Source organism: Cyclopterus lumpus, chromosome 2 (assembly GCF_009769545.1).
Source record: "Cyclopterus lumpus isolate fCycLum1 chromosome 2, fCycLum1.pri, whole genome shotgun sequence".
Taxonomy (NCBI): Eukaryota; Metazoa; Chordata; class Actinopteri; order Perciformes; family Cyclopteridae; genus Cyclopterus; species Cyclopterus lumpus.
Window position 1 is genome coordinate 4,664,409 of NC_046967.1, and position 140,703 is coordinate 4,805,111.

At 43.5% G+C, this 140,703-nt stretch overlaps 11 protein-coding genes and 1 long non-coding RNA gene across 16 annotated transcripts; 8 read left to right on the plus strand and 4 right to left on the minus strand.

Moving 5' to 3' along the window:
* The first annotated feature begins 11,439 nt into the window (after window positions 1-11,439).
* LOC117743858 lies at window positions 11,440-13,746 on the plus strand. The gene is made up of 3 exons (XR_004611132.1): window positions 11,440-11,498; window positions 13,353-13,466; window positions 13,612-13,746. It is a non-coding gene; the product is annotated as an uncharacterized LOC117743858 (long non-coding RNA).
* Window positions 13,747-28,657: 14,911 nt separating this feature from the next.
* Window positions 28,658-33,065, plus strand: LOC117745135 (high affinity choline transporter 1-like). Its single transcript, XM_034553229.1, has 8 exons — window positions 28,658-28,954; window positions 30,421-30,534; window positions 30,680-30,835; window positions 30,943-31,091; window positions 31,175-31,318; window positions 31,564-31,717; window positions 31,796-32,010; window positions 32,150-33,065. The coding sequence occupies exons 1-8, from the start codon at window positions 28,771-28,773 to the stop codon at window positions 32,678-32,680; spliced, it is 1,647 nt and encodes a 548-aa protein (XP_034409120.1). The 5' UTR covers window positions 28,658-28,770; the 3' UTR covers window positions 32,681-33,065.
* A 742-nt stretch (window positions 33,066-33,807) lies between these two features.
* On the plus strand, window positions 33,808-41,467 carry LOC117745128 (protein FAM171B). Its single transcript, XM_034553216.1, has 8 exons — window positions 33,808-34,197; window positions 35,700-35,933; window positions 37,016-37,108; window positions 37,389-37,547; window positions 37,647-37,817; window positions 37,909-38,025; window positions 38,109-38,232; window positions 38,547-41,467. Exons 1-8 carry the CDS (start codon window positions 33,978-33,980, stop codon window positions 39,766-39,768), a joined length of 2,340 nt encoding a protein of 779 aa, XP_034409107.1. The 5' UTR covers window positions 33,808-33,977; the 3' UTR covers window positions 39,769-41,467.
* Window positions 41,468-41,558: 91 nt separating this feature from the next.
* On the minus strand, window positions 41,559-44,624 carry zswim2 (zinc finger, SWIM-type containing 2). The gene is given in 14 exon segments (XM_034546596.1): window positions 41,559-41,639; window positions 41,641-42,198; window positions 42,354-42,500; window positions 42,502-42,523; window positions 42,611-42,708; window positions 42,835-42,866; window positions 42,869-42,906; window positions 42,997-43,248; window positions 43,526-43,592; window positions 43,595-43,613; window positions 43,616-43,761; window positions 44,034-44,074; window positions 44,308-44,384; window positions 44,475-44,624. Coding segments are annotated over 14 exon segments (1,728 nt in total).
* An 801-nt stretch (window positions 44,625-45,425) lies between these two features.
* On the plus strand, window positions 45,426-52,000 carry calcrlb (calcitonin receptor-like b). Of its 2 annotated transcripts, XM_034553243.1 has the most exons (13): window positions 45,426-45,556; window positions 46,681-46,757; window positions 47,425-47,575; window positions 47,656-47,763; window positions 48,062-48,174; window positions 48,253-48,344; window positions 48,428-48,554; window positions 48,651-48,804; window positions 48,893-48,953; window positions 49,030-49,096; window positions 49,206-49,424; window positions 49,654-49,695; window positions 50,092-52,000. In XM_034553243.1, the coding sequence occupies exons 2-13, from the start codon at window positions 46,707-46,709 to the stop codon at window positions 50,296-50,298; spliced, it is 1,392 nt and encodes a 463-aa protein (XP_034409134.1). In that variant the 5' UTR covers window positions 45,426-45,556; window positions 46,681-46,706; the 3' UTR covers window positions 50,299-52,000. The 2 variants fall into 2 exon arrangements, with proteins under 2 accessions (XP_034409134.1, XP_034409143.1); XM_034553252.1 differs by lacking the exons at window positions 45,426-45,556; window positions 46,681-46,757; window positions 47,425-47,575 and having other exon boundaries at window positions 47,663-47,763; window positions 48,043-48,174; window positions 50,092-51,887.
* A 6,055-nt stretch (window positions 52,001-58,055) lies between these two features.
* Window positions 58,056-76,407, minus strand: LOC117740296 (collagen alpha-2(V) chain-like). Its single transcript, XM_034546610.1, has 55 exons — window positions 76,314-76,407; window positions 69,577-69,795; window positions 69,274-69,498; window positions 68,862-68,878; window positions 68,588-68,620; window positions 68,192-68,245; window positions 67,985-68,077; window positions 67,825-67,899; window positions 67,669-67,713; window positions 67,533-67,586; window positions 67,325-67,378; window positions 67,185-67,238; window positions 67,013-67,066; window positions 66,852-66,905; window positions 66,553-66,597; window positions 66,413-66,466; window positions 66,294-66,338; window positions 66,158-66,211; window positions 65,850-65,948; window positions 65,692-65,736; window positions 65,502-65,600; window positions 65,328-65,381; window positions 65,135-65,242; window positions 64,973-65,026; window positions 64,781-64,879; window positions 64,381-64,434; window positions 64,193-64,291; window positions 64,051-64,104; window positions 63,887-63,940; window positions 63,744-63,797; window positions 63,581-63,634; window positions 63,429-63,473; window positions 63,192-63,290; window positions 62,988-63,095; window positions 62,839-62,892; window positions 62,690-62,743; window positions 62,422-62,475; window positions 62,253-62,306; window positions 62,062-62,169; window positions 61,888-61,941; window positions 61,240-61,293; window positions 60,903-61,064; window positions 60,696-60,803; window positions 60,502-60,609; window positions 60,302-60,355; window positions 60,117-60,224; window positions 59,993-60,046; window positions 59,783-59,890; window positions 59,624-59,677; window positions 59,432-59,539; window positions 59,150-59,269; window positions 58,915-59,098; window positions 58,642-58,832; window positions 58,290-58,532; window positions 58,056-58,202 (listed from the first exon to the last, which is right to left on the minus strand). The coding sequence occupies exons 1-55, from the start codon at window positions 76,405-76,407 to the stop codon at window positions 58,056-58,058; spliced, it is 4,683 nt and encodes a 1,560-aa protein (XP_034402501.1).
* Window positions 76,408-78,509: 2,102 nt separating this feature from the next.
* pjvk (pejvakin) lies at window positions 78,510-81,581 on the plus strand. The gene is given in 8 exon segments (XM_034554861.1): window positions 78,510-78,686; window positions 78,688-78,711; window positions 79,377-79,582; window positions 79,904-80,045; window positions 80,379-80,496; window positions 81,058-81,071; window positions 81,073-81,121; window positions 81,280-81,581. Coding segments are annotated over 8 exon segments (1,032 nt in total).
* A 965-nt stretch (window positions 81,582-82,546) lies between these two features.
* Window positions 82,547-88,212, plus strand: pwp2h (PWP2 small subunit processome component). Its single transcript, XM_034555132.1, is given in 22 exon segments — window positions 82,547-82,710; window positions 83,012-83,124; window positions 83,299-83,393; window positions 83,496-83,595; window positions 83,796-83,939; window positions 84,008-84,143; window positions 84,224-84,324; window positions 84,326-84,472; window positions 84,595-84,738; window positions 84,902-84,972; window positions 85,065-85,201; window positions 85,303-85,451; window positions 85,549-85,696; window positions 85,791-85,941; window positions 86,023-86,203; window positions 86,307-86,454; window positions 86,535-86,643; window positions 86,880-86,945; window positions 87,168-87,386; window positions 87,483-87,633; window positions 87,732-87,806; window positions 87,920-88,212. Coding segments are annotated over 22 exon segments (2,775 nt in total). The 5' UTR covers window positions 82,547-82,692; the 3' UTR covers window positions 88,092-88,212.
* A 655-nt stretch (window positions 88,213-88,867) lies between these two features.
* Window positions 88,868-94,748, plus strand: eed (embryonic ectoderm development). 3 transcript variants are annotated; one of them, XR_004611181.1, is made up of 13 exons: window positions 88,868-89,099; window positions 89,770-89,922; window positions 90,047-90,139; window positions 90,329-90,394; window positions 90,701-90,826; window positions 91,159-91,240; window positions 91,887-91,978; window positions 92,061-92,194; window positions 92,283-92,388; window positions 92,669-92,827; window positions 92,996-93,069; window positions 93,886-94,104; window positions 94,240-94,748. XR_004611181.1 is itself a non-coding variant. In XM_034552789.1 (13 exons), exons 2-13 carry the CDS (start codon window positions 89,458-89,460, stop codon window positions 94,010-94,012), a joined length of 1,215 nt encoding a protein of 404 aa, XP_034408680.1. In that variant the 5' UTR covers window positions 88,984-89,099; window positions 89,325-89,457; the 3' UTR covers window positions 94,013-94,748. The 3 variants fall into 3 exon arrangements, 2 of the variants coding, with proteins under 2 accessions (XP_034408668.1, XP_034408680.1); XM_034552789.1 differs by adding an exon at window positions 89,325-89,460 and having other exon boundaries at window positions 88,984-89,099; window positions 93,886-94,748; XM_034552777.1 differs by having other exon boundaries at window positions 93,886-94,748.
* Window positions 94,749-95,051: 303 nt separating this feature from the next.
* On the plus strand, window positions 95,052-107,894 carry atp7b (ATPase copper transporting beta). 2 transcript variants are annotated; one of them, XM_034552754.1, is made up of 21 exons: window positions 95,052-95,436; window positions 98,890-99,631; window positions 100,806-101,033; window positions 101,119-101,282; window positions 101,384-101,545; window positions 101,632-101,705; window positions 102,032-102,215; window positions 102,409-102,642; window positions 103,052-103,143; window positions 103,236-103,363; window positions 103,625-103,779; window positions 103,928-104,062; window positions 104,159-104,353; window positions 104,439-104,621; window positions 104,695-104,878; window positions 105,628-105,768; window positions 105,878-106,020; window positions 106,097-106,300; window positions 106,383-106,500; window positions 106,997-107,099; window positions 107,277-107,894. In XM_034552754.1, the coding sequence occupies exons 1-21, from the start codon at window positions 95,275-95,277 to the stop codon at window positions 107,533-107,535; spliced, it is 3,990 nt and encodes a 1,329-aa protein (XP_034408645.1). In that variant the 5' UTR covers window positions 95,052-95,274; the 3' UTR covers window positions 107,536-107,894. The 2 variants fall into 2 exon arrangements, with proteins under 2 accessions (XP_034408645.1, XP_034408654.1); XM_034552763.1 differs by lacking the exon at window positions 95,052-95,436 and adding an exon at window positions 97,347-97,374.
* A 6,288-nt stretch (window positions 107,895-114,182) lies between these two features.
* LOC117746025 (leucine-rich repeat-containing protein 3-like) lies at window positions 114,183-114,974 on the minus strand. Its single transcript, XM_034554779.1, has one exon. The coding sequence runs from the start codon at window positions 114,972-114,974 to the stop codon at window positions 114,183-114,185; it is 792 nt and encodes a 263-aa protein (XP_034410670.1).
* Window positions 114,975-123,749: 8,775 nt separating this feature from the next.
* On the minus strand, window positions 123,750-131,125 carry LOC117744331 (poly(rC)-binding protein 3-like). The gene is made up of 12 exons (XM_034552534.1): window positions 131,051-131,125; window positions 130,890-130,913; window positions 130,765-130,797; window positions 130,568-130,684; window positions 129,705-129,836; window positions 129,407-129,535; window positions 128,398-128,472; window positions 126,955-126,996; window positions 125,722-125,800; window positions 125,151-125,203; window positions 124,189-124,358; window positions 123,750-123,804 (listed from the first exon to the last, which is right to left on the minus strand). The coding sequence occupies exons 1-12, from the start codon at window positions 131,123-131,125 to the stop codon at window positions 123,750-123,752; spliced, it is 984 nt and encodes a 327-aa protein (XP_034408425.1).
* Window positions 131,126-140,703: the final 9,578 nt, after the last annotated feature.

The window sequence follows — 140,703 nt, forward strand, 5'->3', positions numbered from 1 at the left end:
GGACTTCATAGGACACAACTCTGCTAACTGCCACATACAAAAGTTCTCTGACGACTCTGCAATCATCTGCCTCATTTCCGCCGATGACGACAGGGAATACACAGAACTGAACCAGGACTTCATAGGATGGTGCCAGCGGAACCGCCTCCAGATCAACTCTGGTAAAACCAAAGAGCAGTTGATGGATTTCCGCCGGGGTAAACGCTCTCCTCCGGAACCAGTGAACATCCAGGGAATGGACATTGAGATTGTGAGATGTCTCACCTGTGTTTACTTTACCAATAAACTGGACTGGACCGATCACACTCGTGCACTTTACAAAAAGGGACAGAGCGGACTGTATCTGCTGAGGAGACATGGTCTCCAGGAGTGCTCCTTGCACTCCTAAAGACCTTCTTTGACTCAGCCATCTTCTAGGGAGTGGTCTGCTGGAGCAGCAGCATCTCAACAGCTGACAGGAAGAGACTGTGCTGGGGTGTCAACTGGATATGGTGGAGGTGGTAGGAGACAGGAGGATGATGGCTAAGCTATCATCCCTGAGGGACAACACCTCCCACCCCATGCAGGATACTCTGGCAGCTCTGCACAGCTCCTTCAGGAGAGGTACCACAATTTCTTCCTTCCTGCTGCTGTCAGACTGCACAACCAGCTGAGCTCCCAGTAGACCACAACACACTTCAATCACTTTAAACATTTCAACCTGTGGAATATAAATACACTGTAGACTTATATGTAGCCTATTTGTTCTGTATATATTCAGTTATTGTAGACATAGTTTTTATTACTGTTTTTAAATTGTTTATTATTTATAATACAACCATTTTTTGACATCCATACTGTGCCTTGTCGTTTTGGAACTAGCTGATGCAGGGTAAAATAATCGGAATGTGAGAGCGGACACGTGTTGTGTTGCAACCTCGTGGGGGAACGAACGGCACACACATTCCTTTTGATAGTTATTACATAATACATATTACATTACATGTATGTAATAACATTATGATATCCCTCAAAGTTGTCTCGCTCATATAAACCTACACAATAAAAAATAGTAGTTTAAACTGGCTGTGTAAAAGTGTTAAATACTAGTTGTAAAAGAAGCAACCACTAGGGGGCTTGTATGAAACGACCGGACCTTGTTCGCGCACTTTCTTTTCTTCCTCCACGGACCTCCGTCTTTGTGGTAAGTACCAGCATTACTACATTGTTCAAATATGGTGGGAGATAACACATTTAGAAGCTCAATTCGTCCACCTGACCCGTGTTTATTCAACTGTTGACCACACTTGTAGCAAGTTAGCAAACCTCGGCCTGAGAATATACTATGCATAGTACCCAATGAATGCTAGTTTTAATTATACTAAGGTTCAGGTCCTTTCGAGTTGAAACCAGCTAGTACGGTTTGTGCCGATGCTGGCCCAGGTTATATTTGATTGCGGCCCAGTGACGGCAGTGTCAACCGCCGGAATCGGGCCAGTGTACTCTTTTGTACATGATTCTGGGGCGTCATTCATGCTGAGTCTCAGCAGAGTCGCAAACCGGACCCGGCCTGACGTGTTTATTCTGGCGTGCCGGGTTCGGGCCGATAATGGCCCCGTTTATTTTCGATCATGGCCCAGTGACGGCAGTTTCGGACGCCGGAATTGGGCCAGTGTATTCGGCCCGATTCTGGGGCGTCATTCATGCCGAGTCTCAGCCGAGTCGCAAACCGGACCCGGGCCAACGCGTTTCTTCTGCCGCGCCGGGTTTGTACTGATGCTGGCCCAGGTTATATTTGATTGCGGCCCAGTGACAGCAGTGCCGGACGCCGGAATCGGGCCAGTGTACTCGGCATGATTCTGGGGCGTCATTCATGCAGAGTCTCAGCAGAGTCGCAAACCGGATCCGGCCCAACGCTTTTCTTCCGGCGCGCCGAGCTTAAGCCAGATCTGGGCCAGGTCATTTTGGTTACCTGGGCTACTTAGTGAAGTCGGGATTGTACTTGCGGGAACATTTAGACTTTTGGGGGTTTATCACCAATTTCGTCTTCATTTTTTCGTTTTAAATACTTTTAAATACTCCATAACTTTCGCTAGAGACTCGAGGCCGTTTCTCAATATGCGTTCTTGTTTGTATTTGTTTTCACGTGGACTTCTGAAATGTCATCAGTCGCGGCCCAAGTACATGTTCCAATTCAAAGTCCGCTTCTCGCCAAGCACGGTCCAAATGCCCATTTCACCAGGGATGCATCAGAGGTGACTTGTGCGCACTTTGGACAGCCAATATCCCACAATGCATTTCGCACCAGTGACGGGGAACAATGGCGGAAAATACGGACCTGAAAGTTGACTTTTTCTAAATACTAGTGTTGTTGAGTCCATCCATCCATCCATCCATTTTCAATACCGCTTATCCTCATTAGGGTCGCGGGGCGCTGGAGCCTATCCCAGCAGACATAGGGCGAAGGCAGGGGACACCCTGGACAGGCCGCCAGTCCATCGAGGGCACATGTAGTGTTGTTGAGTCACGGAATGTAATTTTAGAATAATTTCAGGCGCGAAGTTAGTAGTTTAAGCATCAAATCTGTTGTCGGTTTGTCGACTTAGCCGACTAAAAATATGCCGCGACGGTTTTGGAGATTTGAGGTCCTGCTCGTGGGACCAGTGAGCCTCGCAGCACCGGGCGGTCAGCGCTCAGTGTGGCCGTGGAGAACAGCTTGATCTCAGCAGGACTTTTAAATGATCCGCTGACTCTGATTTCTCCGTCGCAGTTAAACATGATATCATTTGGGTTTAGAGGATCTAACGAGCACTCTAGAGTTTATTATTTGTTCACAGGTTATGTTAAATTTGTTTGACTGAGGGTTAAGATTTATAAATTAATAATTAAATTAAACTTTGACGTTGAACTATAGCGGTGTCTTTTAACTTTTTTACGTTAGTTTTTTGCAATTGCATGTGTAATATAACTATATATATATAGTTATATTTATTTATATATACTTAATCCAACTGCAGCTGCATTATTCCAAAGAGATAATCATCCTGAAAGTGTTTTTTATTTGTATCTTCATTTTTGCTGTGTGCCATCTTCTTTTACTCTTAACCAGTAACATAAATACTGATATCTGGCCAAATCTCACAAGTGTTGCCTTATTATAACACCCATATTTTTTTACCAGTTCCATCTACTTGCACATAAATGTCCAAACCGAGGTTGTGACAAAGCGTTACATCACTTCAGATGCGTTGAGTTGTAGTCTTACACCCTTCTCTGTACTTCCATTCGACCACCCATAATTCTATAGAGACTGTGTCTGTCCCACGGCCACTTTAATTAATTAATTAAAATGTAACCAGAAGAGTTGTACAAAATAACCTCATAAAGGTTAACACCACTATTAAAGCAGTGCAACAAAATAGGGTAATTAAATGTGTACTGCTAAATATTAGATATGTCATCTAAAGCTGTATTAGTAAATGATTTAATATCAGACAATCACATTGATTTATTGTGTCTTACTAAAACCTGGCTGAGCCATGAAGAATATGTCAGCCTAAATGAATCGACTCCTCCAAGTCATATTAATACTCACATTCCTCGAGGCACCGGACGAGGAGGTGGAGTAGCAGCCATCTTTGACTCAAGCCTATTAACAAATCCTAAACCTAAATTGGACTACAACTCATTTGAAAGCCTTTCACATCCAACCTGTAAAACATTACAGCCAATCCTATTTATTATACTGTACCGGCCACCAGGTCCATATTCAGAATTTCTATCTGAATTCTCAGAGTTTCTATCAAGTTTAGTCCTTAAAACTGATAAGGTTATTATTGTAGGAGACTTTAATATTCATGTGGAAGTTAATAATGATTGCCTTAGTGCTGCATTCCTCTCATTGTTGGACTCGATTGTCTTCTGTCAGAGAGTACAGAAACCCACTCACTGCTTTGGCCACACTCTCGACCTTGTTCTTGCATGTGGCATTGACATTGAGCATTTGGAGGTCTTCCCACAGAACCCTCTTCTGTCAGATCATTACCTCATAACTTTTGAGTTTATACTCCCGGAGTGTACACCGTTAGTTAAAAGTTTCTACACCAGATATCTACACCAGTGTATCTGACTGTGCTGTATCTACATTTAAAGAAGTGATTATTTCTGCATTTGATTCAATGCCACGTCTTAATGTGACGGAGAACTCCTGTGCTAACGTTAGTCCGTCCCAGATTGATCATCTTGTCGATTGCCCTCAACCAGTGCCGCTCTGTCCGTGATTGGTTGAAATTGAGGGCGACATCTGATTGGCTACAGATAGGTCTATGTTGAAAATACGCATTTGTGAATCCAGCCACGGCAGGGGAGTCTCATAAATCCCCCACACACACGTGGAGCAATCCACAAACAAATACAGTGCGATTCACAAACAAATACATACAAATCCACAAACAAATACAGTGCGATTCACAATCAAATACATACAAATCCACAAACAAATACAGTGCGATCCACAAACAAATAGAAAAATCCACATAGAAATGCAGAAATATATGTGATTTTTCTTTTACATTTATATAAATCGTAATTTATTTATGTATACATTGGAATGTATTTGTGAATCGTTCTTCGTGCATTTGTGGGTCTAATTTATTTGTAAATCCTTCTGTGTGCATTTGTAAATCGAACATATTTGTGAATTGTTCTGTGCGCATTTGTGAATCTTTGTGTTTGCATTTGTGAGTCTCTCTGTGTGCATTTGCAAATATTGAGACTGATCTGACCCCATACTTAAGTCCCTTCAGTTGATCCAGAATGCTGCAGCTTGTGTACGCACAAAAACTAAGAAAATACATCACATTACTCCTGTAATAGTGATCTGCACTGGCTCACTGTAAAATCAAGAATCACATATCAAATTTTTCTCCTCACCTACAAAGCCTTGATTGGTGATGCACCATCATATCTTAAGGAACTTGTAGTACCATGTTACCCCACTAGAGAGCTGCGCTCACTAAATGCGGGGTTACCCGTGGTTCCCAGAGTCCTAAAAAGTAGGATGGGAGCCAGAGCCTTCAGTTATCAAGCTCCCCTTTTATAAACCAGCTTCCACTTTCAGTCCGGGGGCTCAGGTTTGCCCTGGTTCAGCCCTTAGATATGCTGCTATAGGCCAATAGGTTGCTGGGGGACGCTTTAGGATACACTGAGCTCCTCTCTCCTCTTCTCGCTCTCCTTATGGACAAACTCACATCTCTTCATTGCACATTACTAACTCTACTTCTTCGCCAGAGTCTTTGTGCTTTCTCGCCACACAGGGACCATTGGAACGGGCTGTGTCTGGACCCGGTCTTTGCTCCTGGGCCCTGTCCACTGACTCTCTGCCACTGTTTCCTGCATCCTGCCCCTGGCCTGGCCTCCTTCCTCATTGAATTCAATTCAATTCAGTTTATTTTGTATAGCCCAATATCACAAATTACAAATTTGCCTCAGAGGGCTTTACAATCTGTACACATACGACATCCCTGTCCCAGGACCTCACATCGGATCAGGAAAAACTCCCCAAAAATAACCCATGCCTCCTTCCTTTTCTTTGGCTTCTGCCAATCGGCTTGTAGCTCCTTCACTTCGAGCTAAACACTCAACAAGTCACGACTGTTTGCTGTGCTGGCTCCTCATTGGTGGAACGAGCTCCCTATTGACATCAGGACAGCAGAAAGTCTCTACATCTTCCGTCGCAAACTAAAAACACATCTTTTTCGACTATACCTTGAATAGGGAAGGTAGAGCCGTAGTAGCACTTTAGTAGCACTTAAATGTATCTTACTGATAGCACTTTGTAGTTTAATACTTTAGTAGCACTTAAATGGCACTTACTGATAGCACTTTGTAGTTTAACGTTATTGAAGAAATTGTACTCGCTTGATTCTTGTTAATGTAATGTAAAAGTGGATGCTACGGACCGGTTAGAGGGTGAGCCTGGATAGCCTGCTAATCCCTCCGCTACAAAACGTTTCAGAAAAAATACACAAGCCAAAATACTTCATTTGCTTTTACTGTCTTCTCGGTTTTAAATGCAACTGGACAAATCAAAAGGACAAACTCTGGAATAGACTCCATACAGTCTTTGGCCCACTGTCCATGAACAAAATAGAGTCCTGAGATGGCCTTAAATGTCTGTGATTAAGGTAACTAAATAAAATGTAGACTCCAAAGAACTACTAATTAATTGTGTGGGGGTCGGAGGGGTGTGTGAATGTGCAGGAGGTTATGAATGCGTTGGGAAGGGAGGGATTGTAGGTCTGTTCAATCCGACTCAGAGTTGAATTCCATGAGGGAGTGTCTTTGGATAGTTCAGGAATATCCAGTTCAGTGTCTGTGTGTGTGTTTTTTCCCCCCTTCCCCCAGCTCACAGGTGTGCTCATTTGACCCCTCCTTGGCTCCACGCTCTTTTGCCGTCAAAAGATTCTCCCTTTCTGCTACAAGTTATTTAACAACATGTTCAATTCAATTCAGTTTATTTTGTATAGCCCAATATCACAAATTTGCCTCAGAGGGCTTTACAATCTGTACACATACGACATCCCTGTCCCAGGACCTCACATCGGATCAGGAAAAACTCCCCAAAAATAACCTTTGACAGGGAAAAAAGGGAAGAAACCTTCAGGAGAGCAACAGAGGAGGATCCATCTCCCCGGATGGACAGATGCAATAGATGTCATGTGTACAGAATGAACAGCATTTACAAAGTTACATAAACACATTACATGAATATTACAATGTATGAATGGAACTCCAATCCATGAAACAGAAAGAGGTAGAGAGGAGGGGGGGCGGGGCATCAGCAGGGCCAACGCGGGAGGCCGGCTCACCAGGCTTCAGACACCTCCAGGTCCAATGGACCCTATGAGACGTGAAGTCACAACGACTCCGGGGAGGAAGCAGAGTTAATAAGGTGCAATGGAGAGATGTAAATTCATCCATAAGGAGAGAGAGAAGAGGAGATAGGTGCTCAGTGTATCCTAAAACATCCCCCAGCAGCCTATAAGCCTATAACAGCATATCAAGGGGCTCGACCAGGGCAAACCTGATTCAGCCCTAACTATAAGCACTATCAAACAGGAAAGTCTTAAGTCTATTCTTTTAAATGAGGTGACTGTGTCTGCCTCCCGGACTGAAAGTGGAAGCTGGTTCCATAAAAGAGGAGCTTGATAACTAAAGGCTCTTGCTCCCATACTACTGCATTTAGTGAGCGCAGCTCTCTAGTGGGGCAATATGGTACTACAAGCTCCTTAAGATATGATGGTGCATCACCAATCAAGGCTTTGTAGGTGAGGAGAAGAATTTTAAATGTGATTCTTGATTTTACAGGGAGCCAGTGCAGAGCAGCTAATACAGGAGTAATGTGATCTCTTTTCTTAGTGTTTGTGAGTACACGAGCTGCAGCATTCTGGATCAACTGGAGGGATTTAAGAGACTTATTAGAGCAGAGAGCTGGTTGGTCTCCTCTGGTTTGATCGATAGATATAATTGAGTATCGTCTGCATAGCAATGAAAGTGTATGCAGAGTTTCCTTATAATATTGCCCAAAGGAAGCATATATAAGGTAAATAAAATTGGTCCAAGCACAGAACCTTGTGGAACTCCGTGAATAACTGGTGGTCATTGAGACTTCATCATTTACAAATACAAATTGAGATCGATCTGATGAATAGGATTTAAACCAACTTAGTGCGGCACCTGAAATGCCAATCGACTGATCCAGTCTCTGTAATAGGATGTCATGATCAATGGTGTCGAACGCAGCACTAAGGTCTAATAATACCAGTACGGAGATGAGTCCTTTATCTGATGCAATTAGGAGGTCATTTTTAATTTTCACCAGTGCTGTCTCTTTGCTGTGGTGTTTTCTAAATCCTGACTGAAACTCCTCAAATGAACTATTCTGATGTAGAAAGTCACACAACTGATTTGGGCTACTTTCTCAAGGATCTTAGAGAGGAAGGGAAGGTTAGAGATCGGTCTGTAGTTAGCCAACACCTCTGGATTAAGAGTGGGCTTTTTCAGGAGAGGTTTAATTACAGCTACTTTGAAGGAATGTGGTACATGGCCTGTTAGCAAAGACACATTAACAATATCCAACAGAGAGGTGCCAATTAAAGGCAACAAATCTTTAAGCAGCCTCGTTGGGATGGGGTCTAAGAGACAGGTAGACGGTTTAGAAGTAGAAACCGTTGAGGACAATTGGTCTAGGTTAATGGGAGAAAAGCTATCCAAATATACACCAGGGCATACAGCCGTTTCCAAGGCAACTCCTCTTCATGACAGATCGGCAGTAGTTGAAGGCAAGAGATCATCAATCTTGCCTCTAATAGTTAAAATCTTTTCATTGAAGAAGTTCATGAAGTCATTACTACTGAGGTCTATAGGAATACACGGCTCCACAGAGCTGTGACTCTCTGTCAGCCTGGCTACAGTGCTAAAGAGAACCCTGGGGTTGTTCTTATTGTTCTCTATTACTGATGAGTAATAGGCTGCTCTGGCATTACGGAGAGCCTTTTTATATGTTTTAAGGCTGTCTCGCCAAACTAAGCGTGATTCTTCCAGATTGGTGGAACGCCATATGCTTTCGAGCTTTCGTGAAGTTTGCTTTAGGTCGCGGATCTGAGGAGCAAACCTCCTTTGCCTCACTGTCTTTTTCTTCATTGGGGCTATCGAGTCTAGTGTCATTCTCAGTGAGCATGTAGCACTATCGACAAGATGATCAATCTAGGACGGACTAAAGTTAGCACAGGAGTCCTCCGTCACATTGAGACGTGGTATTGAATCAAATGCAGAAGGAATCGCTTCTTTAAATTTAGCTACAGCACTGTCAGTTAGACATCTGGTGTAGAAACTTTTGACTAACGGTGTACACTCCGGGAGTATAAACTCAAAAGTTATGAGGTAATGGTCTGACAGAAGAGGGTTCTGTGGGAAGACCTCCAAATGCTCAATGTCAATGCCATATGCAAGAACAAGGTCGAGGGTGTGGCCAAAGCAGTGAGTGGGTTTCTGTACTCTCTGACAGAAGCCAATCGAGTCCAAAAATGAGATAAATGCAGCACTAAGGCAATCATTATCAATATCCACATTAATATTAAAATCTCCTACAATAATAACCTTATCAGTTTTAAGGACTAAACTTGATAAAAACTCTGAAAATTCAGATATAAATTCTGAATATGGACCTGGTGGCCTGTCCAGGGTGTCCCCTGCCTTCGCCCTATGTCAGCTGGGATAGGCTCCACCGCCCCCGCGACCCTAATGAGGATAAGCGGTATTGAAAATGGATGGATGGATGGATTCATTAATAGGCTTGAGTCAAAGATGGCTGCTACTCCACCTCCTCGGCCGGTGCCTCGAGGAATGTGAGTATTAATATGACTTGGAGGAGTTGATTCATTTAGGCTGACATATTCTTCATTGCTCAGCCAGGTTTCAGTAAGACACAATAAATCAATGTGGTTGTCAGATATTAAATCATTTGCTAATACAGCTTTAGATGACAGAGATCTAATATTTAGGAGTCGACATTCAATTATCCTGTTTTGTTGCACTGTTGCAGTAGTGATGTTAACCTGTATGAGGTTATGTAGTATGACTCCTCTTCTGGTTACTTTTGATTTAATTAATTTAAGTGGCCGTGGGACAGACACAGTCTCTATAGAGTTAAGGTTAAGGGTGGGTAACTGCTCGAATGGAAGTGCAGAGAAGGGTGGAAGACTACAACTCTGCTTCTGCTTCCTGATCTGAACTCTGGGTCATGGATTAAGTCCGTTAATCAACTTGGCCAACTTCGCAGAAATGAGACGCGCTCCATCCCAAGTGGGATGAATGCCGTCTCGACTCATCAGATCAGGCTTTCCCCAGAAAGTCTGCCAGTTATCTATGTAGCCCACATTGTTTGCTGGGCACCACCTGGACAACCAGCGGTTGAATGACGACATAATAATACATGTCATCATTGATCAGATTGGGGAGAGGGTGAGAGAAAACTACGGTGTCTGACATGGTCTTGGCATAAGCACACACCGATTCCACATTAATTTTAGTGACCTCCGACCGCCGCAGTCGGGAGTCATTGCCACCGGCGTGTATTATAATCTTACTGTAACTACGCTCATCTTTAGCCAGCTGTTTTAAACAAGATTCAATGTCGCCCGCTCTGGCCCCCGGGATGCATATGACTTTGGTCCCTGGCTTCCCAATCTTCACGTTTCTGACTATGGAGCTACCTATAACCAGAGTGGGTTTCTCAGCGGGTGCGTCGCTGAGTGGGGAAAACTGGTTCGAAACGTGAAGAGGTTGGTAGTGCTCAGTGAGCTTCTGTTTAGACTTAAAACCCCTTCGAAAAGTCACCCAGCCATCCGGCTGCTCGGGGGCTGCCGGGGGACAGCTAACAGAGGCTAACGCTAAAGGCTCCTCACCGGCTATGGGGGGAGGCGGGCTAACTAGCGTAACTGTCTGAGCTTCGATGGTGCAGAGCCGTGCATCTAACCCACTTAGAACTGCCTCCAACCTAGCAAATTAACTACACTTGTTGCATGTACCGTTATCATTAAGGGAGGCAGAGGAATAGCTATACATGAGACACTCTGAGCAAGAGGGAGCGGGACGGGGAGAGGAAGACATCGCGAGCTGCTAAGCTGGCAACCGGAAGTGATGCAATACGCTTACCGGAAGAGAGAGAGCCATGCGTTCAGGAACATCAGGACACCACCAGCGATCAGTGAATGCGTTGGGAAGGGAGGTATTGTATGTCTGTTGAATCCGACTCAGAGTTGAATTCCATCAGGGAGTGTCTTTGGATAGTTCAGGAAAGTCCAGTTCAGTGTCTATGTGTGTGTGTGTGTGTTTTTCCCCCCTTCCCCCAGCTCACAGGTGTTCTCATTTGACCCCTACTTGGCTCCACGCTCTTTTGCTGTCAAAAGAGTCTCCCTTTCTGCTACAAGTTAATTGACAACATTTTAGGGAGTAGTTACATGTATACAGTGTTACAACCGGCCCATTGAGGGAAACCATGATGCTGAAGAGGCCCACGGTGAAAATAGGCTATAAAGAATCGTGTCCCAGGAACAGCGGACACACTTTGGAGTTGTGCTGGATGCGAATAATATTAGTATTATTATTCAGACCGCTGTAGGCATAAACGATACCTTTCAAGGAGCTGTGGTTGTTTTAAGCCAGTTTGACTAATTAAATATAATTTAATGACTTTCATGCTCACAGGGAATCTGCAATTAAGCACCTTGCATGAGAAGTAGACCGACTGTCTTCGCTGTAGGTTTAATCCACAATGGCTCTCAATATACCAGGTCTGATAATGCTGATAGCATTCTACCTGCTTGTGTTGGGAATCAGCATCTGGGCCTCTTTAAAGTCTAAGAAGATGGAGAAAAACACACAAGGTGGATGGCTCGAGGTTTCTTTTTTGGCAAACCGGAGTGTCAGCTTGGTAGTGGGAGTCTTCACGATGACTGGTGAGTTTTGGTTTGATCATTTCAAATACACTTATTGATCATCTCATTAGTGGTTTTACTTATTTATTTGTTTTAATACATTTGTATGATCTCTAGTCTTTTTTTCTATTTTCAGGTTTCAGTAAATTGGTCAGATACAACATTTGAGATGTGGCATCACAAGGGGACAGGTAGTGGAGGGACGCTACAGAGTGGCCACCAGTGCAAAAACTACATCTCCCAGCCTGCCTCACCGCTCACCCAGCTGCAGCTGCTTAAGGCACCTGATTGAGGCAGGGCTGGGAGACTTAAGGGAGAGCACCTGGGAAGGAGAAAGGAGAGTGGAAGGTGAACCCACGAGCACCTGGAAGAGGACAAGGGAGAGGACCTCGTAGCCTGGATTCACCAGGATTGAGTTTTTGTTTGGTTAATTAACCACTTTCTCCTCCGGGATGTTTTGTGTTACCTAACTGGACCTTTTTTTTGATACTTTGTTGTTTTTGGATGTTACCTTGCTGGTGGGATGGGAAATAAACCTGGACTTTTTGTTAAATACCCTTGGACGTGCCTGTGTTCATCTCTCTCTTTGCACCGCCCCAGGCTAGCCTGTCCTAGCGACAGCCCGTGACACTACAGAGATTACGTATGTTCGAGTCAAATAACAATGTTTATTTCCTGAAATACTGGTTGGACATTTCTTTAATCAGAACCATTTAAATGAATATACTGTAAATTATTGATTATTGGGTTATTATGGGTTATCAATCTAAACATTACAATGCATCGTATCCATATTTACAATCTGCATTTGCATAATAGCGTGGTTGTTTTCAAACTAATAATGATATTACAATTCTGCATTTTTAGCAAACAATTACAACTACCAACCGTCATACTCTCAAGGACATTTGACATATTGTAAAATTACCAAAAAATAAGGGCTGAAAACCGCCAACTGCAGTGACACCTCTCATTGTCAACGGCCCTGGAACCTCTCCCAAACATTGTCAACGGCCCTTGCACCCCTCCCAAACATTGCCAACTTCCCTCGCATCTCTCCCAAACATGCACTCCGTGCTGCAACACCTCGACTCCCGTGGGACATACGCAAGAACAGCACTGTTGCTGGTCTGGAGACCTTCTGGTTTTCGGGATCCACAATCTCTCAGGACTTAAAGTGGGCCTCCAACATCTACACCATCTTGAAAATGGCACCAGCAGAGGATGTTCTGTCTGCGCCAGCTAAGGGAGTTCAACGTGCCTCATGAGCTGCTGATTCACTCCTCTAACATCCAGTCTGTTCTCTGCACATTCATCACTGCCTCGTTTGGATCGACCACCAAACAGTAAAAGGAACAGACTACAACGGACTGTCAGGTCTGCAGAGAAGATCATTGGTGCCAGCCTGCTCTCCATCCAGGCCTTGTACATCTCCAGAGTGAGGAAACGGGCAGGAATTACTACAGACACACCACACACTGGACAAAACCAGTTCCAACTCCTCACCTCTTGTCTGCGCTGCAGAGCGCTGTACGCCAAAACCACCAGACGCCCACAACAGCTTCTTTCCACTGGCTTTTATTCTGATGAACAATGAATGTCATACTGCACTATTACCTCCACGTTGCCCTATTACCTCTATTTCATTGTCATTGATGTTGTGTTTTATGTTCATATATATATATATATATATATATATATATATATATATTGTCCATAGTTAAATGTTATGCTTACCTCTGTTCTACCTTGTTGTCCTGTTTCCTGTTCTATTTCTGAAAAGACTTAGTCAAATTCCTTATATGCCTATGCATACATGGCCAATGAAGCTGATTCTGATTATACATCTGTGTGTGTGTATTTTTTCTACTGCAGCTACTTGGGTTGGAGGTGCCTTCATCATTGGTATTGCAGAGTCTGTCTATGACCCCACCAGAGGTCTAATATGGGCCCTTGTTCCTCTGCAAATTTCCATTTCCTTCATCATCGGTGAGTCCCTTTGACTTTACCTTAAAACAACCTTCTGTTAGCACTTTGAGACACACCCTGTATCTGTACCAACACTATGGAGACTGGGCGTGGCCACAGAGCCAAATAATAAAAAGTGTTCCCTTCTTTTTCATCCCTTTCAAAGGTGGACTGTTCTTTGCAAAGCCAATGAGGGAGAACCATTACATCAGTATGATGGATCCCTTTCAGAGGAAGTATGGAAACAAACTGACTGCGGTTCTTGCCATCATTCCTCTCATAACGGAAGTTGTCTGGATTCCTCCATGTTACTGATTTCCTTGGTTACACATGTACAAGTACATTCAAAGTAACGCTCACTCTCTGACCCCCACATCGTTTTTCCTCCATTGTGTGTGCTGTCTGTGTTTGTACAGGAGCCACCATGAGTGTAGTTATAGATCTGCCCTTCAGTGTTTGCGTCTGGATCTCTGCTGTGGTGGTGATCATCTACACTGTTCTTGGCGGTCTCTACTCAGTGGCTTGCACTGACGTCATCCAGATCTCACTGGTGTTTCTGAGCTTGGTACGTTTTATACTCCATGAACGTTCAAGATTATGTATTCTTCTTTTATTTAGACCCTCCGTGAGTAATTTCCTCTTTCCACAGTGGCTGTGTGTCCCTTTCATTCTGACCAGTAACGTTTATACTGACATCACTGAAACAGCATTCAACCACACACACAACTGGGCTCCTGGCTTGGCCAGCTTGAATCTGATGAAGTCTGGAGATGGATTGATCATTTTGGTAACATGAATAAAATTACAGTATAAAGATTTATAATGTGGCTTTTTAAGGTGTTTAGGCTAACTGTTTGTCATGCCCTCCTCCTCACCTGTCTACTAGGCTCTCTCTTTCTCCCTCTCTCTAGGTGTGTAGGTGGCGTGGCTAATTGCTGATGTGAACCTGGTGTGCTGGTTTGATTGACCAGCTGCCTTCAAAAGCTCCACTCCTGCTCTCAGTCTGCGCCAGACTATAGACTCAGTTCTAGCTGCCGCTTAGACGTAACTATTTAGGTTCTGAAAACATCCTGTTGATCTCCTGTCCTAACCGTGCCTGTCTTCTTGCTCAGGACCAGCAGCTGGATTATTGCCCAGACTCCAGCTCCAGAGTTCTGCCTGCCTGCCTGCTTACCTGCCTGCTTACGTTATTGGACATTTCCAATAAACCTCTGACTTTAACTCCTGTCTCAGCCTCTGCCTCTGTGTCCAAAACCTGGCCACCTTAACACTGTTATTGGAAATTTGATCTTCACGTGAGGCTTAAAGTATAGATATATAAACGTTTCATCAAATCTCAGTTATCTAAACCTAAACGTTACGATGAACGTCACTATTTTCCATAATTGAGTGCAATTTTGAAATTAAATGAAATTCTTTTTCATAATTTCTGCCAGTATCAGCAACATAAAGGAAGACTTAGTTTGGCTCCCTTTTTTCGTTCGATATGAGCTAGTCCTGCACAGAATCAATCACCAGCGATCGGGCACAATGCATGCCGGTCGGATTTGTGTCTGACTTGCTCTGACCTCATGCACATGTGGTCAACGGTAATCTCACAAGAGTGAGGCGGCCGCATATGCTCTCCACCGACTGCGTGGCCCAGTGCATGATGGGAAACGCCTGGCCGTCACGTCAGAAAGCTGATTGGCTCTTAGATTTGACAGCAAACACTACTTGTTGTAGAAAAAACTTATTTTTTGTGTAGCTGTAATAATTGAGTATTATCAACAAACTTTAAAACTCAGGTCATTAAGCTTGCTCATTAAAGAAATGCATTCAGTGTAATACCTCATTGTACCACCATGATTGTAAACTATGAAATGGATCGCACTGCTACTGAATGGTTGTAGACGAGTGGAAAACTACTGGGATATTTGTTTAAATCAAACTCACCTGAGAGGCGGAGACGGGGATCACATGCCAAGAAATCGTGGACATGCCTGTGCACCAACCGGAAACCAGTTCCATTTCCTCCTCTCTGGTAGGCGACTTGCCTATGTGCGAAATATGCACCAATGTATTCGCTGTATTCTTGACCAATGGGGTGAAGTCACTCCTTTTACCTGAAATTGTATGAACCGTCTGCAGGCTCGGCTCATAAGTGTAGACGGAGAACTGCTGGCAGACTGTGGACCACTGAAGCCTATCCGACTTCAGCTGAGAACCATACTCTGTATCACAAACTAGTCTTTACTTAAATAAACATGTTTTATTATAACTACCTTTCCCAGACGTCTTTATTATTTTCAACATGGCATACTCAAAGCTCGATTGTTGACTATTAGTCTCAGGTTTAATCTGAAGATAAATTTGTGTGATTGATAATAATAAAACTTATTCTATAACACATGTTTAAAAAAAGCAGCAAAGTTTCACAGGCAGACATGAAAAGAACAAAGGAAGCAGCTACACGCACATTTCTACATAAATATATATTTACAAACACATATGAATAAATCCGAAAGACTTCTGTAAACTACAAGTGGCCTACAGATGGGAACGAACAGGAAGTAACTGATTATTTGACTACCTGTGTATTCTTTGAAGCCAGCTGAAAACTGTCCAACTTGAATGCCATTCTTTGTCAATGCCCCCTGCTGCTGCTGCCTGTCTACTTCCAGGAGAGGCGCAGTTCATCTCGAACGAGCCTATCGTCAACTTAATGGAAAAATTCGACAATGTGCAAATATTGCATGCTGATTTGATGGCACAAAGCTTTATTTTGGTTCATGTAGTGTATGTTACTGCTGTATTTCGGTGTATTGAACACCATTAGTGATATACAAGTGAAATACATAGCGTGGTACATGAGAAATTCGAAATGGCAGACACAAATCCAAAACGCACTGTAAGAGCAAAATGTGATAATGAAAATGTAACTATATGTACACTGGGTGGCGCTGTATGGTCCTGTGCTTGCCTATATAGTCAATCATATCATGAAAGAGCAAACGGTTTTGACCTCTCTGGGATTACGAGTGTTAGCTGTTTACACCGATATCTTGGCATACCTCGGCAAAGAGAATAAACACAATATATTTATACATATCAAATGTGTCTGTGGGTGATGTCAGCGAAGCGAAAATGACGCGCAGTTGGAGGCTGAACAAGAGCGCATCAGTCAGATTAATCCTTGGGAAAAACACATAAGTCGCCGAAGTACTAGACTGGGCTCCTTTAACACGCACAATTTGGAGATGTTTACCAGACTGGTCTGCACTAAAACCTGTTTGTGTGGCATGGGCACTGCTCCCATCAACCGACAACTGGGCTCTTCTCCAACACCTGCCTGCAATCCTGTTCATCAGACCCATCCAGTGAAATACTCCGGCTTCCTTCTCACTCGTTGCCAAAGAGTACTTTTGTGATTTACTTCAGCTTGACTTTGTGACTAACCTCGGTTCCTTGTGCCCAGGATTCCCGTGTCTGCACTTGGGTCCTGCCTAAATCCAACCTTAACAGCAGCTGCATCATTCCAAAGAGATAATCATCCTGAAAGTGCTTTTTATTTGTATCTTCATTTTTGCTGTGTGCCATCTTCATTTACTCTTAACCAGTAACATAAATACTGATATCTACAAATCTGGCCAAATCTCTCAAGTGTTGCATTTATTATAACACCAAAAATATTCAAATAGTTCTTGTGGTTGCAGAGAAACTATTTTTTAGGTATGCAATTTATTGCTAAAAAACAGCTTGTGCAAAAGAAGTTGTCATAGAAGTTTAAGAGTCCTCTTTTGATTATATTTGTTTTATTTGAACAGCACATACAGGAGCTTTTATTTCCTTTTATAGTTCACTTTGATTGTATTCATGAAAATAAAAAAATATTTTGTCAATAAAAAAAATGTACCAGTTCCATCTGCTTCCCACAACCACAGAAATATTAATATAAGTCTATAATAATCATAAAATCCAAGATACAACTTTAAGTTCCCCATAAGAAATAGGACTAAGCAGTTCATTGCAGTTATTTCCTTATCAAAAGGTGCATATTACATGAAACCAGCAATGCCAAGTGTGATGGCCCCTCCCTTCCACTCAGGGTCTTTGGCCTGATTACTATTTCTTTTCAGGCTGGTCATCGTCAGCTGATGAGCCACACTTGAGCCTGGCTATAAAGAAGCTGAACATGGAGCCCCCGGCTGGTTGTTCTTCTTTAGTTGAAACTGCTGCTTACTTGTTTTAAGTTGGTAATTGTACATCCTTTAAATTAATTTCTATTTTAATACTTTTACACTCGTCTGGTCTCCCTTCATGTTGCAGCCTTCAAGCTGGGTTGTAACATAAGGTCAGCACATGCATATGAGGTCAAAAAATGTCAACGTATTGCAGACAATTTGCAAACATCTCGGTGCAAACTTCACAGCGGGTCCTATTTTGTTAGGAAGAGCCTTTTGTCTTGTTTGGGTTTTAACCCTTTGATACACAAGCTATGTAAACACCTTCTAAGGCACAGCATGGGTCAAAAATGACGCATTGACCTACAATGTTATTTCATGCACAACTGAGCCTTCAGTTATCAAGCTCCTCTCTTATGGAACCAGCTTCCACTTTCAGTCACCTCATTCAAGAATAGACTTCAGACTTTCCTGTTTGATAGTGCTTATAGTTAGGGCTGAATCAGGTTTGCCCTGGTCTAGCCCCTAGATATGCTGCTATAGGCTTATAGGCTGCTGGGGGATGTTTTAGGATACACTGAGCACCTATCTCCTCTTCTCTCTCTCCTTATGGATTAATTTACATCTCTCCATTGCACCTAATTAACTCTGCTTCCTCCCCAACGTCTTTGTGACTTCACGTCTCAGAGGGTCCATTGGACCTGGCTGTGCCTGGTGAGCCGGCCTCCCGTGTTAGCCCTGCTGATGCGCCCTACCCCCCCCCCTCTCTACCTCCTTCTGTTTCATGGATTGGAGTTCCATTCATACATTGTCATATTCATGTAATGTGTTTATGTAACTTTGTAATGCTGTTTATTCTGTACACATGACATCTATTGCATCTGTCCATCTGGGGAGAGGGATCGTCCTCTGTTGCTCTCCTGAAGGTTTCTTCCCTTTTTATCCTGTGAAAGGTTATTTTTGGGGAGTTTTTTCTGATCCGATGTGAGGTCCTGGGACAGGGATGTTGTATGTGTACAGATTGTAAAGCCCTCTGAGGCAAATTTGTAATTTGTGATATTGGGCTAAACAAAATAAACTGAATTGAAATTGAATTGAACTGAGTGTGGCTTTGCTATATTTTTGGAAATTGTTAGGTTGTAGTGGATTTTATATATATTTGCACATGTAGATAAGAGAAGTTTGTGTTTTAAATTAATACATAAAGAAAGATATGATAATTAATTTGGGATATTATGAGGAATATTCTGGAGGAATGTATTATGAAACATAAGAGAGGATCACTGTTTTATTATTCTGTTTTAATGACAAATGTAATTATTAACTGTATGATGCATGGGAATGAATGAATGTTTTATTGTTTAGACAATAGTTAAAATGGATGCCGATTGAAACCTAATGTGTTGCTTTTATTCTGAAGGGGGAACTTCCTGTCCTTGACCGGAAGAGTGAGCTTTGACCCCGCTAATTTATCAATTGGCTTAGCGAACAGAACTGCGGCATCCTTTGAACTGACCAATGGAACTAACCTTTAGGTGTGAATTCATTTGCATGACCATACTAATAGCCGAGCATTTGTTCTGGGGAGACATGGTTCTACTGGTCTGGAGACTCAAGACAGCCCCGGTCTGTGGCTCCTTGGGAGCTGCAGTCCGTCTGTGGAGAGATTCTCCTTTCTGGCCCCACGATCGTGAACGCTACATGAGTATTATCTTTGCCATTAAATATTGTTAAACTTTAACTCGAATCCTGAATTTCCTGCGGCCACGGGACCCGGAGCTTTGAACACGAATCTTACAAAATCAATTAATTTTATCATTTAATGTTCAAAGTATTTTTGATTACCACAAATCATTATTTTAATTTCAATTAATTTATGAATTAAAATAGTTTTTGTATTTGTACGTCAAGTTTACACACAAGTCAAAAAAGTGTGATAACTTGAATAAAACCTACTATAATAATGACTTTGTTAAAATATATTATTTTAGCAGTGATTTGGACCAAAGAATTACACATGTAATATTTGAAATGTTTATTTGTTACTTTGTCACACTCACACAACCATACACCATACAATATTAGCCCTCCTCTCTGATGTCCTCATGTGGCTGGGTGGTGTCAGCGTTTATTTTTTAACCGACATCTTCTCATTGCCTCTATAATATGTGTGTTTGGAGGTGGGCCGTGCCCTCCATGCGCCTCTTCATATGTGGCATGACAAGCTCTTTGGCCAGCTCCTTGATGAATAGGCGCTGTGCATTGGTCACACCACCCATGCACTCAGGGTGTTGTGCAGTGCAGTTGGTGTAGGCATTGAGGGTGGCAACATCCAGCACATTGTGCCAGAGCACCATGGGCCACCTCCGTGTTCTCTGCTTGCATGTGTAGGTGCGAACTGTGGTGGAAAATGTATCGTTTTTCCTTAATGTGACTGTTACTAAACTCTGGGAACAGAGTTCAGCTCATTATTGTATAGTCCTCTTGTATATTGTGTCTCTCTTTATCTATCAGCTCTCAGGAATGCGCTACAATACCATCTGGGAAAGCAGGCAGAACCTGTTCACATGGACGCCGTGAGAAGGAGAAAGGAGCAAGAGACGGGGAGGGATGAGGGGCAAACACTTGATCAATAACATGACTGTATAAGAATATGTCTGGGTCAGACCTCTTAACCATTTGTGGGACGGAGCTCTGGTCATTCAATTGAATTATTCCAAGTTTCTGTTTAATAAATACTTTAAGACTTTTAAGTGTTTGGACATTACACTTGTTTTCTCTAAGGGACAGTGGAAATGTTAATGTCTATCACAATTGGCGATGAGGATGGGATTGAACGTGTGATTGGGACTTCGTTGGACGACAGATGCGCAAAGGTGAGAGGAGCTGGAAGAGCGGACGAAGAGTGGACGCCTCTGTGGAGCAGGAAAACACCACAGTTACCACGAAGAGGACCTGGTAACGGGAACTTGAGAGATAGTGTTTTGTTTAGTTTTGGTTAATGGAACCCTTTTCTCCTCCGGGACGCTTTGAGTTGACGGACTGACCTTTTTTTGATTGTTTGGATTTATTGGAGCCCTCTGAGGTGATGGTGCTGGAAGAATAAACCCACCCTTTTTACTTGCCTCTCGTGCACTGCCCCACTCTAGCTTGCCCTAGGGACAACCCGTTTCGCTAGATTTGGTGGAGAATGTGGGCACTGGGCCGAAGTGCGTATGATTGAGAGTGAAGAGATTGACGACTTGACTCAACTTTTTTCAGGACTCCAAACACCAGGCCAACAAACCCAAATGGAGCCACTGGTGCAGCTGCTGTTGGAGAGCCAGAGTGCGCAGCAGGAAATCAGCGCCGCCTTGTTACAACAGCAAATAAGGGCGAATGAACTGAAGGAGCTGGAGCTCCGACAGCCGCCAAAGTTGAAACCCAGACATGCTCCAACCAGCCCATAAAGAGCCGGGGGCTTCTGTTCCCGCCCAGACAAGTGTGTGTCGCCAAAGAGGGCCGACCCTGGCCAACCCACGCTCTGACTCACCCAATATAGGGGTTAGTCACCCTTTGCAGCAACATGTTCGTCAGTGCTATCGCTGTGGCGAATTGGGCCACATCTCGTGGCAGTGTGAAAGCCGGGACGAGCCCATGCCGACAGCAGAGTCCGCCAGCAACCCTCAGGTCCACTTTGCTGCCCTCCCGGCGACCCACGTGCCCTGTAACAGTGAATCAGCGGGATGTAGAAGCCTTGCTCGATTCAGGAAGTACCAGGACCCTGGTTCAGGAGGGCGTCTTGGAAGCATCTTCCCCAGCTGAAGGCAATCCCGTCCCTGTGGTTTGTGTCTACGGAGACACCAGTGAGTACCCCACCACCGTAGTGAAACTAACCACAACTAAGGGCACCTTTCAGGTCGAGGTGGGAGTATTCCGGGACCTCCCGGTCCCAGTCCTGATCGGGCGTGACTTCCCAGCTTTCCGGATGCTGTGGAGGGAAGCCCTAAAGAACCTTAGTCGGGAGCCCCACAAACGTAAGTCGAACCATCCACAATTGAGTAAAACCTGGGTTAACGTTGCCAAACCATGCTTGTCCCCTCTAGTGTCAGTCCAAGCATTAGCAGAAGCTTCTAGTGGAGCTGAGTCTGATGACTCTGAGCCCCAACCTGGGCCAAGTGAGGAGGACACTGATGGCCCTCGAGAAACACTGCCCCTTAAAGGTCAGTATGGAACAGCACAGTTGCAGGACCTGACTCTGGGAAATGTCCAGGTCCTAGAAGGAACGTTGGTGGGAACCCGGACGACCCCTACCCCCATTTTTCAGTGAAAAATGGCCTCCTGTATCGGGTAACGAGAAGTAAGGACCAAGTCATTGATCAACTGCTTGTACCCCAACCTCACCGCCCCACAGTCCTGCAGTTGGCCCACACTCACTTGCTGGGAGCTCACTGGGGGGTAGAGAAAACCAAAGAGAGGGTGTTGCAGAGTTTTTTTTGGCCAGGGGTCCATAAGGAGGTAGAGAACTACTACTGTAGTTGTCCAGAGTGCCAGGTCACTGCGCCAAAACTGACGTATCGGAGTCCCCTTATTCCTTTGCCCATTATAGAGACTCCCTTTGAAAGGGTGGGCATGGATATTGTAGGCCCACTGGCCAAGAGTGCCCGCGGACACCAGTACATCTTGGTCCTAGTAGACTACGCCGCCCGTTATCCTGAGGCCGTCCCCTTAAAGGCAAATGCGAAATAGATAGCCAAAGAGTTGTTCCTCTTCAGCAGCCGTGTCGGGATCCCAAAGGAGATTCTTACTGACCAAGGGACCCCGTTTATATCCCGAGTCACCAAAGAGTTGTGTGCACTGTTGCATGTGAAACAGGTGAGAACCTCGGTGTACTACCCCCAGACGGATGGGTTAGTAGAGAGATTTAACAAGACTCTCAAAGCCATGCTGAAGAAGGCCATCGATAAAGATGGAAGAAACTGGGACCAGCTGCTACCCTACCTTCTGTTTGCGGTAAGAGAAGTTCCACAGGCTTCCACTGGTTTCTCACCCTTTGACCTGTTATATTCTCACAAACCCAGGGGCCTTCTAGACATAGCCAAAGAGACGTGGGAGGAGGAACCCTGTCCCCAACGCACCATGATCGAACACGTGGGGGCGATGCCTGACAGGATGGCGGTGGTGTTTCCCATTGTGAAGGAGCACATGGAGAAGGCTCAGAGTTGATCAGAGGACAGCGTATAATCGAGCAGCCCAACCCAGAGAATTACACCCAGGAGACAGAGTCCTAGTCCTAGTCCCCACCGTGGAATGTAAGTTCTTGGCTACTTGGCAAGGACCGTATGAAGTAGTTGAAAAGGTTGGGGAAGTCAATTATAAAGTACGGCAACCGGGGAAGAAGAAAGGTGAGCAAATCTACCACATTAACCTTCTCAAGAAATGGCATGATCGAGATGCATTGTTCAATTGTTCTCCCCCCAGAGAGCTGAAAGAAACTGCACGGGACGATGTGTTGTTTGGTCCAGACCTCTCCCGTTACCAGCTGCAGCAGGCAAAGGAGCTGGTGGATGGAAATCGGGATGTCTTTTCATCCCTCCCAGGCTGCACCCACCTGGTGGAACATGAGCTACGCACCCACCCAAGAAAAACGGTGAACCAAAGGCCGTATCAGGTGCTGGAGGCCCGCAAGAAGCTGATTAAGGAGGAGGTAAAGAAGATGTTGGATTTTAATGTGATTCAGGAGTCGAAGAGTGCCTGGTCAAGCCCCATCGTCCTGGCAGGCAAGCCGGACAAAACAATACGTTTCTGTAATGATTTGAGGAAAGTAAATGAAGTGTCTGAGTTTGATGCATATCCCATGCCTCGTGTCGACGAGCTAATTAAAAGCCTTGGCCATGCACGGTTCCTAACCACCCTGGATCTCACAAAGGGGTGTTGGCAAATTCCCCTGTCAGCAGGATCAAAGGAGAAGACTGCCTTTGCCACCCCTGGAGGCCTTTGACAGTACCGGGTGATGCCCTTTGGCCTGTTTGGAGCTCCCGCCACATTCCAGCGCTTGATGGACCAGGTACTTAAACCCCATCGAGAGTATGCAGCGGCCTATTTGGATGATGTGGTGATTCAGAGCCCAGACTGGGAAAGCCACGTACCGCGTGTGCAGAAGGTCTTGGACTCCCTCCGACAAGCAGGCTTGACAGCGAACCCCAAGAAATGCAAGCTGGCATTTGGGGAGACCAACTACTTGGGGTATACCATCGGGCGGGACCTTGTCCAACCCCAGGAGGCAAAACTCTGTGCCATCCAAGACTGGCCAAAACCGTTGACAAAGAAGCAGGTGAGATCCTTTTTGGGCCTTGCCAATTATTACCGACAGTTCATCCCTGAGTTCTCTATGTTAGCTGCCCCTCTCACAGAACTGACAACCAAGAAACACTCCCATCTGGTGACGTGGTCCCCGGCGGCAGAAGAAGCATTTGGCAACCTGAAGAGGGCCTTGTGTTCGAAATCGGTCCTTACTGCCCCCGATTTCAGCAAGGAGTTTGTGGTCCAGGCAGATGCCTCTGAGGTGGGTCTGGGCGCTGTGCTAGCCCAGATCAAGGAAGGTGAGGAACACCCCGTTCTGTATTTGAGTCGGAAGTTGCTGCCTAGAGAGAAAAACTATGCCACGGTGGAGAAGGAGTGCCTGGCCTTGAAATGGGCCATGGAAACCCTCAAATATTACCTGCTGGGAAGGAGATTCACGCTGGTGACCGATCATGCACTGTTACAGTGGATGGCAAGAAACAAAGACAAACAGTAGGGTGAATAGGTGATTTTTAAGCCTCCAGTCCTTTTAATTTGTGTCATTCACAGGCCAGGACGGCGTCATGGAAACGCAGATGCCCTGTCCCCTGTCCTGCCATGATGCCTTCTGGTCATCGTTCACCCTTTTTTTCATTGTTTGGATTTTATGGAGCCTCTGAGGTGCTGGAAGAATAAACCCACCCTTTTACTTTATAAACATCTGTGTGTATGTCTCTCTTTTCCAGCCTCTCGTGCACTGCCCCACCCTAGCTTGCCCTAGGTACAACCTGTGACGCTACAGCATCTACGATTTCTGGTGTTTCATCTCTGAACTCTAAGTGTTCTAAGGCTACTTCCATTCGCTCTAATGTATGCTCAGTTAAAAGACAAGAAGCTGCTGCCTAGTATGCAGCTACCAGAGCTGTATTGAAGATTATGGCTGAGCAAGAGTGCCACCAAGAGAAACTGCAAAGACTTGAAAGTTGAGGACAAGCTAATAGTTACAGACCAAGAAGCAGCTGCATTAACTCGCTGTTTTCAAGGCGAAAGAGAAGAGACTGAACGTAGGCTAGAAAAGGAGAGACAAGAAGCTTCTCTCTTGAAGAGAATGCTGCAAGGCAAAAGACTTGAAGAGAGCTTGGACGTTTAGAGGAGCTAAAAAGACTGGATGCAGCCAGAGCAAGGCTTCAAGTATATGATGAAAATGAGTTATATCCAGACCAAAGGCTTACACCACATAAGTCTGAGCTGCCTACATTTGAGCACGCAATTGATCAAGTGAACCCTGTGTATCAGGACCCACAACCACAAAGAAGAGATGCAGCTCCAAGAAGTGTGCTTCAAAACGACACTTAGAGAGCTTGTGAAAGTCCTGGCTCAGGCTATATCAGCAAATAGGCTTCCCATTCCAGAGCCGACAATCTTTAGTGGGGATCCACTCAAGTTTAATCATTGGAAGTCTTCCTTTCAGAACCTAATTGAGAGAAAAAATATTTCTCTGCACATATTTCTGAAGGAAGAAGATTTTCTTCCTTCAGAAATATGTGCGAGGAGCAGCTAAAGAAGCTTTAGAAGGTTATTTTCTGATTGATTCAGAAGATTCATATCACGCAGCATGGGACATGCTCAAGGAACGTTATGGCGAGCCTTTTGTGATTGCCAAGGCCTTCAGAGACAAATTACATGCATGGCCAAAATCAGCCCCTAAGGAGAGTGTCGACTTAAGAAGATGTGTGGACTTTCTACGTAGGTGTGAATTCGCTCTTGCTCACAATGAAAGTCTAAAGGTTCTTAATGATGTTACTGAGAATCAAAAACTAACTGCCAAACTACCCGATTAGTTAAGTACCAGATGGAACCGAAGGGCCACCAACTGGAACACAGAAGGTTCCCAGGCTTTAATTATATTGTGACATTCCTGTCAATGGAAGCTAGTATTGCGTGCAACCCTGTAACATCTTACAACGCATTATGACAAAGTGTACCCGATAAAGATAAGATCAAGATCAAGAACCAAACCCCGTTCGCTTTCAAGAACCAAACTGTAGGTGCCAAGATCTTCACAACCAACACCAGTGAAATGTTTATATTGTAAGATATTAGGACACAGCTTACACAAGTGCCGCAAATTCATTGAAAGGACAGTCGCTGAACGAGTCAAGTTCATTCAGAGTGAGAGACTGTGCTTCGGATGTTTAAATCCTGGACATCAATCCAAGAGCTGCAGTAGCCGGATGGTCTGTGACATCCCACATGCCTCCACAAAGATCGCTCAAAACAAGAACAAGAACCAAAGAGAGAACTATCTAAATACACAAGTTATGGCAAGGAAAGAAAGCTACAGTCAACACAACTACAATACATTATCAAGGAAACCACATCCAACAGAGTTGTGCAAGATGGCAATACAACACAGACATCAGCGATAGTACCTGTCAACACAAAATGATTCAAGTAAGGAAGTTCTTGTCTATGCTCTGCTAGATTCACAAAGTGATTCTTCCTTCATTCTTGAGGAAGTGGCAAACGTTCTAGATACGAACACAGAACAAGTGAAGCTGAAACTATCTACAATGTCGTCAAAAAGGACAATTGTACCCTGCAAAAGACTCAAAGAACTACAAATAAGAGGGATATTCTCCTCTAAGAAGATCACAGTACTGTTAGGTTGTAGTGGATTTTATATATATTTGCACATGTAGATAAGAGAAGTTTATGTTTTAAAGTAATACATAAAGAAAGATATGATAATTAATTTGGGATATCATGAGGAATATTCTGGAGGAATGTATTATGAAACATAAGAGAGGATCACTGTTTTATTATTCTGTTTTAATGACAAATGTAATGATTAACTGTATGATGCATGAGAATGAATGAATGTTTTATTGTTTAGACAATAGTTAAAATGGATGCCGATTGAAACCTAATGTGTTGCTTTTATTCGGAAGGCAGGATAATAGGCTTTTATTGTGAAGGGGAACTTCCTGTCCTTGACCGGAAGAGTGAGCTTTGACCTCGCCTGTTTACTAATTGGCGTAGCAAGTAGAACTGCGGCATCCTTTGAACTGACCAATGGAACTAACCTTTAGGTGTGAATTCATTTGCATGACCATACTAACGACCGAGCATTTGTTCTGGGGAGACATGGTTCTACTGGTCTGGAGACTCGAGACAGCCCCGGTCTGTGGCTCCCTGGGAGCTGCACTCCGTCTGTGGAGAGTTCCTTCTTTCTGGCCCCACGATCGTGAACACTACATGAGTATTATCTTTGCCATTAAATATTGTTAAACTTTAACTCGAATCCTGAATTTCCTGCGGCCACGGGACCCGGAGCTTTGAACACGAATCTTACAGTACCAACAATGTACACACGTGAATTTATCCCTGCTAATCGGACACACATTCCAACTTCAGAGACAGCTAAAGCATGGCCTCATTTGGAGCATCTTGCAGAACACATTGCGCCGCAAACGGAATGTGAAATTGGTCATCGTAAGGAAAGTGACACCTGAACCCAAACCAACAATCAAGCTCAAAGGTGAAGTTCACTATGTTTGCAAGACTCAAATCAAGGAAATGTTCAGTCCAGATGATGTCATTAAGATGCTAGAATCTGATTTCAGTGAAAGAGTTGAAGAAGATGCAAGTGTCTCTCAGGAAGATTTCCACTTCTTGACTAAACAGAGATGAAATCAAACACAAACACGATGGTCATTATGAAATGCCCTTACCTTTCAAACAAGACAGACCAAATCCACCCAACAATAAGTCATACGCTGTTTAGCGTCTAAAAGGCTTGGAACGAAAGCTCAAGAGAGACCAGAAATACTGCTCAGACTACATGAACTTTATGAAAGACATCATTGCTCGTGGTGATGCAGAGAAAGTTCACGAGGAAGAACTCAACAATCAACCAGCCTGGTATATTCCCTATTACGGAGTATACCACCCTCAAAAGCCTGGAAAGATACGCGTCGTCTTCGATTGCTCAGCAAGATTCCAAGACACGTCATTGAATGATCACCTTCTTACTGGGCCAGAGCTCACAAATACCTTGGTGGGAGTTCTCTATAGGTTTCGCAAGGGCCCGATTGCTATTATGTGTGACGTAGAGCGAATGTTCCACCAGTTCCATGTAAGGCCGGAAGACCAAGACTACCTGAGGTTCTGGTGGGAGAATGGTGACCTGGCGTTTCCACCATCAACATTCCAGATGAAAGTCCATCTGTTTGGGGCAGCCTCCTCACCCGGCAGTGCCAATTTCGGTCTTAAACATCTAGCCATTGAAGGTAAAGATCAATTCAACCAAAATGCTGTTAAATTCATTCTAAGGAATTTTTATGTTGACGATGGACTAGTAAGTGTAACGTCTGATGCTGAGGCAATTCAACTTGTCAAGGAAGCAAGAGGTCTTTGCAGCAAAGGCAAGATAAGACTACACAAATTGTACAAATAATAATATTAAAATAGCCTATTAAATAATGTGTAGACACACTTTGGACTTGTGCTAAATGGAAACAATTCAGCTGGCTAGCAGCATCAACTGTAGGCCCTGAAAATAAGTTTTCCAACAGCATGTTTTTTGTATGTGGAATGACGGAATCTGTGGACACTTGTTTGAAACCAACACCAACACGATGTCAACACGTAGTCGGAACACCATGTACCTTCTTTACAAGTCTGAACTCATCCATAACCGACTGACGTCACCGAAGGCAAGTAAGATTAAGTGAATCGGCAGAGGGCAAACCAAGATTAGGTGTCAAAGGGGTTGGCCATGAATCACTTATTTTCATTTATTTTGGGCATTGCACAATCATCATATTATAGTGGATCTGCAACTGAAGCACCTCGCCGGAGAAGTAGACCGACTGTCTCCGCTGTAGGTTTAATCCACGATGGCTCTCAATATACCAGGTCTGATAATGATGATAGCATTCTTCCTGCTTGTGTTGGGAATCGGCATCTGGGCCTCTGTAAAGTCTAAGAAGATGGAGAAAAACACACAAGGTGGACAGCTGGAGGTTTCTTTTTTGGCGAACCGGAGTGTCAGCTTGGTAGTGGGAGTCTTCACGATGACTGGTGAGTTTTGGTTTGATCATTTCAAATACACTTATTGACTATCTCATTAGTGGTTTTACTTATTTATTAGTTTTAATGCATTTGTATGATCTCTAGTTTTATTTTCAGGTTTCAGTAAATTGGTCGGATACAAAATTTGAGTTTACATATGTTCATGTCACATAATAATAATGTTTATTTCCTGAAATACTGGTTGGACGTTTCTCTAATCACAACCATTTAAATGAATATACTGTAAATTATTGAAAAAACCCTAATTATGAAAAAAATAAGATCAAGATGGCAGCCTCGATACAACGCTCCCTGGTACTTTTTCTGTATTGGGGTTATTATGGGTTATCATTCTAAACATTACAATCCATCCTATCCATATTTACAATCTGCGTTTGCATATTAGCTTCTTTTTTTTCAAACTATTAATGATATTACAATTCTGCATTTTTAACTCAACCAATTACAACAACCAACAGTCATACTCTCAAGGAAATGTGACATATTGTCAAATTACCAAAAAATAAGGGCTGAAAACCGCCAACTGCATGGCACCTCTCCCAAACATTGCAAACGGCCCTGGCACCTGTCCGAAATATTGTCAACGGCCCTGGCACCTCTCCCAAACATTGCCAACTTCCCTCGCATCTCTCCCAAACATGCACTCCGTGCTGCAACACCTCGACTCCCGTGGGACATACGCAAGAACAGCACTGTTGCTGCTCTGGAGACCTTCAGGTTTCCGGGATCCACAATCTCTCAGGACTTAAAGTGGGCCCCCAACATCTACACCATCTTGAAAATGGCACCAGCAGAGGATGTTCTGTCTGCGCCAGCTAAGGGAGTTCAACCTGCCTCATGAGCTGCTGATTCACTCCTCTAACATCCAGTCTGTTCTCTGCACATTCATCACTGCCTCGTTTGGATCGACCACCAAACAGTAAAAGGAACAGACTACAACGGACTGTCAGGTCTGCAGAGAAGATCATTGGTGCCAGCCTGCTCTCCATCCAGGCCTTGTACATCTCCAGAGTGAGGAAACGGGCAGGAATCACTACAGACACACCACACACTGGACAAAACCAGTTCCAACTCCTCACCTCTTGTCTGCGCTGCAGAGCGCTGTACGCCAAAACCACCAGACGCCCACAACAGCTTCTTTCCACTGGCTTTTATTCTGATGAACAATGAATGTCATACTGCACTATTACCTCCACGTTGCCCTATTACCTCTATTTCATTGTCATTGATGTTGTGTTTTAGGTTCATATATATATATATATATATATATATATATATATATATATATATTGTCCATAGTTAAATGTTATGCTTACCTCTGTTCTACCTTGTTGTCCTGTTTCCTGTTCTATTTCTGAAAAGACTTAGTCAAATTCCTTATATGCCTATGCATACATGGCCAATGAAGCTGATTCTGATTATACATCTGTGTGTGTGTATTTTTTCTACTGCAGCTACTTGGGTTGGAGGTGCCTTCATCATTGGTATTGCAGAGTCAGTCTATGACCCCACCAGAGGTCTAATCTGGGCCCTTGTTCCTCTGCAAATTTCCATTTCCTTTATCATCGGTGAGTCCCTTTGATTTTACCTTAAAACAACCTTCTGTTAGCACTTTGAGACACACCCTGTATCGGTACCAACACTATGAAGACTCGGCGTGGCCACAGAGCCAAATAATAAAAAGTGTTCCCTTCTTTTTCATCCCTTTCAAAGGTGGACTGTTCTTTGCAAAGCCAATGAGGGAGAACCATTACATCAGTATGATGGATCCCTTTCAGAGGAAGTATGGAAACAAACTGACTGCGGTTCTTGCCATCATTCCTCTCATAACGGAAGTTGTCTGGATTCCTCCATTACTGATTTCCTTGGGTACACATGTACAAGTACACTCAAAGTAACGCTCATTCTCTGACCCCCACATCGTTTTTCCTCATCATGCTTTTCCTCCATTGTGTGTGCTGTCTGTGTTTGTACAGGAGCCACCATGAGTGTTGTTATAGATCTGCCCTTCAGTGTTTGCGTCTGGATCTCTGCTGTGGTGGTGATCATCTACACTGTTCTTGGCGGTCTCTACTCAGTGGCTTACACTGACGTCATCCAGATCTCACTGGTGTTTCTGAGCCTGGTACGTTTTATACTCAATGAAGGTTCAAGATTATGTATTCTTCTTTTATTTAGACCCTCTTGAGTAATTTCCTCTTTCCACAGTGGCTGTGTGTCCCTTTCGTTCTGACCAGTAATGTTTATACTGACATCACTGAAACAGCATTCAACCACACACAACAGGGCTCCTGGCTTGGCCAGCTTGAGTCTGATGAAGTCTGGAGATGGATTGATCATTTTCTACTGATGGTAATATCAATAACATTACAGTATGATGGTTTAGTATTTAGGCTAACTGTTATTGGAAATTCCATCTTCACATGAGGCTTAAAGTAAGCTCAGTTATCTGAAGCTTCATTATGATGAACGTCACTATTTGCCATAGTTGAGTGCAATTTTGAAATGCAATGACATTGTTTTGCATAATTTCTGTCAGTATCAGCAACATAAAGGAGGACTTATATATATATATATAATTTTTTTTTTTTTTATAGACTTTTGGAAATGTGGCCATTCAGGATTTCCATCAGAGGACACTGTCCTCCAGCTCCACGTCTACAGCCAGGATCATCTGTTTCATAGCAGCAGGAGCAGTAATCATTGTAGGAATCCCATCTGTGCTAATTGGAGCTGTAGCAGCTTCAACAGGTAATCTCTACTCTTTACCTGTTGGTCAGGGAGGTGAATCAGCATTCATTGTTGTCTGTTCTGCCTCCTGTGTTTCAGACTGGAACTCCACCTCATATGGCTCTCCTTCTCCATACGAGCGAGGGGAGGCAGCCATGGTGTTGCCCATCACCCTTCAGAATTTAACCCCAACCTACATTTCTGCCTTTGGCATCGGAGCTATTGCTGCTGCAGCGATGTCATCAGCTGACTCTGTAATTTTGTCTGCAACCACCATCTTCACCACCACCATCTACCAGACCATCAGGAGTCAGGTGCAGTAGGGAACAGGAGCATGTTCTTTATATGTTTTCCTCACCTCTTCACTGGGTCTGTGTTTGTTGTTTTACTGCTTTGCATGTATTCACTTCCTCAAGAATAAATATTTAAGTTTTTCATGATTTTTGCTTTTAGGCATCCGATAAAGAGCTGCAGTGGGTGATCCGTGTCTCCATAGTGGCTGCAGGACTTGTGGGAACATCCCTCACCTATCTGGACTACAGTGTCATGATTTTCTGGATCCTGGGCTCAGACCTGACTTACACCATTATTTTCCCCCAGCTGGTCTGCGTCCTCTTCATCAGGGTTTCCAACGGTTATGGGGCTGCTGCAGGCTATGTTGTTGGAGTGGTGATGAGAGTTTTGTGTGGAGAGCCGTTGTTTGGCCTCCCTGTGATCCTACATTTCCCAGGATGCACTTTAGAGAACGGTGTTTATGTTCAGCGTTTTCCTTTCAAGTCCATCTGCATGCTGTCTGCTCTGGCCTCCATCTTGGTGGTTTCATATGTGGCCTCACTCCTGTTTAACAAGGGGATCCTTCCTGAGAGGTGGGACGTGTTCAAGGTGAAGTCACAGGAAGCACCACCACCAGCAGAGGCTGATAGTAAAAAGGCTGATGGAGATGATAAATGTGCTTCTGAACCGATGTTGGACACAAAATGCTGAAGTTATTTTTGTCTTAATTGAGTTGTGGGGACTTCTGGTGTTGGTTCTTCCGTTATAAGTCGTCCTGTTAGAAACACATTGCTTCTACTCACTAACGGTGGCAGATGCCGTGTGATAGTTAGAGTTTCCAAGCTCGGATTGTGAAAAGAAATCCTTTAAAATGATTGTATCCTATTTTGAAGAAGGTCATAGTATAGTATCTCTAAAATAAATATTAAAAATCATAGTATAGCTTGGCGAAAAATGTGTAATGTATTTATTACCTCAAAAGTCAGAGCATCTTTCATTTATTTGACTTCTTTGGATATTGAATGTGAAAACTGCATCTTTTTGTAAGTAGGTCAGAATTAACAAATATAACAATTAAGAAATATGATGAAAACCAGAGAGGTATTCAGCAATGCTCATTTATTTCTCCATGCAAACAACACTGTTTTTAGGTCACTCAACATCCTTACAGCTTAAACCTGCTGCAACCCTCTGTGTGTTTCAAAATGTGTAATCTACTCAAAATTGAAGTGATTATTACAGAGCATCAAAGTTCATGATCCAAAATAGTAGTTGCATATGTATTAGTATATTTAGAATATGTCAATAAACATATTGCATAGCATATCAAACATCTTTTGAGTGTATATACAGCATTACAACGTCGTAAAAGCAGGAGAGATACAAAAAAATAGGCAACCGGGGATCTCAGGTTACCGACAGAGGGCCACGCAGACCCCAATGATGTAACAGCATCGCCAGTCTTACCAAAGATAGCCATGAAAAGAGGTCTCACCCCGTCACTTTTTCTTGGTACAGCAATGTCATCACATCCTCTGTCAAACTATTTATTTATTGTAAAATGTTGAACAGAGGTATGCAGTTTGCACATTATTACACCATCACTAGTCATTCATATAGTCTGTCGCTACCGAGGACGTCGTTTCAACTAATTAAATAACTTGTTTCAGCACGGATGTAAATATGTGTACGCAAGGAACATAATTAGATCGTTTAAATTTCAGGACACAATCACGGCGATGACCCGGCACTGAATATTATCAACCACGTGACACATCCTTATGCGATAAACGATCTCCGGATACACACGCCCAACCTCAGCACCAGCACATCTTTTCTCCACGGGGCTTCCCCCCTCCTCACACCACCGTCAGCATCAACATTACAAGAAACCATGAGAGGGATGCGGCCTTCGTGATAAGAACAAACATTGCTGGACCTCCTTCTTCTGGTCTCGAGCTGGTCCCTCGCGGTTCGTTATGTCTTTGGGCCTGCTCCCCGTCTCGCCATGCCCGCTGCTGAACGCTCCCCCCCGCCGCCGCTGCTGCGCTTTCTGCCGTCGTTGCTTCTGATTTCGTGCCTGCATGTGGCGGTGAGAGCAGCGGAGGAGGGCGGCCTGCCCTCCTCCTCGCCCGGGGACAATGGCCCCGAAGTCCCGGTCGGAGACCCGTCTGCCGCCCCACCGAGCGCCCCGGGTCGACTCCTCCGCCCCTCCGCTCCGACGCAAGGTAAACAAAGACAACAACAACAAAAAGGGAGCTCTCCATCAGCCGGTCATTGTTAGAGAAAATGGAAATGAGCTGCAACAGAGGAAACAGTGTGACTCATTCGTAACTGAATCACAGCATGCAGTGCATCTCTTAAAAACGTTTAATTATGTATTTATTTTTGGAAGAGAACTGGTTTCATCATTTTGTGTTTTCTTTAGATCATACTGCAGCACTGCCTTGTTGTTTAATATGTACACATTAAAATGAGCTCCGCTGCAGTTTTCTGAGATTTGTGTGAGACAAAGTATGCCTGTAAACACATTTTAAATTGTGCATGAATGCAACATTTCCTTCAATCTCACACTTTCAGTGTATTTGAGTGGCAGAATAATGGATATACTTAAAGATAAAAGGAACAGTTGAGCAAATATTAACCGTTGCATGACATGTATTATATTGTTTACTAGCCATTTGCTCAACTGGACAAAAACACATGGCTTCCATTATACTGTATGTGATTAAAGTAAAGACTGTCTTCATTACCACCAACCTAAGTGACACCATTTGTCTAAAGAATGATCAGCTATTACTATTGATAAGATATTGGCTGTATGAGGAGTGGGGCCGGCAGGCTAATAGGATTAAACTGTATAATGTGGAGGTGAGGGGGATTAGGGGTTTTATCGTGTTGGACGGAGCAGTTGATGCATACCTTCAGAGCACGGTAATCCTGTCGGTACAGTACCTGAGCTCATTGACGGCTTCTGTTTACAGCTGGTCTGGGCATGGATGGAGGCTTTACACACTGTAAAAACAACAACAAAGTACACTTTAATGTCTTTTAAGCGGCCACATTAGTGGCAGATTTACAGCCCACTGCATCCTGTATCTGAGCAGTCATTAAGCTCAATACATCTGTCGACTAGATGCTGCTAAAGATGACTGTACATTACAACAAAAATAACTTGAAAATCAACCTTCTAGTCAAACTCCTCTCCGGGGTCAAATTACTGCTTTTATTTCCAGATTATAGAGAGAAAAATGCATTTTTATTAACATAAAAAAACAAATAAAAACGATCACGTTGATACTGAAAATGAGAAACTTGCTGAATATCAGCTGAGAACGCTAAATGCTCCTGAGCACATGTGTGTGTTGGAAGGGAAGACACGTCTAACATGGCACTTCATTATGATGCATTTTTCATTCTCTCCCAGACTCAGCTGTGCCTGCCTCATCACTTTTTCATGGCGAGAGAAAGGTTACTGAGTACTGCTGAGAGGAAGTGGTTGAGGCTGGTCTGCATGCACACATGCAGAGACACATGTACTAGCGTAAGCAAATACTTACTATAATACTAATACGGCTGCCATGCTGATAGCTTCCCAAAACCAGACTATAAATATATAGTTCGCTGGATTTCCTTGTGTGATTTTGAAATTATTTACAGAAAGTCGGTGCAGTAAAAGCCACAAAAAGGACATCATGAAAGTCTAAATCAAAACACATTTTCTCCCCAGAGCCCCAGTTTGCCCTGAAGGTCCTCGTGAGGGACCTGGTGACCCGCCAGCCGCTTCCGGGCGCTTCGGTGGACGTTTACGTGAACCACACCCTGAGGAGCTCAGCCCGGACGGGGGTGAGAGGCGAGGTTCTGCTCTGGGTCGCATACACTCCAGGCCTCAGTCTGACTCTGCTGGGCAACATGGAGGGCTACGTCCCCAGCCCCCTGCCCTGGAGCACCACCAAGAGACCGAGTAAGTAACACCCACAGCTTTATGTTTTTTTAAGCCTAAAATTGTGTCTTTATGGCCACACAATGATTGCTTGCACAAACTGTATGGCAGTGCTTAGAAAAACGTTTGAGTCATCCCCCCCGTCTTCCAGAGCTCAGTCACAGACTGGTAGAGCCCTTGTGGTGGTTACACGCTGCATCCTGACCAGCTCCAGGGTCACAGCTGACCCTGACCTCTCCTCGACCTCTCCTCGAAGGAACGCATTAAAGAGGATTATCCAACACGGATCGATGAAGCATGAAGAAGAAAGAAAAAGCCATTTAGCAGATAGTCTCACTGAATTTAAAACTCTAGTGTGCCCTATTTCTCTTCCACATTTTAACCATATTGTGAGAGTCTATTAAAATTGAGGGAAAGGTAAGCAGGCTTGTGCAACGATTTGTGAGTACAATATTCACACTTAATTATTCATGGTCTTTACAGATTAATGAAGCGTCTGCGACAACATACAACTTGTCACAGAGGTTTTGTTCCTGATGAAGCAATTCATGTTCCAAGAGTACAGAAAAGTGTAACCGGACACCGTCATTTTATTGACTCCAGCAGCACGAAGAGCCGAGGAGTCTGACTCAACACATCCCTGCCTCAGCAAATTGTCTTTGTCCTGCAACCAACCAAAGGAGAGAGAGGGGGGGCGTGGGGCGTAAAGGGAAAGGAGGCCTGGGGTCTGACTCCATTGTTTGCGCACACTTCCTCTCTCACTGGTCTGAGTCCAGCAGAACAGAAACAAAGATGGAGCAGGTGTCAGGAGGGATAAAAAAAACAGGCGGATGATGAAAGAGCGTCATCTGGAGGCCCTCTTTGCTCTGCCTGTCAGAAGCGCCTTCCTTTTGTGCTGCCGAGCCCACAACTGAACCCTAAAAAGAAGATTGAGGTGGTATCGCCCCCTGCTGGGGGTACACCAGGCCTACAAGTCCCCAACAATTGTTGTGTTTATGTCCAATAAAAACAAAGGATAGTGACATTAATACCTTAGAAAAGTGAAATACGTATGTTTAAAACTAAAAAGTAATTATTATTAAATTATTATATTCTTCCTGCAGTTTTCTCCGCCGTGACATTGCTGCTGCTGCCTCACAGTCAGGGGAACGTCTGGCTGTTCGACGACTCGGTGCTCATCACCGGGAAGTTACCTGGTGGGTTCACACACTTCTGAGAGGTCGCAAACAATTCACCTGCGTCCCAAAGAGCGGAGCAGATCTTTAATTTGAAGAAGAACACAGCCTTTCTTTTCAAGCTTAAAAGTGGAAAATAAAATTGGAAAATAAAGAAGGGATTAATCAAGGCGATACAACGAAAACAAAGTAACTGCACAAACATCTGCATTTGCAATATTTACGTGGAAATAGGACAACGCCACTCATGATATCAGTGTAACCACGAGTCATAAGCGTAAGTGACATCTTATTTTCGCAGACCGCTCGTCCCAACCCAAGGTTAAGTTCCCCAAGAACCTCCTCACAATGTCTGATAAGAGCAACGTCTCCTCCGTGACGGCGTACCTGACCATACCACAGCGCCACCTAGAGAAAGACTGTGCCAACTGCACTCCGGGCATCATCGGCCAACCATCACGTAAGCTTTTTAAATAAGCCCTAATTTACAAACAGTGCGTTAAAGACATAAGATCTCTGCTTCACTGATCCGCGCTACTTCTTTGCTTTATGTCCGCAGTATTCAGAAGCATCGAGCTGAAGGCGGTGGCGGCCGTCAGCGTGTTGCTTTACTCTGGTGCTGAGGAGCTCCAGGTGCGGGGGCCCATTCAAATCAGCCTGCCGCTGGGGCCCGGCCCGCACCTCAGGGCCTCGGACACGGTGCCGGCCTGGGCCTTCAACCTGAAGACAGGTACAGTACGATATGAGGCTGGTGTACACATGCAGAGTGAGGTCAATGCAGATAGCTCATGTATTCTCGGGTATCCTGATGTGTACAACAGGAGCCTGGGAGAATCAGGGTCTGGGAATAGTGACATCCGTTGGTGAGGAGCTGGTTTGGACCTACACCGCCTCCCATCTGGGCTACTGGATCGCTGCACCCCTCCCCTCATCAAATGGTACACACCTCATCCCCATTAAGTCACGTGTATACAAAATGTGTCGTGGTAAATGTTTCATGACCTTCCATATGACCATTCAGATTACCTGGGATATGGAGGCTCCATTGATTTCATGTCATACCACACCTACCTGCTGATGGGAATACTGGGAGCAACGCTGGCTGTCGTGATTGGATTTCTTTCCTTGCTGCTGTGTCACTGCAGGTAAAAAAGCTGCTCAGATACACATTTTACATTTCCATTCAATGAGATTGAATCAATCATTTGACTACTTTCTATGTACTGTCTATAAAAACCATAATTTACAGCTGGCTTGAATGAGACATCAATTGTGTTGAACTTAAAAGCTTGTTATAACAATCTTTAGGGTCTTCAACTATGATACTATACCAAATAAATGCCAACAGTGCATTTAACAACCACTCTGAAAAGAGAAACCTAATAGAAATAAGTGTCTTGTAGGTAAAAGTAGAAGCATCCTGAAAGAATCCTGTTACAACTCTGTTTCTTCCGTTCAGGAGAAGTTCTTATCGAGAGCCCAGGAGGAGGAGGAGAGCACGTTTTTCCAAACTCACAGTGGGGAAAAAAGACCAAACCACCTCCACCCACATGGAAGAGGGTCTGTTGTTCCGTTCTGGTGACAACAGCCTGGCTTCCTGCAGCGTCCAGTGTGACCCCTCTACCACGCCAAGGCACAAAGCCAACTACAACATCTACGTGGAGGATCCAGGGAGTCGCCCGGCGGCTCCTCTCTATGAGAACATCGCTCTGGATCGGATCAAAGGTTCCCAGCCTCCGTCTCACTACATCAACAGTGAAGAGGTCGCTCGGCTTCGGGAGAGGTCGGAGCAGAACCGCGCCAACATGAACTCTGACAGCTTCTTTCAAGATAAGATGGTTCATATGTACAACCAGCCGGTGGCTATTATTCAGGCGCCGGAGCTGTCGGGCTGCAAGTCTGCCACTTTCCCCCGTAATGGAGTCGAGTACGATCCTCACTCAGAGCCTGCAAATAAAGAGGGCTACATCCAGAAACTACCCAAAGGCAGCCTACAGCAGAGCAGCCAAGATGAGCCCCAGCCTCTGGAGACTCCTCCACAAGGCCCCAACGCCGTTGTGTGGGGGCGCTACAGTAACCTCATGGAGTCCTCCGTCTCCGTGCCCGGGACTCTCAACGAGGCGGCTGGCATGCAGGCCTTCAGCAGCGGGCATGGCGAGCTCACCCGGGGCAAGTGTCACCCCAGGGCCTGGTTCGTCACCTTAGATGGGAGGCCGGCCGCCCAGGTTCGCCACTCCGTTATTGAGCTCCAGAGCCGCCACAGGGCGCCAAGCAGCAACGACACCAGCCTGGACTCCGGGGTTGACATGAACGAGCCCCAGCAGAACATCCGCGAGACGCAGCGCGACAGGCGAGCGATCAGAGCCTCCTCGCTGCCGCACCACGGCCGAGCGGGGCGGTACGGCGAAGACCAGGACCTGAGCAGCAGTGAGAGCGGCACAACGGCCACCTGCACGCCGGAGGACACCTCCCTGAGGAACATTTTAGACGGGAGCAGCGGGGCCATTCCCAACATTCCCGAGGAGCGAGACGGGATGGACACGTCCAGCGCTCAGGAGGACAGCGAGTCCAGGGGAACGCCGCCTCCACGCCGCCTGAGGAAGGTGAGGGAGAAGGGGAAGACGGAAAAGAGGAGTGCCAAGCACATCCGTGAGGGGAGGCCTCTGACCAAGAGAAGTTAAAGCATGGAGAAGTTAAAGCATGGAGAAGACGAGCATTTCCCCCATCAGTGCTTCATTTAAACGACACATTCACTATTTAAACACACGTTGAGCTGTTTTTCATCAGCGCCGAGCCGTCCCAAAAATCCTCTTTTAACCACTTACTCTCACGCAGGCATCGTTGTCGTCGAGTCATGTGATTGTACAACTTTGCCAAAGAATTCATGTGTACGCTAGCACAAGAAATAACGCAGCAGTCATGTTGAAGCACAGTCTTCTCTCATTGTCACGAATCTGAAGATCACCAGCGAGATTCATCGAAGGCCCCCAGCACAGGCATTGTAGAGGTGCCTTCCTACTGCCTGTAGTCATTGAATATGACCACACGAGGCACTATTTAGTCAAATCTGGTGAGTTTGCAGGATGGACACAGGTACTATGTGTAGTGCACTTATCCTCACCACTGATGCCTGCTGTAAATTAAATAGGATATATAGGAGCTTTTCCCAGTTTGCAGGACTGACATCTTTGTTTTGATTGTTCTTCCTCGTGTTACTTAAAAAAAGACACTCTGGGGTTCATGAAAATTGAAATACGTCATCATCGGAATCATCAATTGGATTTGTCGACTTCCCGCTTTCGCCGTCTACGATGGATTTCGGATTAAAACACTGTCGTACATTGAAAAGCTAAGCTGCCATTTCAACAGTTATCACACCTGATATTCAAGGTTAAGCCTATAATTGTTTTTGAATGCATGAAAATGAATGTTTCGTCGCGAGTATGAAAATATATTAGCATTTTTTTCTTTTTTTACTGTAGAGCTCAAATTTGACGTCTTCATAGCCGTTCCGATTATTTGGGGACTGAATGGTTTATTTCATCGTCTATAGTCTTGGAAGTAGACCGTGTTGTGCTGCCAACTGTAGCTAATGTAAAGAACAATAACTTCACCATGATTATCATCACAATGGACGACCTTCTAAAAATCCCAATAAAGGCTCAGGTGTTTTTTGTGACCAATTCTCAACAGTTATGTTCAAAGTATTTAACTTTGGTAAACAACAGAGCTTTTGTCAAATAAAGACTGGCACGCAGCATCTATTACACACTTATTACATGTTCAGAGTGTAATTGACCAGACTTCATGAACTTTGGCCAAAGTTTCACCACGAATACCACAAAGCGGTTTTTAAGAGCAATATTTACCATAAATTAAAAGGGAACTTTTGCAATTTTAGTCTCGTCCCCCCCCCACACACACTTTGTACGATCCCGTGGCCACATTCATGCGTTCTTTTGTATGTATATAGTAAAGCAACATTTTATGTATTTACGTGACTGTGATCAAACTTATCTTGTGCCGTTTTTCTTTCATCTAAAAATGTGCAGCGGATGGTTGAATGAGTCCATTTCTCTAAAGGTCCGAGCTTTGTAGTTTCACACTCAATCATTCAGCTTATAAGTGACCGTACTTTCTCCCGCTTGAACACACAAATCAAAACCTACTGCCACTCCTGTTCTATAGATCTCTCTGAATGTATGAGTATTGATTTTAATGTGTTCTCCAGTGTGATCCTCTCATGTCTCGATATTGAAACTCACAGACTTTTTCTTTTCTTCCTAAGTGGGTACCTCTTGTGTTGACCTCTGTGATGATGGTAGTGTTATTAGTCTTGCCTTTTTTTGTGCACTAAATTAATAAACTTACTTGATACCAAATTATTGTTTTTATCATTGTTTTTGTTGACACATTTTAATCAAGTATAAGTTACATCTCAGCTAAGTCACACAATACCAGATTTACATCTTTATTTCTTCCCCTTCACGACCACCTCAGTGTCGGTCTTCCTCTGTTGCTGTGTGTTTATCAAGACCCCCCCCGTCATCCTGAAGCTCTGGAACCAGTCCGTTGTTCGCGCCTTTAATGGCTGATGTGCCGTGGGACCTTTTGGGCTTCGGTCTCACTCCCCTGGCCGGTGGGGCCCCAGTGGGGTCTGACTCGGATCGACACAAACCCACAAAAAGGCTCATCTGTGGCTGCTCCCTGAGGCTTTTTGCATGCGTCTTTCTGGAGGAGCGTAAACGTAAAGTTGGGCAGCTTGCAGGATTAAGAGGAGTTATTGTTCCCTCTTCTGTAGCCAAGCACAAGCCCTGAAACCTGTGAGAGGTGTTTGAAGTTACCGGAGAGCCCGGCAGCACTTCTAAATGAAGAGAACCGCTTGAGAGGAGGCCTTTGGTGTTCCTGTCCCACAGAGCCACTCCTGGAATAAACAGGTCTTTGAGGTTATTATCTGGCCCTGTGGCACAGTCCCTGGACAGGGAGGGCAACAACTTAGAGAAGGGCTTTCTTTCACTGGTCCTCCAAGTTGAGGGGCTGTAAATGATGTACCCGTCCAAGGGGCAGGAGTTCGACTCCCGCAGGATCCCATCCACACAGGCGGCATGGAACTGAAGCGTGTGGATATTTGAGGAGGGGAGAGAGGCAGATTATACGGGATGATCACCCGTAAACTAAGAATTGTTGTGTTTTCGTGAGCTGAGAATGAATATGTTGTTTGAATACTGACAGCACGGTAATGCGAGCACACGCTCAGGGGTTTTACCTTGTGATGGCAGGGCAGAGTTCGGACACGTTGACCCAGGCTAAAATCCAGCAGACAGAGCGACACTGCTGTCCCTACGTCCATTAGCCGAGACCCCGGTCTCACTTGGACCGTGTGCAGACAGTGCAACACATTTCCTGGGAGAGGGGTCTGCAGCTGCAGGGATGCTGCTGAGCAGCATGATGCAAAATAGTGAGATAAAATGTTCAGGAAATAGCAGCAGAACTTGAATTAATATAAACTGTTTAATAACTTACCTGTCATTAGTGGACTGAGAGGTCGCCCCCTTAGGTTCATCTTTCAGGTCTTCGTTCACAAGACGCCACTTTTCTCTTCTTTTCTGTTTGAGACATTTCTTATGTTTTCACAGTAAATTGACATTAAGACCACTGAAACCTCCGAGTTTAGAGGTATCTGAATCATTGGCTTTTCCAGGAGGACATTCAGAGCCGAATCAAATTCGCTTACTGTCCGTGAAGGCAAATGGATGCTGTGGGTGGTATCCCTTCTTGAGCAGTCCTCACATAAATAGAAGTGCCTGCAGACCGTGCATCTGAAAGCACGACAGCAGATTTATGTGAGAGCACCGCAACAACGTCACTTTACAATAAAAACAACACGTTGGACGGCTATACTCGCTCACTTGAAACATTTGCCGGTGACAGGCCCGAGCCGGCAGCCGTGGCAGAGAACTCCCAGGTGCCGGTTGGGCTTCTCCCTCTCGGAGGCGGTGAAGAGCTTCGCTGCGTTTCTCACCTGCTCTTGGAGTAACTTCCAAGAGCTGAAGCCCTCTCTGCACAGAGGGCACTTCACCGATTCCTCCCTGTCTGACGGCCTCTGGTGCTCCGCCCACACCTTCATGCAGGAGACGTGGACATTGTTGCCGCAACCGAACCTTGAAAAGAGAATGACGGTGAGATTACAGAAAGAAATCTGGTTATTTAAACCCGATTTTACAACATCCAAACATCTGCGCCGACGGTTTCCTCTGATCATCGTGCGTGTCAACAGCTGGGTGTGCTGTATTGGGAGTGATAAAACCAATTCATGGGGTTGTGTTTTGGCCAGTAGTGCAACACAAGTTGAGTAGAACATCTTACATCATCCTGAAACATGAGTGTACTGAAACAATAATGGCGTGACCCCGTGACCCCAGACATCTGCCCACGTACCTGCAGTGAGACACAGGCTGTTTTTTCTCCAGCAGCACTTCTTGACAGATAGGACACACATCCTGGCTTGGATCACTTTCCGGCAAGACCGCTTCCAGCCTCCTGGCAAGCGACCGGCGGGCTCGCGGTCCCAGAAGCAGCCATGGGATTGTTCCCCGTCCGGTGCTCTTTGGTTTGGTGTAAACCGTGGAGCACCTCCGAGATCTGTCTCTCCACAAGGCCATGCTGAAATGAATCTGAATTATTGTTAACATTGTATGTCAACAAGAGCAGATGTGAGGGGGGAAATTGCACATGAATAGGACTTGTTTAAATGTTGTGAGCAATAGGGCTTTTGTGATGACCTTTCATCATTCAATAATTTTCAATGTACATTACATTATATTACATGTCATTTAGCTGATGCTTTTATCCAAAGCGACTTACAATATAATATATTTTTTTTAAATGTACTTAATTAAAAGGCATTCAGTATAACAAAAAATTACAATTCATCAAAACCACTTACATTCATGTTCTCTGGGTAGTCTGAATTTCCGCAGTAAAACCCTGTATATAAATATCACATGTTCATTATAGTTAGTAGTGAATATGACTGATACATTTAATTATAGTGGGTCTAAGTAGCATGAGAATTATACAGCATATTTGTGATTAAAAGTCAAATTGATCGATATTTAAAGTTGTAGAATGTTGCCAGAATGTTGCCTCCATAAAATACAATTTAAAAAAAGAAAACTAAAATCAATGTAAAGGTGTTAATCTGTGTTTGTTATTGATACCAGCAGATGTGTTTGCATGGCTCCTGCTCCTTGGTGAACACGGGGCATGTGCACGTATGTGGGTCCCCCAAGCACACCTGAACAACACCAACAAAAGCGGAGTAATGAACCAAACCCTCTGGCTCGTGGCGTCTTAACAACATGCATCCTGAGTCCCAGAGGTTCACCTTGACGTCCCGGACCTCGCCCTCCTCTCGCAGGAGAAAGCCTGTTGGGCCGAAGGACTTGAGCAGAAACAGGGTTGTGTTGAGGGCTTGGTCTTGGTGCAGACTCACTGCAGCGCTGGCTGTGTTCCTGCAGCAGGTTTTCCTGAACATCCTGCCACTGCAGAATAAAGGTATCCATCATTTTAGAGATAAACATTCTGTTAAAATAGCTAAATACTGAACAGCTTATGGCTGTAAAGTCACTTGGAAGTGCGCCTTTTCTATCTGCTTATTAACTTCCCTGTTCATGCAGCGCATTGAGGACAGTAACTCTTTCATTTTAATAAACTTACCTCTTCAAAAGAGACCTTTCTTCGTCGTTAAAAGCCTGAAGTCCAGTTGCAGCTTACCGACCTGCAGTTAACGCTGTGGCCATGGTAACCTGCAGGCTGCAATGTAGCTTTCGACCTGCAGATGACGCTGTTGATCACCTCTTGCTGATTGTTTTTTTGCTTCCAGATTGTAGCGGAAATTATAAATACATTATCATAATATATGCATATTTCTAGTACATTTATGAGCCAGTCTGCAATGTGTCCTCTCATGTAAATTACCTTTTGTCAATGCATATATTCCCCATTTATAGTAATAATACTCATGACCATAACAGCCACAGATTCTAAAAAGAAATCAGAAAAAGAAACTACCTTAATTTACTTAACTTTACTTTACTTAAAGGTAGTTTAATTAAATGATGTGCACTTAAAAGAAACTACCTTAATTTACTTAATTAATGAACCTACTCAATGTTAATTAAAGTGTACTCCACAGTATGATGAATCATACATAATATAAATGAGATGCATCAGTGGTGTTTAAGCCCCATGACACTGTAGGGATGTCCCTCGGTCTGCCTCCACAGAAAGCTGGCGTGTGATGTCATGCACAGCTCCGCTCAGCTCTTCTCAGCTCAGTGTCGCCTCTGACTCTTCTCAGAAACACACGCTGAAGGATTACTCCAGAAGGAATCTCTAAAGCAGCTGTTTTTATCTGCTCAGACTAAAGGAATATTGTTATTATTATATTCTTCTGCTCCTGTAAAGGTAGGTTTCTTGAATAGTTTTCAGCATTAAGATTGAAAGTTTGTCAGAAAACAGGTCAAATGTGTATTTTCCAATGTCACATTGGCCTGTGAATTGTTGCACTAGCTCTTACAGTCAAATCTGTTTATTTACTAAACATGAGTATAACAGAGAAATGTCATTTACATCACACAACACGTGTTTGTAGAAGACTATTTAGTGTGTAACAGATGAGTCAACCCCGTTTGAATGTTCCACATGTTTAATCCTAAACCTAATAAACGGTATGTCACACAGGAAAGTGTGGCCTTGTTGGTACAGATGGCCGATACGAAGAGGGAGTAACTTCCCTTTGAGTTATTAAACGTATCTGTATGCTATTAGAGATATATACCGTGCGTCTTAGGGGGTTTCAAGAAGATATTAATCCTACAAACTGACAAAGATTTGGGGAAGTTGGAAATCAATAAAGCGTGTTGGTATTTGTTTATGAACTGTTATTTATTCCAAATGAGTGTAATTCAAATTTTAATTTAAACTTAACTGTATTTTACTGATGTTAAGTTGTATAGAGGTCTATAGGGAAACTAGATTTGGGCTTTAAATGCTGTGGTTATAAGTATAATATAATATATATATATAAAAAATACATTAAATAAATAATCTTTTAGTAACAAACCCCCTTTCATAACATATACAACATCTAGCCTCTATATGCTATTTACTCGCTTTAAATGATAGATCACAAATCTTTCTCACAATAAAACTACTGATAATTATTTTATTCTATGCAGCAACTACACGAGATAAAGAGCGACTAAGGTGTTTTGTATGTTACTGCGTTTCCACTGTCACGCATCTTGTAGACAGACATTGCTCAACATTTAGTGCACAGCGACTCTGCAGCTCTCGCTCTTCCACATTTATGTCTTTCGGCCAAACCTTGGTGAAACTTGCTCAATGTGCATAAAAAGCATGCAGGAAGGAAGGAAGCAGGAGGAAGCAAAAGGACACATCTTTAACCCCCAACGTCCCAACGAGACCAGCCTTTAAAAAAATTTAAAACACGGCTTTGCAGACAAACCTGTGCTGCCAGTTTTGTTTATGACTTTGGATCAAGTCGACGTTCTTAATATGCTTTTCAGGTACAAACGTTCCCCAGAATACCCAGATGGATCTACACTGCTTCACGTACCTGCTGGTCCTGTGCACCCTCAATAAGGTAGCTGTGCACTGGTTTGCCTGTTCTGCTGTTTTTAGACAAATATGTCATCTTCACAAGTGCCGGTCTTGTGTGCTTTTGCAGCGTCAACATTTCTTTTTAGTTCATCCAGTCAGTTATTCTGTATATTACATATATTTATTTCATATACTTTGGCAATGCATTTCTGACATTGTAACAATATGATCCCAGTATGAAATCTCCTGTTTTTACAATATTTATCACCGTAACTAAAGTTGTTTGCTTCTAAAGATTGTTATTTCTCTTTATTTGATTGACTGAACACTCAAATCTTCCTGATGCCGTCTTTAAAGGGACCCTCTAGTGATTTAATATTGCACCTCCATAGAGTTGAGGCACGAGCGAGAGACAGATTAAAAGAATAATGGACAAAATCGCAGCAGCAGAGGCTGAGATATACGACTCTTTAAGTACACTTATGGTCAAACTCAAATCTACACTTCCCACAATGCAACTTGAGAGCAATTGTTGCTCCTATAGAGCCCCTGAAGACATTATACTGCTTTAAAATGATCTATCTCATGTGTTTCAACAACTTAAATTCTCATTTGTCAGCGCTTGCTTGACAGTTGCACTCTTTCTTTTTTGCATATTTGTGTATATCTGTGTGTGTTTTGCGTGCTGAGTTTCAAACCTCCCTCTGAAGCTGCTGCTGGCGGCGAGCAACGAAGATGAGTACCAGGACCATCTGAACCATCGGGGCGAATATAAGTCTACACGGAACGAAATCGCCACGGCCCAGTACGAATGTTTCCAGAGGATTTTGAAAGAGCCGCAGCGCAAAACGAAAACAATCGGTGAGAGGGCTGCCTCAACAAACCTCCTCTGACGTCACGATACTTCACGTGAAGTGTAACGTTTAACCGCGTGTTTGCAGGGCCGGTGTGCAACGCCACGTGGGATGGGTGGCTGTGCTGGGAGGAGACGGACGCCGGACACACGGAGCAGAGCTGTCCGGACTACTTCAAAGATTTTGATCCTCATGGTACATTTAATTGTTAACCTTTACTAATTTTACAAACCTTTAATGTTGAGTTGAAACTTTCAAGTTGGGCATTTAATGACAGTGAATACATATTTTGAGAGCAGTTCCCCTGTTTTTAAAAGCTTATTTCTCGTCTTGATGTGACGTACCAATACCACGTTAGCTTAGCATAAAGACCAGCATAAAAACTGGAGATCGGTACACAGTCAAGGTTTTCATCTCCTATAATCAGCTCCCTATAACTCGCATGCCACAGCTCCCTTTACTTTGTTTCTTGAGTTTGTAAACTTGTTTGCAGCGATGGCGTCCAAAGTGTGCTCCGAGACCGGCGAGTGGGGACGCCACCCTCAGAGCAACAGGACGTGGACCAACTTCACAAACTGCCGCGCCAACACAATACATCACGGGAAAGTAAGGAGGGGTAAAAACACTCCCAAGTACGTAAAGCACCTTAGACTGTGGAATTGTCCTCATTTTGTTTCCTTGCAGGCGGCGATGACTCACTTCTACCTGGTCATGATTGGTCACGGCCTGTCGCTGGTGTCCCTGCTCATATCTTTAGGGATATTCTTCCATTTTAAGTAAGTGTGGCAGCTTCCTTTCATGTGAAGTGATGCACGTGAAAAAAAAGTTTCTTATCTGAAGTGTCTCGTCTTGCCCTCAGGAGCCTGAGCTGTCAGAGGATAACGCTCCACAAAAACCTCTTCCTCTCATTCGTGCTGAACTCCATCATCACCGTCGTCTGGCTTACGACAGTGGTGAAGAAAGAGGGGCATACGTACAACGACTCCGTGAGCGATTGCACTCGACGCCTTGAACCGAACGGCGCTCGAAATCTCGTAGCCGTCAGTAAAGTCACCGGCGGCTCTTTTTTCTCTCTCTTCCAGGCCACCTGCAAGCTGCTCATGTTCATCCACCTGTACCTGTTGAGCTGCAACTACTTCTGGATGCTGTGTGAGGGCATCTACCTGCACACTCTGATCGTGGTGGCGGTGTTTGCAGAAAAACAGCATCTTGTGTGGTATTATCTGCTGGGCTGGGGTAAGTAAGCCGTGGCAATATTTCACCAATGCGCGTTTCACTCTCGCATTGAAAAAGTCACGAAAGTTCTCACTGTGGTTTTTTGCAGGTTTCCCACTCGTGCCGGCGGTGATACATTCAATCGCCCGCCACTGCTACTACAACGACAAGTGAGTCTCCTTGAGCTAAAGATGTCATTGCACCTCCACATTGAATAATACGACGCTCTGATTCATGCGTTCACAGATGTTGGGTCAGCTCCGATACTTCCTTGCTGTACATCATCCACGGACCCATCTGCGCCGCATTGGTGGTAAGCGCCGATCCCCTTCATGGGGGAATCCAGATTTACTGACACTTCCCTGTAAGATATAAATGTCACTGTGTTAAAATGAACGCAACAATGCCTTCTTGGATTCCAGGTGAATCTTTTCTTCCTGCTGAACATCGTTCGCATCCTTATCACCAAGCTGCGGGTGACGCACCAGGCCGAGTCCAGCCTCTACATGAGGGCCGTGAGAGCCACCCTCATCCTCATCCCCTTGCTCGGCATCCAGTTTGTCCTGCTCCCCTACAAGCCCCAGGACCACTGGGTCTTTGAGATCTACCTGTACGTCATGGAAATCCTCATGCACTACCAGGTCAGCGCACACAGTGCCCTTAAACACTGGCGATAAAGTGAAAAAGCATGTGCCTTAACCAATGGAAAGTCCCCAGACCAGTATGGCAATATCCTTAATCGTTTTGTGGTTTAAAATGAGACATATTTTCAGAATAAGAGAATGAACATGTGACACAGACGCAGCTGTTGGAGCTTCAGGATTTTTCTATCTTGTGTGTTTTCTCAATAAACTTTTTTTCCTCATGCAGGGTCTCTTGGTTTCTACAATATATTGCTTCTTCAACGGCGAGGTGAGTAATGAGCGCTTAGATTTGGATTTCTTGAGTTTTTTTAAGCATCAGGGCACCAATTCTTGAGTTCTCACGAAAAGAACGGAAAGGGAGTGTCTTTCTAAGGTGACAGTTTTGAGAGTTCATGCTCAGCAATAAAATGCATATGGACCACAGAAGGACACAGGGCCAGGGTTTTAGAAAGACCCAGCCAAACCAATAAAAAAAACAAGAATAAGATGGATTGTATTTTATTCAGTTAAGTGTTCGTGCTAAATGCTGTTTAAAGCCCCTGTGACCGCGACAGTGAATGCATTAAAGATGTCATTTGGTACGTGTTTTTCCAAAGAGAAGACGAAACGTCAGAAGCCACTTCGCCATCGTCCACATGTCCTCCCTGTGTCTCGTCCCTTGCAGGTCCAGAGCGTTATGCGGAGACACTGGAACCAGCAGCGGATGCAGTTTGCCGGCACATTCGCCAACGCCGACTTCTTCCGCTCGGCCTCGTACGTGGCGTCGTCGCTCACGGAAGTCCACCGCTGCTACAGCATCGAGAGCCACAGCGAGCACATGAATGGCAAGAGCTACTCGGACATCTTCAGATCGGACAGCCCGTTCGTGTGAAGGCGGCGCTTCGGGCTCACGGCCTTCTCTGACTTTCCGCCCCCGAGAAGTTACATGGAGTGACATCTTCTGGGAGTTTTACTGCTGTATACGGCGACCGAGTGCAAACGTTTCACTTTCACACAAACTCACATATCTTTGGACTTTTTCTCACGAGTATTATTACCACGACAGAAAGAGCTTGAGACAAAGGACATGTTTCTTCATTATTAGTTACACCCCCACGCATGGAAAGGACACGAAGAAGACCCTGTGATTGTTCCGCCGACCTCAACTTGTTAACACAAGGAATAAAAGATTTTTGCATCTGGTGGAATAAACTTGAAGAGCCCTTGAGAACAAGAAGCGGGAGAGAGGGTTTTCTTTCTGGGCATTTTGAGGATATTGATGCAATTTAGTAATGGGTAGTTATTAATTGAGTGTTGTGGAAAGGATGTGCACAAAAACTTTGTTGAATTACTTCTCAAATCTGAAAAGAAAACCATTTCAGGTTAATAAACGTGTTTAAGCATCAATGGGCAGAGCCGAAACTGCAGTCGCAGGAAGTTGCAAGATGAATAGCAAAGAAAGAGTTGGTCTTGGTGACTAGAGAGCAACTGTTATGCCTTCATGAAAAGGACCATGATTTAAAAAAGTGCAAACACTCACAAAAATGAAGAACTAAACAGATAGCTTGCTTCGCGAAAACCTCATTCCTGCTTTGACCTTTGAACTAAAGGTGTGCAACCATAGGCTGAGGAGAGTTTTTATATTGATGTAGTATTTCATTTCGCTAAGTTCAAAACAAACAATGAGGTTCACAATAAAATGTGGTCAGAAACAGTCTCATCCCATCGTACCTATAGTCAATGCTCCGTTTTTCTTTCTTCATAAGTGATTTTTCAAAAACGCTGTGGAGAGGATTGTGAGATAATCACAGTGGAATTACGACTGAAAAGTGCATGTTGCTGTACATATATTCGGGTATGAATAGGATATATTTCAAGGCACGAAAGGCCTTTAGTGTACTTTGTATATTTTTCCAGTCAGCCTCTTTGTATATTACTTTTGTAATTGTTGTAATACTTCTGGTTAGTTAATGGTATAAAGTTGTTAAAGGTTAACATTTTAGGTAAACTGTCTGAATATTTTAGTGTCCAGGAAATAAGTTCAGCAGGAACTGACTTGTGTTGATTCACTGATGAGATGAAGTTAAAAGTGAAGAGCTGCTGGTTTCAGCCTTCACAAACAGGAAATAGATGTATTAATTATGAGTTAGATGAGAAGAATAAAACCTCTCTTGCGTCTGTTACCATGTGAATCTACAGCCAAGAGACGGTTAGCTTAGCTTAGCATAAAAACTGGAAACGGGGGGAAACTGCTAGCGTTATCTTCCAAAATGTCGAACTCTCCCTTTAATTGCGCAGCACTGAACTATTGAAAACTTGCTAAAATAATTATAACTATTTCTTTCTCTGTTGGAATCACATAATATTTCTGATGTTCATAATACTGTATGTGTACTATAATAATTTACATAAACACATGATTTCTACAGCAATTTCAGAGCAGATCTTTTGTGTTAGAAGAAAAGAATATAGATTTTTTTTATTCACAGTCTGAATCTCTTTCTTCTCTTTTTTTCCCATAGTTTTGTCAATAAAATGCTTGTTTACACTGAAATAGAAATTTTGTAAATAAAGGCATGCTGTTTTAAACTGAGATTCAGGGTAAAAGAGAGTTACTGTATATGTGCCTCTTTCCTTAATGTCTCTTCTATTGTTCTCTTCAAAGACGGAAAGAAAATAGAGAAAGAAAATATGTTTTTTTCCCCCACATATTCAATTAAGGGTGGAATTTCCTTGTCTGGCTGTAGAAAATGCTTCCCTCTGAAATTAATATTGTTTCCAGACAAAGCAGGGCGTGCTATCTGTTTCTCATCCAAAAAAAATGTATATAATGGACGAGGTGTAATTAGGAAGTCCCAAAGGAAAAAGGCCATATCTATATTCAGTGCGTCGTTCATAAAATGAACTTCTCCTTCATCCGTCTGCAGACACGCGAGGAGCAGAAGCATGTGTTTATCATTGCGGGTGATATACGAGCCGCGAGGACCTCGATCCGCAAAGGATTCTGCGGGTTTGCACGACAACCGCGGTAACACCGAACATCTGACACAAATTTTAACTTGCATCCTGTTGCATCAACATGACAGAGAGAGAGTATCCTGTGCGGGTTCTGATGGCACAGGCTTCCTTTGAAATGGAAATTTAAAAAAAAAAAAAAAAACTTGTGAGAGATCTCAGTGAAGGCGTTTTTGAGTGTTTACCGATTATAACATCGATCCCACCGCCATTTATTTACCTCGATGTCAAATCAGACCAGTGGATGTATCGCAGGCTTCCTGTTTTCTAAGAATACACGGCCATTTGAACTCTTGATCCGTCGGGTCTTGTGGGCCGCTAGCCAAACACTTTCCTCGGCCTCGTGACGAACACTTGTTTACTGCCTTGACTTCCGCGCGCTTCGACTGAAGCTCGAAGCATTTAGCCAATGTTTTGAATTTTCCACTGTGAGGCATTCTGGGTATTTTGTCAGGGACATTTCCCCAGGACATGACTGAATGGAGACAATATATGCCAGGTTTCCTCGTGGTGACGCTCCTGCACACAGAGCTGCATGGAAATCTGCTCCATGTTTAGCTTTAATCTGGCTGTCGCACTATTCAGGAGTAATTTACCCCTGAATGAGAAACAGACCAGAGAAATACTCTGCAGAAGGACAGGTAAAGAAATAGAGCTGCCTCTTCCCTCAAAGGGGAGGAGGGACCTGCATGTAACATTAACATGGAGGTTTACAGGAAAAGTGAGACATTCAAATGGATTTTTCCTTCCCTAAAGAGGAATATTTTCCATTTATCGGGCGTGTGAGTGTATCCTTGGAAAAAAAAAAAACGTTGATGCACAAGATGTGATGCACTCTTGCTTCCCAGCCACAGTGACAGTGGTATTTTAGGAATGCAAAGAGTAGAAAAATGTAGAGCCGAACAGGTGAAGCCAGAAGACGTTGTAACATTGTGATTAAAACAAACTGATCAGAAACACAAGCTGAAAGGAAGAATGAACCCAACTTGAAACCATTAGCTGCTGCTGTTTCCAATAAGTCCACTTCATTAGAAAACCCACAGCTTATGCAGATTTACCAGATGAACGCACACACACACACACACACACATACACACATCTGGCTCATATAGAGTGATCTGGGGATGTCTCACTCTTGAGAACAATGGAATGAGTTCTTGGCTATGCTCGAGGGTGTGGAGGGCGTTCAGTGCAGGGGTTGGGGGGTGAGCAATGTGGCCCGGCCGTATGGATGTGACCCCCGTCTGGGTGGGGCCTGCAGGAAGTCTGCCTGCTTTCAGGCCGCCGCTGCTGCTGCAGGGTCAGGAATTATCTGAGCAGCTCATCGCGGAGTGATGTCAACGCTCGGTTGTCTGGGTCGCGACGCTGCTTTTGGTGTTTCTGGAGGGAGAGTCACGATCGAGAGTGTGAACGCATCGCGTGGAGAGTTCATTTCCAGAGTTCGAGCTCGGGGTGTCGTAGTCTTACGAGGGAGTCGTGACCTTTCACCCCGGCTTCATCGAAAATGGATAAAAAACCCTGCCTGACATCTATTGTGTCAGAGATTTACTTATGTCTCATGTTATAGTCATTTCTGGTGTTCAGGTTGCACCACGTTCCCAAAACTCAACGATTCAATGGTCGAGTACAATATTATTACAATTGTACCGATAAAACGTTGGTCAAATATGATACAAGCTTTAATACACAATAATTAGCATTTAAAGAGCTGGTGCATAATCCTTGCATCTGGTGCCTGTCAGATGAGCTCTGGTGTTTCCATTGAGTGAGGCTTGTGTGCAAGCTGAACCCTGGTAGGGACCAACGAACCGCACCAAAAACCGCCCAAAGAGGCGGGACTAAAAATCAACAACACAGGTGTGAAGGTGACCTTACTGATGGGAGCCAGAGCCTTCAGTTATCAAGCTCCTCTTTTATGGAACCAGCTTCCACTTTCAGTCCGGGAGGCAGACACAGTCACCTCATTTAAGAATAGACTTAAGACTTTCCTGTTTGATAGTGCTTATAGTTAGGGCTGAATCGGGTTTGCCCTGGTCGAGCTCCTAGATATGCTGCTATAGGCTTATAGGCTGCTGGGGGATGTTTTAGGATACACTGAGCACCTATCTCCTCTTCTCTCTCTACTTATGGATGAATTATATCTCTCCTTTGCACCTTATTAGTCCTTGTGACTCCACATCTCATAGGGTCCATTGGACCTGGCGGTGTCTGATGCCTGGTGAGCCGGCCTCCCGCGTTGGCCCTGCTGATGCGCCCCACCCCCTCTCCTCTCTACCTCCTTCTGTTTCATGGATTGGAGTTCCTTTCATACATTGTCATATTCATTTAATGTGTTTATGTAACTTTGTAATGCTGTTCATTCTGTACACATGACATCTATTGCATCTGTCCATCCAGGGAGAGGGATCCTCCTCTGTTGCTCTACTGAAGGTTTCTTCCCTTTTTTCCCTATGAAAGGTTATTTTTGGGGAGTTTTTCCTGATTCGATGTGAGGTCCTGGGACATGGATGTCGTATGTGTACAGATTGTAAAGCCCTCTGAGGCAAATTTGTAATTTGTGATATTGGGCTATACCAAATAAACTGAATTGAACTGAAATTGAACTGATGGGTGGGAGACAAAGGGTTCAATGATGGTTATTTGCTTTGAAAGCGAGTTTGTTTTCATTTCCCTTTGTCATTTTCTTTCGCAGCAGAACACGAGAGCAGACATCCCACCCTTCAAACGTCAGACGTTAGGAATCAAAGCTTCCCAACATTTCAAACAATAAGCGTATCACAGTTTTAAAGAGCCCAATTCCTCGGGCCCGGGGCGGCGGGCCAGTATCCACTTGTAACGAGGCGCGTCGCCGCTCTCGTCTTCGGCATCGTCCTGCCAACAGGAACTCCCTCACTCCTCTCCCAGTTTCCTGCCATTGTTCCCCCCTCCCCCCTGCCACCGGGCACACACTCCGCCCAGGATCTGGGAAAAGGTGGGATGTTGAAGTGGCCCATTTCCCTTTCGATCAGCTTCGACCTCAGCAGGGTGGAGGAGGGGGGTGTGTGTGTGCGTGTGTGTGTGTGTGTGTGTGTGTGTGTGTGTGTGTGTGTGTGTGTGTGTGTGATTAGAGGCAGCAACTGTAAAAACGTTTACATAAAGTGAAAATTACTTTAGTGTGTGAATTTTCACTCAATTTCAGTTTTTGATACTGTGTTATCATGCGGGAGAAGCCATAAATCAACTTTAAAATCATTTTACGAATGGATTCAACACCCCAGAGGCCCACTTAAGAACTAAATGCCATTAAGTAATTTACATACAAACCCTATGATAGAGGCTAATATGTGTTCTATGTCTCACTATAAACAGCAGACTTTATCACTTTGACGACTCTTAATACTTTCCCATAATTGTGTGCATCTGTTTTTCATGCCACCGAACAATAATTCAGGCCAACAGTTCGACGCCTTCTCAGGATCCGTTCCCAGTGTTCACTAAGTCCTCTAGAGGGGCGTCAGTGAGGTGGGGTTGGAGGGTGCACAGGAAGGAAAAGGTGTAGCTGGGAAATCTCATCGAGGTTTCTTCGGCGAACAGCGAGACACCCCATTCAGGATCTGGGCGTCGCCACCAAGTCATCTCAAGGTCGCAGACTCCAGCGGTCCAGTGTTCGAGTTCTTCACAGAATTTAACACAAACTGCATCAGGAGAAAGACTTTGAAGTGCACATGCGAGCAAGAGGAGGAGATGAAAGAGGAGAGAGAGAGAGAGGATAATGTGGATCATGTATACAATAATAACACTGGTAACCCCCCTGACCTTTCATTGTGCACCATCATCAGGTCGAATAGGTTTCTTCTTTGGTTTATGACCGAATACATACAACAATACATGAATAAAAAAATATAAATGCATGCAAAATATATCCTGAAGTAAATAAGGGCGTATTTCAATTATATTTATTTACTATTTGAATGCTATTGATTTGTTCATTTCATAGGTATATTTACATATATTTATTTATTTTTGTATTAATTAATGTAACGTTGACTTAAATCACATTCCAAACTATTCTGTTAAACTAAGATAGCATGACTGATTGAAGTGTTTTACAGGACAAAAGCAAGATAAATCCCCTAATGACAATAAAACAAGGTTTCAAGAGGTTTAATACTAAAAACTGACTATAATGAGGTAATTTATGAGGATCCAGTGTAGGGAGGGCCATGAAAGTGATACGAATGAATGCCTGACAATAAATATGAAAATGTAATAACAATAGTGTGGTTTCTCTTTCTCTGGCTGTGACGTTATGTAATCTTTTGCTTTTATTTTTTATTTTCTGTGAAGCAGCTGAACAATGATTATTGATGATCACTGGAGAACAAACTGTCCTGTCGAGCTCCCAGAACCAGGACTTCTACCTGCTCAGCTGAATTTTTTCCATACTTGAAAAATAAAAATAGCAGCCGAGGCTAAAAATGACCACCACCTCGACAGATGTGGAGAGCACGGACGGCAGGAAATGGCGAGAGTGTCACGTCTTTCACCAAGCGCAGAGAAGAGAGGTCGACCCAGAAACATGTGCTGCATGAACTTTGACTTCTTCCTGTAAGGACGACTTCTCGCTCCCTCTCTCTCCCTCTCTCTCCCTCTTTTGATCATACACCCACATGCAGCCTTCAGTCAGCCAGTGTGTCATTATATTGTAAGAAATAAGCACTCTTGCAAAGTGGTGCAGCATAAATCCACGTCTGTTTGTTTTTATACACAGATGTATTGGTTTACTGGTTTTTCATCTCAAAGCCCATCTAGTGAAGGAACTTTTCCACCTGGGACGTCCAGCGGTTAAATCTGATTATAAGACTATGTAGAAAGTCTTGGTCTCCCTCTAGTGGTGAGATGGTTCAGTGTCACATATGAGGGGAGGGGGGGGGGGGACTGATTTATTACCCTTTCTAGGCGTTGGTCATTCCAGAGAAAGACATTTATTCCACATATATTCCAACAACAAACAAATCATTTGCAATTTACAGTCATACAGTTGGGGTTTTATAAGGAGATACAAAGCTTTTCTGTTGAAAGAGTAAATTAGTTCCTGCACATAAATTTAGGTTTAAGCATGATTGAAATGTTTTTATTCCAATTAAGAACTACAGTCATTGCTATATTTAAATCTTGCCATATCCAGGCCTCAGGACGTGCATTTACTCGAGAAAAAGAAAGCCAAATAAAAAGATTTGATTGCTTATATTTGCTACAACATAATAATAATAATAATAATAATATTAATATTAATATTACATTTTTTTTCTTTCAGCTTTTGTATTATTGGCTTTTTTCTCGAGGTTACGCAACTTTACAATCCATCTAAACTATTTTTAGGTTTCTTGTCAGCGCCTCAGACTTTATTCTTTCCACATGCATTTCCCCGTAGATACATTTATTGACAAGGTGAATAAATTACGTCAGCATCCTGCCGGTCGCACAGCAAGCGCACCGTACTTCAACAGCTTTTTGTGAAACGCAGCCACGTATAGAAGAACCTAACCTCCATCGACTTGTTCGCTCACGGAGAGACGAGTCCACATACTCTAATTTACTGGTGATGACATTGCTTCTCTAAAAAGGGCAGTTTCTGTCCATCTTGTGTTGTTTTTATGAGAAGCACACAGGGCCGATGTCCAGGCCGAACTCCTGATCCGGTTTCCCAACGTCCATGGGGGCCACGTCCACGACGGGCAGCCGGGCAGAAGTTTGAGTCCTGAACTCGATAACCGTCGAGCCCCACTCGCCGTTTGATTTCTGAGGGACGAGAAAGACATGTGAATCAGCAAAAGTGTCTTCCTGTCATGTCGGATTTATGAATTTGAGTCTCCCGTAACGACTCACCGTGCAGCCGTCCTCGATGACGGTGTACCGGAGGCGCACGTTTCCTTGGGCTCTCAGCTCTTGGCCATTGGAGCCTCGGAGCACCAGAGCCTTCTTCAGGTTGGTGTTCCTCTCGTCTTTGTACGCCACGCTGTTCCTGCAGTGGTACGTGATGTTCTGGTGCGACTCTCTGGACAGAAGCTGCAACAGCTTCATCTGAACCGCCACCATGTTGGGCTGCTCCTCACTGTTTCCGTAGTGGAACTGAAATCGGATGACAGTGTGACATGATTACTGGATTCCTTACGAAACCCATTGTGTTTGGCATGAACGATTTCAAAGCCGTGAAATGCATATGTTTTAGATTTCTTACTTTGGTTCCACTGTTCATGTCTGCTTCAAACCAGATGGGTTTGTTGGCGCTGGGACTGGATTTGGTCCACCAGGCTTTGCGGGGAATGTTGGCCGGGTTGGCGGAGATGCAGGTTTCACCATTTTCCATATTGCAGAAGACCTTGATGGCATCTCTTATGCTTCCTTGATTTGGATCAATCCAGTAGTCACCTGAATCAAACGGTACATAAATAAGTCAGAGTACATATGTGGTGCTGGTCTAAACATAGATAGCAGCAAACAGGAGCCTCACCGCTCTTCTTCTGGGGGTAGCACTGCTTGATGTCCTGGCAGGTTTTCCCAGGGTTCACCTTGCTGCCATCCGGACTGCGGAGGTTTTGCAGATGTCCACTGAGGGTCTTCAGCGTGGCATGGACTCCGGTGTCTGCACGCAGGATGGCCGACTTCTTATTGGGGAGGGCTTCATCTTGATTGATCTCTGGAAGATGAGGAGGATCGGCAGCCACATCGTCCTCTAAGAACTCGACGTCTGGTGCGCGGGCGTTCCCGTCGTAATCGTAAGCGGCACCGAAGAGGTCCTGCAGACCCGCGGTGGGAGGGCCAGGGGGGCCTGGAGCGCCGGACGGTCCTGCATCACCAGGTGGACCCTGACAAGGAAAAGGATAAAGCCCTAAAACCCTTGATATGATTTCTCAACAATGAAGCTTATGATCCCGAGAGGTTGATTCCTAACAACAACACATCATTGCAGTCACTGAACATGTCTTATAAGCGGATTGCTTGTCATCTTGGACGTCATCTTGTGTCACCTGTGCCCCGATGTCCCCACTGGAACCTCTGCTTCCAGGAGCGCCCATTGGTCCGGGCTGACCGATATTTCCTTCCTTTCCTGGAGGACCGGCCACTCCTGGAGGACCCTGTACGGTATGAGAGTGAGTCATCAACACTGTTTAATAAGACAGAGCTTCACATGCAGTTGCATGGTGCTGTTGTACACTCACCCTTGGCCCAGCTGGTCCAAAAATACCTGTTGCCCCAGCATCGCCTGTGGCGCCCTGCAATAAAAAATTATGACATCTCATCGTCTGAAACATTCAGTACCATTACAGTAGTGTGTGAAGTATCCAAAAGACGAGAAGTACTATAAACACTTTGCTTACAGTTGTTCCTGGCAAACCGTGGAGCCCGGTGAACCCTCTGTGTCCTTTCTGTCCCCGATCTCCTTGTTCTCCAGCTGCTCCTTTCTCTCCCTGTGGTCCTTGAGGGCCCTAAAGTTAGATGCAGCATGAGAAAACAATGTTTCACTCGTAAAGTTTTAAGTTGATGTTTTGGGGTATCAACAAGGTCAAACATTCCTATGTCCTGCTTACCACTTTCCCCCGTACTCCAGTTGCTCCTTGGGGTCCAGAGGATCCTGTGGCACCCTAAACTCAAAACAAGCAATCAATCAGCTGTGATTGACAGACGTAGCAAATTATTTTTTGTGAAACTCACGTTCTTGCCCCTTTGTCCTGGACCGCCCGTCATCCCCACAGAACCCTCATTTCCTGGAGACCCTGAAGTGCCGGCCAGACCCTCTGGACCAGCATTACCCCGGTCTCCCTGGAAAGACAAGCCGGTTAGTACACGCAGCCATATGCATGGTAGCATTAGCACATCCTGTCCACTAAAGATCTTACCCTGGCCCCTACGAGACCGTCTTTCCCAGGAGGGCCCTCTGCTCCAGCGATACCCTGAAAAAACATATATGACATGATAAAGTACTCAAAAGGGACCTAAACACCAAGTTATACTATATTATCTAACATGTAACTATATGAACCACTGGCGTACAGTGGTTCATGTTTTCACGAGATTGTGAGGTAGAAACTCCACAAACCTCAGGGCCGGCGTCTCCTCTTGGACCTTTGGCTCCTGATGAACCAACTCCACCAGCGGGCCCCGTGCCGCCCTGAACTCCAGACGCTCCGGCTTTTCCAGGTGGGCCCTGAGGGATAAATCAATCAACAAATCAATCAACGCAAGACGTAGTGTGGCTTTGTGCGGCTAAAACAAAGAACAGTGAATACTCACAGCAGGACCAGGCAGTCCCAGCAAGCCCGCCTCCCCTCTCAGTCCAGGCTGACCCACAATGCCTCGCTGCCCTGCGGCGCCAGCAGGTCCCAGAGGCCCATCCGGCCCCTGGCGGATAAACACAAGAGCAGACAAGCGATTGAAACACCTCAGGATGTGTTTGTGTAAGGCCGCTGCTAGAGCATCACACAAAGGTGATCGTCTTACCCCAGGGCCGTCCTCTCCGGAGTCTCCCTTCTCTCCAGAGCTGCCCGGTGCCCCTGAAGCGCCGCTCTCTCCTTGATGTCCTGGAGCTCCGTTCTCCCCGATGACCCCAGCAGCTCCCGACTTTCCTGGAGCTCCTATTGGCCCGTCTTCCCCAACAGCACCCTGAAACACACACGCACGCACACACACACACACACACACACACACACACACACACACACAAACACACACACACACACAATCTGCCCTCAGTCCAGAGTCCAGGAAAAGCAACTGTGACTTAATGAATCCACTGGAGGCATTAGGTTGAAACACATTTTATAACCAATTAACTCACATTAGAGCCAACTGGTCCAACTCCTCCGGGCAGCCCAGGAAAACCAGTAGAGCCCTGTGGGAAGAACACACTCCCAATAAGATGCACTTTAATAATAATAACATAATCAGAATCAGAATCAGCTTTATTGGCCATATATGTGTGCACATACATGGAATTTGACTCTGGTTACACGTACGCTCTCGTCGTACATACATATTTAAATGACAAATATAAAAATACATTAAAGACAACAGGGTAGCAACATATATGTACAATATAAAAAATAACAACAATGACAATAAATTGAGGATGTTAGTGCAGAAAGGTGGTAATAGTGCAAGTAGTGCAGATGGAGGTGATTAAGTGTTCATCAGAGTGACGGCCAGTGGGAAGAAGCTGTTCCTGTGTCTGGTGGTTTGGGCGTACAGTGCTCTGTAGCGCCTACCAGAGGGGAGGAGTTGGAACAGCTTGTATACAGGGTGTGAAGGGTCTGTAGTGATCTTTCCAGCCCGCTTCCTGACTCTGGAGGTGTACAAGTCCAGGGTGGAGGGCAGGCTGGAACTAATAGTTCTCTCTGCAGACCTGACTATCCGTTGTAGTCTAAAGACTGTTTATACACCAAGCTAAAGTTAGAAACAAAGAAATTAAAGATGGAGCATAACTCACCGTTGGCCCCAGTGTTCCTCTGCCACCTTTCAGTCCCGTCACACCAACAGGCCCCTATAAACACACACACGCACACACACACACACACACACACACACACACACACACGAGTAGCATGTAGACATGTTGTTGGACCATTTTTTCTCCCCCCAGTTTATAGTTCAATGTGTTTACCTGTCCTCCTGATTTCCCAGCCATCCCCTGTGGTCCAGGAGCTCCTCCCTCTCCCTTCAGACCTGCCTCACCTGCGTCACCTTTTACCCCAGGTTGACCATCAGGACCCTTTGACAGAAGCAGGAAATGAATCATGCCATTTTTTGGTTTATTCATCTGTATATTTGGGACATGACTGCCCTGCCACTTACAGCAGATCCAGGGAAGCCAACAGCGCCAGCAGGACCAGTGGAACCAGTGGAACCCTGTTAATGTCATCACACAAATACACACTTTATCAAGAAGAAACGGAAGTGAAGTCATTCAAAGGATATTTCTCTTCAGTTTAATGTCAGTTGTAAAATATAAAGTTGTACTGACAGCGATTCCTCTGGTGCCTCGGCGTCCTGCAGGTCCTGATGGGCCGGTTTCACCCTGAATAAAGGAACAAGTTAATTAAAGGATTTTGTCATTTTACTAATTTAAGTTCTTAAATAGCTCCGGCCTGACAATCATTATTATTTGCTCTTTCCCTTCTTTAGAGCCTTCCTTTAGTCTACTCTTTTTCTCTCAAATATTACCAATTTTGTCAATTACACAACCATTTCCAGGTTTAACAGATATGTTTAACGGGTGCTTTTGAACTCACCCTCTCTCCATTGGGTCCACTAGAACCAGCAGGTCCCACAGCACCTGGAAGCCCCTTTTAATCCAATGAAACACAATGATTACAAATAAGAAAACTCAAGTTTAAGATTATCAGTCACTGGCAGGTTAGTTTTTAGTCCATCGACTCACCCGTGCACCGTCAGCTCCGGCGTTCCCCTCCAGTCCGCCCCCTCCAGCAGAGCCCTGTTAGAAGAAACCAACCTTGTCAGTGCCTCAGGTTCATCCTCCTCCACTGGGGGTCATGGTAGTGGAGATTGTATCTCTAATAGTTGACTTACTGCATCTCCCTTCGGGCCTGAAGGTCCGGATATGCCTCTCTCTCCGGACATCCCCTGAAGTCCTGGACCTCCCCCCTCTCCAGCAGCACCCTTAGGACCGATGCTACCCTGAAATGGATGACACATCTCCGGTATCGCTCATTGCCAACAGGATTTAGAAGCAGCAAAGTTCTGCATGGATTAGCGTCTTTGTGGTTACAATACCTTTGGCCCATCTGGTCCTGGTCCACCTGGACTACCTTTAGATCCCTGCAGCCCATTGGACCCGATTCCCCCTCTCTCTCCTGGAGGTCCTCTTTCTCCCTGTGAGAACGACCCGGGGATAAAGTCACGCAACAATTCCTCATTGCATTAAATAACATACTGTGAGTGATGGAAGACATTTGGTTCTGAAATGAGAGTGACACCTTTAAAGCGGTGAGAGAACAGTAATGGACTCACCCTGAGACCGGTTCCTCCACTAACACCAGCTTCTCCAGCAAGACCCTGGGAACAAACGCATTATGCATAATGCGATAATATAGTAAGGGCTTCTAAATAAAAGTGTATTTAACTATAATCTCTTTTTAAAAACTCTTTTTCTTTTGTCTTACCTCAACACCTGGTTTTCCTGACTCTCCGGGTGGTCCTGGTAATCCTGGCAAACCCTAATAAACACAGAAAAAAAAATATTTAATGCTAATATCAATATTTAAAAAAGAAAGAATTGGAATACTCAATATGTTCAAATAAAGTATTTTTTTTAATGCAGTGTACCTGGAAACCATGCAGTCCCTGTGGTCCCTGCTCTCCCCTCTTTCCTGAAAGACCCTGAAGAAAAGCAAAAACAGTATAAATCATCTCAACATCATGTTATCAAATTATTGATGATGAGGATGTATGGACAGTTGGAAGCTTACAGCTGGACCAGCTGGACCGGCAGCGCCTTCCTCTCCATCTTTTCCATTCACCCCCTAGAAGAGAGACACAGACTCTATCAGGACATTACTGATGTATTTATGATTTGATTTAGTATATAGCATGAATACAGTTTAAAATATAGTTCAATATGAAAGTAACTTGCCCTTTGACCTGGAGACCCGGAGCTGCCAGCCTCTCCAATCTTCCCAGCATCACCCTGAAAATCATGAGCCACAGAAGTCACTGTCATCTGTTGCTGCACAAAATATCTGACTACACATGTTGAATATACAATATGTACTAACAGCAAAGCCTTTCGGTCCCGGCAGGCCCATCGGTCCCGCTGACCCTCGGCCCCCCGTCGACCCAGCTGGGCCCTGTTTGCCGTCGTCTCCGGCTGAGCCCTGGATGAACCAAAGGAAATGTTAATAACATTGGTTCGGGGAAAGGATGAGTTCTTATTTCACTGTGTTGGTATGCATGTGTATCGTACCATCGGCCCTTGCTTTCCCTCTGATCCCTGGGCGCCAAGAAGTCCTGTCAGACCCTGTGAAATCCGACACAAGTTGCATCTCATTCTCTGAAGTTATTATTCTATGAATATTGTACAGTAATCTAGACGGAGAAGAATACTCTTGATATTTACTATTTCCTTTCAGATTTCATGCTTTCTTTCATGTTTTGACTGTTGCATCTGTAACCACGCCCCCAACAGTGATGTCACAGTGTACTGACACACCCAGAGGTACAGTTCTACATCACTGCAGCGAGGTCAAAGGTTAAACCACTGGAGGTCAGCAAATACAAGATTATCTCCCGATGTGAAGTTGCTCTGACTTTCTGTCTACACACATAATAATTTCCTTGCACAATAAATGATATGTCTGCTGTACCCGAGCTCCTGTTAGGCCTGACTCTCCATTACGTCCTAGATCTCCAGATAAACCTTTGGCGCCGGTCGACCCCGACAGTCCTCTCTCACCCAGGGCTCCCTGTTTGGTTCAGAAGCACAGAAACACACGTCATGGTCTGGAATAAACATAATTAACACGTTATTAAATGATGTGCATGTTCAGTGCCCTCACCTTTTGTCCTGGTAAACCATCTCCACCTGGGAAACCTCTATTTCCTGGAGCTCCCTAGAAACAAAAGAACAGCTGTTTCCAGATACATGTCAGGCCCTAAGATCTTCTGCTTAAAAGATTGTAAATGTAGTTTTCTTAAACATGAAATAGAAGTCGACTGACTGTCTCTCCTTGAGCTCCTGAAGGGCCTAAGGATCCAGCATCACCTCGGAGTCCACGTTTCCCGTCCTCTCCCATCGGGCCCAATGGACCTGGAATACCATGGTCGCCCTAACCCAGCAATCAATAATCAGCCATTCGATCATTGGACTCACTCCGCCAAAATAACAATCAAAATGGACTTTTCTCAGCTTACTCTTTCTCCTTTGAATCCAGCATCTCCTTTGAATCCAAACAGTCCAGCCTCACCCTGTAGAGGAGGATCAGACAAGCTGGATGTCAAAACATTAGGCTCTCTGTGATATGAGCCACAAACTGGAGAAGGAGACCGACTTCATCAAAGACAGTTAGAGGCAACGGGAGCTTGTACCAATTGGCCTTTCGGTCCTGATGTTCCTGTAGTTCCCTGGGGGCCGGGGGGACCGGGTTGCCCCAACATCCCTGCTGGACCCTGGACACCTGCGAGACCCTGAGGGGGAGAGGGAGCAGAGGCAGATTTAAGTTAAAGACAGATTTACAGACAGAGATGTGCTCCATAACTTATGGTGTTATATACTTACTCCAGATCCACGCCCACCTGGAGCTCCGTCAGGTCCTGAGGCACCCTGTTAAAAAATATGAACTCATAATCATTCACCTAAAGCCAAATACAGACCAACAGCATGTGCTCACTTTCACAGTTTAGAAATGAAACGCCAACAATGAAATTGTAACACACCTGCAGGCCTGATGGCCCAACTGGTCCCACGTGACCGCCGTCCCCTCTGGGACCCTGCTGTCCTAGACTTCCTCTGACCCCTGTTGGTCCTGCTTCTCCCTGCGCCCCAGGACAACATTTTGAGATTGAGAGTTATTTATTTTTGCTTTAAATTTTAATACTAAAGAGTGTCAAAGTTATGTTCAGAGGAGCATAACAGTTACAGTGTTGGTTCGGCCACAATATACAATTTACTAAATAACAGCTAAATAACATGCATATGAAAAAAGGAATCATGTTATAGAAAACTTTTAGAAAGAGTATCTCACCTTCATTCCTGCGTTACCGGGAAATCCTATAACTCCGGGGATTCCTATTGGACCCTGTAGTGAAAGCAAATGTTGTTTAATAGTCAAAACATTTATTTTGGAATAAATAACAACAATATTAGATATAATTCCTTACCAGAGGACCGGGTTTGCCAACATGGCCGCTTTCACCACGTTTTCCCTAAAAGAGAAAGAAAATCACTCAACCCTCCAGCTCCTTTTCCTGACCGGCCGAAGACGTTTGGTGTTTCTTACCAGAGGACCAGTCGGTCCGGATCGGCCTCTTTCTCCCTGCATGCCCGCCGGTCCCTGAAACAAAACACTGGCTCAGCATCTGTGTGACTGACAGCTGTATGAGATGCTCTGTGATCTGTTCTCTGCAATGCATTGCCTACCAGTGGGCCTGCAGCACCCATCACACCCGGAGTACCAGATTTACCCTGAAGGACAACGAGGAAGGATTGAAAGATGTATTTAATCCGTCCCTATATGAAATATGCAATGCATCCTGGTACATGTAGGCAGTGCCGGCTCGGCTCCTTGAGCAGAAGACCTCAGCTTGCCCAAGCTATTGCTTTAATGGTTTACATTTGCCACCAACACTGATTGGAGTTCCACATTGAAGGTGCTGAATTGTCCCTTTTATAATGTGATGAATTGTCCACTTTAAGAACATTAGACAACGACTTCATACCTTAGTTCCGAGCGCTCCAGACTCTCCTTTTGGCCCGGAAAGACCGCTAGTTCCCTGTTGCAGAGATTTAAATGAACAATAATGTAATAAGTCTGTGATGTTTCTTACATTAAAGCATGAAAAGTGAGTACAAGTTTTGATGATATTTCTTGTGTGACTACCTTGTGGCCTTTCAGTCCTGGATGACCAGGAAGTCCTGGGAATCCTCTTGCACCCTGAATTTAAAGAAATAATCAACACACACTCTTTGCAAAGAAAGTCTTTAGATCATAATCAGTGTGGATAAATAAAGTGTATAATGTTGCTTGTTTATGATGGAGGACTGGGACTTACCAAAGATCCTGGAAATCCTGGTTCTCCGGCACCACCTGCAGCTCCAGCCTCACCCTGATCAGGAAAAGTAATTAATAAAAGATCATTACTAATGAATAACTACTGATAATACTAACAGTATACTCTGCATTTTGACTCACATCAGGTCCAGTTTTCCCAAGAGGCCCGTCTGGTCCTCGGTGACCCGGTTCCCCCTGTGAACACACACAAGGACTCAGGAACACCGTTTTTCTAGAGCACAGTTACATTTAGATCTCGTACTGCCGGTTCAGAGACAAGTTGAGATTTGCTCCTCATAGATACTTTAAAAATATAAAATATGATATGAAGAGGCAGAAATGTTCCTACCATCGGTCCCGGGTCTCCGGCATCCCCTGGATATCCCTGAGCCCCTGGTGGACCCTAAACAGAGGTGATGGAGATAGTAACTTAAAAAATGACAAAAATTAGGTCATCTAATCTTTGCTTGGAGGAGAAAACATACTTGTTGTCCAGGCAACCCTGAAGGTCCTCGTGGTCCTGATTCACCCTGAAATGAACACATTTCACACACAGTGAGTTAAATTGAACATCATCTCCAAAATGTTGTGTTTTGTGTACACAAATGTAATGTACTCTTACGCCGCTGTGCAGCACTCACCCTGGTTCCCGACACCATCCCAGCCAGACCGGACTTCTCCCCGAAGCCTGCAGCCATCTGTGTCACCAGGTTGCCCTTTTTGGTAGGAATAGGATTTAAGAGAAATGTTAAGCAAAGGAATGTTTAAAGGAAAATCTATGAAACTTTGAGACAAACTCACCCCGTGGTGTGAAGGGTGGCCCGGGGGTCCTGGCTCTCCTGGATTTCCTGGCACACCGGGCTCTCCGTCAAATCCTTGAGGCCCCGTCAATCCCTGCAGGGTGAATGACGAAGACTTATTACTACTGATGTTTTTTAAATGAAAGCTTGCAGAATGAGCAGATTAATTTGTAGATTCACAGCTTCAAAAATATTCATCCGGACTGACCCGTCTGCCTTTGAAACCTATTTTTCCAGTGTTTCCATGAGCTCCTGGAGGACCCTGCACCAGAAACACAAGTATCAGAGATATAGATTGTATACATGAGATATGCTGTTAGCAATGTAAATCATTATGAAATAGGCCCATTAGTCTTTGCACAGATGCAGGTTAATTTCTTTGCCTTTCCAAGAAAGCAGGTTGACAAACATCACTGCAGTTATTACTTTATAATAATATTCTGCAGGATGATGACATTCTGGTGCCCTCTAGTGTCGATCTTAGTGAAAAGAGATTATTACAATCCTTCTGTCGTAAATTATCGTTAATTTCTTTAGCCTTATATCTTCTACATATTATCAGTTAAAAAAACAAACAATAGAGAGAGTAAAATCAAAAACCCACCGAGGGTCCTGAAGGTCCAGGGAGCCCCACCACCTGAGAGTAACAAGAAAGAACAGCATTTGTAACGAAACAAAATTTCAACTTTAACTTATTAGAAGCAGAAATATATATAGCAATTGAATGTAAAATACACGCAAAATTGTAAGATTACATACATATGGGATATCGCCTGGTTCCCCTTTCGGTCCCTATAAATGAAACATATTTAAAACTTACAACACAGTTGATATTTGTTTTTAAATATTGCTAAATGTCAGAATGAACCATGACTTACCTTGAAGCTCATCATTTCTTTTGGAAAAACACATTAAAAGAAAGTTACTTACATTTGTATTTTTAAATTTTGTCTGAAAAGAGACATACTCTTCCTTGCCTAAATTATTTATGTAATTTATTTGATTTCTACCGTATTTAGCAATTTTCATGAAAGATAAACAAACTGCTATTAAACTTTATGATTAAATCAATAATTGTCAACCAGTGAGGTAGTCTTAACACCCTCTAAAAGTCATGCACTTTCACATTATTTCTAACACTTTAATTACATATTGTAATGTATTCTTATATTACCTTCATATTCTATTGAACATTTTCTCATTTTTATTATATCTTTTGCACTGTTCTTTATTGTTAGGCACCAAATCCAAGTCCAATTCCACTAAACCATTGATTCTGATTGGTCTCACCTATCGACCTCCTGGCGCTTGCGAAGCTGTCGCACACGGGGCAGCACTCCCCGTCAGGCGTGACCGCCTTCTCGCAGCCGGGCAGCAGTTCACACTGCACCTGGTCGCAGACGGCGACACCATTGTCACAAACGCACACGCGACAAGGCTCCGGTTTCCAGATGTTGTTGTGCTGGTGGACCTCCCCATCGACCGAGCAGCTTTCCTTTACCTTCTCATCTGTAGCTGCAACAGAGGACGGACATCTTAAAAGAAGCTTGCACCGAACACCCAACAATATGACGGGATTATAAACAACTTTACCTGCTGTGGGGTCTGAACCGGAGGCTAGTGACGGAGCTGCAGTCAAGCACACAGGGCAACACTCGCCCTCGGGGGTCACTGTTTTCTGACAGGCGCCGAGGTCCTCGCAAACCACGTCCTCACACACGGCGGTCCCCGTAACGCACACACAGATCCGGCACGGCTCTGGGTTCCACATGTCATTGTGGGCGTAGATGTTTCCATTTTCTGTGCAGGTGTCTTTATGACAACAGATAACACAGAGACATGGAATTAGCATCCGGAAGTGGTTTTGAATTTCAACAGTCAAGTTCAACATTTGATACTTTTCTTTCGCTTTCTTGCCAAGAATTAGGAGATGGTTGACACCATGTTGTCTAATTAGAGTGGTGTTCATCTTTTACCAACAACATACTCTAACATGCTCAGTTTTAATGCCAGGGTAGAAGTAGTCATGTCTATTAAAGCCCCTCTGACTAGATATTTTTGTGATTTTAGGTTTAGTTTTTGTCTGTCAAAAAAACAAATCCTTGTGCAGCCGACTAATCTGTTGTCTTTAAAACTGTGGACGTACGGGCTTTAAAAAGTGCATCTTTGTCAATAAAGAAACACTCTGTCAATACTTTTGCTGCTGAAATTGAAAGCAACTCACAAGAGGTGTAAAGACCAAACAATGTGTTAATTACTGTCATCAAAAGTGCATTTAAAGTGCAATGAACAACACGGCATAGAACGCGGTGAAGGAGGTAAGAATTTCCGAAAGGAACGCACCTTATTTGTTATTGACCAAATGTGGTGTGTTCCTTTGGGAAATTACTCGCTCAACTTCCTTTTGTGTCGCAGAAAATTGGTTGAGAAAAACGTTCCTTTTGTATACAGTCAAAGGGAAACTCTGAACACAATACTGTAGAATAAAAAATAAATCCTATCGAGGTTGTGTGCACAGGGTGGTGCCTGAAGAAGAGCCTTACGGCTGGGGGACAAAGAGCACCAGCAGTTACAAGTCTGTGTGCCAGTGACAGGCCGCTGTGCTGCAGCCAAGCACATGGGGCAGCACTTGCACTTGGGGGGGCAACGGACATCAGTACCCGAGGTCCCTCTTTCTCAGCTGATAGTTGGTTTAAAACTTCCATATGGATGCTATTTATATAGCTTTTCAGTCTCGCCTTTCTCCAAAAGATAAGCATCCGCTTCAAAGATGAGTGTGCAAAGTGATCATTCCAGTGGATAAACAAGTCTCTTCTATTTTAAAACCACAGAAAATATCCACATTAATAAAGTTAATATTGATTCGTAAAGGTGGATATTTATGCACCATGCACACCCACATTAAAGTCTGCTCTGTAAAACATTGAATATGCATAACCAGTTATATTGTCCATGCTGCAGCTATCCGTATTGTGGGTGATGCCTTTTCAGTTGGCACTGATGGTGAACATCATCATGGGGCAAAATAAACATGTAATAAACAATTTTCCTTAACTATAGGGCAATGCTTATTGCATCAAACCCGCCAGTACAAAAAAAAAGTTCACTATAATTACTTTACATATTTGGCCAATCTCTGAGACATGCAGTCAGAAAAGACACAAACTTCTCCTCCAGAGGTTTAAACCAATCATGATTCTTGTGGGTCTGTAATTGCTAAAAAACAAAAAAAACAACTGTAGACTCAGCTTGTGACGCCTGTGGTGAAGGCGAGCAGCAGAAGTAACACTGGGACCACAGAAGACCAGTGTCACCTTACTGGACCTACTGGTGTGGTTTCTTCCCTTTTTTTACCCTGTCAAAGGTTATTTTTGGGGAGTTTTTCCTGATCCGATGTGAGGTCCTGGGACAGGGATGTCGTATGTGTACAGATTGTAAAGCCCTCTGAGGCAAATTTGTAATTTGTGATATTGGGCTATACAAAATAAACTGAATTGAATAGTTATGTTCATTACAACACCCACTGCTTCCACCTACAGCCGTGCTTCCTGTCTAAACACATGATATTCAGTTGTATAAAGCTCTACGAAAGCAAAACAGATATTTCTAACCCGTTTATTATTTCTGATTATTTCTGTCTGCAGTAAAAACTTTAAAATATCTAAATGTCTGTTTCTACAGGTGTTTTCACTTATTCTGGATAATTAGATCACAGGTTGAACTAATATGATGCACTCACTAACCAAAACAATCTAATGGGAAATGGACCTTTACTTGTTCTAGTCTTTCAACCATTCAAATGCTATCATTCACCCATTCATACACCCCATTTTTTAAATAACACAGGAGGTGTATGTCGGCAAAGGTGGTCCAACAAGGCTAACACTACCTAAACATAGTACTGTATGCTATTGTTTGATTTAATAACATGCAGTTAAACAAACACATCTTTGAGGACATACCTCAATACCATAACAAGCTAATGTAACTGTACTTCCCCCTCTGGCCAGTAGGCTGCACCCATTATCAAGCAATGCAATAAAAACCCTGAAAGCCTCATAATTATGATCCAGCAGTCTTAAAGGGAGATTCCATAGATTCTACACATCAGAGGGAGCTTATAGTCACGAGGAGCTCCACTCAGCCTCTAACTGTTGTATAATGTATGGAGGCCAAAGGGCTACAAGGTTTGAAAGCTGGAATGTACAACAAAAGGATGTCACTGAGTTGCATGATGGGAAATGTGATCTTTTTCTTCTCTTATCTGTCACTCCCAGGTCACCAAACTGTGTTAAATGCATTTCATTTATAATATTAATATCAAACAGCATGAACTAATGCCTCATGTATATACAATATATATATATATATATATATATATATATATATATACATATATACACATATATATATATATATATATATATATATATATATATATATATATATATATGCATGTATAGCCCAAGCTAGTCTTGCATGCTCGTCTCTAGAACTCAAAATACAACTTTAAAATACTTGCATAACTGCTGAAGTTTCAGTCATCTGTCTGAAAACCAGACTTCAAAAAAAAAATATTATCACATGTTGCCAAGAGTAGGGTCGAAAAAACAGAATGACATGATGTATTTTAGGTGAATTTGCAGAAAACCAAAAATGTATTTCCAAACTATGTGTTACGGTAACAATTAGATGACAGACACTGCAATTGAGCAAGGCACCGACGATCAGCAGCCAGTGACTAGACTGTGGTTGGAGTCGACACCTCCGGGCTGTGAATTAAATCCCACCACTAGGTGGTGAGATTTAATTCATCCATCCATCCATCCATCCATCCATCCATCCATCCATACCGCTTATCCTCATTAGGGTCGCGGGGGCGCTGGAGCCTATCCCAGCTGACATAGGGCGAAGGCAGGGGACACCCTCGCCAGTCCATCGAGGGCACATGTAGGGACATACAACCATTCACTCTCACATTCACACCTATGGGCAATTTAGAGATCAATTAACCTGCAGCATGTCTTTGGACTGTGGGAGGAAGCCGGAGAGCCCGGAGAGAACCCACGCTGCCACGGGGAGAACATGCAAACTCCACACAGAAGGACCGCTCCGACCGGGAATTGAACCCGCGGCCCTCTTGCTGTGAGGCGACAGTGCTAGCCACTACACCACCGTGCAGCCCGATTTAATTCATGATTAATCATTTAACTCTGCTTCCTCCCCCTGAGTCTTTGTGACTTCACATCTCATAGGGTCCATTGGACCTGGTGGTGTCTGATGCCTGGTGAGCCGGCCTCCCGCGTTGGCCCTGCTGATGCCCCGCCCCCCCCCTCCTCTCTACCTCATTCTGTTTCATGGATTGGAGTTCCATTCATACATTGTCATATTCATGTAATGTGTTTATGTAACTCTGTAATTCTGTTCATTCTGTACTCATGACATCTATTGCTTCTGTCCATCCGGGGAGAGGGATCCTCCTCTGTTGCTCTCCTGAAGGTTTCTTCCCTTATTTCCCTGTCAAAGGTTATTTTTGGGGAGTTTTTCCTGATCCGATGTGAGGACCTGGGACAGGGATGTCGTATGTGTACAGATTGTAAAGCCCTCTGAGGCAAATTTGTAATTTGTGATATTGGGCTATACAAAATAAACTGAATTGAATTGAATTGAAAATAGGTAAATAAGTCAAATGTGTATGAAGTCCTTTGATTTATTCAGTTGTTTTGTACAATTAAAATGACAACAATAATAATAATAATAATAATAATAATAATACTAGAACAATAAAAAAAACATTTTACACTTTATAAACATAATGTTTCAACACCGGGTTCAAATATTCAAAATGGGATTAGAGAGCCCTAATTGTGATGTTGTTTCTTAAGGAATGAAAATAATTGTAATTATTTGCAGCACTAAAGGCAATTAAATCAAATTAAATTATGTTTTTTTTTGTGTTTTTTTTGCAGTGTATTTGTTTTACAATGCAGGAAAAGAAAGAAAGAAAAGTATCAGGAAAAAAGAAGGCCACCTGCTACAAGCGGCGAGAGCATATTTTAATCCAGGCCGCTCCGGGACATCCTAAGTACTGATTATGTGGTGGAGCCTCTCCCCGCGAAGGAGGCTGCTTCGCAAAAAACTGGAGTTATTTCAGAGGAAACCACCGTGGCTGTATTATACGTTTGGCTTGGGTAGAACTTGTGGTTCCGTCTTTATTTGGGAGAGCACAGAGTTGCCACACCCGGAGAACTCTTGTTAGAAAACCTGCTGCGCCCTGAGGAGCGGCTGGAAGGCTGCGACACGAAGACAGCAACTCCTGGAGCTTTATTCAGGCTGCAGAGTTGTGCAGCATGTTCAGAAAGGAACTCCTATGATCAAAAACTATACTTTGTAGGCATTTAAATGTGATTACGGCTCAGATATACAGCACAACAGCAATTATGGTGACTAACTGTGGGCTTCTTTTCAAGTGGAAACTCTCTGACGATGTGGTTTGCAGACGCAGAGACCTCCTGAACTCAGGTTTATTATTAAACAATATTCTGCCCACATAAACTGTACATTGGGCCAGTGGTTCCCAAGCTGGGCATTGGGACTCCACAAGATGATTAAAATGCTATTTTCATCTTCTTCATCTTAATTGTCCCTCACTTTTTGCAGACAGGGAAGTAAGAAAGTAATTAAATCATGTTTAAGTAAGAGAGTTGTTTTCTGAGACTATTTGAGAAGAAATGTTCAGTCACACACATACACGTTACATTCATTATGTCCACACGAAGACCACAGACCAGATTCCACTGCTGTAATTTACCAATTAATCGCCCATTGAATCCAGTATTGAGTCTTAAAATCAACCTTAAAACAAGTATGAAATGTGTGGAGAGAGAGACAAATAAACTCAAGCCAGCTGATTTCTGAGTTCTTGAAGGTGTAAATGATTCTCAAGTTAAAAAGCTCTTTGTTACAATCCTCATCATGCTGCCTATTGGCTCTTAACCGGGAGGTTTGGAGATGATTCTCGACTTTAAAACTGATATTTCTGCAGTACACGTTTATGCTTATTTTTCATTCGATCCTCTAATCTTTGCTTCATGTCTGAATGGATTGATTAACTGGTTACAACCAATGACATGTGCAGATAAAGCTTCATTTTAAAGGGTAACAAGCCCATAAAGACACTCTTTTAACTAGAAGCTATATTGACGTTAAAGTAATAATTTAGCATAGCTTAGCATAAAGGCCATAGGGAGACCATGGAGACTGGAAGAGTTATTGCAAACCTTCAACTCCAATAAAGCACAACAACTTTATGACTTCTTCCTGTTTGTCAGTGTTTGTCATATTTAGCTTTGACTGATTGTCCACCTTTTTTCCTGCTAGAATCGACCTTTCCTCTGGTTTTTGGGACAGAAACAGCTTCTGCACGTCATGACCTGTCAGACTAAACATCTCTAAGTAAAGTCCTTCTTCCTCCTCCTTCAGCTCCAGTGGAGGTGAACTTGGATGCAAACGAGCGAGGCATATTTCATATCCAGCATCCTCTCTCTCTGGGTGTGTCTTGTCTGACTTTTGGCCCGAAGTCTGACCAAAATTAGTGGCCTGCTTTTGTCCGTCCCATCTGCAAGGCCACATCATTATAGCCGTGGCACTCAAAACCCCATCATTCAGCCTCGACCTCGCACCAAAATAGTCCTGCAGCCTTTTTTTTTGGGGGGGGGGCCACATTCAGTGGGACATTTTATGTTAGACTTCTTTTTTTTGTCACATGTCCATCTTTGAGACCTTCATTTGTAGATATTGTGTCAGCAGCGTGAAGTGACAACTTTGCAACTTTTCACAAGATGATTTTCTATCTTAGTCATCACTTCTAATTAAGCCTCTCTGGCCTGGCTGGTGGGTGTGATTTTAACCTTTAGTTCCCAAACCACAGGGCCCATGTGGTCCAGTTGCTGGGAGGCAAGAGCAGCCCAGAAAGTAAAACACAAAAATATGCACGAGATGGGAAAACCTCCCAAACCCCTTCCTCGTAAAACAAGACCATGATGGGAAAGACAAACACAACCGTCACATTCACAAAAACTAAAAAAAGACACAGAGGTAAATGTTTTCACAGGGCTCGTGAATCATTGGAGGACAGAAAATCAGGAGGAACCATTATCTATTCGGCCTTTGTAGCGTCGAACGTAAAGCAACTTGTGATTTTATGAGCATATATATATATATATCTGCAGGGGATAGATGTCCATGTTGTTTGCATGAATCTGTCATTAACTGCAACACGTCAAGTCAAGTCACACGCACTCAGTCCCGTCTGGGCGGCTGTCACTCACCTGTCTTGGCGTCTTCCTGGCAGGTCACGGCGATCACCTGAGCCAAGGTGAGGAGCAGGCCGACGGTAATCCCAGAGCGTAACGAGAGGCCCATGTCTGCACGCCGGACAGGTCAGAGAGAGAGAGACTCCAACCCCAAGCTACAGCATCCACAAAAATCCAAATATCCCTGAGTGGAGCAGGCTCCTGGATGAGCGATTACTGCGAACTGAAACAGGCTCCCTCTTTACCCCCGTCGCCTCCTCCCTCCTTCTCTGACTCTCCTCCTCCTCTCTCATCCTTGTGCCTTAATTATTTCAACACCAGCCTCCTCCTCAGCCTCCTCCTCCTCTTCCTCGGGGCTCTTACCAGTCGCCTTGAAAGATGCAGCTAATTAAAGGCTTGGATGAAATTTGTCCATGATGAAGGAAGATGATGGATGTGAAAAAAAAAGGAAAAAAAAGACTTTTAAGCTTGAGTGTTTATTTTTGAGGACGAGTATAAAAAACTCCTTTGACGGCTTAGTGGTTCGAGAATAAAGTCTGCTAACTTAAACCGACGACATGTTTCATGTTTTTTAATCAGCATTTGACGTGATGGATAAACAAGAAGTAAATAGACTGTTCAGTCTGTTCAGCTTTGATCCTCTGTTGTCTGCTGCTTGAAAAAGGACAATTTCATCATCTTCTCATTTTTAGGTTGTGTCTATCTGCCACCCTAATCTCTATTTAACCAGTGGATCTAAATGTGTGATGTGATAAGAAAGTAGTCACTCCTAAGAGGGAATTATCTCTGACTCTGCAGCTTTTTATTCTTCTGTGTGTTTGTGTTCAAATGGATGCGAATTGCTCGAGTCACTATGTTGTGTCGATATTGTGGTTTGCGATTTGTTGCGCTGCCCCCTAGTGGCCAACAAATATACTACTAGGTTTAATCCCGAGAACATGAAGATTTGTAAACCCACGCAATTCAAACCAGTTGCAAAAAACGTTTTATTTTTGCCATCTCCCTCGACATTCTTGTCCACCTAAATCTGTGCTCTGCAGCTTGAGTGCTTTACAAGGTGCGTGTTACGTCACCTGATGTGTTTTCCAGCGCACCGCTCGGGGCCAAGTCGCTGTGGCCGAGCCGAACGTCGGCCCCTGAGCTGGATTTCCCGGAGGAAGGGAACAAAAGCAACATTGTGTCGTCTCCTTCTGTATGCAGAATACTGTGTTCTTAACAAGAGGTGTCCGAGCTGCCGAAGGAGGATCTGTCAGGAGATGAGGTGGATTTCACTTGTTTGCTTTTGCCGCGACAACTCGGGGCAGGAAGTGAGATGAGAGCAGGCTGTGTTTCCCATTAAAGAAGCCAGAGGGCCACGGGGGACCAAAAGTGAAGCAGATGGGAAGACGGTTCCTCCATCAGATGAGACCTCAGATTCTGCACATTCAGAGATTTTAATGCAGCGAGATGAAGGAAAGATCCATTTATCACTCAAGTGTCAGTTTTAGACTATCTTAAAGCAATCATGTAGGGATTGTACCTCCTTTCACAGGGACTGTAGTACAGCTGGTCTAGAAGCTGGTTACACGTCTATGACTATCATACTGCAAAGAAATGTAAATTGCAGTGTGATGATTTCTTTTATAGCTTCCAAGACTTCTGCTGGCCGAGACGCGAGAGGAATTACAGGGAGAGTAATGCACAGAAAAACTAATACTGACCTCAAGCTTCTTACATGTGGCGTTTAAAACCTAAAGACATACAGGCTATTTCTGGAGGTATGGACGAGACAGCTGTGTAACCACAGCAGAGATCAGCCCATGTTCATGCATGCAGGACACACACACACACACACTGAGTGGACATTATCCAAACTGAACAAAAATAACTGCAATGAGCATTTTTGTAGGGCTTTTAGAGAAATGTATGTAAGAACAAATTGTTTTCACGTGAAAACTTTTTATTTAATTCTATGTTATGCACAAATAGATAATGTGCTGGTGAAAACAGAAACAATTAGTTTGGTCATGTGTGTTTGGACAGGAAGCTGCAGGCCGACACACACCTTGTCCCATATTCCCTTACACACACCATACCTGCATTATTGAACACCTCACGGGTCTGAAAGAACACTCTGGAGTCAGAGCAGCTCTGAGCTCCCCAGACATGGACCCAGCCGTGTGTGTGGGATGGTTTTTTACCCGGTTTTAAACTCATGCACTCCCCTCCGACATGTTCGCTGCAGCCACGAAGAACTTTGTGAAGCAGGTCGGGGACACCGGGAGGTTGATCCCCGTCCCGAGCCTGAGCGAGGCCGACCGTTACCAGCCCCTCAGCCTGGTCACCAGGAAGAGGAAGAGGCACTTCTGGAAGAAGAACAAGTACGCCTCGACCCCCTTCTCCCTGAAGGGACATCCTGGTCGGGGAGAAAGAGATCACCCGCAGGTAAAGAAAGTTAAAATGTTTCCCTTTAAAGCTCCAAGGTTGAAATACAATATCATATTTAATATGCATCAGCTTGTTGCAGCTCTACATTAAAGATGTATGATTTTAAAGGGACATTTTTATCAATCTTGTCTTCTACATCATTTTATACACATTTCCCCAAAATTCAATCTGACATATTTGGAAATGTTGGGACTTTTTAATAAAGTTATGTGGGCCTGAACCGTGTCGAGCAGAATAGAAAGAACGCAATATTCTTTGATTGTGTTAAAGGATAAATTCATTGTTAACACTGTAAAATCATCATGCATAAACTCTAATGTTAAGTCAACGAGTCACATCGTGACACAGTTATCACGTTAGCTTGTTAGCCTTCTTGCAGAGAGGTTTGTATTACTAACCCTAACTTATTAATTAATAGTGAGAGAACATTGTGGAATATTTCCACTGGTGAAGGAGGGATTTTAGTAAAAGTAGAAGTACAAGTTAAAGTTATGTACTGGAAATGTTTGTAGGGCAGCTTTTTACTTTATTCTTACTTCTTCATATCTATAAGCTAATGTTGTGTGTTGTAAAAAATACAATACTTCCTTCTAAATTATAGCGGGATAGAAGAATAAAGAGGCAGAAAACCCGACTTCCTTTGTTTTCTACTGTGCAACAGGAGTGTCTTCTTATCAGCTCCTCAACTACGAGGACAAATCTGACGTCGCCCTCACCGGCCGTTTGGGGAACCACCTGATCAACGACGTGGGCTTCAACATCAGCGGGTCGGACTCTGTGGCCGTCAAAGCCTCCTTTGGCATCGTGACCAAGCACGAGCTGGAGGTGCCCACCTTACTGCGAGAGCTAAACTCCAGGTCATCATCATCATCGTCATCGTATCACTTCAGACTTCTCAACTTTTCATTAATTATTCATCTTTTTGAAAAGAGAGATTTACCCGTTGCATTTTAGATATCTGCATTCTGACACAATGCTATAAGTTGACACCTGACCTTTGACCTTCTTGTGACAGAGGGAACATGAGAAGACGGGTTTACCTTGTAAGGATGAATAAGTGATTGTGTTATTCTCCACAAGGACAGGGTCTATACGTACAGGAGGGCGATGTGGGAAAGTTTGAGGTTTTTTACAGTGGAAATTCCGATTGTGTTTTTAGCGCCCTTTCTTTCTTTCAGGAAAGTGGACCTGGACCACTGCCTGGTCCGTCAGTCCAAGGAGAGCGGCCGGACGGTGCTCTGTGTGGTCGAGGAGAGCATCCGCACGACACGCCAGTGCTCCCTGACCGTCCACGCTGGCGTGAGAGGCACCACCATGAGGGTAAACACACGAATACAGAATGACACGCTGCTCGCGTATGATGCAACGTGTGTTGAATACAAATCTAGTGAGACGCCAATTCATCCCGAGATGGTCCAAATGTACTGGTTTAAAATCAAGTAGGAATAGAGATGGGTATCACTTTAGTTAAGTATGAGTAAGCACTTAATTCATCATTTATTAAGCATTGTTCCACACTTTATAAATGATGAATTAAGTGTTTACTCATACTGAACTAATGCTTCATAGTGTGCAGTTATTATAAAGTGTTGGCTGGATATGTAATACATTTAATAATCTTTGTTCCCCAACTGGACCCACCTGTTCCTGCAGTTTCAGATCGACGACAGCAGGAATCCTAAAGGCCGAGACAAGGCCATCGTCATCCCGGCTCACACCACCATCGCCTTCAGCATCTGCCAGCTGTTTGTCCGACTGGACGGCCGGCTCGGTATGACATCACACACACACACGATGCACTCCATTGACCTAAAGCACACGCTTACAGTGCTGCAAACCTGCAGCTGCAGCATTCCGCTGTTTTGCCGGACTCCGACTTTAATCCGCAGCTATCAGAGCCGAGATGAAAGTCAACAGAGCACTTAAAAGATAATGAAGAAATTAAAGGCTTGAAATCGTGGCGGCACCACTTGCGGTTAACAGCCGAGGCTCCTCAGGAACTCCTCATGCCACACATTCTTATCTCACTCCAACAACTCCTCCACCTTTAACCATGAAGAGTTGCGGTGCCATTATGTCTCGTGATTGGCACCATAACTCTTATAAAGCTTCTATTTAATTTGACCACGTCCCCTAATCTGACTCTGGATCAGAACACTGAAGATTCGAGTCTCTTTGTAGTTGAAAGCTTGCGTTAACCACATTAGAGACCGAATGATTATACTTATGAAGTAATGACAATCATGTGCAGGCTTAATTTAACCCTCTAAAATATTAGATTCACAGCAGAAAATAAACACTCCAACGTTGACCTCTTCCCTCTCGGTGTCAGATATCTGTGTCGCGCCGGGAGTCTCAAGGCGGGTTTGAGAGGGAGCAGATCCGGGAGCAGCTCGGTGGTTTCATTGGCCACTTCTCCGTGGGGCGTCTGCGCCGGTTCCTGTCTGGAATCATCTACGGAAACCCCTTCAGAGCCGGTACCGTTAAGACCTCGACCCGCACAATGAAAAAACACCAATACTTCCACTGCATGTTTGCCTTTTCTTTTGAGCAGAAAACCAAACATTCGAGGAGCTCACCTACTCCGACACGTACATGGACGACATGGTCACCGACTACTACGAGAAGGCCGCCAGCATGACGGACGTGTCCACCGCCTACCTGAGAGAGAGCTCCCACACGCGAGTCAACCTCCTCAAACACAACATACCCAAGGGACCCTGCGCGCTCTGTGGCATGGGCACCCAAAGGCGGGACACCGTTTACGGCTGTCTGGAGTGCACGACCGGTGGCCAGAAATACGTCCGGCTGCACGTCGTGCCCTGTTTCGACCTCTGGCACAAAACGCTGAGGTGAAAAGAGGAAAAGTTGTTCATATCCTGGCGGCGCAAAATAATAAGTGCAACTGTTTACCAAGCTGTTTTTCTTGTAATCTTTACAATAAGTGTCATGAAAAATGCATTTGGACTGGACTTCGTAGCACCTCGAGCCGTTACTGAATATAAACTGTGCGTATTATCTCTCACTTTGCAGTAGAAGATGTGCGGTATCACTTTCAGTTCACCTTTGGCACCGACCCACTTCCACACGTGCGCTGTGTGCGTACAGTAGCTGCCAGATGCTGAATTATTCAGCCAGGGTATTGAGTGTAAATGAATGGGAGGGATCGTGTGAAGGCCAGCGTTGGCCTGCTTTTGTTATGTTTCAAGTGTGTTATTTATTTTCAGCACCACATTTTGCTTTCACTGTGTCCAGTATGTGTGCATATAGACTATCAGAACGAATGGCTCTCTCCACTTGCATTCATTTTGAAAGAAACTTGTTGGTTTTTATTCATGAAACAAAATTCACATCATTTCACTTTAAATTAATAATGACATTTTGTAATTGTTGCTTTGTTTTCCTGAAGTTGCATTTAAAATGACTTTTAGTTAATGTTTAGTACTTAAAACAAGCAGGTTTGCCGCAAATGCATAAATTACTCGATATTACTGAAAATGTGTCCCTTTTTCGTTGCTTCCCCTTCTAAAAATATGTCCCAAAAAATATATATTCTAAACATGTTGGTGGAAGATATATTATATATATATTCCTACAATATATAAATACTCCACCAGAAGAGCCTAAATAAACCATAATACTAAGATAATATTTTTAGATATATTTCTTACTGTGAATTTGATAAGGATCCCAAAAGCAAATATTATATGTTTTACAAAATAAATATCTTTAAATAACCTAAAAAAAAAGTAATATTATAGAGTATTTTTATTTCCAGTCGTTCGACCTCCCGACCGCTAGACGGCGCAAAAGAACGCACCTCAAACCGGATGTGTCAAGTGTCAACAAAATGCTAACACGTGTGGGGCAGTGGAGGAAGAAGCATGTGTAACATTAACACATATTTTGACTTTTGAGGAGAAATATAAGTAAATAAATGCGTTACGTTTAAGGAATACTCAGTAAAATGAAGTTTGCGTATAAGGTAAGTAACTACGTCACTGCTAGCTAAACCCGCCGCGCATGTCTACAACTAACGTTACCGTACGTCACACCTAACTCCATTCAAAGATTGTTAAATTTAATATGTCATTTCATACCAGTGAAAGTAAACATCGTGTTTAACTTTGAAGAGATTATATTGTTAAGTCTTAGTATTCACACTTTCCTTCGGCGGTATTTAATTATATATAATTTCATCGGTTAAAAAAATGTCCAACCGTAACTTAAAAAAAGGAGCTTCTAGTTGATTCATAAAAAGATACGCTGTTGTGTCTTCATCGTAGTTCTCCAATCTGCTCGGAGCAGTCTACCGGCAGGGGAACTTGAGTTTCTCTAACGATGGCAACGCTGTGATCAGTCCGGTTGGAAACCGAGTCTCTGTTTTCGACCTGAAGAAGTAAGTCGTGATTTAAATACATGATAATATTATTAATGGACATTTAAGGTATGTGACACCTGGAGGTTGTGCAGAAGCCCTGGCTGCAAATGTAGTTTCCAGAGAAAAACAAATAGTGTAATTGGTTCTAAGTGGGTTGTATGAGACTGAATGTTTTCCATCTCTGTCCTACAGCAACACATCCGAGACATTACCCATCTCCACGACCAAAAACATAACATGTGTGGGTCTCTCTCCTGACGGGAACTTGGCAGTCGTGGTGGATGAAGGTAAGATACAACATTGTCTTTATTACTTATGTATGAACTCAAACAGCAGCTTGTGTCCTGTTGTAGAAAATAAAAATGTGTGTTTGTGTTTGTGTCGCACAGATGGTGCCGCGTTGTTGGTGAGTCTCATCACCCGAGCCGTCCTTCATCACTTTCACTTCCACAAGCCCGTCAGCAGCATCCGCTTCTCCCCTGATGGCAGGTAAGCACATCTGATAGACTGAAATATATATTTCCCATACCCCAAGGTGACATCTTCAATTAACTTATTCTGTCTGACCATCAGTTAAAACCCAAAATATATTATTTTTAATTTCTTATTTTCAACACAATTTGCAGTTCACCAAATTAGAGACTACAAAGTTCCTAAATTACATAAAACCTTACCTTGTTCCTTCTCAGGAGGTTTGTTGTGACGAAGGACAGCGTCGCTCTGATGTACCACGCTCCCGGAAAGCAGCGCGAGTACAATGCCTTTGTGTTGGACAAGAGCTACTACGGCCCCTACGACGAAACCACCTGCATCGACTGGACGGACGACTCCAAGTGAGTACAAGTTTAATGGACATCGAGCACAAAAAAAAGACAGATTTTGAATATTGTTTTCCCTTTAGGTGTTTTGTGGTGGGCAGCAAAGACATGTCAACGTGGGTGTTCGGTGCGGAGCGCTGGGCCAACCTCCTCTACTACTCGCTGGGCGGACACAAGGACGTCATCGTGGGCTGTTTCTTCGAGAAGAACAGCCTGGATGTGAGTCTGGAAAAAGGAGTAATGTAAATGCATGAAAATAAGACGAGAGTATCAGTATTGAAATATTGTGTTGTTGTCAGCTGTACACGGTGAGCCAGGACGGGACGCTGTGTGTGTGGGAGAGCGACACCGAGCTGGACGGCCTTGTCCTGAGGAAGAGCCAGGACGAACCCAAGCCCCCGAGGCAGGGGGGGTGACGAAGAAGAGGAGGAGGAGGTGGAGGAGGAGGAGGTGGGGGACACAACAGAGGGAGAGGTCATCCGAGGGAAAGCCGAAGCTCCCAAAGAGAAGAATGAGACCAAAAACGTTCGATTCAAGCAGAGGAGCAAGTATGAGACTTTGCATCAACGTCTTGTCGTCATTTTATTTTTTTAAAGCTGCAGGAACAAAGAGGACGAGTATCAGATGATTAAAACAGGTCTTTATTTTCTTCTTGCCTCTGCTCTTTAAGACACTTCTTCAACAAGCAGGGGGATTTCAACAACCTGACAGCTGCCGCCTACCACAAGTCGTCTCACATCCTGGTCACGGGCTTCGCCTCGGGAATCTTCCACCTGCACGAACTTCCGGAGTTTAACCTCATTCACTCCCTCAGGTGAGAGAAACGTTAGGGAAATTTAAAACGGGGACTGGAATATACATGTTGCATGTTTTTGGTACATTGCACAGAAGTAAAACAAATAAAAAGACGGGAACTTACTGACTAGGTACTTTATATGTGTTTTTAATTACACTAAATATAATGCTGCTTCTTCCAGTATTTCCGACCAGAGAATCGCTTCAGTGGCTATAAACGGCTCTGGAGACTGGATCGGCTTTGGCTGCTCGGGTAAGAAGTCTTTTCCTCTTTTGTCTCGTTTATACTTTCTTTACTCAATAAGTCCCTGATTTTATTGTTTATTGTCCATGTTGTTGTGTCAGGGAAGGGTCAGCTGCTGGTGTGGGAGTGGCAGAGCGAGTCGTACGTCTTCAAGCAGCAGGGGCACTTCAACAACATGGCCTCACTGGCATATTCGCCGGACGGGCAGTACGTCGTCACAGGAGGCGACGATGGCAAAGTCAGTGACTTCCTCATATGTAGAAAGAAGTAATAAAACAATTTCCAAGGGTTTGAATGAAAAAGAATTGCGTGTGAGAGGCCGTGGTTTCATCTCCGCAGGTCAAAGTGTGGAACACCAACAGCGGCCTTTGCTTCGTCACCTTCACGGAGCACACCAGCAGCGTCACCAAAGTTACCTTCACCTCCAGCGGATTCGTCATCGTCAGCGCTTCTCTGGACGGGACGGTCCGAGCCTTCGACCTGCACAGGTGACTTTCAGGGGAAGCTGGTTGACTTCCAACATTTGACCGAGATGCCTTTGAGTCCTTTTTTAAAAATCCACGCGTGTGCGTTTGTGGGTTCCAGGTACAGGAACTTCAGGACCTTCACGTCGCCTCGGCCGGCGCAGTTCTCCTCCCTCGCAGTAGATGTTAGTGGAGAGCTGGTGAGCGCAGGAGCCCAGGATTCCTTTGAGATCTTTCTGTGGTCCATGCAGACCGGCAGACTGCTGGAGGTGAGCACATAACAACACGCGTCAATATTAATGTGGCTGATGTGTGAAGATGCTCTTCTTCACATCCCACTTTCTCCTCCCTGTGACTGACCAGGTCCTCGGGGGCCACGAGGGGCCGGTCAGCTGCCTATGCTTCAGTCCAGTCCAGTCCATCCTGGCCAGCGCTTCGTGGGATCGCACCATCCGGCTGTGGGACATGATGGACAGCTGGCAGGTCAAAGAAACCATTCCCCTCACCGCCGACGGTAAACACGGACACAGTGGGAATTCCACCACGCTCTTTTATGTCGCGGACAACAAGGAGTAACTCTGTTTTCTTTCCTCAGGTTTGTCAGTGACTTACCGCCCTGACGGTCAGGAGCTGGCTGTGGCCACTCTGAACGGGGAGATCTCTTTTTGGGACCCACAAACGGCCACGCAAACCGGCTGTGTGGTCGGACGCCACGACCTGGAGATGGGCCGCAAAGAGACAGATAAAATCACGGCCAAGCAGTCCGCAAAGGGCAAGTGAGTGAAACCACCAAAAAAACACGATGGAAAAGTCACATTTGGTGGTTTCTTTTGTGGATTTTATGGTTCAAGCTGTGTTTCCTGCTTCTTGTGCGCTCAGGTCCTTCACGACGGTGTGCTACTCTGCGGACGGGGAGTCGGTTCTGGCGGGAGGCCAGTCCAAGTTCGTCTGCATCTACAACATCAAGGAGCAGATGCTCATGAAGAAGTTTGAGATCTCCTGCAACCTGTCCTTCGATGCCATGGAGGTACTGTAACTTAACCTTAAGGTTCAATACAAACAGGCTCACTTGGTCCTTGACCTTCACTCTGTGTCGTGGTCCTTCAGGAGTTCCTGGACCGACGGAAGATGACGGAGTTCGGCAGCTTGGCTCTGGTGGACGAGGGAGCTGGAGACGGAGACGGGGTCACTATCAGCCTCCCTGGAGTGCGGAGAGGTAGGACGCTCACTTCATCACTCAGACCATCGGTTATTCAGGAGGACAGGTTGTGACGTTGTGGTTCCGATGGTGCAAAGACGTTTTCAACAAATACATATTCCTCTTAGGTCACTTCTTGTTAGTGCTTGATGACTTTCTGTCTGTTCCTGTATTCCCTTGTGTTTTTTGCTTGGCGTTTTTATTTTATTTTCCACACATCTCTACATATTTTTTCTTTGTCTGCGTCTTTCCAGGTGATATGAGTTCTCGACACTTCAAGCCGGAGATCAGAGTGAGCTCTCTGCGGTTCTCCCCTACTGGTAGGTCGGCTATATCCAGTTTTTGGGAGCCGTAGTGAAGTCTGACAAGAGATAAAAACGTTGCTTATGTTGTGGAAAGTTATGTTCTTGCCGTCTCCTATCATACTTTAAGATGCAACTGCAAGGAAACCAAGAACAAATTTAAGTAGAGAAGTTGTTTAGAAGACAATCTGTGGGGGAAAACAGGCTCAGGTGATTTCATGAGGTTCCACCTGTTCTCAGGTCGTAGCTGGGCGGCCACTACCACCGAGGGCCTGCTGGTCTACTCCCTCGATGGGTCTCTGGTCTTTGACCCCTACGACCTCGACCTGGACGTGACGCCAGCCAGCATACGTAAGCAGCTGTGTCTTCAGGAGTGGGCGTCGGCCATCGTCCTGGCGTTCAGACTGAACGAAAAAGCCCTCAAGCAGGAAGTGCTGGAGACGATTCCACACGCGCAGAGTGAGTAAAACCATCCCGCTTTTAGATGATCGGGTGTGAGATTCACTCCCTCAAAAGCTGACTATCCGAATGGTGTGGCTTGTTCATGTGTTCCAGTCCCAGTAGTCTGCGGCTCTCTTCCTGATATTTACGTTGAGAAGCTTCTGGGCTTTGTAGCGGCGAGTTTGGAGAAGTCTGGTCACCTGCAGTTCTACATGACCTGGTCCCAGAGCCTGCTCATGCTGCACGGACAGAAACTCAAGAACCGGTCAGCTCTGAGTCCCTTTTTATATATTAATGTAATTGTTTTGTCACACTACTGTCTCCATATAATTGTGAGTGACATTATTTGTCTCTGGTGTGCAGGTCGGCAGCCATACTGCCCACGCTCCAGGCTCTGCAGAAGAGCATCCAGAGACACTTTGACAATCTGTCCAAACTGTAAGTTTCAACATTTCCCTGTTTCTTTAATATTATTATTATTATTACTATTATACTTCATGTTATAGTACAAGTGTCCCTGAAACCAAATTAATTAATTAATCTTTGCACAGGTGTGACTTTAATATGTATAACATTCGCTACGCAACGGCGCTGTCGAAGCAGAGGGGCGTAAAGAGAGCAGCTGAGGAGGACGTTGGGAAGGAGGAAGAAGAAGATGAAGATGAAGAGCTGTCAGAGGAGATGAGTGTGGCCTCTTTGGATGATACAGACTTAATACTGTAGGCCTGAAGCCAATCCACCTCATTCCAACAACATGGCAGATAGAGGACAATAATGAATTCCATAAATTGAAAACTAATTTCTTTCTACTGTTTTCTTTATTAAATACATGTGTATGATTTTATTTTGGTTTTCTCTGGCTTGCATTCAGTTTGGTCCTGTTCATGCATTCATTTATTTCGGGGGACTTTTATTTCAGAATTTCACTTCTATTTCATAATGCCACAGTTACTTATTTGTTAATTTCTATTATTTATTTATGTATTTTACATTTATTTATTTCAGGGGTCTTTAATTTTATAATGTCACATTTATTTAAGAAGACTTCATTTTATGACTTTAATTTTCTATGCAGACTTATTTCATAATTTCACTTTTATTTATTTCCGGGGCCTTTCATAATGCCACAATTATTTATTTAAGACTTAAATTCATAATGAGAGTTATTTATTTATGCAGACTTATTTATCATGTATTTATTCATATACTTATTAGTTTATACAGACTTTTAATTGTATAATTTACATCTCTACATCTTCCGTCGCAAACTAAAAACACATCTTTTTCGACTATACCTTGAATAGGGAAGGTAGAGCCGTAATAGCACTTTAGTAGCACTTAAATGGCACTTACGGATAGTACTCTAGTTTAACGTTATTGAAGAAATTGTACTTGCTTGATTCTTGTTGTTCTGAGTTTGGACTCATGGTTTAATGCACTTATTGTAAGTCGCTTTGGATAAAAGCGGCAGCTAAATGACATGTAATGTAATGTATAATTTAATTGAAGAGGGCGTCGTTTTTCCGCACGGACTACAATCCGAGACCGAGTCAAACTACAATACCCAGCAGCCCTTGTGGCAACAGCGGAAAAGGCGGAGTTTCAGCCAAAATGAGGGAAAATAAGAACATGTCTGAGTCCCCCTCTCAAGCGGGAAAAGAAATACCGGCGAAAAAACAAAAACTAAGCAGTGACGAGAACAGTAACCCCGATTTATCAGGCGACGAGAATGTAAGAAGTTAAAATATGTTATTTATTTAGCGACAAATGGCGACTTTTAGCATCGTGCTAAAGTAGCCGGCTAAAGTGGTTAGCTAGCATCTTTGTTCATCTGTACCGGCTACATGTATTTAAGCTCTTATGACGTCAACTGGTGGCCGTTTAAAGCTGTGCAGACGACTGAATACTCTGTTTTCTTCATTAGTGTGTACTTATACGCGTTGTTGTTACCCTCAGGCTGCAGGCGTTAGCATCCAGGACCTACTAGTTAACTAATCAGGGAGAGAAGGGATTGAAACGTACGATGTGACACGTTATAGCTGTGAGGGCTGCACGAGGCTATAAAGTCACTTGACTTCACGAGGAGTGGATGGTAGGTCGTATCAGAGCATTATTGGTCTCTTGACATCATAATTTAGCTCCTGTCAGCAGATTTAGATACAAAAAAGTGTGTTTATATTCATGTAATTGCTTCCTTTGCAGTTCAGAACTGTAAACAAGATGCTGAAATGGGTGTAAGGCAGATTATTGTGCACTGTTATTTGTCACTTGTTATTACTGTCACTACATGAGTACTATTAGTCAGTACAGATTAGAGGTTATTTGTTATCTGCCCACTGACATTCCTGCAGGAGAAAAATTAAACTTGTGTGTTTTCTTTTTTTTCTTTGTGCATCTGCAGGATGATGCTGTCAGTGTTGAGAGTGGAACCAACGCAGAGCGCCCAGACACACCCACCAACACTGCCAACGCCCCGGGCAGAAAAAGCTGGGGCAAGGGCAAGTGGAAGTCCAAGAAGTGCAAATATTCTTTTAAATGTGTCAACAGCCTGAGGGTGAGTACAGATGCCACCGTGAACAGTTTGTTGAGCTTGTGTTGCATCGCAAACATGCATTTGAACTTCTTACATACAGCTCCATGAGTGAATTTGGTTAATAGTGGCACAATGATTTCCACAGGAGGACCATGGCCAGCCGCTGTTTGGTGTCCAGTTTAACTGGCACAGCAAGGAAGGAGACCCCCTGGTGTTTGCCACAGTCGGGAGTAACAGGGTAAGTGATGATGAGGCATTTGATTGATAAGGGATACATGCAATATTCTTAACGGGTTGTTGGTTTGTCGTCTTCTGTTGGGCTACATCATTTAAGTTGGTTGGTAGGATTTATATGTAGATTTAAATTATTGTAGAAAACATGTGATGTCGTCCTTTTGATTTTAATTTGTTATCTCTTCTTCACCAGGTAACTCTGTATGAATGTCACTCTCAGGGAGAAGTCAGGCTGTTGCAGTCTTATGTCGATGCAGACGTATCCTTTCACTTGTTTGAGATGCTTTTCTAACTTCCTCGTTGTCGTTCTGTCACTCCGATACAGTTTTTCCGGTGCTTTTGTTTTGAACCGCTATTATTTAACCTAGACGTAAAAAAAGACAGACATATTTAATTTTCCTGTCTGCTTTGCTAAGAACAAAGACTTGTCTGCAGATAAAAATGGACATTTAATAGGAGTGCATCTCTGCAGACTCACTGGTATCGATCCAAACCGTGGAGGGAAATTGTAGTTTTAGTTTTGAAGGTTTTTTGTTTCATATTCCTTGACTCGATGTGTGCAAAGGCAGAGGAGAACTTCTATACGTGTGCTTGGACCTACGACACCAACACGAGCCATCCTCTGTTGGCGGTCGCCGGATCCCGTGGCATCATTCGGGTGATCAACCACATCACAATGCAATGTATCAAGGTAAAGCTCACGTCTTCTCAGAGCCGATACACGTAGTTTGCAGGCACCCTGGACTGTTTTTCTGTTCGGCAATACTCATCACGTTTCTTCTCTATTATAAATGATTTCATTTTGAAGTAAACACTCTGATTAAAGATGCATTTAGTCTCGGGCAGTTTAAGCCGGATGATGATGGAGGAGGAGAGACGCTGTCCTTTTCTACCTTTACTTGTTTTGTCTGTATTTTCTAAATCTCAGTTCAGGTGGTGAGAATCAGATTGATGATATTCTGAAAAATGCCTTTTAGTATTTACCTAAATCAACCTTTAAACCTCCCTTTATGTTAAATCCAGCATTATGTAGGTCATGGAAACGCCATCAATGAGCTCAAGTTTCATCCGAGGGATCCGAATCTCCTTCTGTCTGTTAGCAAAGGTAAGAAATTTACAATATTTATATTAATGTACTTAAACTTGAAAGAAGACAGTGTGTCATGTGTAAACGAAATGTTTTTGGAATCAATGTCAGCTTTATGACTTTATTGACTCTGATCCGTGATTTGTTAACTTCTTTTTACCTTTTTGTTACAAGGCCATAAAGTTTCTTTATGAAGGATAGTTCTTTTAAATTTTTTTATTATTACCATGCTATTGTCAGGCGGTCCTGTAATCTGAGCCTCTCGTGGTAAAAGCAGACAGAGGGGCTGCCTGGATGAGGGTCATGTGAAGTTTAATCTTTATTTAATCAGGTGGATGTTGACTGGGCACATTTCATGACTTTCCACTTCCAGCCTGCTTTTTAATTTGTTAAATTCCCACGACGTGTCACAGGGCATCATGATGATCAGTGTAAACAAGACTTTTCCTCACGATCACCACCAACAGCTTCAGGGATGCATTCATCAGATTTTAAAGGGAAAGAGCAACAGCAGTTCACTTTTGATGACGTTATGTAATGGCACTGAGCACACATATGATCCAGGTTAATGTTTTATTAAAGTTTGGGTGAATAATTTGAATATTTCAGACCTCTACCAACTAGTGTGTTCATTGCATTGATTTAAATTGATTTGTTTTCTCAGATCACGCTCTTCGTCTATGGAACATACATACAGACACTTTAGTGGCAATATTTGGTGGTGTGGAAGGTCATCGAGATGAAGTCCTGAGTGCTGTGAGTATTTAGTTTAATCACAATAACAACCAACCTCAAACTATACCTGGATTTATTAATTATTTTGAATATCCTGCTACAGGATTTTGATCTCCTGGGTGAAAAGATTATGTCATGTGGGATGGACCACTCCTTAAAACTTTGGAGAATCAATTCGGAGAGAATGCAGAAAGCCATCCGCGGGTCTTATGAATACAATCCCTCAAAGACCAACCGGTAAACGCAATACAACACGGCCATGTCAGGTTTTTACTTGTGTACGCTATCAAATGTTCACTTTTCTTGTTTTGTGTGTTTTCTTCAGGCCTTTCGTCTCGCAGAAAATTCACTTCCCCGACTTCTCGACACGAGACATCCATAGAAACTATGTGGACTGTGTGCGGTGGCTCGGAGATCTTATTCTTTCCAAGGCAAGTTAGTACAAAGTGTAAAGATGTTTACTGTGGCCATGCAGTAAAAACTTCACTTCTAATGGATGCAATTAACTTTTTTGGTAACTAATGGCGCTAAAACTCTTCTCTTTGATGTTATAAGTTTATTGTGTGAAATGCTCTAGTTTCAAATTGAAGTCCTCTGAATATCTTCAATATTTTTCTGGTCAAATTTAAAACACAAACCCGGTCCCCAAACTGCCCAGTGGAACACGTCAATGGGTCTAACACACTCCTCACCTGTCCTGTCTCACTGCAGTCCTGTGAAAATGCCATTGTCTGCTGGAAACCAGGAAAGATGGAGGAAGACATCGATCTCATGAAACCAAATGAGTCAAATGTGACAATTCTGGGTCGCTTTGATTACAGCCAGTGTGACATTTGGTACATGCGCTTCTCCATGGATTTCTGGCAGAAGGTGAAGTCTTTTCTTTATGAGCTTTTATTCATTTATAGCTGCACACATGGTCACTTTTGCATCATTGGTGGAGTATTTTTTTTTTTTACAATCGCGGCTCTAGAAGTGCAGCTTTGATCTCGGTGCACTGTCGCTCATCTTTTGTCTCCTGTGATGCTGATTCTACAGATGCTGGCTCTGGGGAACCAGGTGGGGAAGCTTTATGTGTGGGACCTTGAAGTGGAAGACCCGCACAAAGCAAAGTAAGCATGAGAGGCCACAGTGTTTCTATCACAACAGATAGATGCTGGTTTTAATCCTCGCTGGCAGCCAGAACACGGCTTCAGTCGCTGCACAAAAGTTTGAATGATGATGTTCATGTGTCACAGGACTGGTGTTAAAATAAAAATAACAAGACACCTCAGTCAATGTCATGAGCCAAAGTAATGCATCTGGAATAACGGCCGAGGTTTCACATTAAGGTGTGCACCCAAAATAACAGTTTTGTTTTTATTGAGACAGTCAGATTCTCTATATTCTCGTCACATTGCATCACTTTGCACAGATTTTGACCGATGCACTTGTGAACAACAACAGTGAAGAGTGAAAGACATTTAATGGCACAATAATGTCTAAATAAAATGATCACAAATCACGCTCAGATCTCCCAGCTTTTCCAATGTCTCTTTTACGTACTTGTAAACGTATTATGTTTTCTGGCGACCATTTTCTTTAAATTAATCTGCCATGTATTTTCTCGATTAATCCTTTTGGTTTGTAAAGTATCTGAAAATATTTTTTAAATTATTTTTAAAATGCCGTTTTTTTAAACTTTAGACGTTTAATTTTCTCCGATCGACAGTCCAAAATCTAAAGATAATCAATTTATAATGATATAAAATGATTAATCTATATTTAAAAATAGTTTTTTAATAGTCTACAAAATGATTGTAATTTCAAAAACACTGCAAATCATCCTGAGTTTCACCAAATAGGTTTCTCACTGCACGTAAACGGCGTTATCCGATGGATTGCGCAATCAGAAAGCATGACGTTTGGTTTTCCCCTCTGGCCTGCAGGTGCACCACCCTGACCCTCCCCAAATGCACATCGGCCATCCGGCAAACCAGCTTCAGCCGCGACAGCAGCATTCTGATCGCCGTGTGTGATGACGCATCGATCTGGCGCTGGGACCGACAGCGCTGAGTCATTTCACCCCGAGATGACCTTACGACCTTTCGGGGCCCAGTTGCTTCCCGCCCTCCCGACCTGTTGTTCAGATTTACACTGCAAGAAATGTCTGTTTGAACATTTAATCTTACGTGGGGTCTAAAAATTCATTATTTCCTTTAAAAAACAACAACAAATATGTGAAAAAACAGTGCCAATGCAAGATGAGGTGATTCCTTTTGTTTTCATTTGTTTTGTTGCAGGACGTTTAAAGACGAGGAACCTTTTATGTGCCGCACAACATCGGTGGTGATCTGGGAGTTAATTCCTTTTTTACGTGAACATCTTTGAGCCACGACACTAAAGAGCAAAAAGATGGACGTTGTTCCAAATCACAGAAGAGTTATTTTAAGTGACATTTAAATGTTCAGGAGCTATAACGTTGGGTGAAATATTCCACTTCAGCAGAGGTTCTTGCCCCCGAGTGCCTTCTAGATTTCTATGCAGTCTCTCATCCATTAAAAGTGAATAAATAAGTCTGAGACAAGTGGAATCATCTCGTTTAACTGGCAGATTTGTTTTAGGGAAAATAAGCTTTTAAGACGCAACAGATGAAATGACCAAAGATGGGTTTTCTTTGCAGTGGGCCACATTTTATAGTCATCAGTTCCTTTTTTCTCTCCATTCCTTTGTTTGCTTCGATGACCCCTCTCCTCCCACAAACACACACTTTGACTGGGGGACACTCAATAAAATGTATTTTATAAATAAATACTCGAGTCAGTTTGTGCAGCTGTTGAGTATTGATCACGTTCATCTGATGAAACTTTTTTAATGCAGCACTAGTATTATGCATTTATGTAGGAATGTGGCTTTTATTTTGGAAATACAACCTAATAACGCTATAATACATTAAGGGTTATCTTGCCTTCTATGCAGTGCGTGTTCTTACATTTATTTGGACTTGAATAAAATATTTTTTCTACAGATACCTTGGTTTATATCTGTACCCAACTTCCCCATCAAAGAACTACACACGTCTTCACAAATTGTAGTTCAATGCAGATAATAGATACTCATCGGACACGGAGTGAACATGGTGCAGATATGCGTTGTTTTGGAGTCTCCTGCACCTTCTGCAGAAGTCATGTGATTAAAGGCTTTGTCATAAACCATCCACGGGTGCTGCGCTGCTCTTTTTCTCCAGGAACAGGGCGCAGCGCGTACCCACTGCGGACTTTAGCCCTCGGACTCTCACTGGTAAAGTCGAGCCAACACGGCGTTGGAGCAGCGCGACCATGTTTTCACCAAAGTCGCCTAAAAACCCGTCCAAGTGTGTCTCCAAGTCGGCGCGCGGCACACAGGAGCAGATCCGCATGGTCGAGTGCGGCTGTGAGCCGGACTGCCCCTGCAGCGCCCACTCGGCCGGCAGCAGGGGACACTGCGCGCCCGAGTTCAAGGTAGGCCTCCGGGGAGCCGCGCTTCATCTGCGGCGGAGTCAACTGGTTGTTGGTGGAGAGCTACCTGTGGCGCGTTGGGTACGCTCTCATTTTGGCTCCTCGGAGCAGAACCAGTGGAGAAGTTCTCCACTGATGAGTTGAATCCACGCAGAAGGTCAGAGCAGCACGTTAGAGGTGGAAGAAATAAGCACACATGTATGCTTTTACTTCTGAACAACCAGAGATAAATATGCACCCCACAGCTATGGCTAGAAACCACTTTGAAAAATTTGTTTTTACTTAAATTAATGTATATATTCCCATGTATTTTGTGTAGATTGAGTTAAATGCATCAGTAATAATCTAGTAATGCTCTGTGTCACACTCACATGGACCAAGACCTGTTTGATGGTGCATTATTATTAAAATACATTTTGTCAATATTTATTTAGGCTGTACGTGCACATTTTGAGTGCAGGACTTTTACTTTTGAAGTATTTTATATGTTGCTTAAGTAAAGGAGTAAGTTCTCTTTTTTTCCCATTGGTTGATTAATTAATTAATGTCAATTTGTGAAACAAAAAGTACAATATTTTTCTCTGAAATGTGAGAGTAGGGGGGGAGCTTGGAGTCGAGTCGCTGCTCCTTCGTGTCGAAAGGAGTCAGCTGAGGTGGTTCGGGCATCTAGTCAGGATGCCTCCTGGACGTCTCCCATTAGAGGTTTTCCGGGCACGTCCAACTGGTAGGAGGCCCCGGGGAAGACCGAGGACACGCTGGAGGGATTATATCTCCCGGCTGGCCTTGGAACGCCTCGGGATCCCCCAGAATGAGCTGGAAAGTGCTGCGGGTGAGAGGGAAGCCTGGGTCGGCCTGCTGAACCTGCTGCCACCGCGACCCGACCCCGGATAAGCGGGTGATAATGGATGGATGGATGGATGTGAGAGTAGCGTAAAGTGGAAATACTCAGGCGAAGTACAAGTAACTGAACATTTTACTTCAATTCTTAAGGAAGACTAGTTACAAAGAATGGAAAACACACCGTATTTTTACTCCACCATACTCATATCTTCTCCTAATTGTTTGTCTGCTTATTGTGACCCCTGCGTGGTTTCAGGTCACAAACCCTCACGTGTCACATTGTCTGGTTTGTGTTGCAGACAAACGTTTCCTTGTCAGCAGGTGAAGGAAGTGTGTGTGATTGTGCTTGTGTGTGTCACCTGTAATGTCCAGCTCGTGTTGAAGAGGTTGAATGCTCTTATTGTACCGGTGTTGGACCGAGGCCAGATGAGTCGTGCAAGTCATTGAATCTCAGACCGGTTTAGGAGGAAAAGTGTCGAGTGAATGACACAAATATCCAAACAAATTGTGTGTCCACAAAGACGAGAACACGAGTGGCTGAATAAAAGAAAAGGACTTTATTTAGACGCTGCAGCAGATGTTCCACTTTTACACAAAATCAACACACAAAAACTGCTATTTTTAGTCCAAATTAAGATTGATGTCGAAGAAGTTTGTCATTATCGAAGCAAAGCGTGGTGTCATCTTAAAAAATATTTAAAGTGAGTTATCTAAAAACAAACAATAAATTGAGGTCTCTAATTACATCACCACAGGCTTTTTAAATATATAAAAGAAGCAGTATTTTTCAATAACCTGATGAAGGACTTACTTTCATGAGGTCTATTATAATCAATGGAAAGCCACTGCAATCATATTAGAAGTGGTTCCTGTCTTCCTCCTCCACTGACGAAAGACTGCACAATTTGAAAGAAGGTTTATATAAATCATGCTGAGCGCAGTGTCGACAGGTAGATTATCACAGGGGATGGATTTGATTGGCGCAACAGCTATCCAATCATTACCGGCCTTGTTTCCTTCCTCATTAATAACATTTTGGAATATATTTATATGCAGTTGACAAGAAGGAAAGCAGTGTGGCGGCAGGAAGTCATGATGCAGGTAGGAAGCACGTCCGCGTTATTAACTGCACCTAAAGTGATGTTAATGATAAATAAGATTCATAAAAGTGTGATAAGATGAAGGGATGTGGGGAACATTAATTAAGAGTAAACACTTTTGGTGGCATCTTTGTGATTTATTCTTGATTTAAACATTATTATTAATAAATGCATTTTTATTAATTACAATTATGAATATTCATTAAAAAAATTATACAATTTTATCCCATTCCCTTAATTGCTTTTTAAATCATATTTTATGAGACTTATAATTGTAGTACTGACCAAATCAAAAGCACAGATATATATAAAGTACGACTGTAGGAAGTGTTGGGCCTCCTGGGACACCTTCGAGGGCCCCTGACTGACCCTGAACCCAAGATTGGGCCTCACTGAGACCTGTAGCCTCATGAGTTTCTCTTTTCCACTCATGGCGACAAGATAAACAATCAAATACAGGATGATTTTTCTGGGAAATGTTTGTCATGTGTGTGTGTGTGTGTCTGTATCATTGAACTTTGAACAGGTGAAAGCACTCATGAGACCAGACGTCTGTGTTTGTCATCGTAGCGCAGAACTGTCGTCTCGGTGGTGTTCCTCATGTTTTGAGATGAAAGGGCTGCGTCAGTCTGAGCCCCCGTAAGGCTCTGCGTGGCCTCCTTGTGTTGTGGGTGTGATTCTTGTCTGGGGTGCAGCAGAAGTGCGCATCCCGCTGCAGACATCCTCTGGGACAAGGCTTTAGAAGTGTGCACCAGTCTGCAGAGATTTGCAACCGTGTGACCTCCGGTGACCTCAAATCTGCTTGTCATTAAGTTCCATCTTCTAGGTTTTTAATGTGGGTCGCTGCGGGTTTTAACTCTTAAGATGCATATTTGACTTCTTTGGCACTTAACTCTGTCACTAAAATATCAATAATGAAATTCTCCAGGGTAATTTACACATTTGATAAAGAAGCATTTGTCCAGTTTTTTTATTCAAGCAGCATGAAAGTAAAATCGAGCTCTTCATGTATTTCACTTCTCTTCAGTTCTTTAAGCAGAGTCACGTTGGGAGATTATGTGAAGGCCGGTCATGTGGGGGTTTCCCAAACCAGCAATGCTGTCAGCCTATTGAGAGGGCGAAGGTGTTATCTCAACCATTAACATTTAATTTACCACCTAATCCTTTCCCAGTAAAACTCCTGCAGTAGAAACCAGGTGTGTGTTTATTCACAAGGAGATTAAAACTCCTCATGTGGCAAACGGATGTTTTACCCACGAAGCTTAACTCTCATATCAGAGACGCAAGTTGCAAAACGCACAAGCAGAGATGGGAAGGACCCAACGGTATCGGCTGACACGTATGAAGCTGCGTTAATTCTTTTTAATCCGAGATGAGATCATATTCTTGTCCAAAAACACACAAATATGCAGACTATTTCCACTGAAATATGAAATTTACACAAAATAAACCCCTTGCTATCTCCAGAATACATACTCATACAAACACACTGACTTTACTGCTCTCATCTTTCCAGGAGAATGGCCTCGACATGGAGAAACAAGGCCTCGACAACTTGGCCTACGAGTACGGGAGTCAGACGGAGCTCTGCCCTCCGCCCAAAACGGCCTCCGGAGCCACTTTTAAACTCCTGGGACTGACCCCCGAGCACCAGGCCCAGGCCATCGAGAGCAGAATCTGCAGCCTGGGGGGCGTTCTTGCCGCCAGCGTGTCTTTACCCAACTGCTCGGCCAAAGTGGACTACGACACCTCGGTCATCACGACCAGAGAGATCGTCCTGGAGCTCCAGAGGTCGGGGTTCAGCGTGGAGTCGGCGGCACGGATCGGGGTGGACGGGATGCACTGCCAGTCCTGTGTGCAGTCCATTGAGGGGCAGATTGGGCTTCTTCCCGGGGTGTCGCACATTCAGGTGTCCCTTCAGGACGCTGCGGCGCTTATCGTGTACCAACCTCTACTCGTGAGCCAGCAGGAGCTGAGAGACGGCATCGAGGATATGGGTTTTGGTGCCCGGTTATGGGCCGATGAGTCGTCTGGGTGGGACGCGTTGAACGCCACTGTCACCGTGTGGATTGTTGGGATGACTTGCAACTCTTGCGTGCAGTCCATAGAAGGGAGGATCTCTCAGATGACGGGTGTGCAGTCCATCGCGGTGTCACTTAGGGAGAGAAAGGGAACGGTGACCTTTAACCCCAGTCTGACGGCGCCGCAGCAGCTCAGGGCGGCGATCGAAGACATGGGCTTCGACGCGTCGCTTGAAGGTTGGCAGAAATGTTTATGTCGTGGGTTCATCTGAGGTTTTATTTTGAAAAGACGGATGTCTCTGTGGAAGTCTTTATGGAGAAGCGGCTTTGTTTAATATTTCAGAGGCTAGAAATTATTCAATTATTCAATTATTTTGGAGTTTCTGTCTTAAAAAAAGGGCTCAAACAAATAGCACATGATCAAATAGTTGGTGTAACTCTCATTCAAGTCCCTGAGGTCCGATACCCAATCTCCACAGTGTCGCCTTTTTAAATATGAAGCCATGAGGTTGTTTATTAAGCTGCATAACAACCCGACAGATGAGTGCAGACTCGTTGGTAAAATGACCGAATAGTGAGGCCCTGAACTGTTTTTTCAGCGTTGATCCCATTCATGCATGAACTCTTGTGCACGATGTGTTCAGATGCGTGCAGGAAATCTACGTTATTCCTGTGTCCTGGTCGACCCCTTGTATGTTTACGAGCAGAAAAGCCTTTGATTAAATTCTTTCCAGCGCACCTCAAGCTCGCCTCAACTCGGTTTCCTCTGGTTACCGTGGAAACCATACAAAGTATGCTCGAGTGCGACGTGGAGGGCTCTCGAGGCAGCCGGCGCTTTTCTTATTGGATTTAAGGACGAAAACAGCTTGCCAAGACGTGGAATATAAATATATATATAATGCAAGAGGATGGTTGTTCAGTACTGATAACTGTTCACACTTTTTAGAGTAAAAGAGTCCCTGGAAGGTATTCTTTTATTGCCTTTTAATGCATAATCTTCATCCGAAAAGTACAAAAAAACTACAGCTGTTGACTAAATGTGAGGGCAAGGAGATATATTGTGATTCTTTTATTCTAATTTTAGTAAAAAGAACACACCCATATGCATAAAACTCTGCTTTACATTCATCACAATCCCTGTAACGTCCAACTGCTCTTTGAATGTACAACTATTCGTTAGATTAGTTTGATTTACACTAATAAATGTAAATAAGTAAAAAAAGAACAATGAGTTCAAGTATTGTAAAATGTACTTGAGTTCCTCAAAGCTGTACTTACAGCATGTACTTGAGTAAATATACATGTTACTTTCCTCCATCTAAATGGGAGACACTGCAGTCTCTATCCTGCTTATCTTTCAGGATGCTGACCCACTACAAATCCAGCTCTGACTCTGTTCCTCCTCCTGCAGAACCTGCAAAGATCAGCCAGCCTTGTGAAACATCGGGGCCCGTTAGCTCGATGCCATCCGCCCTCTCTGACTCGCAACCGGCCAATCGGACGGCGGTCAGCAACGGCAGCGGATCGCAGGCGGCCTCCGGGAGCCGGGTTAAAGCTCAGAAATGCTTCATCCGTGTGACGGGGATGACCTGCGCCTCCTGCGTGGCCAACATCGAGAGGAACCTGCTCAAACACGGAGGTGAAGCGAGCTATGGGGTTGTCATATATTATATATGTGTATTTATGTGTATATATATATATAAATGCTCTGCTCTGACTTCCAGGAATCGTTGCGGTGTTGGTGTCACTCATGGCCGGAAAGGCGGAGGTGAAGTACGATCCAGGAGTCCTGGACTCCGCGGCTGTGACTCAGCTCATAGAGGACTTGGGCTTCGGAGCCACGCTGATGGAGGACAATGCAGTCTCACACGGGAAGCTGGACCTCACTGTGGGTCAACTGGGAAGAATAAAATATGCTTACTGGTTCCTGTGTGTTCAAGAATATGACGCCAAAAAAAGTCCTTTAATCCCACCGTTCCTCCCGCGTAGATCACAGGCATGACGTGTGCGTCGTGTGTGCACAGCATCGAGTCCAAGCTCACCGCCACCAAAGGGATCCTCGGGGCCGCCGTCGCTCTGGCAACCAACAAAGCCCAGATCCAGTTTGACCCGGAGGTGCTGGGAGGTCGAGATATCGTCAAGATCATTCAGGTGATGATCACGTTCCTTTAAAAAACTTCTCCCTCGTAAAGCTGTGATTTCCCAGTGTAACCCGGTTGATGCGTGTCGTCATTCAGAGTCTCGGGTTCGAGGCCAGTCTGCTGAAGGCAAGCTTCAAAAACAACCTTGATCACACCGAAGAAATCCGACAGCAAGTATCTGGTTTTAAAATGTCTTTATTTTTAGAAGAAGAAAAAAACGTGCTTAAAATATCGTCTTTATCTTTACGGCCTTTTTTTTTAATAGTCATTTTAATAGGTGTAAAATGTTACTTCAACCTCTGTCCTACATGAGGCAGATTATATGACGATTATATAGAACTCGCATTGACCCACATAAAAAAAAAAACGGAAGTATAGATGTCATATAACACATATATCATATAACACACATACCATATAACACAGAACACATATATCATACATAACACATATATCATATATCTCATGGGACTCAAACCCACATTTATTTCTCCAGGTGGAAGAACTCCTTCCTGCTATGCCTCGTTTTCGGCGTGCCCGTGATGGGCCTCATGATCTACATGATGGTGATGGAGAGTCAGCACCAGGAGCACGGAGGCTCAATGCCCGAGGAGCAGAACCTGCTGCCCGGCCTCTCCCTCCTCAACCTGGCCTTCTTCCTGCTCTGTACACCTGTGCAGGTAAGGGGACCCCTTTAAGAGCTTTAATGTCCGGTGCTTCCTCTCTGTAAGAGTGGGATAGTTTCCTTTGGTACTTGAAAGTTTGCCTTATTCACACTCTTATTCTTCCCTCTTTGCTCGTCCTTCAAGAGACTTTGTCTCGATGTTTGTTCTCTTTAATCCAAATGTTTAAATGTGTTTTCGTCCCCTGCAGATCTTCGGAGGCCGATACTTCTATATCCAGGCGTACCGCTCGCTGAAACACCGCACGGCCAACATGGACGTGCTCATCGTGTTGGCCACCTCCATTGCCTACATCTACTCCTGCGTGGTCCTCGTCGTCGCCATGGCCGAGCGAGCCAGCCAGAGCCCCGTCACCTTCTTCGACACTCCGCCCATGCTGTTTGTGTTCATCGCGCTGGGTCGCTGGCTGGAGCACGTCGCAAAAGTAAAAGAATACGTGTACCGAAAATCATTGGTGGATGTTGTAGTTTCTTTATGTCATTAAAATAACAAAAAGTATTGACCCATGAAAATATTCTTGAAATGCATATTGATGAAACTGCTGGCTCGCACCGGCTTATCGAAAGGTGCAACGTCTTTTATTTTGAAACTTTAATCCATGTCCATGTCCATGTCCATGTTTTGTGGTGGTATTATTGGACCACATTTGCCATAAGCCCTTGCTCTGCCCTCTGACATCTGCTCTAGAAGAACAGCTCCATCCTCCTTTGTTTTAAATAATTACTCTTATTTAAAAAATATTCCTAATCTATTATTATTATTACTACAATATGCCAAAATACTGCATAAAATAAAATCAGTAACCCACTTTTTTATTTATATGTTTTTTTCAGAGTAAAACCTCAGAAGCGTTGGCCAAATTAATGTCCCTTCAAGCCACTGATGCCACTGTGGTCACTTTGGGACTGGACAACTCCATCCTCAGGTGAGACACACCGGAAAGCATTCAAACTATCGCTTTGAGGAGGTACTATACCAGATCTGAGATCTGTAACTCTCGGTCCGTTGATGCTTCAGTGAGGAGCAGGTGGTGGTGGAGCTGGTCCAGCGGGGCGACGTCGTAAAAGTTGCTCCGGGAGGAAAGTTCCCCGTCGACGGGCGAGTGATGGAGGGAAGCTCCATGGCGGATGAGTCCTTGATCACAGGTAGGAGGAGGGATGATGCTGGAGGATGATTACTTGCAGATTGCTTTCTTTTTTATTCATTTTGTAGGCGGGAGTTCATACATACAACTTTATTATTGTAAAATATGTGCATTCAACACAAGTAGCAAATACTGCTGCAAGAATAAACTCCCCATTTCCCACACAACATCTGATTCAACAGCCTTAATGAATATGTCATAATAAAACATTTGTATTCCATGCATCTCTCTTGGTCCGCCTCTCTTCTTCTGTGGTGGTAAGGGGAGCCGATGCCCGTTAGTAAGAAGGTGGGCAGCTTGGTGATTGCCGGCTCCATCAACGCTCACGGGGCTCTCCTGGTGGAGGCAACGCACGTTGGCGCCGACACAACTCTGTCTCAAATCGTCAAACTGGTGGAAGACGCCCAAACCTCGAAGGTGAGGATGCAGTTTGAACTTCATCCTCAGGTTTCAGCTATTTTTAAAAGAACGTAAAGTCTGTGTGACAGGTGTGTGAATCAGGAAACAACAAGACAAGGAAAACGAGAGAAATATTTCCTCTGTGCTCTCCTTTGTGTTTTTTCAGGCGCCCATCCAGCAGTTTGCAGACAGGCTCAGCGGCTACTTCGTGCCCTTCATTGTCGTCATCTCTCTGCTGACGCTCGGCGCCTGGCTGGCAATCGGGTTTGTCGACTTTGACATTGTGAGAAACAACTTCCCGGTAGGTGCGCTCTCGTTTTGTTTCTGCGTGCAAAAACAAAAGGCGCTTTCATAAAAGAAGTGGCGTCGCTCCAACAACGCATTCCTTTCCTCGCAGGGTTACAACCAGAACATCTCCAAGGCGGAAGTCATCGTCCGCTTCGCCTTCCAGGCCTCCATCACCGTTCTGTCCATCGCCTGCCCCTGCTCTCTGGGGCTGGCGACCCCGACAGCCGTCATGGTGGGCACAGGGGTCGGAGCTCAGAACGGGATCCTCATTAAAGGAGGCGGGCCGCTGGAGATGGCCCACAAGGCAATGCTCTTTATGTGTTACACGACTTAATCGTGGAGAGTAGCGGTGGTGTCGTGACTGTGTCTTCCTGTTCCTGCTCCCTCAGATCAACGTGGTGATGTTTGACAAAACCGGGACGATTACAATCGGCGTTCCCCGGGTGACTCGTGTGCTGGTGTTGTGGGAAATGGCCCGCATGCCCCTGAGGAGGATCCTGGCGGTGGTGGGCACAGCGGAGGCCAGCAGCGAGCACCCACTGGGCATGGCGGTCGCCAAGCACTGCAAAGAGGTGACTAAGATGCTTCTTAGCGTGCGTGCGTGCGTGTCTATTGTGTTTTTAATAACGGGTGTACTGGTAACAGGAGCTGGCCACCGACTTGCTGGGCTACTGTCAGGACTTCCAGGCCGTGCCCGGCTGTGGGATCAGCTGCCGGGTTTCCAGTGTGGAACATCTGCTGCAGCAGCCGATGGAGGAGCGCTTCCTGCTGCCGGGAGCCACCACTGACGAAAGCAGCCTGCTGTCTGCTGCCGAGACCAAGCCTGCAGGTCTGATGGCCTTCAGGTTCCACTCTGACACAATTATGATGTTTGAAGAACAGCTTCACCGCTGGTGCAAGCTCAGACGGGTGCAAGCCCTTTAAGTTATTAGTGAGGTGTTAATGATGCAAACGTCATGGGTTCATGGGTACCAGTCAGTTCTGAGCAGCTACTGGCCGGCCAGTGGTTCCCATGGAGGAAGGATTTGTGCCAAAAATAATCCTCAAATTAATTACATCTTAAGCGCTTTGTGGTTTTAGCCTTAAGGTTCATACTAATTTTAGAAATTGGACACCTATTCATTATTTATTATTAGCGTTACCAAGGTTGAGGTTTTGTTTTCAGTGGTGTGACATACTTTCATGTAAAAATAAATGATATTTGAAGATATTATTATTCAGTATTCATATATGAATAAGGTTACCCTAGATTTGAGGGTGTTAAGTATTTAAACCTCCTTAGATTTACCAAATAGCATGAAAATAATTTCTGAATGTACACCTTAACTGAACGGTTTTTACCCATAGCCCCTTAAACCTTCCTGATAATCTGTTAAAATACCCTAATATACAATGAACCCATTAATTATCCACTTAAAGATACATTATAATACATTAATTTCATCACCAATAAACCTATAAAATGATGCTTTCGGTACAAACTTCTTCTAACTGAAATACAGACTGCAGGAACTAAAAGAGCTATTTGACATAAAACACATGAAAACACTGTCTTTAATGTCACGTCTCTGCTTACAGGTGAGCCTCTGACCTTCTCCGTCCTCATTGGGAACAGAGAGTGGATGAGGAGGAACGGCCACCACATCGGAGCAGACGTTGACGCCGCCATGTCCAGCCACGAGACCAAAGGACAGACCGCCATCCTGGTCGCCATAGATGGTCAGAATGAAAACACCAAAAACACTGACTGACGCTCACACTCATCTCTTTTCTCACGGTGTGTGTGTGTGTGTGTGCGTGTGCGTGTGCCTGTGTGTGTTCTCCGTAGGTGTGCTGTGTGCCATGTTAGCCATCGCAGACACGGTGAAGGCGGAGTCGGCGTTGGCGGTGCACACACTCAACAGCATGGGCATCGAGGTGGTGATGATAACGGGAGATAACAGGCGCACTGCGAAAGCCATCGCTGCACAGGTACAACTTATTAATAAAGGATAAAAAAAAGAGTGTAAAACATGAACTCAAAATCAAAATTCAAAATTGATCGCAGGTGGGGATCAGGAAGGTGTACGCGGAGGTGCTGCCGTCACATAAGGTGGCGAAGGTGCAGGAGCTGCAGGACCAAGGCCGGCGGGTGGCCATGGTGGGGGACGGCGTCAACGACTCACCCGCTCTCGCCCTGGCCGACGTCGGCATCGCCATCGGCACCGGCACCGATGTGGCCATCGAGGCGGCCGACATCGTCCTCATTCGAGTAAGCGAACACGCTGTGGATCGGCGGTCTTGTGAGGAGAAGACGGTCTTTTAAACTAAAAAAGGGCTTTCTCACTCTGCAGAACAACCTGCTGGACGTGGTGGCCAGCGTTGAGCTGTCCAAGAAGACGGTGCGGAGGATAAGGACCAACTTTGTCTTCGCCTTCATCTACAACCTGGTGGGAATACCCATCGCTGCAGGTGAGCAGAGACGATGACTCAAGGACATAAAACCCCAAAGGTGGTACGACTTGGGCTGTTAGCCAGAAAACACACTGAGGACTTTAATCCAAATTTCACGAGCGCAACCTCACGAATAAGAATACAAAGAAGTCCCTTTTTCACATTTTATTTATTCAGTTATATTTTTATTGTAAGAGTTAAAGTTACTTTAATTTTGTGTTCCCTGTGGACAAAATGGGAAGTGTTCCCGAGCACCAGACTCCATTCAGAAAACCTTTAATTTTACTGCAGCAGGGTCAGACAGTATGATTTTCATATAGAGACTGTCTCATAACCAGTTTAAAGTTTGGCAGTAAAATGTTTCACAGAAAATGTAAAAAAAAGTTGAATACTGCCATCTTGTGGTATTAAAAGCCACATCTGATTCCAAACAACATGACTTGCAGCTTCTTGGTGAGCTGTGTGCTTGTTCAGGGTTGCATTGGGTTAACGTTGCCCTCGCTGTTGTCTGCAGGTGTGTTCATGCCCATCGGCCTGGTGCTCCAACCCTGGATGGGCTCTGCCGCAATGGCGGCCTCCTCCGTCTCGGTGGTTCTGTCGTCTCTAATGCTTAAAATGTGAGTTCATGTGATCCGTAAGAGTTTGCAGAAGAAGAATGGAGGGTGTGCTGTTTGTGCACATACGTTATTAACTGTTATTAATAGTAGAATTACCCACAGTTCTTCATTATAAGTTTTATTTAATCATATTTCATCAGTTCAGAGGTGAACACAACAACCATCTGTTCCCTCCAGGTACAAGAAGACCTCGGTGGAGGTGTATGAGGCGCGAGCGCTGGGCCACATGAGGAGCCTCCGGTCGTCGCAGATCAGCACGTATGCGGGTCTGGAGGGCCAACGCCGCAGCCCCGCTCTCCCCTCGGGGGCCCGGGAGCAGCTGAGCAAAAGCGGCGCCGTCCCACCTGTCCAGGGGCCGCCCGTTAACTCTGTCCAGGAGCGGGACCGCTACTCCCTCCTGGACTACCAGACTGCAGAGGACCTCAATGTGTTGTAAAGGGAAAAGGGAAGAAGGACTGAGACACAGATTTTGTAGTATTTCTATTATTTATGTAAATAGAGAAGGCTAATTGTGCACAGAAACTCACCTTTAGCTCATGAACCCAAAACCACTTTTATTACCGTTGGCTCTGAGGACTCCGATCTATATGTTTATTGGAAAAACGTAAAAAAAATCAAGCTGCTCACACCTAAAGTGACGCTATTACTGAAGCATTGTCTGCACTTTTTTTTCTTCTTCTATTCCCGCCACATAAATCAAACTTGCAATGTGAAATGGGTTTGCTTGTGTATACAAATGCACTTTTACAAGTAAAGCCACGGTGTTCGGATAAGAGTGTGTTGGTGTGAAAGCCTTAGGTCATAAACAATGCATGAGCAGATAGAGTCGACTCTTTCTACAACGTGTTTGTGCAGCCGCTCCGATTCTGCGCTTTAATTGTTTAACTGTCTCAGAGGGGAATATTTCCCCATGTTGCTGTGTTTTAGATTGTTATTCCTAAAAGCTGCTGTTATCTATAGAAGAGAAGAAGAAGAAGAAGTAGTGCAGGGCAGACTTTCTGGACGTTTGTTGCCAATGTATTTTGAGCTGGGCCACGGATAATTAATGGCATGGATTAATCAAATGATTCATGCGCCAGAAAGAATAGATATGTAGATTTTACGGATATAAATATGACTTTTGTCTCGCTCCCAACTGGTATAAAAATACCTTTTTCACAGCAGACGTTTTGACATGTACAGGTATGATTAATAACAGCAATGAATGTCCAGTGTTAATGTTATTAATTATACCTTTTCCTGCAGAGCCAGGCCAACATGTCCATTCATAAGCCCCCTGTGGTACTGACCCTAGACATTAGAAACGCATTAGAGAGTCCAGGTCTTTTGACCTCTTGTAGGGTCTCTCCGCCACGACAGTCCACGTGTGAACGTGTGTCAAACCGCTAGGGAAGCGGCGTGCGTGCAAATCATTGCGGTCGATGGAGGCCCGGTAACTCGTGTTACTCTGAAGGGACAGATTTCACTGATGGCGAACGTTTAATCTAATCTGGGTATTGATCGCAGTCTTCTGTCTCTGTGCTGTGTATGTTTCTGGGCAAACACGACTTTAACTTAATAGGGTGTCAAAATGTATTTTACATGCAGTGATACTTCGCCGCCTGCGTCTGAGCGCATCTCCACAAAAAAAAAAAACCGGACACCAGTCCGATGGTCAGACATTTGGGATATAAAACTCATCTGGCGCCGCTTCATCTCTCACATACAAACAATACAAAAAAAAAAAAAACATAAAAAAACACACACTCCATATATTTGTAAGAATTTATCTTGAACCTGAGCAACCCTCATCCACCAGCCCCAGTTAAAATGAATGAACGTGTGTGTGTGTGTGTGTGTGTGTGTGTGTGTGTGTGTGTGTGACAAGATTGTCAAATGTTTGAAATAAAAAAAATAGGTCATGGGGTAAAAGTTTTTAAAAAACTCCCAACTTTTTCAATCTTTGTCAGAAAAAGCAAAGTAAGCCCTTAAAAGTGGTTGATTCGCCCCCAGAGACCCGTATGGGTGGCGGGGGGGGGGGGGGGGGGGGGGGGGGGGGGGGGGGGGGGGGGGGGGGACAGAAGATGCCACAAAGAAGTGGAAACAACTTCTAAAAGCTGTGAGCCTGAAGTTTCCTTCATGTCCCACTTATGTCTCACAAGTAACCATTTTATGCCAGTCTAAGATTTATGAAAAAATACCTCATCATTTCCAAGACCTTGAGAAACACCTCAGAAAAAGTCATGCTGGTTTTCTTTGCAAGAATTGCATTTTTTCGGCACGAGGCTGTGATTATCCTACAGGTCACAACAGGTCGTTTTATATATGATCTCACTATTTTAAACGGCTGCTATGGCAACTATCAAGAAGATCCACAAGAGTCTCATCTTTCAAGTCATATTTCATACAACGTCAAGACCATTTAGAAATATTAAGATGCACCTTTCAGTTTGAAGCACCTGATCCATTTAAGGGGGACGCATTTTGCTTAATTGCATCAGGTGTGTGAGAGCAGAGCTGCTCCAACGATGGAGACACACCACCAGGAAGTGATTGACAACTCATTCAGTTTCAGTTTATTATATATATATATATATATATATATATATATATATATATATATATATATATATATATATATATATATATATATATATATAGCCCAATATCACAAATTACAAATTTGCCTCAGAGGGCTTTACAATCTGTACACATACGACATCCCTGTCCCAGGACCTCACATCGAATCAGGAAAAACTCCCCAAAAATAACCTTTGACAGGGAAAAAAGGGAAGAAACCTTCAGGAGAGCAACAGAGGAGGATCCCTCTCCCCGGATGGACAGAAGCAACAGATGTCATGTGTACAGAATGAACAGCATTTACAAAGTTACATAAACACATTACATGAATATGACAATGTGTGAATGGAACTCCAATCCATGAAACCCATCCTACTTTTTAGGACTCTAGGAACCACAAGTAGCCCCGCATTTAGTGAGCGCAGCTCTCTAGTGGGGCAATATGGTACTACAAGCTCCTTAAGATATGATGGTGCATCACCAATCAAGGCTTTGTAGGTGAGGAGAAGAATTTTAAATGTGATTCTTGATTTTACAGGGAGCGAGTGCAGAGCAGCTAATACAGGAGTAATGTGATCTCTTTTCTTAGTTTTTGTGAGTACACGAGCTGCAGCATTCTGGATCAACTGGAGGGATTTATCCCACTCATCTGGGAACCTGCTGGCTTTGACACTTTAATTTAAAGACAGAAATGAAAACTGACTGAAGCTGGAAAGCTGCTGTTGATGCTGAGTTAATTTTCATGGTATTGGAGAAATTAACATTCAAAGTGCACTCTTTATATCTGATTTAATAAGTAGCTGACATTCTTTTGGTTTTGTTAAAGGGGCAGTTTCCCCCACAAAAGAAAAAATAAATACACGTTATCCTTTTACCTGTCGTGCTATTTACCAATCTGGACTAATATATTTCTGCCTTTATTTCAATATCATGGGACTAAATGAAATATTGCTGAAAGGAGGACAGACTGTGAGAAAGAGACAGGCGGGTCAGGACGGAAGACCTCGCTCGGTATGATATCCTTCTCCTTTGCACCATGAACAGTGATCCGTGAAGGTGCTGCATCATGCATTTGTGTGTGTGTGTGTGTGTGTGTGTGTGTGTGTGTGTGTGTGTGTGTGTGTGTAAAACATTGTAAGAAGTCAATGTGACGGAGACATATTTGTGTTTTCTGCAAACTGGAAGCTGGGAGAAGATTTTCATACTTTTAAGTTTGAACTGTGTGTTTATTTATTAAAGTAAAACCTCAACTCGATGTTTATTGTCCCACGTATAGAAATAATGCTTCAGACTTCAGAAAACATTGAGGCTGCAGCTTTCAACCATGACGTCTTGTCCGTTCGGCCTCTTTGACGCAAACAACTTGATTTTTAGAAGGGAGGATTCTTGTTATTGTGGCTTCACAACAAACTATTATTAGCGCACTTTGTTGTTCTTATTCTGGGTTTTGCCCCTTCAGCAATAAAAAACACCTGATTATTCAACCGCCCTGGGGGAATATAATCGGCGGTCAATCTGAGGAACAAACAGCTTTCACTCTGCATTACCGGAGTAGTATCATGGAGAGGTTGTTTATTTGTTGCCTTTAAAAGCCAGCAGAGAATAGAGTAGCACTATCGGGGAGCTAGGCCTTAAAAAAAAACTATGTTTCAGTGCAGTGTTTTCCCACTGGGAGCTGGTCCTGGAGGCTAAAGTTAGAAGCTCTATCCGGCTGTCTACTTTTTACTTTTCCAATCTTAAAATATGATGAAGAATCATTTTCTCCTGGTGCTCATGTTGATAATGGAGTGCCACTCGGGATTCTCCGAGCTGAAGCGCAGAGAGACGCCCTGACCTCTAATGAATATCATTCAGGTAATTAGGATGTGCGACACAGCCCTCGGGAAAAATAAAGTGATCTGGACTGTAATTAATAAACGGGACCGTTTGACAGCAGAGATGGTGGTCGAGGCTTCAAGGTCTACATTAGATGTTGAACTAAATACATTAAGTGAAAGGTGGAAGGGCCCAGAAGACAGGCCTCATATTTATGCCAATCAAATATAATAAATCATTTATGGCCCATCAGCGCTCTTAAACTGAATTATATGCCGATAACATATAAGACGTGGCTCACCCGGATCAAGGTTTTCTAGCTTCTGCGTTTACTTCAGGGTTATGCGCCGCACTACATTTTCTCTGTGTTGCATGAAGTCATGAGCAGTTTTCAACAGTATTCACTTAAAAGAACAGGATGCACTTTCCTCCTCTCCCTGACCCCCGATGATGTCCAGCAACTCGCCTCCGACATCATTCTCTAGTTAACTTTTTATCAGCGGGATAAAAGCGGTTTCACAAGAAATGCTAAAGTTTGCAAAGAAAATGCTAAGCTTGTTATTCTCTGTTATGAACTTAGACAAACTGATCCTGCACCTACGTGACATTTTACGCATCGGATGACCTCGATAGGCTTACAATATAACCGACCCCACTTCAAGATATGCACGCAATTTACAAATTGATGTCATTGATAACACTTCAAAGTCTAATGGCCCTTCACAAAAATTGATTAACCTATACTTGTTGGTAAAATAATCTGTGAGATTATGAGACAAATTGTCTTTTTTGTAGTTATTTAGTGTCTCGTTGTAGTAAACTTATGTCTCTTTGTGGTTGTTTACTATCTTCTTGTAGTAAATGTGTATCTTCTTTGTGGTTGTTTACTGTCTTCTTTGTAGTAAACTTGTGTCTCTTTGTGGTTGTTTACTTCTTGTTGTAAACTTGTGTCTCTTTGTGGTTGTTTACTGTCTTCTTGTAGTAAACATGTGTCTCTTTGTGGTTGTTTACTGTCTTCTTGTAGTAAAATTGTGTCTCTTTGTGGTTGTTTACTGTCTTCTTGTAGTAGACTTGTGTCTCTGTGTTTGTTTACTGTCTTCTTGTAGTAAACTTGTGCCTCTTTGTGGTTGTTTACTGTCTTCTTGTTGTAAACTTATGTCTCGTTGTGGTTGTTTACTGTCTTATTGTAGTAAACGTGTGTCTCTTTGTCTCTTTCTAGTCTTTTTGTGTCTCTTTCTGCTATTTTTTGTGTTTCTTTGTGGTTGTTTTGAGTCCCCTGGTTGGTACATATCCCTTTAAGTTGACATTTTGCCACCTGCCACCCTGTGCCTGTGAGGCCCCTTCAGTAATCCATTTTAAATATATATGTTTTTTTAACTTTTGTTTAGAGCTGTTGCAGAGACCTGTTCACACCAAAAGACTATTAGGTAATGCAATGTTCGAAGCCGATGTATTTTTGTGTCACTCTTATGACGGCGGCTTCCAGGTCCCATTATCGGACCCCCAGTCACTTTAAAAGTAAGGTTGGACATCCCTGATATAAATTGTGACACCCTGAGTGAGCAGCCTCCAGAAATGCTTCCACAAAGGCTCATTAGATTTATGGATCTGAACTGTTAATGGAATAAAACTATTTCTGGTATGCGAGACACTTATTAATATTCTGCCTCATCCAGATCTTTACAGATGAAGATATACTTCCATATGTGGAGATGTGGCTATTTTTCATAGTGAGGGATAAATAACAGGATCCCATTGTGCTGCGGATGAGTTAATGAAGGATTGTGTGAGAATTTTTAACAGTTGTGTGGCTCAGCACTTAGTCATGTGTTTTCGGAGTCCTCATCTGTGACTTTAAGGTGCGCCCTGGAAATTACTTTTCCCGGCTTTAGTTTTACATTCTGCTCGTGGGGTTGAAGTTTCAGAAGAAAGTCTGTGTATCCTCGGTGAGGACCTTCCAGATGGTTTCTTGAATATGGACACCAGGGCTTGGGATTTGTTCAACCTCTGCTTGAGGACTCCACTAGACCGATCAGAATAGATGGAAAGAGGGACGATATGAGAACCAACTATATAATATTGTAGACATTTCAGTCCGTTAATATAGACCTTATTGTTTGCATTTCCTCATGCTGTTGGGATTGTGATAAGTATAGTAACTAGTTGATGTTATGGAAAAGAGAATTGAGTGGGTGGGCTACACCAGAATCACCATGCAAGTATCCCATCTTACAAGAAACCAGTTAATTTAATCTTTCAAAAGAGAGAAATCATACCTAGTTGATGGCTGGCACTTAAATGATACGCATGTGCTCATGATGGTGCACGTGTTTGTTGTAAAACAATAAGTTTTGTCATTATTTGTTGAAAAGAACTGTTTTATTTACTGTATTTAATTGTTCATAGTAAAATATTCTTATAACAAATACAGTAAACCATTGTTTACATTTGCAGTAATAATTATCAGGGAATATAATATATATATATATATATTAAACATTGCCTACTACTATAAACTATAGTAGTTTACAGTATTGTACTATAAAACACAATTAGTGACAGTATCATACTGTAAATCATAGTCAGGTTAACACAGTTTTACAGTGAAGGTACTGTAAATTTATCATTTTGATAACTTGATGATTTTACCTTTTTAAGTTACCACCAAAGAACAATAAAATATCTACAGTCCATCTTTACTCGGACACACTAGAACACACTGCTGGCTGTGTCATAGTCCTTGCTACCGTGGGAGGTGCTGGGCAGGGACTTGAGGTACTCCATGTGCCTCCTGGCGTCCTCCTGGTTGTGTTTGATGTAGTAAACGATGTAAGCCGTCACCATGGAGAACCAGCAGAACATGGCCACAAACATGGCCACGTCCGTCGTCTTGTGGTGGAAATTGCAAAAGTTGATCCCCGAGTCCAGGACTTGGATCACCGCTTGTCCCACGTACTCCTCCTGCACCGACGTGTAGCAGCTAACGTCGTTCGCCGTCTCGGGGTCGAGCCTCAGCTCCCTCAAAACCTCCTGCAGAGAGCACTCGCAGTGCCAGGGGTTGTGGGATAGTCGGACGCGGGCGGAGAGCTTGCCAAAGGTGTCCTTGGGGAGGCTGCTGAGGTGGTTGTTTGAAAGATCCAAAGTCTGCAGGCTCTCGGAAATTCCATGAAAGGCGCCGACCTCCACGCTCTCAATGGCATTGTGAGACAAGTCCAGTTCCCTGAGGCGGTGGAGTTCCGCAAAGGTCTCTTTCGGGATGTTTCTGATCTGGTTAGATGAAAGCAGGAGGACCACCGTGTCCTTGGGCAAGTCGGAAGGAATGCTCTCCAGGTTGCGCGAGGTGCACTGCACCACCACGCCGTTCCTGTCCGTGCATTGGCAGTTGTTGGGGCAGGCATACGCCATCATGGTCACAGACAGAACCCACAGCGTTCCCACGAGTGAAAGAGAAACACAGGAGAGAGGTTTTATAGCCAACCTGCCCCTGTGAGAGGCCCCCATGAGCGGACTGAAATCAGCCCTGCGCTAAAACAACACAAGCGTTGGCGGGGTATGCGACGCTTTTGGTACCAGCGAGACATGAAATACTATCCGGGAAGTCCAGTTGACTTTATATAGTGGTTTTATGACGGTTTTACAGCTCGGCCTCGCAGAATGACACGTTGCGTCTCAGCAAAACTTGGGCTAGCTTTCAACTTTCCTGCCAGACAACCCTGCAGTTTTCAGCCGCAGTCCTCTGCGTCGGCATCGCGGCACCGGGCTCAACGTTTCTTCGTGCAGAGGGGAAGTTGGTGCCAACGCGCCCTTCGTCTCAGCGTTAATGGCTCAAGTTGCATCCTCGGGGCACGTTTCAATGTTTACTCTGACATTATTGCTCATCATTTGTGGAAAGGCAACCCTGATGCAACTCAAAAAGCAGCAGATGTCCAAAGGTTTGCATACGAGCTACATGAAATGTCAGAGTGCAACGCAGTTTTCTTTGGAGGGATCACAGTTGTGCATCCAGGGTGGGAGGGGATGTGTTCCTGCCTGATTGGAAGAAACCTGTGATGGGAAGAGAGGGAGATAAAAGCATAGGGAGATAAAAGGTGAGATAGAGAAAATGTCAAAGCTTGTCAGGAATCTATTTGTTTTGTATTTTTTTAGGCTAAAAAGGTCAAAATGCATGCGGACAACTCTTATCTTCAAATATGCTCCTGATTGTTTTTTAATGTTGATTTATTTCTGGGCGTATCATCTTACAGCACATATTCAGTTAACTTTCTCCACCCTTTCCCCTTTTCAGTCACCTTCCTCCTCTGAGGAGAAGCAAGGAAAGTTCAACATTATCATAATAATAGCATGTTTCTATAGTAGGAGTCTCTTCAATCAGCATCTGTCCCTTTTGAGGAGATGCCATTAAAGAAGCTCAACAATATGCAGCAGATGAACTTTCAAAACTGTGATTTGTGATGAAATAGAAACTGTCTGTACTCTTTAAGATTAACAGAGAAGCATGTAGGAGCAGTAAAAGGCCAGAATCCAAATTACTATGGACAAGAGAAGATAACCATACAAAGTGCATCTGACAAGCAGCTGTTTGATCAAGATTATGAATGTCAGTCGTTCAGAAATAGTTTCAGATTTCTCCAGGAGTCATAGAATAATACTAATAAGATAAATGTCACAGTAAAAGACAGGAATATTATATAAATATATTTGGAGGTGCAAAACTCAGATAATCAAGATCCAGACAGCATGAATCATAAGATTATTATCGGATTTTAAATATAACACAAGTTATCCTCTATGCTAATTATGCCAATATTTTTGTTATTTGTGTTTTAGACATTTAAGATGTCATTTTGGACTCTGATAAACCCAATTTGTAATGGACTGGACTGATTAATCAATCTAGAAACTAATTAGATGATTAATCGAAAAGGAATATAAATAGTTGCAGCCAATTTCTTAAAGTTCACTTAAGAATATTAAAAGATATATCTGAGACAGCATTTTTTCAAATCAATAACTGTATAAATGATGATGCCCAGTTGGTGCCAAACTATCATCTTCAAATGAACAACCAGCGCTGGAAAGAAAAAACTATTTAATAATTTTGGCTGTTTCCTCTCTCACATTACTGGCATGATACTTCTATCTGCCACCGATCAAGGCAATTAACTTGATGGATTAAAGTCCACGCAAAGACACCTACCTGATGGCTCCACTCTGTCACGGTGCATTCACGGGGCTTCTTATCTTTAAATATCCAGGAATAAACTAATAAACCCGCAAATCATCCTGTGCGCATGAACGCAGGTCTGCGGCACTAATCCCGGAGTCAGTCCAGGAGTCCGGATCCAACTGTTTGATGGTAGTTTGCAACCTCGTGTCAGTGCAGGTTTGCAGCAGCAGCAGCAGCAGCTGTGTGTCCTTCGGCGCGTGTGTGCGTGCGTGCGCGCGCGTGTGTGTGCGTGTGGATATGCGCAAAGGCTGCGCCTCTGTGGTCCCGTTTCATCCTCCTCTCACTCCGTTAAACGGGACGTGAACCTGCGCGTCACGGGCACACAAAGTCAAACTTCATCCAGTCTGTTAATCACAATGTCAATATAATAGAAAAAAAGGACTCACGAATAAAAGTAGTGCATTTAATAATGTTACTTAAATCTAAAAGTAGAATCCAAATATACTTTTAAGTACCAAAAGTAAAAAGGGCATCATGCAGAATCAGTATCATATTATATTGATATATTTATTGATGCATTCATGTGTTCAGCACGTTAATTTGTTAATTAATTAAAGGTGGAACCTACTTTATATGCTGCTGTGCAGTTCAACCTGTAATAAAGCATCATTTATTGATTTGTAAATAAACTAATTATCTGAGTAACTTATCAAATAAATGTGGCAGAGAAGTCTAGCAGTTGCCTTCGGTTTCAGGTCTTTATGCTAAGCTAATTCATCTAATTACACCAGAACCTAAATATGCAAAAGATTAAAAAACGATTTTTATTCAAAGGAAATGTAATGACATCTAAACCTTTTCTTCATGTTTTGAAGTCTCCTCTGTCTTGCTTTGCACATTTAATTTAAATATGTGTCCCTGTCTGACAATGTGTCGTGTAAAAACAGCACACAAATGACCACTCACACAAAGGGCAGCATGTTGCAAATAACCTCTATGTGCATGCATGTAGTTCATGCATGGCAGATATATTAATAGATGCATCACAGTCACTAATGTGATATAATTGAGGTACAAAACAGACGTTTAGAATGAAGCCTGTGATCAGTAATTAAAATCAAATAAAAGCGACATTAAAGCCTGTCTACCTTAGACGTCCCTGAACCCCATTTTGGTAACCTAGCCCCGCCTCCTCATGTGCCGCTCCTGTCCCACTGTCATTCTCCATAAACATTGATTACAATTGTCCGGCCCTGATGGAGGTACTAGCTGTAAGCAGTGACACAAAGCAACGGAATGCAGCCGGCGCTTTGCAAAGCACCAGCATGATTAAATGTGCAGAGTTCAGCCCGGTCCATTGTGCTGAAAGGCAGAATCATTGATTGCTGAAGCATTTCAGCGTGCATTCTTTATTGTGACAGTCTCCAGAATCCCAAAAGCACGTTCGTAAATGTGTTCCCGTCCCTGAGTTGCTTGTTTAAGATGCTTGAGACCTGCCAAGCCATTTGTTTAACAGACTAATCTTTGTCGGACTCCTGGCAGACTTCCTGACCCCTCTTAGATAAATCCCTGCTCCTCCCCAGAATGATATGGAGCTGAGCCCATTCAGGGAACCTGTATATCAGGTTATGGACTCTCATAATTCTTGAGGCCTATTTAACAACAGACTTCCTCTGTGTCGAGCCATTGCTTCAACATCGTTCTGCACTTCCTGCCAGATGACATTGTGAGGAGGGACTCCGAGAGAGCAGCACTGCGCTGCCCTACAGTATATATTGACCTCTCCAAAGCCACGCTCGGTACATTTGATAATGCTTCCCCCCCCCCCCGCTGCAGAGACTATCTGACATTGCATCACTCGCTCTGCATCGAATTGCTCCGCACTTGCAGGGAAAAAAATGTCATCACACTTTTTGACTTGCACGTCGTCTCCCTCATTGCTTTGACATCAGTCTTTTGCATTATAGAGAAGGTTGTCTATAAGTAGCTTGCAGCATTGCTGAGTGATGGCATGGACCGGTGTTGGAGGTAAATTGACTGATGCCCAGTGTATTGGCCTCACAATATTCAATGTACGTTGAATTTTAATTTGCTTTGTGAAGAGATGTTTGCCCCAGTTTCTGAATTGGCAACAGCAAAGGGTGGATAAGTCTTTCTTAAATGCAGCACATTTCCGGATTTATACTGTTAGCCTCTCACGTCATTGGGAAGCTGTATGTCACATCTCGCTATTAAATAAATCATTGGCTCCAGGAGACTTGTGATGGTGAGGGAGTTATTTTGGGAAGTCTGGTTCATTTTCTGGAGAGAAAATATAAAGAGACTGACAGCTCGAGCGCCCGAGCAAAGCATTCTGGATTTTACTATTATGTCGTGATCTTCATAACAATGGCAGCCGAGGCTTATGGGTATCGTAGTATTGCTACACCAAAATGTAAACATAGTTTTATAAAGAGGTATTGTTAAAATAACGTGTTGTTGGTTAAACTCAAATCAGTGGCACCTCGTTGCTATAAATAAATGTCCTTTTTTTTATGAGATTCTCTTATTCAATAACAATGTGAAAGAATGTGTCCTGACTTTTCCTCAGTCAGGCTCTTGCAAAGCTCTGCGCTGGATCTCTGCCAGTGATTATAGCCTGACTATCAACTTCTCACACATACCCTTGACACCCAGAAACCATTACCCAACAAAGTGTCAGCTTCCCCATCTGCCACAAACAATATTAAGAAGAGCTTTCTCCTTGAGGATCTTCTCCGATTTAAAACAAATCCAGAAACGGAACGGTTTATCCTTCCAAATATCAAATATTACGGTCAAGGTCAAGAGGAGAACCTGTTTATAAACTATTCACTGTGTGTGTGTGTGTGTGTGTGTGTGTGTGTGTGTGTGTGTGTGTGAGTGCGTGTGCGTGTGCGTGTGTGTGTGTGTGTGTGTGTGTGTAAGAGTGTGTGTGTGTGTGCATGTGTGTGTGTGTGTGGCTGGTTCGTGGAGAAAATAATAAAAGGAACAAGTTTGATATATAGGAATTGCAAAGTTGAAAGGTTTTAGGAGGGAGCCTAAAAAAAAGAGAAATAGGGGCAGAACAAAGAGGATAATGTCTGTAGAGTAACTTATGAACTACGAAGTGTGAGCAAGAAACGTTTGAATAGTCATCCTTAACATTCTCTAATTGGTATAAATATAAATAAAAATAGCTAATGATGTGCTGCACGCCTCCACAGAACTCCGAAAAGACCTCATAAAGGTCTCTGAACCCTTCTTTTACAACAAATGCTTTAGAGTTTAGACAATAATTGTATGACTGGTCATATTTAATCACCCTTTTTATCTGATTTTAGTGTTTGTTCCATCAAAGATACACATCTATCTTATAAAAAAAGAAGAGATTCCCCTCCTATTACCATAATCACTTTGCCATCAAATAATGAACTGTATTCAGTAACTATCTCATCCCCCCGGGGGTATTTTTGCTGGACACAGCCCATGTTAGCTCGTGGTTCATCGGACCTTGATGTGTGCACAGACATCGTAATGAAATGATCTGCAGTCATTCATATTCTGTAAGAGCCAGCAAAGAGAAACCAGTGAAAAACAAGTCACAGAAAGAAAAAAATGAAACTTTATTTGTTTTTATACTTACCAACACTTTGAAATTAAAACCCATGTAATTACTCACAACTAATATAGATCTGCACATAGCAAATAAATCAATCGAAAATAGTTACGAAGTCCTATCACTTTTTTCCCCCCAAAACTGCAATACACACAAACAAAAGCTGAAAAAAAACATGTATATTCATTCTTTTTTTTCCTGCTGTTGCCACTACATGGAAAGTGGATTTTAAACAAAAGAAGTTTTTTAAATAAGCTACACAGCTCTCCTGTATCTATGCTAATAATAACAGAATAAATAATTGCACATTGCACCCTATTATTGCATTAGTTGCAGTTTGTTTCAAAGTTGTAGTATACTCAGGCATATACACAAATATAAATACAGTTTTCAAACACTGAGTAACACATGAATATCGATGTTATTGAAATCACACTGCCATAGCCACCAAATTCACACAACAAGATCTTTGTCAAATGCACGTGCAAACTGTGCTAATTAGCATTAGCTATCCTTGTTTTTCTATGTTTTTAATGCTTATAAAATGTGTACCAATTTGAGTCAAACATGTCAAGGTACACATGCACTGATAACAGTTGTATAAAAGCTGTTATACCCTTGAGGATGTTCTTTACTGTTACAGTACTGTTGGGAAAGAATGCCCTCTTAGATATTAGCCAACTGTTCTAAAAAGCAAATTTGCCCAAAAACATAATTTCATTTGATTCATTTGACAAACATTCCCATTGAAATACAAGCTATGACAACTCAAAATAAAAATAAACACAAATTCATAATTTTAATGCTAGCACTACTACTTGAGTTCACATAAAAATGTAAGAATTATTGCAGAATAATCATCGACTATGCATGGTTCAGTATAGCAATACAGCATTTGTCAATGTACATAATCACATTTATGTCATCGAAGCGCTTAAGACCCAAAGTTAGAGGAAAGATTGACCTCTTGGATAATATGTTGATTCCATTTCTTGCAGAGAGTTATGTGAGATGATTGAAACTATTCTCATCCCTGTACTCTTAATATGAAGCTACTGTTAGCAGCTGGCTAACTTAGCTTAGCATAACAACTGGAAACGGGGGAAACAGCTAGCCTAGCGCTGTTCAAAGGTAACAAAATCTGCTTACCAGCTCTTTTAAAGCTCGCTAATTAAAAATGAACATGTTTTTTGAAATTTTTTTACCAAAACTAAAGTGTAAAAACAAAAGGTCCATGTAAAATGGGCGACGATGAGCCAGACTATTTCCTGATCAGGAAAAACTAACTAACTGGCATCTCTGCTGGTTGCTTGATGTCAATAATATTAATATAAAAATATATATTTAATTATATTTTAAGCCCCTCAGATTTTTATTTGCTTTCTTTGATAAATATGAAGCTAAAACCAGGGGAAAGTTAGCTTAACTTAGCTTAGCACGAAGACTGAAAACAAGGGGAAACTGTTAGCCATTTAACAAACTAGATAAACATGTTAACTTGTGAGCTTTTTGGTGGTGGTAAACAATCTTCTCATCTAATTCCTGACAAGAAATTTAAAAAAACATATTTTCCAAAATGGCCAACGTTTCCTTTAAGCTCAGCGTAGGCTACTAGAAATAAAACAGAAGTAGTGCTATGTATGAAGAAATTGAGACACTGGAAATTCAGAATGTTGCTGTGTTGGACAGTAGATCATGTGATTCCACAATAACATTCAACAGCTGTTTGTATTATGTCAAAACTGAATTCAGCTGATCGGAAATGAGACGACTCAAGCTGTCCAAATGTATTTAGAGCATCCTCATCGGTAAAACACGTGAGGGATGGTTGAAATACTGAACCATACCAAATAGCATCCACACCTCCCTCTCAAATGAAATACAATACAACAAAACTAACTTAGCTTAAGTTTCATTATCAACAACCAAAAAGTCATATATGTGCATCACCACACCATAAATAAATACATGCTGGTTTTTTTAACCGAAAACCAGCGAAGCAGGAATTGTCATCCAACCTGTCCTTTTTCAAATAAAAACCATTGAGTCGCCGACAATAAAAAGACATTCAAACCTAAAGCGTCAAATCAACCGTGTGACAAACAAAAAGACGAGATGAACAATCTTGAAAAAGAGACTGAGTGGTCACGTCCACCCAGTCCCCCATCCCCCCCCCCACCCCTCCCAATGAACCCCTGAACATTCCTTGGCCCCAAAAAAATACCATTCGGCTTCGTCCAAACGTTCAGGCCTCTTTGGCGTGACGAGTCGGCTTCTTTCCCTTTGTTTTTCGCCCCCTCTCAAAAGTTTTCTCAAGGACCTCCGAAATTATTTTTGTCCAACACAAGGGAAGGAAGCCGAAAAGGTTTGGATGCAACGTTTGGCGTTTTAAGTCCAACTAATTCCTCCCACATCAGAGGCAGTCCAGAGTAAAGTGTTGAATAGTCTATTGCATGAGCGCCGCGTAGTCGACTAATGTGCTAAACCACAAAAGTCCTTGTACAAAAACAAATACAGTCTAATAAGAAGTTAGTAAACAATCATTTTAATTTTCAGTTAGTGTTTTAGCCACTGATTTTTCACTAATTTCCATTCATGCATCTAAATACTAATGATTGGTGTTGATAGAAGGAGGCTATGTCGGAAAGTTTCTCATCTGGGCAGGAAGTATAGGACTAGACGTGAATGGCCAAAAATGTTGAGAAAGTTTTCGGAAAAAATACGGGAGCACAAAGACACAACACTGACATTTGAAGGAACACGCACACTGAACGGGTTTACTGAAATGCACGACGACACAACATTGAACACATGCAATATAAGCGATAATTTAAATATAGGAAATGAACACGAGAAGGGAGGCTCTAGGAGTGATACCATTGGCTCAAAAGGGTCATGTGATGCAGCAAAGAGTTGTGGGTAGAGATTGGATTTGTAAGAGGACAACGATGCAAATTAGGACAAAAGCAGAACGGTCCAATTTTTTTTCTTTTCAAAATATATTATCAAAATTGGATACTTTGGCTACATCCCACCACACACTCTGCCGATAGCATCACTGCGCAGCTGTAATATGCAAATAACTACGCTCTACAAAAATTCTCAATCTTTTACAAGTTAATACGTTTAATGATGTTCTATATGACGCAGCACTGACAGAGAGAAAGAGAAAGAAATAGATAGAGAGAGAAGAAGAAAAAGATTAACACAAGTTGTTCCTAGTAAACATTCAACATGCTTCAACAGTTCTCTAAAAAAAAACAGAAAATAAAACCTAATCAATTTTTTTGGGTAATTCTTATTTTTTTTAAATTTAATTTGGCTCTCTGAAATAAAAACCCAACCCTCCTTGACATATAAACAACTTTGAACCAGGGCAGGAAGGCGGTCAGGGTTTTCGGAGAGTCAGAGCCAGAGTCCGAAGGGCTTCATCAGGGTTGTCTGCGGTAGTCTGTCGTTGGAAGGGGCCAATCGGAGGAGCCAGTCAGGGATCTCAGGATGTGGTCATGGAAGTTGGGTCGTTCCACATGGCCGCCACGTCTCTGAACCTGTAGGAGGATCATTGGGATGTAAGCCATGACGTCTAATGTTTCTTAAGTTGCATTTAGGTAGTTTTTGTATTGTTTCTTTCAGTTGTTTGCACATCTACATCTGTCCAACTTCTCTTGACCGTTCCATTTGCCTGCTTCACTCCAGACTTCACAAACTGCTCTCATTCCCAATTCCTCCCAAACGGACGCTTGTTCATGAACCTTTGGCGTCACTTTTGTACGTTCGTTTACATACACATTGCACTAACAGCGGCCTCCTCGGTGGGTTTACATTGAAGTTACTTTAAAGCCCGATGCGTCTCGTACAGACTGTGCTGTGCGTTGGAGATAGAAAATCGCTATATTTCTGAAATGAGACTTTAACAGCCACTGAGTTCTGACCTTGCATTGATGAGGTACTGGGCCAGGCTGATGTTGGCGGGGGTCCCTGTGATGGTGATCTGGCGCTCCGATGACCCTTCCATGGCATTAGCAATTTTGATCTGCGCCCCAGACATCTGACGGATCTCGTTGATTTTGGTTCCCTGACGTCCGATTATGCAGCCTATTAGCTGGGAAGAAAATGGGGATAGGACTTAGGATGGCCAGAACCACGAAAGATACTCAACTGGACTCCCTGTGTGAGTACGAGTCAGTCAAAGTCAGCCTTTCAGCTATAGCTTTAACATTTCTTACTTTGGTGCGACCAGTCTTCTCCATTAAGGACATTCACTTTACGAAGCTAACTGCCTTTGGCTTAACTGTATCTCAGCCGTGGAGAAGGAGTTCTCAATAGTCGCAGCTGATCTGCTGTCAGATTGTATCTCTGGAAACTTCAACCAGAAGCCACGTTAAAATATAATAAACCAGAGTTTTTTGACATTGTGGTCCGACAGCATTTGTGAATTTGTGTCGTGGCGGCAGTGAGATTCTGATCACTGTCGGGCTTAGTTTCTGTTTCCTGCAGCTTTCTAATCTCTCTATAAAAGGACTGAAGAAGGAGTTGGTATATGATCACAATGTCACATTGGCCGTAATGGGTTCTCTGAAAGGTTTGCTGTCAAGAGGCTTTTAAAAGAAGTGTTTTACTTTAAGGTACAGTGGCAGAGACAAATTGGCACAAAGGGCCCACAAAGAATCAAAAACTGATGAATAAGTGAGTTTTTCTTCAATGCTGTCCACAAGGTTGTCTTTAAATGCTTGTGGTGCTGGAGGCAAAATGAACCCTGTTTTCATTTTTCTTTAAATGGACAACCTGTCAGTTTTTGATTGGGAAATCTTTCATGTTGGATAAAGGTGTTGTTTGCAGTCCAGACAAATAAAAAGTATAAAGAATGTTCACGCATTATGATAAATGTACTCACATCATTGGGAATGGTGAGTTCATGAGTACTGGCCTGGTTACTGGCATCCAGACCTGCTGCTGAACACAGGAAGCACACGGAAAGAGAGGAGGGAAGGAAGAGGACATAAAATAGAGTTTGGCACATTGATGAACTGTAGTCCTGGAGTTTTTTCATTCCCTGGCTTGTGACCAGTAGCATGTCTGTGTCACTGGGAAGTCTGGCTCAGCCCTGAGCCGAACCTGCACACACTTGCTATAAAACTGCTATCCTCAAAGGTCTACGTTCTAAAAGGCGGGGAATAAAACAATCTGCTTTATTGAGCATGGGAGACTAAGGGAACACCCAATAACAAAAGAAACCTCAACATCAACAAGAGCAGACCACCAGCAGGCCATGTCAAAGATGGCAGAGCACCACAGAGACCATTAAGGAGGAGAACGACGAGAAGAAGAAAAAGAGCAAGGACAGAGACAGGAAAAGAAGAAAGAGAGAGAGAGAAAAAGGAGGTAGAGAATGTGTCTTGTCTCTACAGGTAAAAACGAGAGAAGGAGCTTTGGTAAAGAGGGGCATCGTGTAGGTGGGTACGTACCGGGGAAGGCAGGGGTGGTCTGTCCGAGGGGGGTAAAGGGGGTTTGCTGCATAGCCAACTGGTGGAGCTTGCTCAACTGCTGAGGGGGGGAGGAGGAGGACAGCAGTGCTATGAGGTCATCGTTAAAATACACACTCACGCACGCGCACACACACCCAGACAGACACACAAACACACACAGGTCTGTCCGAAACGCTACGAGAGTAGAGAGAGGATCTGAGGAGAAGTAACAACACAGACAGGTGAAGGACTAAGACCCAGAGAGAGAGAGAAGAGGCTCGTAGAGGACTTGGCCTGAGACTGGGGGGGCGGGGTGTGGGGTGTAGGGGAGGGGGGGGGGGGGGGGGGGGCTTCGGGTAGCTGCAAGGATATCTTAAAAACTCTGCATTCATTTTTTAAAAGAATCTATTATGCTAAAGGACTGATGCTGAAGCTGCAGGTCCAAGTCTTCCACAGAACTCATTATTAAAAAATAATCTTGTTTTTGATACGTTAAAAGTTTCCCCTCGGAACGTAATTCACAAATTAGTTTTATTGCAGCTGATAACCAAAATACCGTACCTAGATGGAAGACATGTGCATAAAGAAATGGCGCTCGAGCCACGTGGAGAAATCAAAAAGGCCTGCCAATTATGGTTGCTAAACTGTGATCAATGGGAGGGGTTTAGCGGGTTGTCAAATTGCACATGTGACCAGAGCGTTGGTTCAGGGTATACGGTGTGAGCGTTGCTTTATTGCTGTCAGCCTTTATACTCATTTCAAGGAGTTTGAAGAAACTGAACTGACATGTAATTCATCACAGTGAAGATGTTTTGGAGTTGAGAGCTGAGAGTTTTAAAAACTATTTAAAAAGGGCAACTGAAACTCTTTGAAAGCGGCACCGAAGAAAACCTTTCACATTGGCCCAAGTTCCACCGAGACGGCAACATTTAGATTACCGTTTTAAAGCCGGTTCAAGTCGTCGTATCCTATTGAATTAAAGAGAAACCACCAGCCAGCAGGCCAAGCTCATGAGCTTTAATATTAAACAAAAAGCCGGGTCAGAAAAGTTAGAAGAAAGAGGAAAGTACATAACAGAAAAAAAGAGCTGTATTAATATTAACAGTTAATATTAATATGGGCGGAGAAGAAGAGAGTACAGAGCCTGCGACTCAAAGAGAGAAAATGTGGATGCAGACAGACAGAATAATGGAGAGCGAGCAGAGTGGACTGCCTCTTGGGGGGAGCACTCACGTCAGGATGAGGGATGGCGTACTGTCCTTGAATGGTATAAGCCTGCAAACAAGAGGAGAAGGGCGTGTGGTTATCTTATTTTGCTTTGAAACAAAACATATGCTGTATTAAATCACTTTATGTCGAGCTAAAACTATACAAAATAAGACTACATGTAAAAACAATTGACATCTCTACAACACAAACACACTACAGACTACTTTCAAGGTGTATTTTTTTAATCAATATTACAGTAAAGGTCATGCACTATAGACTCCCTGTTCATCAATCAGATCCAGTTGAACTAAATCAATAAGGGACAACTCAGACAGTGGGGAGGTGATGGGGGTGGGGGGACTTGGCCTGTTGGATGTGAGCTTTGTTTGGGGTCACAGAGGTCAGAACTGAGCTAAATGTGTGTTTTTAATCGGCCGAGACAGCAACCAGAGCTGTAACCACAGAGAATAACATGTTGAGTCTCTGCAGGAGTTCAGTCATGTAGACATTTAGGTGAATAAATACTAATAAGACTTCCAGTTTAAGGTATCGTCATGTTTTCTTAAAAATTAACTATGAAGAAAATTTCAAATATAAAAAATTATACTTGGAATACGGGCTAGCTTTTCCGGTTAATTGATGAGAATATTTGTGATCATCTTTATATATATATATATATATATACATATATAGTATTGTTTATGGATAATCTGAGCGCAATAAGGTAACAAGAAGCATGCAAAGAGTAGCTAAAGCGCTGAAGCAATTAATCAACCAATTATGAATTAGTTGAATATCAAGACTTCTCGGCAGCCTTAAATGTGAGAGTCGCAGATTTATGTCACCGCAAACAGAATATTTGTTGTTGTTTTGTTGCTTTTGTCCAACTATAAATCTACTAATATAAGGGGACAATTGGAAGTTAAGGATTAAGAATATCTTGTCTCAAATATAGCAGATTCTTAGTCTTCTTACTAATATGGACCATAAGATTAATTGATTAATACACATGCATATGAATAATTTGTCGTGGCCCTGAGGATTGCAGTGAAAGTGAGCTGTTTGTCCTCATCTCCTGTCATTCACATCCAGTCCACTAGGTGTCACTCTTGTGTTCCTTCCTGTGCACATCTACTGCTTTAACCTGAAATTGTTTTTACTGCTTCTGTATATTTTAAAGTCATGTTGTTCTGCTCGGTCCAGTTAGAATTGCCTCTGTTCTCATCAATTAACCGGGAAGTCATCCAGTTTCATTTAACCCAGTTCTGGATCGAGGAGGCTGCAGGTGATGGGCGACAGTGAGGGCACAGTAAACAGCAGTGAGGGGTTCATGCTAGTCGGGGAAGGCGGTGGGGGAGGGAGGGGGGAAAAGTTAATAAAACCTGGTGAGACACTAACAGGCAGTGGCTGGTGCTGCAGTAAGAGGCTGAGGTTGGCTGTGGACGCCCCCAGTGGGTCTGCTCTTACCTGGCCACCTGAAAAAATGACAGGGGTGGAGGCAGGCTTGGGGCGGTAGGGGATGGTGGCACCTTTCGGTGGGGACTGAGGAGAGCAAAGGGGGGGGGGAAGTGGGGGGAAGAAGAAAAGGGGTGAGATGTGGAGAGAGAGAGTGTTAGAACAGAAAGAAAGTGAGAAAGAAAGAGTTGCATAAAGTGAAACCATAGAGGGGCGGTGCCTTTGGGGAAGACATCCTGTGACACAAAGGTGCTCTTCACTGCGTGTTCATGCCGACATCAAAAGTCCAAATCGTGGTTCAGTTTACGACTAAACTAGGATTTACCTGGAACATCACTTTCAACTGGATAATGATGACTCAACTGTTCATACTGTGTCTAAAATATCTTTTTAAATGGTCCACGTTCTGGAGACTTACAGTTACGTCACATATCTCCTAGTATCCATGGCTGGTGCCATCATGAAGGCCCAATGGAGAACTGGCTGTGCAGATAGTTCAAATTAATGGAGTAAGAAAAAGAGAGACAGCTACAAAGTGTGGAGCCCTTTGATTAAAGCACGGTGACTTATTATGGGTTGGCATGTCCCTATAGGACTGTATTGCTAGTTTCTGCTTTATTAGTAGTTGGGAAGAAGAAGTCAAAACACAAAAGAAAAAGAATCAAATGCATAATTTCTAAAATGATATTAGCAGTAGATATCACAGGTATATTACTACCAGAAAGCTCTTGATACAGCAGATCAAACGTCTATCTGTGAAATAGGTATATTACTACCAGAAAACCTTGATACAGCAGATCAAACGTCTATCTGAGTTAAAGTTATATAACTTGCTTGTGTATAGTTACATAGTATTGCCTTTTCCGTTGTTCGTGGCAGAGTCCGCTATTCATATTCATTTATTTGGCGGAAATCTTGAGGATTCTAATTGTAATCAAACTACTATATCTTCAAAATCGGGCATGAACTGTGTGTTCAGTGTACATAGCGCTTCCTTCACTCCCCTCCCCCCCTTCTGTACCTCAAGCATCACCACACATATCTGTTTGACACACTGGATGATGGCTTCTGGGGCCCCTGAGATCGTCACTGCTCTCTCGGTGGAGTTGGGGAGCATGTCGCCTGCAACCTGGACCTGAGCTCCTGTGGACTAAAGGTAAGCAGAACATTTATTCAATCTGAATTTGTGTCGGGAAATAAGCCTAAAGCATACAGGATTACACAAGATTTAACGATGTCTCATGGCTGCACCAAGTATTCTGGTTGGTTCCTCTAAAAATGTGGTACTATCTCCATTCATATGATATTCGAGACGTTACCTCTCTCATTTCTTTGATTTTGGAGCCTCCTTTGCCGATGAGGGAGCCGCACTGGCTGGCTGGGACAACGAGCCTCAGGGTCACGGGGGGTTTACTGGTGGCTGGACTGTTGCTCATAGAGTTGATTATATCCTGAGGGCAGCAAAGAGCAGGTGTTACCAGACAAACGCACCTGTTATTGTATTGGGAGTGGTGGTTTTGGAGAAATCCACCGTTTCCTGCATCGGTAGAAAAGATCGAAAAACTAGTGTGGTTCTGCTACTTTCATATTCTAGCTGTGTATAGAGGCAAATGTGTAAGTTATCCATGCTTCAACTGATAATGAATGATGATATTATAGTTATAATTATATAAAAGATGTCAGAAAATACTGGGCATTAATAAACTAATATGTTCTAAAACAGCTAAACTGCTTCTAAATGATAAATAGGAGGGTTTCAGTACAGTTTAGTATGTGAACTTCTGGAAATGACTCCTATATTTTCCCTCCTCTAAACTAGCATGAGCTCCTCATTCTGGGACAAAACAAACATTGTGTAAGTGTCACTATTTTCTTTAATTTTATAAGCAAAAAAATTAATCTAATCAATTTAATGGAGGAAATAATCAACAGATTACTCTGCCCGATATGAAATAGTTAAACATGTTCTTCAAAACAAACTACCACAATGCTGCTTTTGCATGAATGCATGAATAATAATAATAATAATAATAATAATAATAATAATAATCTAATTATGAAATGCATCTTCCTGGTTTCTACTGTGATATTTGTACTTTTACTTCAGTAAAGTACATGCATACTTGCTCCACCACTTCCTATTGACTCAGTGTAAAGTGGTCCTTTATGACGAGTGTTCTACCTCCTCAAACTTGTAGGCTATCATGGCAAATGCCTTGAAAATAGCATCTGTCGGCCCGGTGATGGTGACTATCCGCTCGGGGCAATTCCCCTCTGAGATGTTGATGCGGGCGCCACTCTACAGGACAACAAAAACACATCATTATGAGAGGAAAAAACACATAAATATCAACAATATTTGCAGAATAATCTGCTTACGTCTTCACGCATTTTCTTCACCGTCTCTCCTTTCTGCAGGTAAATAAAAGGACACATTATGACAAGTTTCCTGCAGGCGTTATAGTGCTTTTGCATGCTCTGCTTGTTGTGTCTGTGATAAATACCTTTCCTATGATGCTTCCCACCTCCTGCAGAAACACAAACAAACAATGTTAGGTGTATTTGTGCCACGGGGAGCATTTAAATAATCTTTTTTCTGATAGTTAGAAGTAAAAAGTAGGAAAGAGGAAGTCACAGAGACCCTCTTCTGTGTGTGTTTGTGTACCTTGCCATGCATCAGCAGCCTGATGGTGAGGGTCACATTCAGTCCCCCTTCTGATTGGACCTTGATGGGCTCCATGTCGGGATTGGATGTGAAGGAAGGGGTGTGGTCACGTGAGAGAGGAGTTCAAGGGCCAAACGCGAGTGTGATGGTGGAGTCAGCCAACCGGTCACCTGCCGGAGAGGAAGGATACAGACACACCTGAGATTAGACTGCTTTCATTTGGAGGGACCGAGGAAGCTTTAGTTAGTTTAATGAAGTGCAGTGTGTGCTAAATATATATATATATATATATATATATATATATATATATATATATATATATATATATATATATATATTTTTTTTTTTTTTTTTTTTTTTTTTTTGGTACTTTCTGACTTCCCTCCTTCAGGCGTTTTTTTTGGAACTACTTTTATCGGCGAATTAGTCCGCATTTTGTGCTATAGTGAGTATTTGTGGCAGCGGAATTTAGTCAAAATAAACTACAATGTGTGTGTTCAGGGTGATGAAGAATATTTCAGCCAGTAAACTGTGTGGCTCATTGATATGTTTGTATTAGTTTTTGTCCAACAATGGAGCTCAGAGGAATAAGATACATCACAAGACTTTATTTGAGTCTTTTCTTCAGTAATATACAGAATATCTTCAAACGTATCCTTTAAATTGAGTCTCGTTTTAAAGAGAGGGCTATAATCTAGTTTTAGGGCTTTATTACTTCAGTTGTGTGCTTGTGCATATTTCTCAACTAGTGTTGTAGTCATATTAAGCAAACACTGGGCCTTAGATCTGTAAAACTGCACAGAAAGAGGAAAATGGGTAAATTGGGATCTACAAAAAAATGGCTAAACTAGGATCTACATTTTTGGGGAAAAAGACAATACTCTTGCAAAATGTAAACATGCTCCAACAATCTTTGTTACAAACATGCAAGTGCTACAAAATAGTTGCAATGCAATGCAATGAAAGCCGTTGAAATGTAGGTCAGCATCTGTCTCTCCACCCATCGAACAGTGAGCGCCATGTTATTTTCATCAAACACATTGCAGCTGAATCCATCTAATTATGGCTGGCCAATGATGTAACGAGTTGAGCGAGGCGAGAGTTTGGAGAGCGACCACCAGAGGGCGCTACAGCCCTGACGCTGGATCTGTTCAGGGCTGCTTGGGTGTCATCTGGTGCACACTCGAGGCCACATTTGAAACTTTTTGTTTGAATAAATCACTCAAAAAGATGTCTTTAAACTGATCGGGCATTTATATTGTGAGATTTGTGATAGTTGCAGTTCACCCTGCTAGAGAAAAAGTAAATAAAGGTGCAGGTCGTAATACGAGGATATGTTCAAACATATTGACTAATCTAATACGACAGTTTGCTTCTGCTTATCTAGTTGATACAATAATAAAACTGACCTATATGAGTGGAGTTTTTTTTTTTTTGCATTTGGCTAAAAGCGAATACGTGGAAAATAAAAGCGGCTGAAGCATGTTGACCTTGACTGGAGACAGATAATGTCGCCATCTGCCAATCAGAGGCATTGTTGCTATGTGGAAATGGAAACACCCCCCCCCCCCCCCCCCTTTTCCTCCCCTCTGTGATCTCTAATTAGCTGATGGGAGTAATTGGAATTAGTCAAACAAAATGGTTGTGAATCCTTTGGATTGTTCAGCCCAGTAGTTCAATGAGTCTACTTCACATCTTCCAGCTCTGGTTCTGTGTTGGATCAGTAGCGTGTCGGCCTCCAGGGGGCGACTGTGAGACAGTACTGCTGCTGCATTACATGGGAGGAAATGCTTCTATTCTATATAAAACACTGAGCCATTGAAGATTATTTTAGTACTTTAAAGCTAAAATACAATACACGTATTTTCTTTTTATTACATAGAAGTTGTGGTGTGTATTGTATTAGTTGTATGAGCCATGCAGAAAAGCTCTTCTCTTCAGTAAAGTATGTTTATTTAATGTAAATGCAGCTACAACTATGACAATTACTCTAATTGTCAATTCATGATGTATCTTCTATAATAAGAGAGCTGTGTTTTGGTCTATGAAACGTTATTATTTCACAATGAAATCGCTAATTTTTCAGTCCAAACTCAAAGTTATTCAGTTTATGAGGATTTAAAATGGAGAAAAGAAGCAGATCCTCGTGATTAATTCTCATTTAAGCATTCAGTGTATGTACGTACAGAAGCACGTGATGACAGCAAGGTAGTAATATTCCATCATAAATAAATTCACAGATAAACAATGATTTAACAAGGACATTAAAAGCAAGAAAACATCCACATATTCATATTAGAAGAAGCTGGAAACTAAAAATGTGGGCATTTTCGATCAAAGAATTCACCTTTTTTATTTTTAGTAACATAACTTAATTCCTATACCATGTGACACACGTCATCTTTCTTTCTTTTTTTTTAATTATTATAAATAATAAATTTTTTTAATTATTGATATTTCCAGTAATTACCAGTTTTACAAAATAATTGTACACAACATTTAAATAACTATCATAGTTTAATTTTACACATGGTCTGCTGTTTTTGTGTGTATAAATAATAAACCTTAGTTTTAATACTGTTTAATAATTATATTTTGAAATGCATTCCCTAAATATGGCTTCAGTTTTATAGTTATTTTGGGTTCCTGGCAGCTATTTGTTAAACTAAATGAGAAGAAGGGTGTCATGCAACTATTCAATTTAGGTCATTTTACAATTTGCAATAATGTGAGGTGTTAAATAAAGTGTGCAAGTGTTTTATAGTTTCCAAATAAACCCCCAGATGTGGTGGTAAGGCTTTTCTTTTTGTTAAGAGTCTGGTATGCCATCAACCGCTAGCTCCAGAAGTCATTCCTCCTCTAATCTATGCCGCTGAGAGCGGAGGGATGTGTTGGTTGGAGACAGGGGGAGGTTCGAGAGATAAGGACGGGGATTCTGTTGCCAGCTGTCTCTCCAATCTCCCAGAGGAGACCAGATTACATAAAAAGCCTTAATCCGGGTTTAAGACCCAAGCCAGCGGTGCAGGTCCTTTCCAGGGGCATGACAGGGTGGGGGGGTGGGGGGGGGGGGGGGGGGGGGGGGGTTGAGGACAGAAAAAAAACTCCAAGATATACATCATGATTCAAGCGTGGTTGACGACGGATGACGCAGTGTTCACCCCCTTTCAAGGTGGCATATTTAGGTTTTGGGAGGTGCAGGTGAAGATTTCCTTTTCAAAGTGAACGGCTACGTAACATTTCGCGTCCTTGTGTTGTAGAAACGTACCCACTTCCCTTTTGTCCGCTCTTACGCAATAATTAAAACAAACCCCCCAGAATATCTTCAAAGAGCCTACTTCCCCTGTGATTTAAACACAGAAACGCTGCTGTAGGTCAACAAGAACGGGATGGTCGAGGTCAGCGTTAAGAGCTGTGTTTGAATAGTTGTGCTCCCAGACTTTATTTTGCTCATACATCCTGTAGCATAATAGAATTAGGTCAAGGCCGTGTGAATCATTTGCCCCGATGGGCTTAAACCTCCCAGCAGGTCTGTTTTTTTATTTTTATTTTAAGGCACATATTTATTGCTGCTTTTTAAAAGCAACCATCGTTTTTCTACTAAATGTGTGGCCACTTCTGAGCATTGCAAACATACCGCACATGCATTGGTTTGATAACCCCCCCCCCCCCCCCCCCCCCCCCCCCTCCCCTGTCTCTTTGTTAATCAGACAGGAAGTTGGGGAAACGCAGAGAGGGATGGAAGGGAATTTTTCATGACATCTGATGGGGAAAGTGGGTCATGCTCGGTGTTGCAGCGCTGCTAGCCTCCTCCTCTATGGCGGCTATTGAATTAATCACGCTTTACGCTCGGCTGAACAACGCAGAGCACAAAATGGCTCTCCCCCGCCCCACTACCCACTACCCCCCACCTCGCCTCCCATCTCTCAGCATTCGCCACAGGAAGAAAACAAAAAAGATTTGCGCATTGCTCTTGAAGAACTTGAATCTAACGTCTCCTCTATTTTGATCCCTTTATGTGCTCCCAACAATGAGGAGATGCTGTTTTGTGCAGAGCCGCCGATGCAAAACAACTCGCAGCAAAGTTAGGAGATGTGAAAACTGATGCTATTCAAACAATATCAGTGTTTTAAAGGTATAAACACAATTGAGAACGATCAGCCTCCTCCTCTTGGCTTTTAGAGGAAGAACAGAGGCATTGCTTCAGCTATGGACGCCTCTCATTACAGCGGTCACTGCATGCACAACTAGAGGCAGAGAGACGCCGCACAGCTAAGTGACCATCAACGTTTTGACATGATCCACTTCACTCTGTCCCAAAGTGTCTTAAGACGTGCATCTCAAAATACATAAAGACAAAAAGTTCGAGGCGTGTGTCTCTTATAGCTTTGATGCTCCTTCCTTTGGAAATAATTCATGTCCTATGAATTAATTTTAAAGGCATTTCCATGGACCTCAGACCCTTATAAATAAATCTAGCACCCCGCATAAAGGTACAAAATGTAGAATAAACAATTTAAAAGTGCTTTATATTTTTATTTTTCACATTTTGGGACATTTGAAAATATGTTTACTGCTCAGATTTCTTTGTATTTTGGACTGAAATTGCAAACACGGGATACTTCATGCTGATAATGATATTTCTTTAAGTAACTAAGACTCTGTAAATCAATCAGAGTGAATTTAGACAATCACATATCACATAAATGATCCACCGAAGCGGCAAAAAGCGACGATAAAAGTAGGATTAATGAATTCCAAATGTTTTTAAACAGTTGTATGTAGTTGCGTGACATATATGTGGCGTGTGGCGGCATTTTGAAATGTGTTTTCACATCGTCCTGTTGGCATACAATCCGTTACGCCGTCAATAGAATGGCTGACAGACAGAGAGACATCTGAAATCCTGTAAGAAAAATCATTAAATGGACGGCCGTGGGTCTAATCTCGGCCAAAGCCGCTGTCATCTGTTCCGTCCTAATCCACATATCTACAGATATGTCATTATGGTGTTTTGATATAAAAGCCTCCGTGACTACACCAGAGCTGAAGCTGCGAGGCCGAGCTTTCACAAAATGAATCTGCAGTGGAAGCCCAATATTTTGCATTTGGAACAATATATTTTACAGTCTTGTTTCTTTTTGGATTCAATAAAGACTGTGTTTTACAAAGGAACATTTTAAAAAACAGCTATGGAAAATAGGCCTTTGAGCCTATTCATCTCTTCAAATTTGATTAAAAGTATCTGAGTTTTTCTGAAAGAAAAATCCCTAAATTTGGTATTTAAATTCTGTAATTCTTTCTTGTCAACGTTCTCATGAGTGATGTTCTGCATTTGGAGGTTCAGGGATTCATCTGTCCATGTGATATTAAAGATTAATGTCCTTTTAACGGCTAACTTTTAAAGGATTTGTTCACGTACTGGACACAAACAGCTGCAATCATTTAAAGCTACATTTGAGGTTAACTTTTATGCGAGAAGCCATTTCTCTTTAATGTCTTTTTATATTTATCCTGTTATTTGTCATTTAAATGTATGTACGACTAAAGCGTACCTGTAACCGGAGTCAAATTCCATGTATATGCACACATACATGGCCAATAGAGGTCAAGTTTGGAAAATGGCTGTTATTCAGTGAAGTGTTGCTTAAATGCAAGCAAGGCGAGGATATTGTCATAGGAAACTGTGCACAAAAAACCTCATAAACATAATCCACTGCTGCCTCTGAAGGTTTTCTTTTTAGGGTTAGGGAGCTTTTAACATCTAAATCGTGGTTTCTCTGCAAATACAAGCTCTTTTTAAAAAATTATGATAAATATAATACATGCATATAAATGCTGCTCTAGTGGATTAAGCACTGTATCTTCTGCATGTTGTCCAACGCCAACATGTGGTCAAAAATAATATTATACGTGTTTAACATTGTAAATCCTCTTGCAGGTTTTTGCTGTTTATTTATTTTAGAAGAGCAGAAGAGCTTGAAGCGATGCTGTCAGTCAGGATGTTAAACATCTGGAGCAAAGTAGAACTTAATGAAGCCAATATGTCTGACCCACGGCCGCATGTACATGTTTGTGCTCCAATTAAGGGGGAACAAAAGGAGAATCAGCGTGCATGTATGGCGGCAGAGGGGGAGCACAGAGGGTGACCTCGTTGATCCATATGCTCAAAGAGATCCGTTCAAAGCGTTTCACTTCTGCATGAAGGAACTTCTCACTTTCAGGTCTCTTTCAACTTGTTTCGGAGAGCGCAAACCTTTCAGAGACTAAGTTCGTGGCAGGGAAAGCAAAAGGGATGAGGACTTTTTGATAAATAATTGCTGTCGATGGTCGGAAATGATAACTGAGGGCAGTTTGAGGAGTATAGTTGAGTCCTCAGGATCCGGCCCTCAGTTCACTGGTATATGAGCAGCTCTGGTCTCGTCTGGCGCAGGCTTTTGTTGTATGTGGTGGTGGTGGTGGTGGGGGGGGGGGGGGGGGGGGGGTCTACCCCATCGGCTTTCTTATACGCCACTATGACAGTGCTCTCAAGAGCTGTCAGCCCACATCAGCACCCCAGCATCCTGATAGCTCAGCCTACATCACAATAAAAACTGTGGCCAACAAATCCTCAAAGCAAGCAGTCAAAGCAGCGAAGATGCGGGGGGCTAACTATCAGCAAGTAGCTTTAAAAGTACCTCACAGGGAACTCAAGTAGGCTTGAAATAGTCCAAATGTGTGTGTGTATGGGGGGGGGCACAGCACACCATGTTGTGCTGTGCATGCGGTGCGAAGAGCTGCGCGTTGTCGGCCATTTTAGATTTGCCACAATTTTGTAATGTGAGATCACCGCTTGTCACAAAGTCATGGCTTCCGTACGCAAAGCTCTCACCGAGCAGTCGTGCAGAACGGGTCCGACGCACGTCCCGTTCTTCTCTGGTTGCCCTTCCTCCCCCAAAGCCCTCTATTACAGTCTTCGCTCTATTTTAGTATTGTAGATTCGAGAGCTTGTGCTTTTTACCAAAAACAAAGGGGTTAGTCATCGCCGTATTTCAAGTCGAACGCAGCCTTTGAGGTAATGGCAAATGACATTTTCGGTCAAGAATAAGGCCATCTGCAGCGCTGATATCAGAATGATGATAATTGGAGTAATGATCTTGGGGGAGGGGGACTGAAGTATCAATCCCATGTACCATCATGTCATCAATCCTAGGTCAGTCCGGCTTCACAGTTAGCGGTAGACAAATGGCCGATCTTCATCATTAATTTTTGTTTTATGTTTCACTCGAGGCTAATCCTTGAACAATAAAATCGCTCATGCTTGAATCAAAGCCACGATGACGAGCGCCCAAACAATGATGATCAACAGAAACCCCGAAAGCGAAATCGACTGACCATAAAATTGCCTATTCTCTGGGGAGAACCAAAATATTTCCACACCGCATGCAGTCGACCTTTTTAGGGCGCGCTGAGGATAACTTCGGAAAATGTTAACTTGAACTACTTTAAATAACCAGATTAGATAACGAGTCAATAAGTCGGACTGTGTCACAGCTCATTGTGCGGATAATGACTATTCTTGACTGGGTAAATTATCGAGTTAATTAATTATTTAACGGCATTATCTGGCTCGGCGTGGACCAGTATTTCATGCAAGTTTTCAACAGTTTGATACTTGTAGAAGTCCAGAAACAATGAGTTATAAAAAATAAAAAAATGTTAAATACATTTTACATTTTAATTCTAGCGTTCAGTGGAAAAAATGCACCCAAGATGTACTAAATATAATTATTTGTTAGAGCAATAAAAGAGTTTACCTTTATGTAGCGCAGGATACAGAAGATGACAACCACTTTTCGGCGTTGCGAGATTAAAAATCGCAAAGGGAAAATGATTTTTTTTACCCCTCTTCCTTTCGCTCTACCCAGGACAAACCGTGCCACCCTATTGGTCCGTACCATGGGGTCACGTGAGCGACCACAGGGACACGTGACTGTTCTCGAAATTATATGATGGAATGAAACCGACTGCCGTCCTCAATGAGCACAGTTGTTGTTTGCTGCGGTGCGATACTCTGTTTGCCGTACTGTTTGGTGTCAAGTAAATAGGCCGTGTGATGTGGCGTAATCTGGGTGACCATCACCCACCGCCCCGCCGGCCCCCCTTTCCCTCGACTGCAACAAAAGGGGGGCATGCCCAGTGAGGTAGGCGGGCATCGCGGGGCCACGTCTGGGGATGAGGTGGTCTGAATCGGTGTAGCCTCCGGGGCGCTCGTCCATTCCAAGGGAGGGCCGAGCACCCCTGAAATCCACCATCGTCCTTTGTCATTGTTGATAACAATTGACGCGAAAGTAACCCAGCGACATCTTCAGATAATCTGAGATTCGAAAAAAAACACACAGTGCAGTCTTGCTCGGGACAGCTGAGGAACTTTATTAATGTATCTAAACCCCTCAAAGAAGTAGAGGTCAAACCAAACGCAAACATTTATACATGCACAAAACCCCAACGGTGCACAAATACTCAACGTGGCCTGCATATCCTCCCCGGCCTCCTTGCTCCCACCGCTTTTTAATCTGCTGCTATCTGTGAGTGTGTATGTGCAGAATTACAGAGCTTTGGAGGCATCCCATCCAGATTTTCCAATCCAGCTCAAATCCAGCCCTCATGTCAGATGGACAGTTGTGTGCAGAGCTTAATCTGGCAATATTAGGGTTGGACGGCAGTTTAAGAGGAAGCTGCCAGGGAAAGCAAACAGCGGGGTTATGCTGTGTGGATTAGGGGCAATGCAGACAATGAAGAACGGGTTTCACCTCATTGTTGTATGTTGTCATACGTAGTCCTACATCAGACAAAATAAGGCATTGTATTGTATCCCAATATGCATGTGCGCTTAATCTTTTGGGACCTATACAACACAAAATGGTAACCATGCCTCTACCTACCCAACCGACTGTAAAATGGCCCATGGGATAAACTACAAATAGAGCATTAAATGTGCTCCACATTTAATCATAAGAGTCAAAGGAAGAGATGGGTGAAATAGAGGATATCTGCTTTGTACGACACTGTTGGCTCACCTTCAAAACCCCAAAACAAGACTGGTGGCAGCACTGGGAAAATAACTAGTTTACATAACATCTTGTATAATTGAGTAGTCAAATCTTGAGTAGTCAAATCTTTATTAGTCCTGAATGAACTCTCCTCAGTCTTTGAGACATGACTCATAAACTGTGAATAGATGTTTTTTTTACAGAGCAGTATTAATGGCATTTAGATTAAAATCATAAATAATTATCCACTGAATAAATCAACAGTATGTGTGAGCTGGAGATCTCTATATCAGGATAAAACCTTCAAAAAATCTTGTTTGATGGACAAGCGTTCTTACTCGGGCTCTTTTCAACACTTCTTACGGTCAAAGGTCAAACGGCTTACCGGTTAAGATGTTGGGAAGCTCCTTATCAGGGGAGAGGAGGTGCAGTCTGGGAGTTTAGGACCAAGATGGCAGATTGTGGGCACACTAAGGGCTGGGGCAGCTCCCAGGGTCCTATAAATTGACTTCCCCCCACGCCCCCACGTCCATGGCCTCCAGCAAGGTGATGAACTGGTGCAGCATGCACAGACCCCACTATTACCACCCCACCCTTACCAGAGCGTGTCCTCATAACCACCCA

Bases quoted from the DNA above. Each gene is read 5' to 3' on its own strand.
- LOC117746025 (XM_034554779.1), bottom strand. From the start codon at position 114,974: ATGGGGGCCTCTCACAGGGGCAGGTTGGCTATAAAACCTCTCTCCTGT.
- calcrlb (XM_034553243.1), top strand. From the start codon at position 46,707: ATGGATCTACACTGCTTCACGTACCTGCTGGTCCTGTGCACCCTCAAT. The intron at 48,555-48,650 runs GTGAGCGATTGC...TCTCTCTTCCAG, and splicing joins GGCATACGTACAACGACTCC to GCCACCTGCAAGCTGCTCAT. The intron at 48,954-49,029 runs GTGAGTCTCCTT...ATGCGTTCACAG, and splicing joins CACTGCTACTACAACGACAA to ATGTTGGGTCAGCTCCGATA.
- atp7b (XM_034552754.1), top strand. From the start codon at position 95,275: ATGTTTTCACCAAAGTCGCCTAAAAACCCGTCCAAGTGTGTCTCCAAG. The intron at 101,283-101,383 runs GTGGGTCAACTG...CCTCCCGCGTAG, and splicing joins ACGGGAAGCTGGACCTCACT to ATCACAGGCATGACGTGTGC. The intron at 104,879-105,627 runs GTCTGATGGCCT...CTCTGCTTACAG, and splicing joins TGCCGAGACCAAGCCTGCAG to GTGAGCCTCTGACCTTCTCC.
- LOC117745128 (XM_034553216.1), top strand. From the start codon at position 33,978: ATGCCCGCTGCTGAACGCTCCCCCCCGCCGCCGCTGCTGCGCTTTCTG. The intron at 35,934-37,015 runs GTAAGTAACACC...TTCTTCCTGCAG, and splicing joins GAGCACCACCAAGAGACCGA to TTTTCTCCGCCGTGACATTG. The intron at 37,109-37,388 runs GTGGGTTCACAC...TTATTTTCGCAG, and splicing joins CATCACCGGGAAGTTACCTG to ACCGCTCGTCCCAACCCAAG.
- eed (XM_034552777.1), top strand. From the start codon at position 88,980: ATGAGGGAAAATAAGAACATGTCTGAGTCCCCCTCTCAAGCGGGAAAA. The intron at 89,100-89,769 runs GTAAGAAGTTAA...GTGCATCTGCAG, and splicing joins ATTTATCAGGCGACGAGAAT to GATGATGCTGTCAGTGTTGA. The intron at 90,140-90,328 runs GTAAGTGATGAT...CTTCTTCACCAG, and splicing joins CCACAGTCGGGAGTAACAGG to GTAACTCTGTATGAATGTCA.
- LOC117745135 (XM_034553229.1), top strand. From the start codon at position 28,771: ATGGCTCTCAATATACCAGGTCTGATAATGATGATAGCATTCTTCCTG. The intron at 30,836-30,942 runs GTACACATGTAC...GTGTTTGTACAG, and splicing joins TCCATTACTGATTTCCTTGG to GAGCCACCATGAGTGTTGTT. The intron at 31,718-31,795 runs GTAATCTCTACT...CCTGTGTTTCAG, and splicing joins AGCTGTAGCAGCTTCAACAG to ACTGGAACTCCACCTCATAT.
- LOC117744331 (XM_034552534.1), bottom strand. From the start codon at position 131,125: ATGGAGCCCATCAAGGTCCAATCAGAAGGGGGACTGAATGTGACCCTC. The intron at 125,204-125,721 runs GTACGTACCCAC...GTTCAGCAGCAG, and splicing joins GACCACCCCTGCCTTCCCCG to GTCTGGATGCCAGTAACCAG. The intron at 123,805-124,188 runs GTCAGAACTCAG...ATCCTCCTACAG, and splicing joins CAGTACCTCATCAATGCAAG to GTTCAGAGACGTGGCGGCCA.
- LOC117740296 (XM_034546610.1), bottom strand. From the start codon at position 76,407: ATGGGCCTCTCGTTACGCTCTGGGATTACCGTCGGCCTGCTCCTCACC. The intron at 63,635-63,743 runs GTACACTGCATT...TGTGTTTATTAG, and splicing joins AGGGACTGCATGGTTTCCAG to GGTTTGCCAGGATTACCAGG. The intron at 59,678-59,782 runs GTAAGCAAAGTG...TTTTTATTGCAG, and splicing joins ACGGTTTGCCAGGAACAACT to GGCGCCACAGGCGATGCTGG.